This window comes from Parasteatoda tepidariorum, chromosome 10 (assembly GCF_982258835.1).
Source record: "Parasteatoda tepidariorum strain Cologne lab strain chromosome 10, Ptep-v5.0, whole genome shotgun sequence".
Lineage (NCBI taxonomy): Eukaryota > Metazoa > Arthropoda > Arachnida > Araneae > Theridiidae > Parasteatoda > Parasteatoda tepidariorum.
The window spans coordinates 81,262,320-81,406,498 of record NC_141764.1 but is presented as its reverse complement, the minus strand read 5'-3'; the positions used below and the strand labels follow the sequence as shown (position 1 = coordinate 81,406,498).

Here is a 144,179-nt window from a genome sequence, read left to right as displayed (position 1 = left end):
CAGCAACTTCGAAGTTTTACTTAAACATAAGTCCTTTATTTTAATAATCGAAGCTTATTTCAAGAATTCAAAAATAACCTGTAGTATGTACATTAGGGATGCACAACCTTTTTGAGTGAAAGGTCACATGCACAGCAGATTGACCAATGAAGGGCCACATGCCAAAGTATTTAGATATACATATTGGCAGCAACTGTAGGAAGTAATTGCTGTACAAACAGTATTGTTCTAGGCACTAAATTCATTTTGTCAGTTAACCTTGTAATATCTTTGCATAAAATTAAATACTTTTAAATGTTTAAAATTAGAAACTGCTAAACTGATAACTTAGGGAAAAAAAACAGAATCAGAATCAAATTATCCAAAATAAAATGTAGATAAATTAAAATAATTAAAAACCATGGGAAAATTCATGTTTTTTTATCATATTACATAATGCAAAAGCCTATTTAAATATAAATTTTAACATTAAAAAATGTGTGCATAGAATTAAAGTTTTAAAAAAATAAATATTCTAGTTATTTGGTCTAGTTATCTAGTTACCCTTCAGCAAAAAATAAGATTTAACATTTAGTAGGAAATATACTTTAAACTTCAAAACATTTATTTTAAATTAATTATAAGAGGCAGGGGCTGAGAGAGGGATGAAAAAGAAAGAAAGAAAACATTTATTTTGAAGGAACTATTTTCCTTAATAATAAAAAAACTATTAAGGTACTTGCTTACAACTTTTCATGACAAATACTTTTTTAACATGACACTTACTATTTACAATTAATACACATATCTTAACAAATAATTAAAATTTACATCACTTTATGAAACTTATCTTGATTACACTTTTGTACAGTAAAAATTCAATAATATACAAATAATTTCTTTGGCATATAATGATAAATGATATAAAATGGTCTAAGTAGGTAGAAAATGGTTTAAAAAATTTCTTAATTGTTAGCCAGTAATTTGCAAAATTTTTAAATATTGTTATAATTTTATTACTTGATCGTGTGATAGCTTTTTCGAGTCAATAAATTAAAATTTAATGATTTGGTTTAAAGACAGCTCTGCTATTTTGAACAGGCAAAATTCATTCTGGAAAGCAGCTGTTGTGGGCAGTATTAAAATTAGGGCAATAACCTAATCAGTTTTAGAATCTGTCCCAGATGGTGTTCTTCCTTTCCTGATTTTTAAATCGTGTGAATACAAATAGTGATGTGCTATTTTTAAATTGCTTGAATACAAATTGCTCTGTGTGATTTTTAATTTGCGTAAATTGAAAGCACAATGCGAGGTTTTCAAATTGCATGAAAATGAATCGAGATGTATGGTTTTTAAATTAGGAGAAGACTCACAATGTATGATTTTTAAAACTCGTGAATATTAAAAAAGATATGTGGTTGTAAATCGCGTGAAGATGAATTGCAGTGTATGATACTTTAATAGTGAGAAGAGTACATGTATGATCTTTTAAACGCTAGAACATGAATCGCGATATGTGGTTTTGAAATGGTGGGAATATGAATTGTGATGGATGATTTTTAAATCTCGGCAATGTTAATACGATGCACAATTTTAAGATCACATAAATATGAATTACGATGTGTGACTTTCAAATTGCGAGGAGAATCAAAACGTATCATTTTTAAAAAGCGTAAATATGAATCGCGATATGTGATTTTTAAATCATATGACCACAAAAAAAATAGATTGGGCTGCATTGCTAAACTTGCAGGAGTTCATGGGACTAAAGAAATATGCACGTGTTTTGAATTATTTTCTTTTCAAAAGGGACGTTTAATATAAATTCATATTTACAAATTTGTTTGGTTTTTTTATATTCTTTTTGGGAAGGTGTTGATGTTGCTAAGAAAGGTAATTACTTTTTAACCCTTTTGCACCTAATGGGACACACATGTCCAAAAATTTCAAAAAACTCTTTTGGGACAGAAACGCTTCTCTGTCTAATGGGATACTTTCCCACCAGTCCTGCCAATATTTTTGAAGGTATTTTTATTCACAGAATATAGATGGCACTGCCGTACATAATGCTGCCCTACTCATAGTTTATGCTACCAAAATTTTTCTGTTGTAAAAAAAAAAAAAAAAAAAAAAAAACTCGTCCCAAAAGTGTTAAATTATGAAGAAGAAAAAAAAACAGAATTGAATTTCACGAGTTGTTAAAATATCAGGATATTCTAAATCACAAGTAAAAATGCAGCAATAACGGGAAAGGAAAAAACACACGTTAGAAAAACCTCTTATATTTATATTAAAATCGGCACAAATAGAGTATGTAAAAAGTAAGTATTTTAATGCACGATTCAAAAATCGCATGCAGTCAAACTACAGTATTTGGAGGGTATCACCTACCTTAAAAACTAATTTCCCATAGGTGATAATTAATAACTTAAGGAGATAGCTCATAAGCAATAAGTTTTTATTGTAAACAAAAATAACAAATTAACAATAAAGAAAAAAGTTCATTAAATGAGTCCGAAGTAATCATAGTATTTCAATTGAAATCGCTCATAGCGCCAACAGTAATAAAGAGATCAGAATTTCTTTTTTAATCACAGGCAAAAGCTTAGTAATAACTCCCAAAAAAAACTATCAAAATTCTTTTATATTTACGATGAGCTTGGTATAAATTAAAGCATGTCAGAAAGTGATACATTTAAATGCTGGATTCGAAATTAAAGTGTCGCAATAGCATATAAAAAATATCGGGACCAATACAGTGTTATGATCAGAATATCTGCAGTTATATAATCTTTTGTAAAAGCATCATGGTTAGAGATCCTACTCCTAAATTAGACCCAAAATCTTTATGAGCTTAGTAGCCCCAGTCTATATAGAATAATATTGAGTGCAATGCTAATATCTTCTTTGGGAAAGGTTTCAGTGTTGAACTATGGAAGAAGGAAGTGATAGATGTTACACATATTTACATTGAACCACATAAGCTGAAATTCATTATTTTCCAAGTTTGTTCTAAGATTTTTTCTAGAGTTTGGCCAAAAATTGCATAATCCTTGAATTTTTTTCTTCCCAATATCAATATGACAATAACACCAGGATTCTCTGAAACCAGACCCCTATCTGCTTATAAGAATCTCAGTAACACAGAAAGGAATTTTTTCTTATTTATATACATCAATTCGATTGAACCCTCTGAGTGTTAGGCTTAGCATTATCTGAATTTTAAACAGCAAGTCTTTCTGCATCCAAAGACTAGTTTTCCCAGTGAATGCTATTAAATGAGAAAGTAAAGCAATGAAGGAAAATTTCAGTACATTTTTACTCAGAGGCTCAACACTTAGGGAGTTAATAAACATAAATTTTGTAAAATTTTAAAAAAATAATCCATTCATTTAAGGAAATAAATTGAACTATAATAAGTTATAGATAAAAGCACATCTCAAGGCATTATATTGAAATGAATGTTAAATATCGATCTTTGAAATAACAAAACAGTATCATTATTATTATTTAACATTCTTAAACATACATTTAGATGCAAATAAATATTTAACCTCTAGTGAAGTAGCTTGTCTGTTAAGGATCAAATTATAAATTTTATCATGAAAAGTATTAACTAAAAAAATATTCAAATATATTCATTGGTGGAAACAGGAAAGAGAGTACATGTAAAGAGAATTTCATGGATGAAGACTCTAAATTAATTTAACAATAAAAAATTATCTCAATTATTTCTATAAAAGAAATATTCTATATATTCTTGTAAAAATTTTATATTTACATATTTCTACAAAGAATAATAAGAAAATTTTATTACCTAAACTGGTGTCAGCACGTACAAGCAACTGGGTCTTTCCTTCTAAAGATTTTAAATAAAGTGTACCAACTCCTTTATCCGCATATCCCTCACCCTTCTTGAAAAACAACTTACATCTGAAAAGGATTTAACCTATTAAATTTTTTTTAAAAATTTTCTTAAAAATATAGTTAATTGAAAATTAACTATATTTGGATATAGTTAAAATATAAATTGAAAATTGAAGATAAATTACAAAAGAAGGAACATGATAAATTTTTTAAATCAATTCTACAATATTTCAAATTATTAGACAAATATAAATGGCATGTACAGTGTATGCAAATATAAACAAGGTATCTGCTACATTTTAGACTTTCATGACTTTTCATAACTAATTCCAAGTACTTTTCATGACTTAACGAAGTTACTATTTTCCCCTGACAAAAACAGAACAATAAATTTAAAAAGCATTATAATAATATTAATTGAAATGATAGGTATAACCAAAACAGTTATACTCAGCATCTTCATATTTATAGATTTTAAATTTAAAAAACAGAAAAAAAATAGTTGAAACAATGAAATAGCTGAAAAAAATACAAAAGCAAAAAAAAAAAAATTTTTTTTTTTTTTGCAGAATTATAATCTAAAGATATTTTTCTTGCTCATTGGAAAGGAAAGAAATACTCCTGATTTTTCAATTCTAATTTTGGAATTTAAAAAGATTCACCAATCACTGGCTTGCTTCAGCTAGAATTTCAAATGAACAAATTAAAAAATAATAATAAAAATCATGAAATCACAGAAGTTTAAAAGATAATTCACTCTAGAAATGATGTTTTTTCTTTCATTTTTTGAAAGAACACCATAATTTTTAAAGAACATGATAAAAACATTTTATATTTTAATAAAACATGAATGTGAGTGGGGATTCTTTTACAAATTCAGATATTCAGAACACCATGAAATTAGGGAGAGGGGAATGAACCACACATCAACAGTTAAGAGGTCAGGTTGTGCAACCCTAAGTCAGAACATCATAATCTTAATAAGTTACTGTCAGCATCTTCATTCTTTGAAAGAAATGCCAAAAAATTATAGACTTGATTTGAAAAAAACAGATTCTAAAGAAAAAATTTATAAAGATTTGAAGGTATACTAATATCCTACTTAAAGTAGAATGCCTTCTCTTCTTAAAATATTTTGTGAACTGAGAGTCAGTAACACAGATTTGCAAACTTTACAACTAATACCAACAACTTGACATAAATTTAAGTTTATAACAAAACAGAAACTTTTTTGTGATGCATATTTTTTTAATAAAATAAGGAATGTTTTATTATTATTAAAAGTTTTGAGTTAGAGGTTCTAGAATGATGTCAGAGAACATTACCTAAACAAATCAAACCGTAACCATAAATAGAAAATATGAAAGAACATTTAGAAGAAACAACAAAAAAAAACTTCGATTGATTAACTTTTGACTTTTCGGAACATATGACTTAAATATCTCTTTAAAAAATCTAAAGTTACATCAAAGAAAAAATTTCGGAAAATAAAACACTGAAATGAAATATAAATATTTACTTATTGTTCTGAACTAATAATTCTTTTATTAATATAGTGATAATCAAATATTGTTCTCATTAAGTTTTAAGAACTACCAAAATACCGTTTGAAAAATAATTTTACTCATTAAGAAAAAAAGCTGAACAAATTCATAATAGCAACCATGCTATGTCATATCTACTTACAAAATATATAACTGTAGAAGACGCAAAATATTTGCATACCAGTAAAACAGTATCCCTCTTTTTAATTAGTAATTTATGAACATGGGTGCAATGTAATATATTATATTGGTACTTTTAGATTGTAAAAATAAATCAATGCTTCAAGCCTTTGGCGTGCTTTTAAATGTTTTATTCTAATTTAGCTAGCCAATGCTTCAAAATAAAACAACATAATTGGTAGCGTAAATTAAGTGCTTCGGTATCAATATGTTTTTCAAACATTCAATGCCATTCTTTTAACAGAAATAGTCAAAAGAGTTTGAATTACTTTGAACAAAAAAACTCTTTCATCTACTTTCCAATGCTCATTAACCCAAATAAGATTATATTTCAAAATCTTAAAACAATAATTCAACACTAATGGTTAAGAAAAGATAGTGAATCAAATGCAACTAACAATTTAAATTGTGGTAAAACCATGTTACTCACAATTCTGTTTATAAATTATGATATAAATTAATAGTTATTTAAAAAAAAAAAGAAAGAAACAATGTGTTTTTATCCCATTCTTTATTTTTTTAAAAATCAGAGCTTTTGCTTGGTATATTTTCATGTTTATCTTATAATTGGTAAAAACAAATGTAAATTTAGTATTAAGGAAATGATACCAACTTCATTATAAGTAAAAGAAATGGATATAAAATAACAGCAACAGAACTGAAACTCATAACTTAAACAAGAGTATATAATACCTGTGGCAGGTACTAAAAGCTGAAATTTTAGTTAAACAAAATAGCAATACTGCGTTTTGTTAGCAAGCATTATCTTTAAGAAACTTGTTTTACTTTATTAATAAGTTTAAAAACGCAAACACTTCATTCTCATAAACATATCTATCATTATAAACTATTTATTTTATAGTTCCAAAACAACTATCTTCATTCAGGAACAATAAGAGATTTACAGAAGATAAAGAAATTACAAACAACTTTCCTAAAATACAAAAGTTGGAATTATGTTATTAAAAAACATTTTTGGTAGAAAAAAAAATCCTTATAATTTTTTATTACATAATTCCCTTACCAATAGGTGAGAAGTCAATTTAACTAGTTACTTTCACAGATAAAATTGTTTTAAAAAACCTTAAATTAAGGGACTTTAAAATTGATTGAAGGAATTAAAAATTATTACCCATTTAAAATAGAAATTCCGTTATTTGCAAATAACTCAAGAGCATATAATTTACATTTTTTATTCCATAGCAATATGTGAAAAATTTAGCGATAGCTTATCAGTTCTTTTTACCTTTCTGCGGAATGATTTTGTAATACTGAAACCTTATATTTTAAATACATTGTATCAGATTAAACTTTCAATTGTATCAGATTAAACATTCAATTTCCAAACTGGAAAAAAGAAAGTTGCATGTAAAAATGGCACAGAGAAATAAATTTCAGAACAAAGCAAGTTTACTAAAAAATACCCCCATTTCACTTCATTGTATTTATTGGTGGCTATTTCGAGCAAATACTGAAAAAAATAGAAAGTGAAATAAAAGAGTTTATTTTAATTGCTAGTCGACTGGGGACTGGTTCAACTCTTCCTTATGCAAGTAAACTTTTTATTATTCAACTATAACATGCTTATTAATAAATAAAGAAGAACCCAAAATATTTATAGCAATTGTAACAATTATAAAAGAAAAAATCTTAGTTTCAAAATAATAAGTATCCATCTAATTCAAGACTGAAAATTTTGACTTACAATGAGCAAAAGTTAATATAGCCCAATAACCCAAATATTTATAGCAATTGTAACAATTAGAAAAGAAAAAATCTTAGTTTCAAAATAATAAGTATCCATCTAATTCAAGGCTGAAAATTTTGACTTACAATGAGCAAAAGTTAATATAGCAATGAAACCACAAAACTAAAAGGATCAATTCATGAATAAAAATCTGATTCATAAATTTTCTCATTTAAATGAATAATGATAAAATACAGTCATTAAGAAAGCAATGCAATTTTAGTCGATATACCTTTTTGAATATAGAGCATCTTCTTCAGATACTTTCACAAACTCATTCTTAGGAGGTTCATAATCTTTTTCTTCTGTTGCATCAGCTAAAACAAAATAAACTAATGTTTCAATTTCAGCAAAACTAAGGCCTAATTAAACTTCAACTGCATTATTAAGCAACTAATTTAAAACAAAAAGGTCCTTAAAATTATATTACTAGGATAATAAAGGGACTAATAAAAATTTAATTCACAGTAATTAAAGATAATAGCATTAACAATAACTACACTAGTCAGTGAAAGTAATTTGAAGAGCACGTTTATAAAGGCCAAAGGAGAAGTGTCAAGCTATGGTTATATAAAAGAGAAACTTTATTTAAGAGGAAAACAGTAAATTTCAAACTAATTTTCTTTTAATAAATATTTTAGTTAAGATATATTTATTTCCCGTTGTGATATAAAACATTATCATAATTAATGGGTAATGAATAAGAATGTAAAGGTAACATAAGATGTAAAAGTAACTTTCTAATTTGGGAAATATTAAAAAAGGCAACAGGGTTTGATTTTTGAGGTCAAAAACATGTAAAGCATCATAAACTGTCAAAAACCTGTGGCAAGTTTCTTTTTTGTCAATGGGTAAATTTTATTAGATACTAAATCATACACAATACTTTTATTATAAACTTGTATAATCATGATTTACAATATATATCAGTTATAAAAAATATAGCCAAAATTATTGAAATAATTGTTTTTTCTTAAAATATGGTACTCTTAATACTTTAAAATCAATATTATTTGCTATAGTATCACTATTCAGTTTATATTACAATGCATGCTTAACAATTAATCAATAGGTGACCTTAGGATAAACAAACACCCATATTTTTGAAGAAAAACTCAGCTCACTATTGATTTAGTGGATTTTTCTAAGGGAACTACTTCTCTAATTTCACGATTTTCTTGGGTGTGAGAAAAATAACCTACTTTAACAAATTTAAAGTTTTTACATTTATATATATATATATACCATAAATTACATACAATTTTGAAACAATATTGTAGCAATAAAATGAAAACCATTTTAATTTTAAGAAAATACGCTTAACATTACCATTTGTAACCAATAGCAGTTTTCGTTTAAAAATAGATCATGCATGTACCATGTTGTAATTCTATTAATCAGGGCTCACTACAGATTATTGCAGGAAAAGTAGTGAAAAAAGTGACTAAAATTTTTTAAAAAGCTATATATAGTGACTACATTAAAAACAATGTAAACATCTTGCAACATCTTAATAACCTTAAAAATATAAGATATACTTGATCTAGCTTAATTTTTTGTGTTATAACTGTTAAAAAACAATATTTATAATCAATAATAAATCAAAATAAAAACAACTAACTGTTTATTACATTATTTAACCATAACTGAAATTTTTTTTAAAAAATGCTATAAAAATTTTGAGAATATTTAGAACTAAAAAAAACTACATGTTTAACTTAAATTACTTCAAAGTATTACGTAAAAATAATAGTTAAAGTGCACAGTGAAAATATTTGACATAGTTACATAGTTATTAATAGCAGGCATGTGCTTCCTTTGAAAACAAAATCACAGACATTTTTTCAAAAATTTAAAATTATAGTACAAAAATAAGTTATGTTATTCGAAAGGGGGGAGTTAAATATTTGTGTGATAACCAAGAAATAAGTAATATGTAGTAGTGATAACAAGCTATATTGGTTAGAAAAAGTGTTGCGATACAAGATAAATTAGTATTAACATATGAAGTACTAACAAACATGAATACTGTGTTACACAATAATTAATTAGTAAAACGGTAATCAGATGTTTAATATAAAATACATATTCAAAACCAAAAATGCAATTATGATATTTTAAACATAACCCAGGGGGCATTTTTACCCACTATAATAAACTTAAATAGGAAAAATTCTTTGAGTCGTTTGACTTGCACAGAAATACACTATTACTTACAATAGATTTGTTTCATTTTATGCTAGCAGCAGATGAAGGATGATGAAGACACTATTTTGGTTCTAATAAAGAAATAAGATAGTTATAACTCTTCTTTCTATTATTTCTACTTATTTAATAAAGTAGTTTCAGGGTATCTGCTTCATTTTAGATTTTCAAATTCATGACTTTCCATGATTAATTGCAAGAATTTTTCATGACTTAACAAAGTTACTCTGACAAAAACACAACAATAAATTAAAAAAAGTATTATAACATTTCATTGAAATGATAGGTATAACTAAAACTGTTATACTCTGCATCTTCATAGATTTTAAAATTAAAAAACAGAGTAAAGAAAGAGTTGAAGCAATAAAATAACTGAAAAAAATACAAAAGCAAATAAATTTTTTCTTTCTTTTCTTTTGCAGATACTTTTCTTGTTCATCGGAAAGGAAAGAAATTCTCCTGATTTTCTGTTCTCATTTCGGAATAAAAAAAATTCGCCAATGACTGGCTTGCTTTAGCTAGAATTTTAAATTGATAAAATAAAAAAAATAAACAACAAAAATTCTGCAATCAGAAGCTTAAAATAGAATTCCCTCTAGAAAAGTTTTTCTCTTTCATTTTTTGAAAGAACACCATAATTTTTAAAGAACACAGATAAACATTTTATATTTTAATTGTGAGTGGGGATTTTGTTACAAATTCAGACATTCGGAACACTATGAAATTCCTGGGAGGTGGTAAATTCCATTTTAAAAATTAGATTTTTTGGCGACCTAAATCCATGACTTTTCATGATTTTTTTAAAAAGATAGTTAAAATCATGACATTTCATGACAAATTTTGTTCAATACTGCAATTCATGACTTTCCATGATTTTTCATGACTTTCCAGGTGCGCGGATACCCTATAGTTTACTTTGAAACCTAATCTTGATATTCAATCTAGCTAAAAGTAAATATTATACAGTACTTAACTAATTTTTTTTCCTTATATATAAAAGTATACTTCTACGTCTGCCGCTTGAAGACCTAGATTATTGGAAGTAGACAGCAACTGAGTTTTGCCTAATCAGGGTTTTACAGTGATTTCTAAAAAATAACTTTAAATTGAAAACAGAGTCTTAAAGTTGTTAAAATAAAAACAGAAGGAGTAAAAATAATATCACCTGTTTCAGAATTTTTTGCAGCAGCAGCAACTGATGCAGCAAAGCTAAAACCTTTTGAAGCACTTGAATCCTCCGTTTTAGGAGCAGCTGTAAATGAGAACTGAAAAGGTTTTTGCTCCTGCGCTTTCTCTTCTTCTTTTGAGCTAGATGCAGGCCTTGATGTGTTTGAAGATGTTGCTGTAGGAGTTAATTTCATACCAAAGCTAACACTTGACGTATTTGTAGTCCTAGCTGAAAAATTTGCTCCGTAATCAGTCTCATCCTTCTGAGCACTATTTAAGGCCAATCCAGATTTCCCTAAAATACATAGGTATAAGTATATATACAGGGTTCTAACTCTTTTATTGGTGCAAAAATTAAGGACCTTAAAAATAGTTGTTTATCATAGTATATGCATTTATCCAAGTAACAGTGTCAATTATTTACTAGAACTAATTCACAGGTTTTGAACAATGTTTTGCACATTTTTTCAATAGTGTATGAACTCTAGAGTTTAAAGTCTGCTTGCGCCTGTTTCATTATAATAACATCTTGCCTTTTCAACACCAAGAAACAAAAGTTGATAGGCTTTTCATACAGAAATAATTTTAAAAAAATGTGAAGAAAACTGCTGATAATAGATAAAAGATATTAAGATTTATCATTTATATTGAAAAAATTTATGATGTGCGTCTTTATTAAGCGTTTATGGATTATCCGAGTATTCACTTATCTGCACTAATGGGGCACTCGATTCCGCAGATTATCGAGAGTTCTCAGTATTAAATTCAGCTTTGAAATATTAAAACATAAAATGCTGCTTCAACAATAATGATAGATTGTTTTAAGAAAAAATACATTATCTGTCGATAAAAACATATCTTTTGAATCTTACCATTAGAATCTACTGCATCTTTTTTCTGCACAGAAGAAGGAGTTTTGAAAAAACTACTGCCTTTATCTGCATTAACTACTGCTTCATTCTTTTTTACAGGATATGTAACGTTAAGAGTATCCATATGTTTTTTATAGTCATTAAAAACAGGTGTAAAATCACTGTAGGCATTTTTTGCCAAATGTAATTGCATCCACTTTAAAACACTTTCATTTAAGCTCTGCAACTGACGATAATATTCTACACTCCGTGAGGGTTTGCTAGTAATAGAAGTAGTAGTATTAGATGATGTGGTATTAGAAGATGTGGCAGTAGATGTGGTATCGGGGGATTGAGTTTCTGTGGTGCTTCCTTCAGTTTTTATTTCAGATTTGCCATTTTCAATTTTAGTAATATTTTCTTTTATGAATTTCTTTACACGACTTTCTTCGCTAAAAATATTGTCATCTGTCTTAGCAAAACTAAATGGAGTAGATGTAGCACCAAATCCAGAAAAAGCAGCAAAAGGACTTGATCCCTGAAATGGACTATTACTCGTTGATGCTGTGCCCTAGAATTGAAAAAAAAAAGTTTTAAAAAAATAATAATAAAGGAAATGCATTTCTAAATACAACAGATAAAAACTTTCAAAACCAAATATATGCAATAGTCCACTTGAATATCTCATCCAAAAATGATGAACATTTGTGGATGTGTGGCCACAAAAAAATTCATTCATAAAGATCCATTTAAGAGACTCTTCCTGAATGGAGTGGACAGCAATTCAAAACCACAAAATAGTTCGTGTCAAGCACAGTGTAATAAATTTTGCCTTAAAATTGAGTGCAAAAAAATCTCAGGAAAATGGGTACTGTATTTGCAGTCACTGGAAAATTCACTAGAATGCATGTCAACAAAATTTTAACTGTAAAAACTACAAAATCCATATTATTTCAATATTCATTTAACTTGTTCTTGTTGATGTTTTTTAATTCCAAACTTGAAAAAAGTGGCTTAAAGAAATATGATTTATTATTAGAGGGCCATTGCACAAAATCAATGTTTTATTACCATTAAAAATACTAAGAAACTTAAAAAAGCTGGAATGAAACTGGATAAACATATCAAGATAAAAGGATATTATGTAGAAAAGGACACGAGTAGAATATTTTAAAAAAAATAAAATCTATTCAAAATAATTTGATGTTTTTTTTTTCAGGCTTTGTATTACCTTGTTTTTGGTAAAAACCATATAGCATGTAAACAAACTGCATTATATATATATATTTTTTTTTATTAGTTATACTCATTAATTCATCCAGGTAATATAATAATTTCGAGCAATATTATAATTTTAATGACTAATAATTAACACAGGAGAGAGAATTGTTTTTTTTCAATGGAGTTGGACATTCATTGAACCTAAATTTTTGCTTTTACTCTGACTTAGACCTCCATATTTACTTGGTTACTATAATTCTTTTCCTAACTTTTTCTCCTTGTGATACATTTTACAAGTTTATGTCTCCTAGTACTAAAATTTATAATTGTGCATGAAGAAAAATTCTAGGAATAATTAGTATCTAATGTAATTTCCAAGTAGAACTGAAATGTATAAAAATAATCGTAATGTATATGCATGAATCGAAGATAACTGATATAAATTAGAGAATTCCTACAGTGTACAGAACTTTATTTTGAAGTAATAACTATCACACTTACAAAATTAGACTAAAATAGGTAAAGCATCCAAAGAGAAAACAAACAAGTTTTAATTGCTAAGCAATCAAAACCGAACAAGGAAAATAATATGTTATATAAGAAGATTAATAATTGAAAACACACAGTATTAACAATTACAATAACATTGCATAGATGAATTAAAATATAACTTTATATACAAGAGAATTTACGTTTCAAACAATTTTCATTTTTACATACTCCATAACTCCTTTTAGCTTTTCTTATAATTCGCTTCTTTAATTCATTGTCAGAAACTCTCTTGAAGGTCCCTGCTTCTTCAGAATTTTCATCATTATCCCAATTATCGTGATTTAATTCAGTTTCTGCAGTTCGTTTTGCCATTGTTTCCTGAAACATCAGACCGAAAAAATATTATAACATAATTTTTATCTTTACAATGAACAAGATGAAAATTAGTGCAACATAATTTTATCTTTACACTGTACAAGATTTTATTCTACTTTTACACATATTGAAGCTCATTATTTATAACTATTCCAATACAGCAAAATGTCATTTTTACAAAGTATTTGCTTAACATTTCATTGCCTTTGATAAAACAGTATAAATAGAATACATAACTACAACTTGTAATTAAGACACTGTCATGCTGAAATATGCATAACACATTTCCTACATTAAAAAACCAATATCTTATTTAATTTAGAAAATTGCCCTTTGGGTGCAGCTGCAGGACTAAGCCCAATAGGACACCTCCATCCACCAAGAAATCAAAAATACGAGGGTAAAGTGTCCGGTAGCATAGTTCTCGGCAAGGAGAGTTAAAGAAACCATGCAGTGTTTTCACTACAGCGCGAGAACGCGAGAATTTCGCATATTTTTTTCTTTTCTCGCATTAAGAAATGATTACCGAGAGAAATTCGCGCATTCTATAAATTAATTTCGAAATTCGCGAATTTCTCGCCTTTTGAAAAAAGCTTCGAATTACGCCATTTAGAATAAAATCCGTTTCACTTCCCTTCCTGGATCTTTCATATCTTCAACATCTGCCCCAAGTTATCTAGCTTCCCTATTTACCAGTATTGTTCAGAACCTTTTCGAACAACAGAACACAACCACGGAACCCCTTTCAGAACATATTTCTCTGCAACCACGTGTTTACGGTAGGTAAGGTTTCTTCATGTAAGACGTTCAAATTTTTTATGCACTTATGTAAGATGGACAAATACCTAGTAAAGTCGAAATCTTTTATGATGATGCACCAAAAATATTCAATGCTTTAAAAAATAGAAGACGTTAAAAATTTATTAGAATTAAAGAAATGATTTTTTTTCAAGAGTGTGTTTTTTTTAGTTTTTAGAAATCTCACTTAACTTTTTGAAATCTCACCCTGTTTTTGAGAAAGGGTGAGAAATTCTCACTCATTTTTTTTCTATGATGAAAACACTGCCATGTATTGGCTACTAATTTATTAAATTAAATGCTAAGGCTCTTTTTCTTAGCCTTAGGCATTTAAATGTGTTGGTGGAAAAGAAAGTATGATAAATAATAACTGATTTTATTGAAATCAAAACATTTTGCAACCATATAACGGTTTTCGAATTCTTTGCTAATATGTTTTTAAAACTCAAACTTGGTTAAACAAAGTTATTCTTAATACACTTATATGATTCACAAACATAGAATTTGATTCATGGTAATGCTGTCATGAAATTATATCCTCTTACCGAAGTTTTTTCAGAGACCTATGGAACATTTTTGTATGATTATCGTCATAATGCGAACCTTAGTGAATGAGTTGCTTTCACAACTTTGAAGTTTGTAAAGGGACTGATTTTACAAATTAGACTTTTATAAAGAGGTCACAAAACCTCCCCAATTTTAGCCTGGATTGACTCTAGCTGATATGCACCAGCAATAAAACTAGACAGAATATTATTGGGAAATAAAATTATGGATTATAAACTTACAAATACTTTGCTTTTAAATTAATGTTGGCCTAGGACCACTAAAATTTAGCTTGTCATTTCCAGCTATGTAATCACAAAATAAATAGTGGTCATCTGCACCTGCATTAGCAATCAAAGTAAAAGGAAAATATGCTATCCAGAACATTTTATTTTATCTTTTTTTTTTTCAAAATGGAACATTTCACCAAAACTATCATGCCACACTAACTGAATTTAATTATTCATTTAAAATCACTTTAGTAACTCAATAAAAAAATCTAAGACTTAAAATTTAATAAATCTAAGACTTAACAAGACTGTGGAAATGAGAACTAACGTTAGAAACATCCTTGAGTTATCAATCCTTTGAATTAATGACTGAAATTTTTAACCTTCATACACAAATAAATTTTGAAAATCATTGCTAAAATGACAAATAAATTTCAATGAAGAAATAACACAGTTAGTAAATCAGTCACAGCTTTTGCAACATGATAAAATTTAAAACACTTGAAAATATTTAATATAGTAACATGTCAAAATTTAAACACTAATCTTATTAGTAAAATTTTCATGAATAATGGCCTGTTCACATTTCACTTTGCAAACTAACACCAACTTGGCAAATAAATACTTGAAAATTTGACAGATCTTGACTGGTTTCAAAAAGAGGGTTAAAATATTCATACACACTTCAAGTGTTTAATATCAAACAATTGAAAAAATATATATATATTGGCAGGAATCCTTTTTAGAGAAATTTGGGCTTGTTAGCAAACCACTTACACAAATTTTCATCAGTAGAACTAACACCTCCAACAAAAATTTTATAAAAAAAAGCAGGCCTAGTCCTAATATAATGAACCAATACACATTGTTTAAAACATGTAAAACTATTGTTTCGATTTAATCAAGTCTTAGTAGCATGAATTCAACAAGGCAAGAATGAAGAACAAGCAACCCAGATCAGTTCAGAATTCTAAAGAAAACTTAAATCAATTACTCATTAAAAACGGGCCAAGCAAATTTAACAACCATAACAAATATCAGGTTTTGAGTTTGAAAAATAAGTAACTTCTCTAAATACACATAAAATTCAAAATTCGGCCCAAATATTACAAACTTACTTGGAAAAAATAAACAAAACTTACTATAAATATTATAGGAACATTTGAAATGAAAATATAAAAATTTCTATAACATCTTTCAGCGTATTTATAGGCAAAATGCAAATATATTTGTGTAGATGAATGTAACATTCTTACACCGAATTCTAGTAACATGTCTAATATATACATCATGTAAATAAGAAGCATATCAAAGCCAGAGAGAATGTTATTAATCTTTGAAAACTCTTTCGTCTATAAACAAGAACGATGAATGAAATAGAACATTACACAGCAATATCGAAGATTTAAAACTTACTTAATTAAAGCTTTTATAAATTGGTAGTTTCAAAGGATTAAAGGAAGGTAAAATACAGTACGTAATTAGGAAAAACTGAAAAAATTCCAGACAATAACCTTTACAACTATTGAAAGCTTTACATATAAGCATAAATCAAGTGAAAATAAGAAAACATGAAATCGTACGATAACACAGAACGAGCATCAACGGGAAAAACACTTGTATTATGATGAATTTAAAACATTTGTTAAAGAATTTTTACTAAAAATTAAAGAAAATAGTCTTTAAAGTCAGTTTTTTAATTAAATGTTTAAAATTTTACAAAAATAACAACTTTTACATCAAATTTTACTCACCGCCGGTACCGCAGCCCACAACTTGAGAAAAAACCGCGACCGTCGGAAGAGATTGAAAATATTTATTCTGAAAAACTAGAACTGATGTGAAGTAACTCGAATGTGGTTGCAGTAATTGAAAAAAAAGAATTTGAAAGAATGGCAACCAAATAGCTACAAAATCTTAATTTGGCAATACCATCTGAGTGCCAAGTGAAGATTTTCCTATTAAAGAAACTGCAAAGAATGAAAAAAGAGAGGAAATTTCAGATAAGAATTTTAAGATTTAATATTTAATAAATTTTAGTAACTGAGCGCATATACTGCAAGTTAAATAAAATCAGTTGAAGATAAAAATGAAACGAAAACAAGGGGGGGAAATTTTTAAAAAATAAAAAACATTCTAAAAATTTTGGTTGATTTTAATTTTTTTTTTTAAATTCTTATATTCCTTTTTTTTTTTTTTAATTTTTTCTTCCTTTTTTTTTTCCTTGCTTTCTTTGCGTTTTAATTTTATATATTGAGTTCCATTTACTTACAGCTTATGCGCAAATAATGAAATTTATCAAATCTTAAATCCTTAATTTTCATTTGAAATTTTCTCTTTTCTTTCATTCTTTGTTACCTTTTATTATTTGTGATCATATTTTAATGCAGAATTAGCAAGTAATATTTTTCCCTAACTTTTCTTCTACTTTTCTCAATATTTTTGTCAATATTTTTTTTTTTTTTTTATTTGTAGTATGGGGTCTCTTTGAGCCTTTTTAACAATTTAGTGCCCGGTAAAAAATATGTTAATAATTATAGATATTGTATTCGGTACAAGAAAACTGTTACTGAAAGCCCTTCGATTCGATTGCCTGCTACTCAGATCATAATTATGATAAAAGGTTTCTTTGAATTTCATACGAAATTGAAATGCTTACTTTGCTGTAAAACGTGTAGTTGCAAAAGATGTATGACTTGCCCCATTGTTGATCAAAGACATATAATTCAATATAACGATAGCAGTAAATCTATTTATTGTGAATTTAATGTAGTTTATATGTTAACCTGTGGTTTTGCAGTATGAAATATTTTTGACAAACTAGTAATTTTTTTAACATTAAAAGAGACCAACATCTCTAAAATATTTATAATGATGTCATTATAAATAGCCTAGAATTCAATCGTTTTAGAATACACGGTTTTAATAGTCTTAAAATAAATATTTTAAACATCGTAGATGATTTTGATTTAAGACTACAAGAAGAAAACTTTTACCTGTCTATACACAAAACAATTTTGCCATATGAGCTAAATTATGCTTTCCAACATATACAGACTAACTACATTAACTCTTCGACTTTAGGAAAAAGTTTTTTATAAACATTACCAATATTAAACCAATGAAAGATTATGTTTTCTTCCTTAAATATAATTAATCATATATATCATTGATCATATATTTACACTTTAAAATTCTTTCCTTCGATCTTATAGAAGTTAAAATGAATAAAAATTCACCAAATAAAAAAAGAAATTTAAATAACTTAGATTTTATTATTGATGGCTTGCAAAATCCTATTTTTTATCATTTTAAATTTCCTATTTTATTCGATAATTCAAAAAATTTGTTTACATTAACATAATTAAAATCTTTGAATATAATAAAGCTCTGGCTAGCTATTTCAAATTATAATGACATTAGCAAAAATTTAATAAAAAGAAATTTATCCGATTAGAAATTCTACTGTGAAGAAGAGAAATATTTTGAATTCATTGATAAATATGATAAACATATTTTTTCTGCTGATATAAATATTATAGAACATTTAAAACTAAGAAACTTAATGTTAAAATAATGTTTATTCAGATTCATTCGTCTTATTTCTATTAATAAAATTCTAAAATGCTTTCTAAATTATCTTAATAGTTTTCGTCTAAAGATTTCCAGTAGATTCTCTTTATCTTAAGGACTATTTACAGAATGGAAATGCGCTGTTAATCATTGCTTTAAAATTTTCATTCTTAATAATAAGTGACTTATAAACTAACTGTAACAATTCGACTAGTTTTTCTGAAAATAATCTTGCTATTTAGCAACTTCAAAACAATTTTGTAATAACCTCCATAGACAAAGCTAGCAACAAGTATGCAATTTCTGTAAACATTCTATGTTGAAGTTTTAAATAAGGAATTAATAAATTTTAAAAATTTTGAGCTTAACAATAATATAAAATCGAGCTTAACAAATAATATTAGGTTTAAATTTTTAGTATTAAATTTTTTTATTAAGTAATAATCTTGTGATTAAAAAAATTACGCTTTCTATAAGAGGTATAAAAAAATTAATAATGTACAATTTCCATGCTTAATTGTCAGCCCAAAATTTCATGAAATTCCTATCAAATTTAGAGCAATTACTTGCGGGTTTGTCTACTATTTACTAAGCCTGGTGATATTTTTCTTAACTACTTAAGTAAAATTATTAACAATAAGAATGTTTTTTCCTCATTATTAACAATAATCAACCTATTTTAGATTTTATTTAACAATACAAAATTAAATTTATTGCGATCTTTGATTTTTAAAATATCTTTAATAGCATTCTACTTTCTAAACTGAAAGATGTTCTTTTGAGTTATAACTATGATTATGAAAATATCCTTTATTGCAAAGTTTATTGCCGTGAAATTCTAATTAACATGTCTCTTTTTTATAATTATCTTTATTATAGAGAACATTTTTTTATTCAATGGAATGCCACAAGGATCTAATTCTACGTCACTTCTAACGAACTCATTTTGATACTAATATGAAAAATAATTATACTCTAAATATCGAAATTGTTTTCAGATTTATTGGTGATTTAATTATCTTAAATTATCAAAATTAAGTAATTTTGTTAATTAATTTTTAACACAAGGAATTAATATTGCTTCCTTATCATGACGATAATATTAATTTTAATTTTTTGGATTTAAATATTAAAAAAGAAAAAATTATCTGCACTGTTAACAAATATGTTAAAAAGGAATGGTTTTAAGTTAAATATAAATAATCTGATTGCTTGGAATTCTGATATTTCTAGAAACATTTATTTAAACACTATTTTTAAACAAATAAATTGAATTAAAAAAAATTTTAGTAATATTTATTTATCCGGGAAACGAATTGACATACTTTTCCAAGATTTGATTAAAAACAATGGAAATTTAACAAAATCATTGAATTAATTGTGTTTTAAAATTAATACATGATAACATATACATAAAATATTTTAGTAATCTAATTGATATTTTTGCCATGAGCAAATCCAATTCGAGCAAATTCGTGGCTAAACATTTTATTACTAATATTCCTAATTAACAACTTCCTCCATTACTATTCAAGAAATGTTAATTATTTCGATAAAAATCAACTAATAGAAATGTTGTATTTTGAATTCAACCTATTTTAACAAGAGAAATAGTTAATTATCCAGTATAATATATTATTTTATTAACTTGCTCAAATTCAGTATTCTGGCCAATCCAAGGTTACAGACAAATCAAATGTGGTTCTTTACTTCTACATGAAAGCGCCTTAAAAATGAATCCCACTACCCTCTGTTTACGCTTTAATTTTATATTTTGAAATCTAACTACGAAAATATTTCTAAATCATTTTTACAAAATATTAGTAAGTACACAGATCCGTTCTGCCTTCTCGCTTTTTATGTTTGTATTTTTATGTTTGTATGTACGTATTTTTCATGAATTTTTGTGATTTTTAATAGATAAAACTTTATTTCCGAATAAGTTTATATTCTTTTTCTCTTTTTCTGTTTAATTAATTTTTAAAAGGAAGATAAAACAAAGGAAAATTACAGACTAATGAAAAAAAGGGGAAAAAGAAAATTAATAATAAAAATAAGAATAACAAAAACTGGAGAAATAAATAAATAATATTTGTTTGTTAATGTTTTTTTTTAAATAAAATAAAATTAATAGTTACATTTACATGAGTATGGCAAAAGAAAAAATACCAAAAATTATTTTCTTAAGGAATTATTTTTCTTTGAAAAACGAGTTTTATATTTTATGCAAGAAGTTTTTAAGTCGCTTTACATTAGTACGATCGGAGTGGACATTTTGACAGCAATAATCAACTTTGAGAAGCACTAAGTACTGAAATAACTTTACAAGCTTTCTTGGTTTTGTGACTTTTACAAACTTTTTGAGATCTTCAAAAGTATTGAGGTAAAATTTGATAAAAAATATTTTGGGAGCGGATAAAAGAGACGATTTACCTCGAACGAGCAGCGGAGTCTCTATGACCGCTATAGAGATTTGAGTGTATTACTAGCATATAACACATTGTTTTTCCCTCATTGCTTAGCTTTATTTTATTAGAGCACGCGCCTGATCATATCGACACTGTTTTGTTCATTATGTCGAAAAGTTTTTTTTCTTCTTTTTTCATAAAGGAAGTCTTTCTCCTGCTCGCTGTTGTTCTGTAACATCTCGTAGTTGCTTACACCAGCGGTTCTTAACCTATGGGTCGCGACCCAAAATTGGGTCGCGAAGCATATTTCTTGGGTTGCGCTGAGTCGAACCAAAAAAGTTAGTTATACACCAAATAATAAGTAATACTAACACCTCCTAAAAGAAGTCATTGTGGCCTACTCAGCCTAATTTTGACTTTTTTTTTGGGTCGCGACATGAACATATTTCTCAAATTTGGGTCGCGGCTTAAAAAGGTTAAGAATCACTGACTTACACAACGCTCGAATATTTAAATTCCGATCGCTTTGAGATATGAGCTCGCAATCGACTTAAATAAAAACTAATTTGCTCTACCTTCCGAGAAGAGGTAAGTTTTTGTGAAAAATTCTAATTTGTAATTAAATGGCAGAGAAAACTAATAAAATTCAAAAAATAGCTTTTGCTGATAAAAATTACGCAAGTAAAAAATTTATTGAGATCATTTGTAAAAAAGACTATGAAATTTGGATTAAACATCTAGCTGGCTGTAGAGCTTGTGATGAAATATTTTTTGATCAATTAGATATATCTAGGAAAAGACAAAGACAGAAGTAACTTGGATAACACCCTGCTATATAACCGATGGATACCTTTCTTTGTAGGAAGGAAATGTTCCAACAGACATTCTAAAAACTTTTTTTCTCTTTATGGGCAAAAGAAATTTCATTAGTTGTTGAAATACCACTAAATTATCAAAAAGTTTCACCAATTAGTAAAATTCACTTTGTTAAAAAAATAAGTAGTTAATAAATAAATGAAGGAAAAAAAATAATTTGAAATTTTTTTCAAATAATTTAAATTTTTTTATTACAGTGAACAAAATATTTAGGAGAATGGAGCTTCCGCTCCCCTCCCAACCATAGCTCTGAAAACAGGATTAAAAAGTTATTATACTATATCAAAGTTAACTTTAAAAAAATGACTGCATCTTGAGTACTATTCGTATATGGCTGCCTGAAAAAGTTTCTTGAGGATGTCTTCAATTATCCGATTCATCAAATTATGTATCAAATTAAGATGTATCAAATTATCCGATTATAAGGAACACGAATGATTTCGAGAATATGACTAATTTTACTTTTGTTAACTTTAATTTCGCTCTTAAAAATAAATAAATCAAAAGGAAAAAAATAATTTGAAATTTCTTTCGAATATTTAAATTTTTTTTTTTCTCCTATGGCAAACAAATTATTTCAGTGAACGGACCCCCCCCCCCGACAACAACACTGAGAACAGGATTAAAAAGTTATTATTCTATATCAAATAAACATTTAAAAAATGACTGCATCTTGAGTACTATTCGTATTGGGCTGCCTGAAAAAGCAAGCTTTTTCAAGAATGTGTTCCATCAAATAAGCTGATTGTAAACTACTTGAATAATTTCTAAAATATGGCCAATTTTAGTTTTGACGACCTTAATTTCGCTTATTTTGCCAGTTTCAATGAATATTTTTAAAGCGTCGTAACTCTATACAAGTTTCCTGAAAATCCTTAATTAGTAGAAAAATATTACAATGTCAACGAAATGAGGTTGTTATATTTTTCTACACAGAAACTACCCGCTTGCCAGACATTTCCTTAAATTACAAGATTGTATAAATGTTTTCAATATTCTATACTATTTTTCAATATTCTAAAAATATAACATTGTCAAAGAAATGAGATCGTTATATTTTTCTACAAAAAAAAATTACCCACTTGTCTCCTCCCCTGGCTTTTCGGAAATTAAAAGTAATAAATACTTTCAATACGTTCAATACTCTTTCAATACGTGAGAAACGGTCTGCTGATACGAAACAAAATTGTTCGTCATGCCTAAAGCCTATTTGCGAAAATTTTTAAGAAATTTTCGTTAGTGACTTTAAACTCAGTGCATACATATCGCAAATGTAAGAGTACAAACAAACAACAAAAAACAAATGTAAGAGTACAAACAAACAACAAAAAACAAATGTAAGAGTACAAACAAACAACAAAAAACAAATGTAAGAGTACAAACAAGCAACAAAAAACAAATGTAAGAGTACACTACAAATTCTTCATGATTTTTTTAAAGGTGAAATTCCTTTGAAACTTTATGCATGTTAAATAGTGAAAGTCAATTTGTTTGAAAATACCCGTAATTTTCGAGAAATAATTTTAATACATTTTTAAGAAAATTTTGTTTTGTCTAAAACCTAAGACATTATTAAGCTCTTTTATGAAGACTTTGTTTGGTCCGAAACATGAGATACGTTCATCAAACAGACCGTTAATGTAAAGAATTTTACTGCTTTTTTTTAAGTGCGTTATTTGAAATTTGCTTCATATTAAAAAAGTTAGCGTCAATTTTGTAAAAATACCGATCAAGAAATATTTATTTTAAGAATTACTTTTTACTAAATGGACTTCACTTTGCATAAAACTATGAAAAAATTCGCAAACTGTCCTTCCTTATGTTAGTGCTTAGTTTATAGCAGGGCTGTCCAACTGCAAGGAGCCCACGGGACAGAATTCCGGTCACTGATCACCTGGTGGGCCGCAATTTAAAAAAGTTGAACAATAACCTCTTACCTCTTATACAATAACAATTCATGGTTGAATTATAAATTATAAAACAATGGAACAGAAGGATTATAAAACAATTTGCTTGCATTTTAATAGGAAAACTGAGGCTGATCAACCTGAATAAGAAGTTGGCGGGCCGCACAATATGTGTTGGTGGGGGGGCATGCGGCCCACGGGCCACCTGTTGGACAGCCCTGGTTTATAGCATACACCACTAACATAAGGAAGGACACTTTACGAATTTTTGTATAGTTTTATGCAAGGTGAAATCCATTTGAAACTTGCTTCATACTAAGAAGTGAGTGTCAATTTGTTTGAAAATACCCGTATCTATCAAGAAATATACTCATTTCTTTTCTTTTTTTTTTTTAAATACAATGGAAACATAATGCGTTTATAGCATACAAATCTTCAATGTAAAAAAAAATTAGCGATTTTTTCTTAAATGTGGAATTTATTTAACACTTGCTTCATATTAAAACAAAAGCGTTAATTTGTTTTAAACTAACCATATATTTCAAAAAAGATTTATACAAAATTTTAAGTATGACTTGTTTATTCCAAAACATCGTAAGTTCATAGTATACCTATCGCTAACATAAAAGAAAATACGTGGTGAATTTTTGTAATACGGAATTTACAAGAAGCTTGTTTCATGTTAAAAAGTGGCTGCTAATTTGTTTAAAAATGCACATATATTTCAAGAAATATTTTTTGAAAATTCATGAAAACAATTTGCTTAATCCAAAACATCTTAAGTTCACAGTTTATATCATTGAAATAAGAGAAGACAATTTGCGAATGTTTTATAACTGTTAATAATTAATTTTTTTACATTGAATTATTTCTTCTCGCATTTTTGCATCTCGTATAACATCTCTTTGTTGGCTATCTGTTCATAAATTGTCTCAAACAGGCAATTATCTAGAATTTCTAAAAAAAACAGATGTATAAACCTTTTAGAGAATTAAGTAGGGGGAGATTCTTGCTGATATTATCTATTTTTTGGTGATTTTGTCAAGAGAATTTCTCTGACAATCTAAAGCTTCTCTTACAAAGCTCTCACATTTCTATTTCATCATCATATAAATTAGCTATTTTCAGCCATTTAATAAAGTTTAGCTTTTGATTACAAGAACTCATTAAATAAATCCACTTCTAGGAAGGTAAGCAAATGTTTGTGTTAAATTACGTAGTACATTCATTTAATATTAATATTAATTCTATTTATGTACTAATGTCAAATTTAATACTTATTCCTTTATTGTATTGTCAGAATTGTTTTATGCTTCATAGTTTATATACCAGATTTAATTGTATAGTACATTAGTTAGTTCATGATTTTATCATTCATTGTTTGCGCATAGATTTATTTTTAACGCATGAAGTTTGTTCTTGTTTTATATTTTTGAAATTAACGGAAAATTTAAAATTTTAGAACTATAAGTCAAAACTTAGAATTCTTAGGAATTTTCAATAACTTTGTTTTCATTCATAAATTAAATGTCACGTTTAATTTTATAAAAATAATTTAATAAACAATTTTGTATAAATATTGATAATTTATATCCTAATGCAAAAAATTAGCATCAACTTACATTTTAGTTAATTATAAATACGAAGAAATATTTCAAATGCAAAAGTTTCAATAAGAAAAAAGTCCACATGATTTCATTATGCTCTTTAATGAAAACTTTTAATAAAAATATATTTTTAAGAATTGGATAATTTGCTAAACTTAATTTATTGCATGAGTGTGTTAATCGTACTTTACATAGTTTTATTTATTTTATATTTATCAAAATAATGTAACACTAATTAACATTTTCAGAATTTGATATTTTTCCCTAATATTTTTTCTGAATTAAAAGTATTAATTTCTTAAAATTTTAATAATGAAACTATTAATTCTGCAGAACGAGGAAGAAAATGAGAGTATATGTGTTGTCTTTTTTATGTTTTTATGGTTACCGAAATGGATCATGTGATCCAAGAAAACCGAAGTAGCTATCTCATCTCGTCTGTTTCTTTTCTAGTACATAATAAAAAGGTAAATATATTAAATAAAATATGCATAAAAATTATTCCATCTACCATTGTTATAGTTTATCATTTCTTCAAAATATGAATACTAGTTCTGTCAATCAATTCAATAATTTAATTTTCCTCTTTAAACACAACAATTTCGATTTTTAAAACCGGAACAAGATGAAAAAAACGCTAAACTGATAACTGTTTTAATATTCTTGGTTTTTCCACTTTTTTTTACTGTTTAAAGTTTTGTATACATATGTTGTTTAATCGTGATAATCTTTACCGTAACCAATGTTTAAGATAGTGGCTCTAATATTTTTTTTTAATGTTGTATCTTTCATCTCAGAAATCCAAATCAATTCAAATTCATATTTAAAAAAAAGGTGTTTTCTTATTTTTTTATTTAGCAAAATTGTTTTATGACTTTTTTTTTATATTTCTTTAAGAGTTCGATTACAATTTAAAATGTTAAGAAAATGTCCCAAAAAATTGGTCTCATTCGTGATTGTTTCGTTACATAGGATTACATGACATAATATTGCACATTTATATCTCTCATGCCATGCTGATCAAAAGTTCTAACAGACATAATATTTAAAAATTATCTTTTTAAAATAAAATTATATTCTTAAAATAAAATTATATTCTTAAAACACTACACATATTGGATTTAAGCAATTGAATTTAATCTTTTTACAGAACATGTAATTTTTTTTTCCACTCAAATGTAATATTAAAATTTTTTTGATGGGGATATTCGTGCATTTAAATGGGAGCTTTATTTGTTCCAATTTCTTCACAAATCTAAAAGTTTTTTTTTCCAACAGTCATTACCACGCTTTTCTACGTGGCTTAAAAAATTCTGATAGTTTTAATCCGTTGCTATAACCACTTCTAATTTTCGAATCAGGCATTTTAATCATAACCTTTGACACGCTTTATTTAAACTAATTTCCTGGTCAGTTCATGTCATTTTTCAGTCGATTTTTTTGGCACTTGTTACTTTTTAAAAATAAAAAATAAAAATTGCGATATTTTTAATACAATACTATTACAAAACCCGAAATTTGAATATGTGTCTTTACGCTGTTTACTGTTATTGAACTTTATTTCTAATTTTTTGTATTTTAAAAAAGGGCTTAAAAACCGTTTTAAGATTTAACGTCTATAAAATCTCTTTAATCTGATGATTCTCAAAACATGAATGTCATAAAATTTAAAATATATTGAACTGAATCCTAACTGAATTTTAAATGTTATTCAGAGCTATAATGCGAAATCATTTTAGACCAATTCAATTTCTTTATTTAAAATATTTAATTCTCATTAATGTTGCTCTATAAAATATTGATCTATTTTCTTGTTTTTTACTTTAATTCAAGAACATTTTAGTTGATTTAGTTGAAAATGCACTTTTATATTACGTAATGTGATAAAAAAATACCATCACTTTTTCCCAATATTTATATACATTTTTTTTTTCAATAAATCTATTTTTTGATAAAAAGGAAATATTTTCATTTTGAAAAGTAACTTTTTGGTATTCTTCGGTTTTGAATGAATTTTAATGTTTAAAATAATTTAATTTAATGAAACTATGTTACTAAGTTGACTGATAAAAATAACTGTGTCTGAAACACTGATGTTTACTTTAAGAATTACTATAATTGCCGTCAACTTGTCTAAATACTTCGGCAGCGCAGCCCTTCGGTCATAAAAGATTGTGTATCCCTACTAGATGAATTTTATTAAGATTATTTTTATAAGATTTTTTAATTCACTTTACAAGTAGAACTAAACTTTGATATAATTATTGTAGGACAGTGAGCGCTTTTCGGATATCTTTACGATAAATTTCGTTTCAAAGTGCTAAGTCGGTAAGTGTATACAGTGTTCCAATTTCGTACTTTTTCTGAATTCCGCCTTTCCATCGCAATTATTAATTCCTTATTAATTAATATTAAAGTAATTTAAGTTAAAATGTTTAAGTTAAAATAAAATGAATGATTATAAGTACTCGATGTATTGTATTTGGCGTACTAAAATTTGTTAAGAAATTTTCAAGTCTAAGATAGGGCGTCTTTATAAATCTTGAGGGGAACGCACCTGAGTCTATGTACACCACTGATTGGTCAAACAACTTTGCACGTGTTAGCCTCTTCATTTCTCGATCATCAGTCGACACTGAGGAAGGTTCGTGTTTAGAAATTAATCTGTCCATTAACGTACTTTCATTTCTGCTTTTTCACGTAGTTTTTTTGTTTAGTCTACATAGCACATAGTATACCCTGTCCTTTACTAGACACTTTTAATTTCAAGTTTCAAAGTCGCAGTTTTTAAGCAGCAAATCAACTCTCCTCCAATAGCTCTTTCTTTTATTTAAACAAGCATTTCGAGCTATGTCCATTTTTTGAACGCGCATTTTGAGCTGCGTTTATTTTCTAAAATATCTGTGTCCATTTTTTTTTTAACCTTCATTCAGTTTTTTTTTTTCCTTTTCTTGAACACGCATTTTAATACTGTTAACATTTTCTTAAACGCGTATTGAGATGTGCTCAGAATAATAATAAGAAGAAATTACAAGATTTGCTTTCATACATTTCAAACAATTCATATATTTTCGTGTGAGGTAGTAATGATTTCGCGGGTGCTTTAAGAAGTCAGAGAGAACTTTATACCTTATGTCGACAAGCATTTTTTTCTAGGAATTTTTTTGCAATTACAAAAAGTCCTAGAAAGTTGTCAAATACATTTTTGAAGATTTACTTCAAAAATAAAAATCACTATTATTCATGAATAACAAATATATCGAAATACAAAATTTCCATCTCCAAAGAATGATTAAGTTCTTATTGAACTATAAATTTGGACCCCTAAATCCCATAACATAATTTTTAGACTACAATATTGTGTTTGGACTTTTTAATTGGTCGAGTGCTTCAGTAAAATTCTCACTGCAAGTTCATTCACGAGGAGTAGAGGTAATTTTAAAAAAATTATTGAGACTCTTAGTAGAAAAAAAAACAATAAATTTTTTTAATGTGCATTTAATTTAATTTTGTAGTAATTTAATTTTGTAAATGTGCATTTTTTCATTCAATCAGAACTAGGTGAACGTACAATCTGTTAAGACAGCGTCAGTTTTTCAATTTCCTTCCTTCTTTTTTTTTTTTTTTTTTTTTTTTTTTTTTTTTTTTTTTTTTTTTTTTGCTTTTTCTTATTTTGAGGCATTTTACTTTTTCTAAAATGCGTTTCCTAAAACTAAAATAAAAGAAATTGTCTACTGGAAGAATATAATTTAAGAGGAATTTCAGACTTCTTTTTACTCTTTTATTATTTCTACAATTGAATTAAAATAATTGAGAAACAGATATTTTTAGATGAAGTGCATAGCAGTATAATTTTAAATTCGAAGAGAATGAAATGTTGATAAAAGTATCTTATTTATATGAAACTGAAAAAATTTGGTCAATGCAATAATTTTGTTGAGCAGACATGAGTTTTTGATGGAACAAGACATAGATGACAGTTCGGGGGGGGGGGGAGTGCTAAGAGTTTTATTCTATACAGATTTAAAGTAGAGAATGGTAACTTCTAGACTGAAAAATTGATTTTCTTCTCATTTAAGTAAGGGTAAAAATACTTAGAAAACAATACCTCATTTTTTATCATCGATAAATATCCGCTTTGCGCTCACATTCCACCAGAATCACACAACTAAAGCGTTGTTGTGTTCTGGACAGATCCATCTTAATACGACTTTACATGAATTTTATCTGCTCGCATGTGAAGAGGTTAATCTGTTATACGCAGTTAAGGGTGCACTCATTTTATCCTTATTTATAACCCTCAAGAGTGGTACTGCTATCACTGCTGTATTATGAAGCAATCACACATGTTCTTTTTTCATTTGGGCAATCCAGTAACTTTTTTTACTTTAAATTAATTTTCATTTTGTTCAGTTTAATTAAATAAATGAGCAAGAATAATGTCTTGGTTGGTATATTATTGCCCATCTACTAGTTAAATATTGCTCCTTCTTGTTTTCATTAATGAAAGTTAAAAATATATCAACGTGACGAGTAATATATTTATTTAGTGCTTGGAGATATAATAATTATGAAAGCTAATCAGGAAGTATGAGTTTTTAATTCAAATGGTGTGGTTATATAATTCGTTTGACCTAAAGGTTATCAGAGATACATTTTAAAAAATTTTAAAAGTGTTTGACTTGCTGTGAATGAAAAAAAAAACTCAAAAAATACCTGCAAAATTTTTTTTAAACATTTAAAAACAATTGGTATATTTAATTTGAAATAATTGAAAATATTATACTTCAATTTAAGATTACTGCATTATTTCGAAGAAAACAATCAGCAATATATTTTAAAATTTCCAAAAAAAATTTATTAAAATTGCATATTTTTTGGAAATAATTTTAAAAAGTTCTTAAAACAAAAGTTAAAATTTTTTTACAAGTTTACTGAAGGTAAATTAAGGTAAAAACAACTGAAGTAGAAATATTTATACCAAATTTCTTGTTAAAAAAAATTATAAGTTGAGACATACAGTGTGTTCCGTATTGACAGCGATTAGACGAGGCAACGAAGTCTTAAATGATGCTTCGAAATGATATTCCGTTCGTCTTAGTTAGGGACCACAAAAATTTATTATTAAATCAATCTGATAACATTATAGTGATAATACTAATTAATAAAATTTGACATGTTCCCACATTAAAAGAATTTTTTTTATTTATTTTTTTTTTATTTTAGGAATTATAAAATTTAGTCGCTTTGGAGACATTTTTACAAACGATGCAAAATGGTCATTAAAAAACCTTGATCGAAATAAAAAATCGAGTTCAATCACAATAAGATGCTTTAAAAGTTAAAGATTTGTGGGACAGAATTTGTTTATAATACATAACTGATATATATTAGAAATTTGTTATGCAAATTTGCTCACTTTTTTTTTTTAAGAGTTTATTTTTCCGGCTGTTATACAATTATTAAAAACTACATAAATGTAGTGTTTTTTCTCTTGGGAGTAAAAATACCCCTCAGTGGATTTAATGTTTTACAGAGGTTAATAATTTATTAGAAATAAATAGATTTCAACTAAAAAAAAAAAAAAATCGAAAATTTGTGATTTAAATAATAAATTCCGATTTGAATCGAACGTACATCATTTTTTAATTTTATTTTTAACAAAAAAAAAATCTTTAGGTGCATTTTAATAAATTGGTTTCCTTATTGCAGTTTGTTTAATAAATTTGCTTTTTCATATAAGAAAATAATTTTTTCCTGAAATTCCCTGAAAGAACATCTTTTAAAGTTTATTGTAACCTTTCTTGTACCTTTAATGGTGATTTTGTCATACAAAATATGAAAGAAGAAATATGAGCAGGAGTTTGGCACTTAAGAACAACTAACTTCTCTAAAGAGCTTCTTTTTTTTTATTTTTAGAAAAGAAAATTTGAAAAAAATTCTTATATGACAAACTCTTTCATATACCTCTCCTTCATTTATTTATTTTTGCATTTCGAGGGCGGAAAATTTATCTAATTAAAACTATGAAACTACAATTAATTTTCTTCATTATAAAATCTGCAAAAATAAAATTAAATGAAAGTGTGGAAAAAATGGAAGAGTTAGAATGTTAATTATGAAAGTAATTGAAAATTGCACACTTTCAATTATAATAAATATAATAGTAACATATACAATGTATACAAGAGTGAAAACTGATGAATATGATGATGAACATTGACTGTTTTTCCATTAAATACATTTTTCCTTTTTATTTTATTTTATTTATTTATTTTGGTGTAGGCTTTATGACAGTTTAAGTGATTTTTCACTTCTTAGTCAATGCAATCAATACTTCATATTTTGAAAAGTAGTCCTTCATCGGTTTTTTTTAATGGAACCATCCAGTTATACTATATACTTACAGAGAAAATCTGATATAACGTAAAGATTTTTTTGTTTTGTTTTTGAAGAATATCTATCCGTCAAAAATTTATCTTTCAAGCAAATGACACAACCATCAGGAAAGATATCAGAATAGTTACTTGATGCTCGATTTGATGGTTTAGGGAAAGTTACAGCTGAGGGGACATCAATTGGCTGAATGTCTTTTATTTTTTTTTATGTCTCTTTGTTTTCAGCATAAATATCAGACTTATTTTTTTCTGAAGCTTTTTAAAACATTAGAAATTTCAGTAGGTTTTATTATTGCTATTATCATTAAATAGTATCCATTTTTGAATAATCTGCTTTTATTTTTCCAAAAACTTTTAAGAGACTGTCTTGTGAAACATGAAATTCACTGTCCCTTGCTCCAAGATATAATACTATAATACTAAAAGAACTTTTTTTTAAAAAAAATGTATAAATAGCATTGCTGTTAGCATTTTAAAATGACTTTGCACTAGCATTGACTGTTTTGTATACTTAAAAAATTTAATTGAATATCAAAATGTCATTTTCCTGGCATGTCCCAAACAATATTTCCAATAATAACTAGCTTCAAAACTTCCCATACATTTTTCAAAATCTAATTTTTTTCATCTTATCCTATGCAAGCATTTCTAGAACATACGCAGATGGTATTGTTTACTAAAATTTCGTTTAAAATAATTTTTTTCAGTCAATAATTTGTTTGTCCCATGAAAATCTATTATTTTCCTGGCTACTTTTACTTAGTGATTTATAACCAAAATAGACAGCGCCAGGAATCAATATCTTATGTTAATTGATTGATTTGATACTCTCCTATCTGAACATGTCTTGTTGCATGAATGAACCAATTTTCAGGCTCAAAATCTATTTCAAAAAATTTTTCAAGGTGAGTAGGTTTTTATGCTGTCATTTTCCTGGCTTCTTGAAATCATTAATAACAAAAACTACATAGATTTATCTGAGTTATTTTAAGAAATACTGTTGTTTTCTGCAGAATATAAACGTCTTCGGTCAAAATATTAAATTAAAGTAAAGTTATATGCCATATAATGGCAAATGTGTCATTATCCTGGCTGTCATTTTCCTGGATTATAAATGCCAGGACATTGAGGTGTTACCAGAAATTATTTTTAACTGCTAATACTGTAAAGAGGGAAAGCAAATATTAACCTAATACCAAGTTTACGTATGATTTTAATATGCTTGGATGTAATCAAAGTTATTTATTTATTTAATGATTGCTTATTATACACAATTTTAGTATGCACATATCAACAACAAAATTTTTTTTGTTTATTTCTACAGTGGATGAAAAGAATTAATTTAAGCAATTTATGGTCCATCTATCATAAAGGCTTAAGTTGAGTTACTTACTATTAACTTAAAATGACTGTTTTTTTACACTTCTAAGGTAATATGTCATTTTCCTGGCATTCAAGATTTGGTGAATTTCTATTTTATTTTTTTTCTCGAGCAAATGTCAATAAACTACACTGCTGTCTATAAGATATTAATAAGTGTAGCTAAAGAAGTATACAAAAAAAATTTTAGATTATTTTGAAGACCTTAAATTTGAAGAGATTTTTTGGTCCGAATTGTCATGTTTCGTGAGAATCACCCATATATACACAATAATACAATATAATAAACAATAATGCACAAGGGGTCATTTTCCATTAAAAAAAAAAAGTGGCGGGAAATTTTTCAATCATTCACTACCTGTAATCGGTGGGGAACGTTAATTTTGCCCTATGTATTCTATATAACATTAACTAGACACTCTTTAAAGTGAAATTAAGGTCTTTACTTGAACAACAGCAACGTTTCTGTACACTTAAAGTAACATAATGTTTCTTTTATTTGTTTTTCAATATCTCAAGATTCATTCAAATCAAAAATTAATGAATAATTCAGTTTATAAATTAAGGAATTTTTAATAATGTATTACCGTTTCTCTTAGATATAAAAAAAATGCAAATAAGTGCAAATTAAAAAAATTATTGTTTGGAGGTGAGTCATGTTTGGAAAAATTTTACCTTTAACGAAAAAAGGGACACTTGTGTCCGAAACTGTATTTCATAGCCAAAATTTATTGCAATTCCAAATTTATTATTTTTCACTTATTTGAACCTTAATTGATACAAAATAATGATAAAAGTTCTAAGAATATATTAAATCAAAATTCTGCACCAAAAGGTTAAAATCTTTCGCTCGCAATTAAGTAATCAATTTTCATCAAATTTATTTATAGTTCAGCTTTCGCTTCCATTAAGTATTATTGGTCTTACTAAGGCCTCAAATAGTTGTAATTTTGTTTGCCTGGTTGCCTACTCAAGTGTTTCGATTTAAAATACATTACATTTTTTTCAAAAGGTTAAGCGTAATTCATTGTTCTTCGATTCATCACATGTAAGTCTTCTACGCAATAGAAAAATAATTAATAAAAAAGGAAAAGAATTAAAGAAAACTCAGTCGCGAAATTTGGTATGTTTCAGGGAGAAACAACAGAGTTGATAATAGTAAAAAAGCGAGCATTTTTAATGAATCTCTAACGAATCTTGTAGGGATTAACTTAACTTAATACATTTTTTTTATCTCATATTGTACATATTTCAATCTTCATTTTATCATCTTAAAAATACAAAATTAAAAAAATAAGTGCTTATATCATACAATATTTTGAACTTATTATTTAAATTATCTATAACTTGCTGCACTCATTAGTGGAGAAAAAAAAATCCAATTTTGATTCCATTTTGGTTTTTTTAAACTACATGTATGCAGTTTTTATTGCACGTAGTGGCGGTGTTTTAAAAAGAAATTTTTTTTAAGAAATGACAGAAAATAAGTTTCATTTACGTGGATTACTTAAAACCAGTCAACCCAATTTAAATAATCTCTACGTTCAGCGAAAACTATATTTATTGTGAAAACTGATAAAATAAGGAAGTAAATCTGTTAAAAATTGTACTAATTAGAGATGCAGTAAGTCAGAGAAACATCCTTCTTTTCTTATATATATATATCCGTCGTTGAACAGCCGAAAAAATTTTTGGGTTTAAGACTACTAATGTTCAACTCCGTAGCCTTGTAATTTTGAACCAATCCAGAAGACAAGGAACCTCCTGGATCAGTACCCCCAGAGGTATTGATTTGTTATGGGAACATGAAAGACTTTGCAACTCGACAGATTTAACGTGTATCAGTCACCATTTACTACACGGGGAGTTTACAGCCTGCGCTGATCGACCCCACGAACTCTTGGCCATGGGCCCAGCGCCCTACCGAACAGGTTTCATCCCTCCCCTTCCTTCCTTAGAAACCTAATTTTGAGTAAATTGCGTATTAAGTTTTGTGATCAATAATACAAATAAATCCATAAATTGTGCAACTTAACTATAATACCGTAAACCGGGGCGAGTCTACCCATTTTAGTTTTATTTAATTTTCTCTATTTTAAATTGCAAATAAAAAATTTTTACCGACGGAGGACTTAGTTAGCTGTAGTAGTTTGATCCGTTTTTATTTATTTGGTGTCTTTTTAACCGACCTTTTCGAACGTCTTTTGAGAGATTTGTATTGAAAATCAGCAAACTTTTAGTTGGTGCTCCGTAAGTATATTATTATTATTACTATTTTCACTTTGGTTAAGTGATAAACTTATCTAAGACTAAGATTACATTAATTTTATATGAAAAAAAAACAAAAAAAATGTAAGTTTTGCTGTTGTAAACAAAAAGCCAGAATTCGCGGGGCGAGTCTACCCATTCGTATTTAGTTTTAATAAAGCATAATAATATAATTTGGAACTTTGTTTATATTAAAATTAAGTCATTTTAAATGAATTTGAGTATATTATTTTAATTCTGCATTGATAAATTTATCATTAATAAGAAAATTTATAGGTTAAATATAAATGTAAATATAAAATATGCTTATTTTACCTATTTTTTCAATTTTTATATTACAAAATTAACTTTTTTTATTTAATACTATGTTTCAACTAGAAAACATTGTAAGAAAAATCACACCTCCCAAAAGAATGGGAAAAGGATTTTTCATGATTCCCAATGTTTCAATTTCGATTTTGTTAATAATCTTTCATTATTATTATTTATTAATAATTTAATTGCAAATTTATATTAATTTTAATTTATTTTTATCAACAATAATCAGAAAAAAACGTTATTTTATAATGTTAATGATTATAAAAACAAAACTGTGATCAAAATATGATAGTCGATCAAATACTCAATTTGTGTTATTTTATGAATAAAAAAATGGAATATAGAATAAAGTTACGAATTTTACTTCATAAATATCCTATATAGTAACTAAAATAGCAATTTAATAGTAAAATTTGATTCTTTACAATGTTAACATTCATTTTAGTAGAATGGGTAGACTCGCCCCATAAGAGAGATTTGTCAGCAGTTCTATAAAAATATACAGTAACTGCGTAACTGTTAAGATTTTCTAAAATCGATTTCACAGCTTTAAAGAGGGATAAATAGCGATTCCGAAACACCTATTAAAAGCTTTTTTTCTTTAATATTTACAAAAGTTTGACCACTCGAAAGTTGACAAACTGAAAAAATGGGTAGACTCGCCCCGGTTTACGGTACATCAGTATCAGGCCTGTATGATGCTCCTTCTTCATTTTTTATTTTTTCATTTTTATTATTTGGAGAGCCTACTCCTTAATGCAGATCTTGTAATGTTCCTCTCACAATTCATCATATTTTAATAACTTGTTCATGTTTTAACCAACATCGCTTAACGTTTTTTTGGTAGTTCTATTTTAAGCATGCCAGACTTGTTGGATGACATACATCATCCTAACATTTTTTGCGTATTTACGTGCTATTGGTATTTTTAACTGTATATAAATGTTTTAACACATCTACTATTTTATACACTTTTGTAAACCTTTTATCACCTTCGTACCATTTTATTTCGTGCGTTTTATGCTGTACTCATACTTTTGGTTTTATTCACTTACTAGTACTGTTTTAAGAGTTAGAATTGTGTTACAATTTAAATTTTGTATGCACTTAGCCTTTGAACTGTTTTACCGTATTGTCTGGCGCAGCATGTCCTCATTTGGACCTTGTGCCACTAGACCAGGAATGGGCAAACTACGGCTCGCGGGCCAACTGTGGCCCGCCGGAAGGTTTTATCCAGCCCGGGGATAAAATTTTAACTTGCCGATCCGTGACAAATATAAACAATATACATCCCTTTTCTTGTCGACTTTGATTACAGCTATTTCTGTTCTTTCTTTTTTAACGAAGTACTAATGACCTTTTTACTTTCTCCATTTTTGTTCTACAAAGCATAAATTGATGGTAATAGTTAGCACAGACAGCTTCAATTGGTAAAATTTTGAAAGCAGAAGTTCTTTATAAAATAGCAACTAGCGTTTGTCTTTCTCGAGGTGCAGACTTATGGAATCTAATATAGGTGAATTGTACTTCACATGTAGCAGACTGCACATTTTAAGTTCCAACTAGCGGACAATCTAACAATCATCTGAAGCAGTTGTTTCTAAATATGCCAAAGTTTGAATTTTACAAATCAGTACCAAAAGCTTGTTTCCAAAATTTAATATTTCATGCCCAGAAAATCAGTGCTATGTTTGCTTGCTTAATCGTATATATGTGAACAAGAGTTTTCAACTGTGAATCTTAGAATTTAGATTTATTTCATTCATCTCACTAAATATTTAAATTAAAATTTATATATTATAGTAAATTAAAATTTATATAATTTATATTTTTCTTCCTTTTAAATTTTAAAGTTTTTACTTAGTCCACCAAACATTTTTTCTCACGATTTTTTGCCCTCAACCAAAAAAGTTTTCCCATCCCTGCACTAGACCCTACTATCGATATACTATCGACTCAATCAATCAATTCTTCGTTATTTTCAGCAGTCTCAATTGCTAGTCTAGCCCTTTTTCTTGTCGATATACCCTTTATGTGACGCCTCATATGTTTTTGGAGTAGCAGCCACGATGTTTTTAGAGTAAATTCCACGGTCATCTTCATTTTGAACATGTTCTTTGACTTCTGGGCCTACACTTATTTCTAATTGTTCCAAAGCTGTCCATAATCTTCATTAAAAATTATTAACAGCTAAATAAATTGCAAAACTATTTATATTGAAAGTACCATTATTTTATTTTGTTACATAATTTAAACAACTTATTTTAATAAAATAGTTAAGATGAAAGTATTTTACTAATATGCTTTGGTAGAAGTTAACAAATCCATTAATCAATCAAACGCACAAGTTCACTTGTTTATATGCATTCGACGCAGCGCACCAAGCTCAGTATGCTATGCTTTATATTTTATATTTTTACGAAAATCAATTCAACATTTTGGTATAATAATCTTAAAGGGATGAGCTATCGAAAAATGCTTTTCTTTTCATTTACTGAAAGTTTTACTGTGTTCCACCTTAAGACTTTGATCTTTGATGGGTAATGTAAAACTAACATTTCGTTCTTCCGTCTATATACTATTTTTGAGAAATAAAAAAATAAATAGAAATTAAATAAAGAAAAGAAAAAGAAATCGGTAAGCATTTTAATATAGGTCACCTTTTTATTCCACAACTGGTTTCTTATTTTAAGTTACCTAAACTTGTCTGTGGCTTATTATAATTACTTTTTTTATTAAAGAAATCATATTAGATTTTTAGTGTTGCATCTTTTTTTTTATTTATATTGTTTCCTGTTTATATGTTGTTTCTTTTGTTCAGACTGTCTGTGCTTTTACGTATATTTAAATGCATAAATATATTACATAAAAGAGCAAAATAAAATTAATCTGTTAAACTTATTCTATATTAAGCGCATCGAGACAAAAGCGACTGAGGATTAATTATTGTATAAAGGGTGCGAAAAAGATTTAGAAACGCTATATATTACACCAAAAATTAATTTCTGCTAAATTCAAAAAAAGAAGAAGTAGAGAGGGAGAGAGAAAAACTTTTCCGATTAATTTACGATAAATTGAGAGTCTTAAGAAGAAGAAAAATTTTATTCTTATCCCAGCTATGATTTTTAAATAAAAAATTATTGGTTAAAGCTTTAAATTTGGGGTTCCTGTGGAATGTACTGTACGTAAAATAAAAAAATTAACTCTCTGAATAACTCTTGTGTAATGATTGGATTTTTACGAACTGAGAACCAATCTTAATGGTTCGAAGGCATAATCTAAATTAAGCTAATTAATTAGTGCATGAGATATTTAATTTACGAAATGCGACACAAAAGCATATTTTTCTTGTATAAATTTACCTTTTTACGATGAATTTGGATGTATAACATTCAAAATACAGACATTTTAAAGAAGTCACATTTTTAAATTTTTGTTTCTCAAGACCTAGGCTACCGATTTTTTTCACATTTTGTATTTTGTCATTTAAAACTAAGTACATTAAAATAGTGTAAAAATATTTACAGCTTAAAATTCAATTTCTTCTAGTTCATTGTTGAAATAAATAATAAAAAACAATAAGTGATTAATTAAGCATGTAATTAGTGATTAATTAAGCATGTTTTATCTTTGTATAAGCAAGTATAAGCTTTGTATATACGCTGAACAACCCAATCCCGAATTCACGACTATAATCGTTCTACTCCGTAGGCTTGCATTTTGCATCCAAACCAGAAGACAAGGGAACTCCTAGATCAAGTGTCGGAGGAAATTCGTCAAGTGTTGGGAGGACTTTTCGATGCAACTAACTAGCATTTGTGTTTCATGAAAAGGAAAACCACGAAAACCTCCCACGGTTGCCCTGACGTTAAGGGGATCTAACCCATGATTCGTCTACCACTGAGGATATTTTACGTCCGCACTGTGGTCGGTGCGAGCTGGGTGCCTAATTCATCGCTGGAAGGTGAACCTGGGTCGCCTCCTATCTCCTTAACCACCACGACTCATCAGCAAGTTTTATAAATTGGAATTTAAAAACCTTATGTGCTTCAAAAATTATAAAAATGTAAAAGGACATGGTTTTAGGACTCAGAAATATGCGCCATTTTACGCCTATTTTTGAGTCCTCAGACTCATAAATAGGCATAAATAGCGTATTTACGACTCTTCAGATGTGAATGTGAAAATTTTTGAAGCAAATAAGTTTATGTATGATCAAATAATCTTTCTGCTTCTATTTTCTGAGTTTATTCATTTAAGTTTTTTTTATTACGTGCAAAATTATTTTGTTACAGAGATCTGTCGAAATGTGCAAAAAGTAAAATTAATATTATACTGTCAAATTTTTCGACAACTCTGCTGCCTGAACTATTTGAACCATATTTGCCAGATTGTGACTCCATTCCCACGTTTTTATGGTCAAAAATGCACATCTGTCACAAAAAAAAAATGTTTTTTAGAGAAAGTACTTTCTGCGACTGATATCGTAACTTACCAGGGTTTCTAAAATTTTTGGTCTTGGGACCCCATAATATTTACGAAATTTTGTGGGACCCCATAATCAAGAGAGACCAGCGAATCCAGTCAGTTTTCTCACTTGAACTGTAATATACTATCGCAGTTTCAGGTCTTTAATCTTAATTTTTAATCTCGAAACATAGAACAACGTAAAAATTTTATATAAGTAAGACATTTAAAAATGTAACACAAAAGTAAAAGTGCTCCGAAAAGTTTTTTTTTTCATTGCGTACATTGTCATACCTTTTATGGATACATTGCGTAAATACATTTGGTAATTATAAAATTATTATAATAATTTAAACAAATATTAAAATTGCTAAAATATTTGGTGACCTCTGTGACATATCCCGTGACCCCAATTTTAGGTCGGGAACCACAGTTTAAGAAACTCTGGTCTATATTTATTAATTAGCATTAAAGTTTGTCTTTCGAACTATTAGCATCAAATTTGTTTTTTAATTAATTAATTAATTAATTTATTTATTTTTATTTTCCGCACAGTGCAGTGCGTAAAATAAAAAAGATATCACCCTAAATAAGTTATGTTCAAATTATCAAATTTTCAATAATTTAATTCCAGTCTTAATGGTTCAAAGGAATGAAAAAGATATCATCTTAAATAACTTTCATTCAATAAATCAGATTTTTCGCGAACTAACTGCCAATCTTATACTTCAAAGGGATGAGCTCAAATATGTTAAAAATTAATTAGTGTTAGCAATTAAGAAAGTTAGCTGTTAAGTAATCTGGCACAAAAACGTACTTTTTCTGAATAAATATATCTTTTTCAATGGATTTGGATTTTTGTCCATCAAAATATGGAGTGAATCTGCAATCTGGAATATATGGTTCCAATAGTTTAAGCACGAGAACAATCGAAAGTTTGATATTAATTTAACTTTTTTGCTTTTTTCACTATATTTCAAAAAGTTTTCAAATGAATCGAAAACTTTTGTACACAATTGTAAAATTCCTTTATTGAAACTTAATTTTATATAAAAGTTAGATTGTTATTATGATGTTACATTATTTTATTTAATAAGGAACGAAATTTCTTTTAAATTGTAAGCTATGCATTTTTTAACTTTATTTTAAACTGATTAATTTTGTATTACAAAATATACAATTTGAATGAAATAGGTGGAAGAATTATTGGAAAGCTGAATACTTAACGACTTTTAAAAATTTGATAACTCCGAAACTATTTAACCGATTGCTTTCAAAATTTGTGTTTTGCCACTTAAAATTACATTCTTTAAAATGCAACAAAAATCTGTATATCTAACCATTCGAAATTTCGGACTATTAATAAACAAAATAATAAAGAAGAGTAAAGAATAATAAGTAATTATTATTTTGCATGGAATTATCGTTGAAGAAACGAATTTTATAATAGTGTGCAAATATTTTTCGATTCGCTTAAGAAATTTTCAATTGAAACCTCTGGGTGATTATTTTTTCGATTGCGGATACTCCTTTTCCTATTAAGAGTCAATAATTTGAATCCGTCAAAAAAAAGTAATAGCTATCCAACGAAAGTATATTTTTGTCTCTGATTTCAAATTGTAAAATGTGTCTGTATTAATTAATTAGCATGTATAAAGCTAGTCCCTGGAAGCATTAAGATTATATTGTAATACGTTAAAATCCGGTTATTAGATCAAAAATTATTCAAGATACCCATTAAATTTCTCGCACACTGTACACCTCTTTACGAATATCAACAAAAATTGCGTGATTTGTGATGTATGTCAGTCAATTAGTTAAAACGAGCAAAAAGTATCTAGAAACCAATATTTTTCAATACTAGTGTCTCAAAAGTTAAGTGGTGATTTTTAACTCTATTACATGCAGGCTTTCAACTGTTGCATGCTATAAGTATTTCTAAATTGAAGATACACTGTCTAGTATAGCCCATTGGCGTATATAGGGCCCTTGAAACCTTTTAATCTTGGCTCCAGAACTGTCCAGATTATTAATAAAAATTAATAAAAAATTGTTTCATAATATCGATTTTTTATCGATCTTATTTATAATATCGTTTTTTGTTTTGCTTTATGGTTAAAACTTTTCTTTACAATACTTTATGGGGACAATGGACTTTCAAAGCAAAAAAAAAAGTTTAAATTTTAGTCGATCGTTTTCAAATTTCAATAGAATATTGGTAGCATTAATAGAAGTCTATGTAGAAAGTTTATGAAAAAAATATGTATTAGTTTTAAAGTTACAGCTGAAAATATGATTTTTAATTGTTGATAATTAAAAGGGTCCTTGCAAATGAATTTCTGCTTCTTTATTTAAATTTTTTACCAAAATGCATTGTTTAAAGTATTTATATAAACTTAAGTTGTTATGGTTACCGTATAAAGTTATAACATATACTTAGGGATAAAATTTTTATCTTTTCATCAAAAATTTCCTCAAAAAGCACACTTTAATGGTGCATGTTCAGTTATAGGAGAATTAACTAAGGTAATGCGTTAATCAAATGCAAATTTAAGCAAGATACATCAAAGAATGACTAAAAAAATTTCATGACAATAAAACAAAACTGATAAGCAAAGGAAATATTTAACGCTTTTTTTCGAAGCTCTGTCGCCAAGGAAAATAAAAAAGCTACAGTTTAAGTGACTTACACTTGAAGAAAAGCAATTATTTTAAACTATAAATATTATCTTGCGGTGAAGAATTATCTGCACTTTAGATCAGGCAAATAACTTAAATATTTTCAAAGTTATTAAACGTTTTTAAAAATCGTTAATTTTACGACATTTTTTTCCCTTGATGAAAATTATCGAAATCACTGTCTTATTCTCAGTTTTTTACAATTTTTATGAGCCCAGGTAATGCAGCATTGGAGAAAGTTTTTAAATATTAAATAATTAAACAACAAACGCTTTTCATTTTCACGAAACTGTGGCCTTTCTCCATGTTGACGTTTTGCGCCTTTTCAAAATAAGCGTTGACAGTACTGGTTTTGTATATGCTAAACTTGACCTAACAGTTATGAGTATCAGTTGCAAACTCACAGCAGTTATAAAAAATAGCATATTATTCGCAGAAAAGCATCATTTCATGTTAAGACGGAACCTTCGAAAAACATCAAAATCAATAACAAGTCATCGAAAAATTCAATAACAAGAAAAAGCAACTTTATCTATGAGAACTGCTTTTATTATATATTTAGAATATTCAGATCCTCACAAATTCAAACTTTTTTAACTCTGGGGAAAATTCCGATTTAAACATGATTATTTGCATATTATTTAGTAAAATGTGGGTTTTTTAATGTCTCAAAAATGTTAAAAATCTTATAGGTTAAAAAGAAAGGAATTGGAATGAGTCTCCTACAGAAGAGGAATTTGCTTTTGCCACCACCCGGGAACTTTTGACGATATTCAATTTCCCACATTTTTTTCCTTATCTTCTAAAAACCGGATAAAGGGTATCCAATCAGGCTAGCATTCTTCCTATTTCTCAAGGTTGCACCTGTTACCGATAACTTGAGAAGAAAAAAAAAAATAGCTGTTTCTCAGTCACACCGAAACATATTTCACAATTATTATGTATCAAAATAACATTTAATAATTTTGAACAATTAGTAGTAAACTTATGCTGGTTTTATTTAATAATTTTCATTACATAAAATACTATTCCATGCTACTTCCCTCTTCGAATTCGTTAAAAAGCGAAAAAATTTCTTGCTAGAAAAATACATTATTACGTTTAAAGATCAAGGAGAAAGAATTGGCCCATCAGAAAAATGACGATTAGATCGCCATCGTATGCATTTTGAGGGTGCAAAAGTTTTTCAATTAGCTTAAAAAGTTCTCGAGATATTGAAATACGCAAAAAGTAATATTAACATCAAGGAGTCTAAACTTTGGAGCGCTCACCTTCCCAAACTATTAGGACCATATTTCCCAGATTGTGGCTATCTCCTATATTTTAGGGGTCAGGAATGCAAATCCGAATCCAATCATTGGATCAAAATTTATTCAGAGTTAGTTTACAATTTCACAAAATTAATGTAATAAAGTTTGATCAAAAATTCAAATTTTAACTACGTTTAAACTTATAACACAAAACATTAATGAGCAATATTTATAACACAAAAAATTTTTTAAAAAAAATCGAGTTTTATTTAAATTCCTTAAATGAAATATAGTATGGATATGAAAGTGTTTATGCTTTTTGTTCCTATAACTTTTATTAAAATTTTTTCCTACTGTGTCTTCAAATTAGAAAAAAAAAACGAACTGCATCAATTAGTTATAGAATTAAATGTAACAGTTTGCTTAAAAATGTATGCAATATTTTCTCTGAGTGCATAAATCAAAGTAGTTTCAATATTACGTGGATTATTTTTAACTTTTAAAAGGAATAAAATAATAATATAATAAGCAAAACATAGTTTTTAATTTACTGAACTTCTAAAAAGTGTATATGCATTGTGGATCGTTTTGACACCCTTGGCGGCACCTATGCTTATAGACTTATATTTGTTTTAGATTTATTTGTATTAAATGTTTTTATATTTCACACTCCAGTAAAAAAACAATTTCTTACGAATAAGTCATTCAGATTACTTTCAAATGGAAGTTAATATCTACCTTAATTTTCTCAATTATCATCACTCGGTTAAGTTTGAATCCCCCTTCTGGCATTCTTTTGGTTTTGTGGCCGCTATCTGAGCTTGTACATTTGCATTGCTGTTCTAAACTGTCACGTGTTGTTCAAACGTCTATAAATAAATAAATAAATTGAAAAAAATTTTTTGACTATAACTCTATACTTTTTTATTTTATATTATAACTGTCGTTGAACGGCCGACTCAATTTTCGGGCTTACGACGACAAGTGTTCAACTCGGTCACCTTGTAATTTTGAACCCAATCTAGAAGACAAGGGAACTCCTGGATCAAATATTGGTAGAAATTAGCCTTCGTGGAAGACTGTTTGATGAAACTAACCCGCATTTGCGTTACATGGAGAGGAAAGTCTCTAAAACCTCACACGGTTAGCCTTACGGCAAGGAGACTCACACCCATGATCCGTCTACAGTAGAGAGAATTTTACTCTAGCACTGGTTGGTGCTAGTCGGGTGCGGAATTCGTAAGAACCAGCCATTGCTTGGATTCGAACCCGGTTCTTCTCCTCATTGGAAGGCGAACGCTCTCACCTGAGTCAATATGCCTCTATAACTCTACACTTGCAGTTTTTATAGATCTACATAAAAAGAAGGGCATTATATGTCAAATATTGGTTTTTACTATGGTAATTAAGCATTTATATTAATGCCATTTACGCTACAATGATAGCGACTAAAATGTTTTAATGGAATAGTTTAATAAAATGAAAATTTAATGAGAATGCATCGGAAATAATATCTATGTTTTCAATTAAAAGAATATGTTTATAAGCATTAGCACATATTTTATCAAAAATTTTTGTTTAGTACTTTAAAGCAGAAAATACTTCTGAAATGTCAATCAACAAACAGTTTTTACATTCCTAAAAACAATGGTATAAGAAAAGAAAGAGTTCCACAGTTTCGAAAAAGTAATAAGTAAAAATTATATTAAGAAGAAAGACCAAAAAAGATTTTTAGATTTTCTATTTTCAAAATAGATATTTTTCCAAAGAGAAAAAAATTTAAAAAAATAAAAATTACTATTTATTTAAAGAACAATATTTTTGAGAAAAAAAATTAAACTATGTTAATGACTATTAGTAAAGATTTCATTTGTGATTTTTGCTTACTCTTTAGTAACAGAAAATATTGCAAAAATATCAGTCAGGGTACCGTTTATTTATAGATGAAGTTTATGATTAAACGAAGTTTCTTTGTTGCCAAAACGTATTGGGTTAAAATTCTAGTAAGAATACGAATCTAAAAAAGTTTTAACGATTTATTAACAGGTATTTTTTTTAAAGAGAAAATTAAAAATTAGATTTTAATTAACGCCAAAAATTTAAATTTTTCAATCAAAGTTTCTAATTAGAAATGGAAGTGAGTTTTGTTTTACCTTCTGGCAGGGTTCGTTGATTTAAATCAGCTTGATTTAAATCACGATTTAAATCATGATTTAAATCAAATGATTTTTTTAAAAAAATCATTGATTTAAATCAACTAATTTTTTTTTATCTATATGTATTGATTTTAAAAGTTTAAAAACAATGTTTTAAATTTTTGATACTTTTATTGTTTTCTTTTCTTAGCATTAAAATTTAATTTAAATAAATTGCTGCATTAATTAATTTTAGTTAACGAACTTTCTTTCTTTACTTTCTTGGTGTGTGTTAAATTCCAACACATTTGTAATTACATTTTTAAAAATATTTTGATTCTTGAGATTGAAAGTACAGATTAAAGTAAACATTTAATACTGTCTTAATATAGACTTGCATAGCTGTAGAAAGTAATTAATAAACATGAATTTTTTTCAAAAAATAATACAATAATTTTAATTAAAATTCTACCTTTTGAATGAAAAAGCGTGAATTAAAATCTACATCATATTTTATTGGTGGAAAATGTATATTTCTGAAGCTTGAGGTTATATTAAAAAGAAATTACCCTAATACGCCAAAAACAGAAAAAGAAAAAAAAGGGGCTGATGAATTCAGATGTTTTTTTTTTCCTAATATAGGGTCATTCTTCCCTTTCAAACTCTTTCGAAGTCTATTTGATGCAGTAGGGTTTATTAACTGGTATTTTTTTGTCATAATATGTTTACAGTATCTTTGACATTATCTGATTTTCTATAAAGAAATTTTGCGAAAAAAAATTCCAATGAATACATAGAATTTCTAATTTTTTTTTTAGCTTAACTTATCTATTTTGATATAGAATTAAAAATGAATATTTTAATATAAAAATATATAGATTAAATATTTATTTTTTGATGAATGACTACATTTATAAACACAGTCTGCTACATTTATTTTGTCATTTTAAAAATCAAGAGAAAAAAAAAAGAAATCACAATTTTAAATTAAAGTTATGGTTTGCTAACTGAAACTTTGTTTTAATAGTTAAAGCACAGGGGTCTGTCCAAGCCGGTACCTTTACAAATTCAACTTTAGGAAAAATGATAGAATAATCACACAAAATACTTTTTCTTAAAATTTTATTTTTGTGTCTCGTAAGAAACAATAAATCCATATTTTTGCTATATTTGTGTGGACTTTTTAATATAATTTTTAATTTTCACAAAAAAGGTACCTCTCAGAAAAACCCAGACTGACCCCTGAAGCATTCTTTAAATTCTCTATTTCATCTAGTCTTTAAATTTTAATCATGCATTTGTTTCAAAATGGTTGCTATGCATTCAAAGCCATGCATTATAATGAAAAATTATTTTAGTTAGAGCTTCTAAAATATTGTTACAATATAGTTTTAATATTAAGTTAATTTGATTAAACATTTATAATTTTTTTAATCATAAATTAAAGTTCTTACAGCGTATTTGAATAAAAATCAAAAAAATCTGATTTAAATCAAAAAAATCCGATTTAAATCAAAAAAATCTGATTCTTTTGATTTTTCTTAAAAAAATCAAAAAAATCACGAACCCTGCCTTCTGGGGTCATTGGCTCCCACTGCGTATAAAAAGTAGCTGCCACCAATTTTGATTTGCAATAAAAAATTTAAATTTTAATTATAAGTTAAAATTTCTTGAATTGCATGTAGTTTCATAATTTCAACTCTTTCTCACGATTTTTATTCTTTTATTCGTTTTTATCTTTGATTTATTCTTTATCTATGTGTATATTTATTAACAACACATACTTGGGGTCACATTATCGTTATTGTAATCCTTTAACTATGATAAGGTATACTATGTTTGCAATGGAGTTAGCATGTTTTATATACTACTAAACTAGTATTTAATAATAATAGTGATAGTTGCGCTACACATATTTTCATGCGTATTAGAATTAATTTGATAGTTTTATTGCAAAAACATTTCGTTTAAAAAACAAGTACATTTTTAGTACTATATTTGAAACTAATTCTTTCAAAATGCATTAATTCTATTGTCATTTTGTTAATTTTACATAATTATTTTTCACGATAGCTACAGGTCGATATTTAAAAAAGTATTTAAATTTGAGAATGAATTTGTGAAAGTTTTATATTTTAGTTAGAAATACATTTTTAAGTACCGATGTGTAGGTATCGAGCAAAAAATTATATAAATTTTATAGAATAACAATTGTTTGAAAGAATTAGTGCAATTATGTTACTTAAAATGAGCTTGTTTTTTTTAAATGAAATGTTTTTTGCAAGGAAACTATTAAATCGGTTCTAATGTGCATGAAAATATGCATTGTCAAACGAAACACACAAAAATGAATAAATAAATGAAAAAAATGAATTTTAAAAAAGTATAACAGTGAAAAAGTATATTAAAAAATGTGACTACATGCACTGTAAAGAATTTTAATTTAGTTAATTTAAGAATTATAGTTAATTTCATTTTAGTACCGTCTCCCAGTTTTTATCTTAGATCCTAATTAATTTTTAAAAATTTTGTTCAATTAGATCTTTTGTAAGTAGATTTGAATTACAATACATAAAATTTTTAGAGAAATTAGGGGAAAGGAATAACTTTTTCCATAAAGTATGCGTTGAGCAAATTAAGATTTAAGCATTTGATTATTCAAAACTTCCTTGATGTATTTTTAGGCATGTATTTTTATAATATACTTAATTGTATGGGATATTCTTTTCACATTTTTATTCTAATTTTTTTTCTCCCGTTACTTGGTTTTCTGTCACTTTTCCCTACATATTTCTTTATTATTATTATTTTACTTTTTTAATTATTGAAGTTAAAATCTGTACTAAAATAAACAAAATTATCTTACGTCCGAACAATGAAAAATGTGCTGAAAATAATTCAAAGAAATCGTAACGATTAAATGAAAAGTTGAAACCATTGAAAGGAATAGTTTCCTTTTAGTTTCGGTTTTAAGGTTAAAATACACAAAGCGCAGGAACAGCTTCTGGAAGAAGCCAGATATCGCCAAATGATATCATGGCGCGCCGCCGACTGCGAGAAGTGTACTTTTGCAGCTAACGGGAACCACTGGTGTTGGTGTGCGCTTGCTCTAGTCATCTGGGATAAAAAGAAGTTGTTTTAGAGGAAGATGGGGAATGCGCAGTGATATGTAGTTCGCTAAGAAATCTTTATATATAACTTTTTAAAATAATTATATTTTGTAGTAGAGGGTAAAAAATTTTAGTTTGAAGTAAAGTAAAGTTTGGAGCTGATTAGAAATTCGTTTAAGTTCATGATTGAAATTTTCGGCTTTGTAAGCCCCTTTGCTTTCGGACTGTTGAGTGTATAGTACTTCTTTAGTTGACTTTGGTAACGAGGTAAAGATTTACGGAGTGTTAAGTAAAATTAATGTGAACAAATTAAGTTTTTGTCTTTTAAAATAAAAAATTAAATTAAATAATGGATCTTGAAACTATATCAGCGCAGATGAATAGTGTCATTCACAAACATCAGGTAAGATAAACAAATTTGGCGAATTTCGCTTCTTTATATTAATCGTGGTATGTATCAGAAAAAAGTAATGTAAAATAATTTTATATTTTAAGTACTATTATAATGTTAGATTTATTTTAAAGCATTGTTAAAATTTATCTAAATATTTTTCTCTAATTTTTTAAATTTTAAATAAACATGTTCCTATTTTATAATTGTTTACATTTAGCCACAACAACTGTGTTACATAAAAGTTATCGGAAATGTTTATTGAATGTATCCAACTTTTTTGAAACTGATGAACACATTTATATGTTATTAATTTAATATGTTTTTATATTTTATTGTACTTATCTATTTCATTCTGTATTTTTTGCAGATGGTTGTGAAAGAATTAAAAAGCGATCCGCAGGTAGGTTTACGAGTTATCGATCGAGCCTAATGTTTTCATAAAATAGTTATTAAGAATTTGTTATTCATTTTTAATGACAAAAAAATTAACTCATAACTTAAATAACTTTGTATGCATCATTCTTTAATGTAAAAAAATTATTAAAAGTTGTTAATAAATATTTTTTTTTTTTTATAAATAGAATGCGGTTCTCCTGAAAAAACTACATGAATTGCAGTGTGAAATCAGAAGCTTAAATGATAGACAGGTAATTTTTAGTAATTTAAAAAAATTTAGTTGTTTAGTGGTCTTAAAATAATTTGACTTTTCAGTAAATCATTAATTCATTGCATGGTTAGTCTATAAAATTATACCAATCATCAGTAATTAACTTGTTTAGAAATTGTGTCTATTTATTCATTGATAATATTATAAATTAATTTCTACTTCTTCCTTTATTAAGTAGATTTTCATTTAAATATAACAATCTTCTTTGTTTACATGAAGTATGCAAAACTCTTATTTGATTTTAAAGTTTTGTTACAATCACGGTGACATGAAATTAAATAATAAGAAGCAGGATCAAAACATTTTCAAGGACTATTTATACACTTCTAACTCACTAATTTTTTATATTTTGTAAATTTTTTTAAATTCCTTGCTAAAATGTAGTTCTATTTTAACTTTAGCATTGTATGAAAAATCTTGTAACGTTGGTTTCTTGATTTCATTGTCAGTACTGTTGCCTCTAAATTTTTTCCTATCTGCGTACGTGAGTAAAAGACAGTTGTATGTAATGCTTCCAAACAAAAGTAAATTAGCAATTTGTTTTTATGTCTGTATTTTTTAGTTTCTTATAGTAAAACTTTTTATTTATTGAAAAGAGGATTAGGATTTCTTTATAAATTATAATAGATATTTAATTTGAACTTTGGTTTTAGATTTTTAAAATAAAAGTGACAAAAAAAGGAAAATTAATTTACCGACATGTTCAATGTTTATGTTGAATATGTCATACTATTGGAATAACTTATCATAAATATTTTGTTACAAGCAAATTTAATTATTGTTATACTTTTGAATTTAATAATCACAAGATTAAAATTTTACAATTTACAAAAAGTATTTTTGTTAGAGATCAAATTGGAATGCATCTGAAAATGTATTTATATTATAAAGAAAAAAATTTTTTTGTTGAAATAATGGAACATGTTTTTATTGTTATTAAATAAAAATATACGTAGATTTAGAAAGTTGATTAGCAGCTTTTCAAAATCTTTTTCTCAGCTGCATACAATGACAGCTTACACCCAAATTCACCATGAAAACTAACCCTCAGTAACAGTTCAAAACAGGTTTTACGAGAGCAACTCCAGGATAAATTCCGAAGTTTCATTTCACCATGTACGTAACTGTATCAGTTGGACCCAGAGGTAATTAACTTTAACCTGAAGATTTAATAATCTGCATCAAATAACTTGCGTGCAAATCTAGAAATTTAGAATTTTATAACCTTCATAAAATAAGCTGTTGAACATTTTGAAAAATCGAATTATTTGGAACAGATTAATTGCTTAAAACTATATGAAGTTAAACTACCCGTCTTTAGTTGATATCTTTTTTAATATATGACCTGGCTACTTTGACATTTGGTGCATATACAACTGATATATTTACTACTTTTTAGATAGTTAAATTTTTAAATGAATGATTATTTTTTTTATAATTTTAAAAGTTTTGGAATATTTGTTAAGTTTTTGACATTTGCCTTTAAAAAATATTGTTATCCTATTTGCAATATCCCCGACAGTGATTCACTCTATCATCGGTAGATGACAGCACAATAATAGTCATTTATAACTTCTTCTGAATAATAGGAATGTGTTGATGTATGCTTTTCTGAGCTGAAAAGCTTATTTTATTAAATTTCCTTTGAAGTTTTAAGTGAAAGAAATTTTTTCCCAATGGTTTAAGTTATCGATAATATGATATGAAGAAGAAGAAAAAAATTCAAAAATGTAAATAAGAATGAGAATGATGTCAGCATAATCCCCTTGATCATTGTGCAAAATAAGAGTATTAAATAATAGTGTGAAATAAAAGTATTTCTACTTGAATTTCAGTAATATTTATGTTTGTTTGCAGCTTTATGATATTCATTACTACTTACTTGCTACAATACCGATGATGGTATTTATGTACGCATTTGATAAATCAGGACATTATTGCATTCAGTGTGTATTGCTATGATCAATAATTTGTAATATTGTGGTGTATCGTACACCTAAGTGTGTTATTGGTAGTCAATGATGTGCGTGACCCAAACCAGAATCTGAAGTTGTTCGTATGTGTTAGCTTCATGGTCCTTATTATCAATTACTATATTTTCCCTTTTTTTTCCATTGCCACATTTTTTCAAAACATTATGAAATCACTTGGTATTTTTTAATGAATGGCATCCCACCAACTTTTTATTGTCCTATGATATTTGTACCATGCAGGAGCAAAATTATATTAGTTTTGTGACAAGCAAATGTTCCGCTGGTACCATAAAAAAACTCCCAATATTTGCATCATTGCTGCTCTTTTTAATGAAAATAATTTAGTTTTGCTAAAAAAAAAAAAGCATACATTAATTAGTCTAGTATTAAAATATTTAAGCATGGCCACAAAATGAAACAAAAATTCTTAGCAGCATATAAAACAAATTTCATTTATGACTTGTACTGCTACTATGAACTCCCTGGAGTAACTATTACAGATGGAGTGACATCAAGTTCCAGGGAATTTTTATTCATTTATTTATTATTATTATTATTATTTTGATATCATTATTAGTATGAGTTTTGTTAAATTGGGTTTCTTGGTGGAATTTTTTCCAGATGCTCCTGATCCTGCTGAAATATTTATTTCATCAGAAATGTTGATTTTGTTATTAACGAGGTTTTCATTGTTAAATCTATAATATCTTAAGCTGAAATATTATTTTATTTTAATTGTTGATTTTGATTATTTTGCAATAAGGACTATGTAAAAAATATTTATGAATGAATTTTTTTTCTTCAAAAAATTTTGCTGATCGGCCGATTTTTTTTCTCTCTCCAAATATTCGGCTATTCAACCAAATCACTATTTGTTACATTCCTAGTCTAAAGATTTCTAATATTTTTATTAAGGACAGAGGTCTTTAATTTTTGAACTATTTGTGCTATTATTATTAGAAACTATTGTTTGCGGCCACTCACCAATCCCGATAATTTATTTGCAATAATTATTGTTTCTTGGCATAAAACAGTTTCTTCTACAAAATTTCAAGTCATTCTCTTTAAATATCTGTGCTAAAAGGAATACTGTGTGCGTATGTTTGTGCCCCCATTTCTCACATCTAAACCTTTTTTTATGATCTATTAGTGAACATAAATAATCTTACTAAATAATCATATTTTAAAATACCATTTAAAACTAAAGCCATATTGTTATGACAAATTTGGTAGTTTGGCAACTATTATTGAATATTTTCTCTTACCAAACAGGCTGCCGGTTTATTAAGACAATTTGTGCCTGAAACTGGTCGTTGCCTTCATAATACAGATTGCATAGCATTTTTAAAAAGTACTTAAAGGTGCTTATTTTCGTGTTTTAAAAACCCTTAAAGGGGCTTTTTTTTTCATTGGGTATTTTTTAAAAGAGCTTAATTTTCCCTTTTCCAAATGAGATTTTTCCTTTACCATGTTGGTTTTCACCAGGAATTATACAAAAAGACACTGTTCACATTGTTCTATTCAGCTTTTTCACAACTAATTCAACCCCAATCTATTTAGGCATACTCACAGTCCGTAGCGTATGAAAACGTCATTTGTTTTACGTGATTCAAAATTTCGCGATTTTCGATGTCAAAAATTATAATGAAATGTTTTTTTTTTTATATGACAGTTAAAACCGTCAATTGTCGAAAACTTGCCAACCCTGCTTAGTTATATTTTTTTAAAGTGCTTAAAAATATTTTTAAGTCCTTAAAAGGCGCTTGTTTTTTGTTGAAAAGTTTGGCTACGCACTCTGTAATAATTCAATAAATCTTTTTAACTATAACTTACAATAGTATTTTAATGTAATTTGTGTCTAAATTTATTAACCGCTTAATGTAGTTTAAATGGTTAATAAATTTAGGCAGTGATTTAAATAAGTTTATTTTAAACTGTAGCGTAATATGTTAATGTATTATTAAATTTCGTTATAATTAGAAAACTATTATTATAAAGAAATAACTTTTTTAGTTTTAAACTCTCAATTTAGAAAGCAGTCGAAATCAAAAACTTAATATTAGCAAAGTTGAATAAGACAAATTAATATTGCACCTTTGACTTGGGGATAAAAAAAATATAACAATACCTTTATGACATTCATCAGTTTTATGCTGACGGAAATTAATGACTGAATTCTATTATGTGATTTTCTGGCCAATAAAAATGCACTAGCCAGAATGCAAAACTTTTAAATAAATAATTCTTAGAAATTGAAACAGTAAGCCGATTGAAAACTTCATTTGCTTCAAAAATATATAAATATGAAATAACTGTCGACAAGTTTGAAGCGGTCAAAAATCGATGCCCATTTTCAAGACTTAAATAAATTCAGCAAAGGGTCTTGAAAATGGGAGCTTATTTTTGAGCACTTAAAGCTTGTTGATTTTTATTTCTAATTTATATATTGTTGAGGCAAATGAAGTTTTTAATCAGCTAATGGAAAACTGTGCTAGACTGTTAAGTTTTTTCTTTTTCTTTATTTAGTAATTCTGCAAGCATCTTGTAGTTTCGACCCCTTGGTTGCTACTTAATTTTGGTGAAACTTATTCAAAACTCACTGATTTTTTATAAAGAATTAAATTTTTTTTATAAATTGCAATGCTTATTTATACTAGCTATATTGACTTACCTTGTTTTATTTTATACTTGGCTATACTTTTTATAATGAGTAACACTGAAAACGTTTTCGTGATGTTGATTAATTTTCAACAAGCAGTGCTTGTGTGGTATATTATGCACATCTAAAACTGTTGTAGACTAACAAAAATAATTCTATAATTTGTTACTATAAATTCAATTTTCTAGAATAAGATATTTACTAGGTCGATCAAAAAAAATTTAAAATCAATTATGAAATACTTTGCTTGCTAAAATGAAAGTTTAAAATTATCTTTAATAAAATTTGTAAATTACATTAGTGAATAACGAAATTAGTAACAGTTCTTAACATTTCTGTGAAATCAAAAGTACTTCGTTTTTTAAGGAGCTCTACATTCAATTGCTGGTGGCCGAGCGGTTAACGTGCCTTACTGCAAAGCCAATGGCTACGGGTTCAAATCCCCCTCTGGACATGGATGTTTCTCTTTATGTGTTGTCCTCTGTTGTGTGTGAATGTGGCTCACCTTATGTGCGGGTATTTGTGGCATGGGTAACGTTGCTCGCCTCCGTGACTTAGGTTCACAGATGCCCACTGGGTAACATTAAATGAGCAACACTTCCGACTTCTTCCGAGGGGAAGAACGAAAGTTCAGTACCTGCCGTTATTAAATATATATAGATATATATTCAATTGCTCCTCTTGGCCCCAACTTCCATTCTGACCCTGTACCTTTGCAAAAACAGTATGATATCAAGCTGAGCCAGAATAAATACAAAATTTATTATATTAAAGAAACTTGTTCGTAAGCACTACCCTAATACATTAAAAAATTATTTGTTTACATTTTTAAGAGGGGAGAAAAATAAAATTTAGATTGGGATAGCTTAAGTTTATTACCTATTTTAATAAAGTAGTCTCCTTGGGCCACGCCTAGAATCTGTGTTTAAGGCCTTTGGTATGGGAGGTATGCTTTGATGCAGCACAAAGCATACCCTCCATACCAAAGGCTTTAAACACAGTTGACTCCTTTCTTGTTGGATAATTATGCAGTTTCAGGAATTTTTTTTTCTTAGAATATGTTCGTTACAAACTTTTAATTTACATATAAGAGTTATTTCTCTTCAAAAAATATGTAGATAAAGTAAAATAATATTGGATAAAATACAGTTAATTTTTATAAAAATAATTTGATCTCATCTTCGTAAAACTCATAGTTAGGCAATTAATTCCTTTGTTCATGAGTTATTTGTGTTAAACAAATTCAGTTAGTGACATTTAAAGATTAGTTTTTCAGCTAAAATTCTTTTAAAATTAAAACATTATTTGTTGGCTACTCAAAATCAATTGCAAACATTAAGGAGTAGCCATCTTTAAGAACCAATTTGGATACAATTATGACTTCCCTACTTTGCAGCGCTTCTCTGCACATGATTTGTCACTTTAGTAATTTGACATTTCAATTACTCATTAAATTAAATAAACATATAATAATTGGCTAAATTAAATAAACATTAAATAATATTCGGTTAAATTAAATTAAATAATTGTGAAACCCCAAGATTTATGAAAAATTTAAGGGCCTTTGCAGAGATAAAACTTGTTTGACCCACGCAACTCGTCCTAAATTCATACCACAGTTAAAAGCAAAGAATTTTACAGTAAGCCAAATTCTTTCAAAATTCAATTTAAATAAATTAAACATAATCAAATTTAATTTTGATTTTTTTTTTTTTTTTTTTTTTTTGGAAGCCTAAAAATAAATGGTATCCTTTATGAAAGTTACATTTCTAAATACAGAGAAATCTTATTTATATGAAGAGAAACTTACTTATATACTGAGGAATCTTACTTCTAATCTTAATCTAACTAAAAATAAAAAAAGGGGGAGGGCCGGGGGCTTTTTCGAAAACAGGAGCACCTTCAGTTTTGATGGGCACTAATCTTGCTTAATATATTAATTATATCTAGCTAGATTAGTGCCCTTCAAAACAGGATTAAAAATATTCAAATAAATATGAGAAATAATAGTATTTTATTTTTTAAATTATAGATATAATTTTATACTAAAAATAATTTCTACTATTTATGGTAGAAGTTCTTGGAAAGAACTGTTCTGAAGTTGAAGTTCTTGGTTTCTGCTACTTGTATCTCTTTTTTTTTTTTTTTTTTTTTCTTTCTAAATTAAGAAAAAACTTTTCTTTTTCTAAATAAATGGGAGGACAACATTTTTACAAAAAGGGCAAGGAGGGTGCATTTACCTTTGTGAAAGGACAGGCAGGGTATGTCCCCATTCCAAAAATACTTAGGGAAAACTATGTATGACGTTTAAATTTGAAGTGGACAATACTATGCAGTAAAGTATTATACCATTATATACTATATATATATATCATATGGTAAGCTCTTCATTGTCCAACTTCTGTCTATTTGGCTTCCTTACCATTCAACCTGGTGAAAAATTGGGAATATAGGAACGAATGTTTTTTAGAACTTGCCGTCCTATGGAGAGAAGGTAAAAATGAGGAATGCTAAAGTGGTGGTCTGTAAGGAGAGGAAATTTGTCTCATTGCAAACTTGTATTTACAAGTAAAATACAATCACTTACCATTACTATATAATGCTGTGGTGACACTTGAGAAAAAACTAATTCTATTTTAAATGTATTAAAAAAAGGAATTTTTTTTTTTTAGAATTCTCTTAAAACAGAATTAGTTTCTAAAATGATTTTAAATTTTTTTTTCTACGGATAAAATGGTTTAAAAAACTAAATGGTATAAATAACTGTGACATTTCACATTTATTTTCCTCTCCATTAAACTAATTTCGTTTTAATTTAAGTTCTGAACTTATTACATTAATCAATCCGGACAGTACTTGTAAATTTTAGTTAACAGTTTTAAAAAAATTATTTAAATAATAATATTTCTTCTACGAGCAATAAGACAAAAATATTCTCACAATCGTAAGCTTCCTATTTATTGTTTTACTGTGTATCAATATAAAATTTTGTTCTTATTTTTATTATTCGTAAGTTCAATAGTAGATTTCTTTATTGATCTGCAACACCATGGAACAAATCTAGGATTTATTTGCCGAGCTTGTGATTAGATATGTCTTTACTTATGTCTGCAAGGCAAGATAAATGTGTTGTCTATTGCCTTGTCGCATTAGTTCTGCTACCTGATGCTCAAGTAGTACATAGAATAGTAAATATTTAATTTTGAGTTGAGGTTGCATGACTTGCTCAAGATTATTTACACTCAAAATGGCTTTTTAGACACACATCGAATATGATCCCCATGTTCTTTGTCAGATAGTTATTTGATGACATTTTCAAGTTTTTTCTGTAATTGAAAGTTCATATTTTGGGTACACAAGATAAATGCATATAATTTATTAATAGAGTTTTTATTAAAAAAGGAAATAAAATAATTCATCAACTCAATTATGTACACAAAAGAAGCATTGTTCTATCAGTTAATTTGGTAGAGAACATTTGGAGCTCAGGAGAAGTTTGTCTTTCGACACACTGTTGTAAATATTTTTTTTTTTTTTTCAAAAACAAGCTTTTGTTAGAGTTTTTTTTTTCTGCCACAATTTATGATATGTTTAAATTTAAGGAATCCTTTGAGAATTTTTAAGTTTGACTCCTATAAAAATTGGATTTGTGTGGAATTTGATTAAATTTTACCGAATTATCTTGATAAAAAAAATTAAGTTGGCACAATGCTCAGAAATTAATACCTTTTTGTGGTAAAGGCTAATTCTCATGAAAACTACATGCACTAAATTTTGCACTATAAACTGCTCTCAGTATGAATTTTAAAGTTTAGAAAATTTTAGTTTTGTGAAAAAGATGTCTGTTGCTTCTTAAATTCCAAAAATTAAAAGCAAGACTGAAAACTGTTATATTACAACCTTCGTACAAGCTAAATCATGTCCAGAAGGTAGTGATTCCTAAAAAAGTCATGTACGATAAGATGTGTAGTTATAAGGTCATCATGCAAAAGATCCACACTGTGGAGATGTTCTGTGGTGGCCTATGTTGATGTGCACTTGGTGCACACACGATAAGATTTCTGTCCATCAATATATGTAAGACTCCCTATATGTTCACTTATGAGTGCGTGATAGCGCTTTGGACAGCACTATCACTCCAATCTTGAGGGCATTACCTGGAGTTTTCCCTGCAGTACCAGAAGTGGGACAGAGGAGTCCTCCATATTTTCTGGTTTGCAATCTTAATTCTAGAGCTTATTTCAGAAAAAGTTAGCTCAGCACCTGAAGTTGATGGTCCCATTTTTTGAAAAAAAATTTTATTGGAGTATCAGCAGTTTCATTGCTCTGGAGGCCCATGAGTGAGGGAATCCACTGAAAATATATCCTGTGTTACTGCGAAAGCACTTCGAGGTCTTTAAGAATCCTGCCAGAGGTTCTGTCACCCACTCTAGTACATTTGTATACATATCTATTGTAAACCAAATGACAAACTTTTCCACTCTCAACTGACATCAGTTTAAAAATACCAGAAAGATATATTTTTTATTTTATTTATTTATTTTTTGGGATAAGGGAAAGTTTAAGGCATTACTTAAAAATGTTGTTTGATCCAAATGACAACTTTTTCCCTGCTGATATCAAATTCTAAAAAGAAAGTTCTAGAAATCATTATTAAATTTTAGAAAGGTTTAACTCCACATAATCACTTTAAAAGACAATTTTTTCACACTTGATACAAACATTTGTAAAACTTGGCCTATATCCTACTTTGTACGGAGTCCGTCCAAAAAGTAATCCCACTGATCTTATTGTGTAGCTTATATGTATTCCAGCTTTGCAATTGATACCCTCTATCAATTCATATTGTAGTCAGATAACGCATGCATGTTTACTCGGTCATGCCCCACCATTGAGGAACCAGTTGCATGCTTTTTTATGAAACTCATTTTTGTCTCTTGTAAAAGCCACCGTCAATTTTTGTGTGAAAATCTTATGACAGTAAAAATATGAAGCCAAATTTTGGTGAGAATTTTGGTTTCGAGAAACTGTGATTTTATTATATATTGCTGAAAAGAATTGCTTTTTAAAACAACCTTTGCTTTATTGAAATTTTATGCCATTTTCATTATCAGTTTAAGATGCACAGGCTAAAGATGTATTAAGTATAAAATGTTTTATGCCAAAAATGAATTTTTTTTTTCACATGACCTTAAGAATCTTACTAAAGCAGCTTTAGGCATTCTCATGTACGATTCATAATATTATAAAATGTTCTAAATTAAAGTGGTCTTAAGCTGTACCAGTTGTATTGTCAAAAAAGAGAATCCATGCAGAATAGGTAATGTGATGTTTATATCAGAGATCTCTTAAAAAATAAAAATGGCAGGATGTTTTTTTTTGGGAAAAAATGGCATCTTCAATTTTGAAAAGCACTAATCTTGCTAAATATATTAATTACATTTAGGTAGATTAGTGCCCTTCAAAACAGTATTAAAAATACTCAAATAAATATGAGAAATAATAGTATTTTATACTGACTTAGCCTAAAAATAATTTCCACTAGTTATGGTAATCTTAAGTTCCTGGTTTCTGCTACTACTATCTTTTTTTCTTACAATGAAAAAAAAAAAGATTATTTTTTTCTAAATAAAAGGGGGACAACATTTTAACAGAAAGGGAAATGAGGATGCTTTTACCTTTGTGAATAGATAGGCAGAGTGAGCCACCCTTCTAAGAACGTTTAGGGAGAACTTTGTTTATATATAAATTTTTTTCTTCCTTTCTTTTTACTCAGTTTAGAATTTTTTTTTTTTTATTTCAAAATATATTTTTCCTAGGATGGTATAAGAACTCGAAAAGTCTATTTCTTAAACATTTCTTGGTGAATAAAATGTATGTAAATCATTCAAAAAAGTATTCTTTCTTTAAAAAAAAAAAGTTTTAGAACATAAAAAAATTATTTTGTATACCCTAGTGTGCATTATATTTATTTGTTTTTATAAAAATGGTTATTGAAAGAATTTTTTTTTATTTCAATGACTTATGAAATATTTATTAAATCTATATTTAAAAAATAACTATGAATAAAGTAGATGTATATAGTTAAATTTCTTTGTTTTACTAAAACTCATATTTTTTTTAAAAAATTATCAAATTAAAAAAATCAAAAAAAAGCATCTGTATGAATTAATTTTTCCTTTTTTTTTTATTTCTCCCCTCTCTCTCTCTCTCTCTCTCTCTCTCTTTATTTAAAAAAAGTAATTTTTTTCCAATGTTTATTAAATTAGTAATAGTAATCCAAGTTTTAAAATCATTAATTAACAAAGAATGAAAACGTTCCCCATCCTTAAAAGAACTAAATTATTTCAAATCTCTTTTAGTTTAATTAGTTTTTATTGGTAGGAGTTAAAATTGTATTAATAACCCCCCCCCCCCGAAATAGGGTTCCTGAAGAAAATTTATTAGAGTTTTTATTTTATTACTGGATCATGATCCATTGTCAGCATAACTATTGTTTGATCTTTTTCTTTCCAAATTTATAATATAATTATTTGTATTAATACATTAATATTTTAAAAATATACTGCGCAGTTTGTTTGAAGGGGAATAATTTAATATTGTACAAGTCTGAGCATTTTTTTTTAATCCTTAAAAAAAAATCTTAATTAGTCCCAGATAACCGTAGTTTAAAGTATTTTTCTCAGTTTTGTATAACATGTTTTATAAAATTTTTAATTTGCATATAAAAAGTCATTAATTTAAAAGGTATAGATTATTATAATTTTTGTTCAATGAAAATTTGCTTATAACGTAATTTTTAATAAGAAAATAAATTAAGAAATCTGTTAAAAGTATATCCCCCACATATATTTGTTTTTGTTTTCTTTTTAAATTTTTTATTCAATCTGTAGAAATTAATTTGTATTTAATTGTAACTAGAAATTAATTTTTAATGACTATTAATTTTTTAATTGTCACTAATAAAATTTCCATTCTCAATAATAAATTCCATTCATTACAAAGAAGTAAAATTAAGTTGAATTTTGTTTATGAAGTAATAAATTTTTGTTAGAGTATAAGTTTAAATTGTATCGTCTTTTCTCTTGCATCAATAACTCCCATTTCGAGTTCTTTAGGAGAGTTTATTGTGCTATATAATTTGATAATATTACTATATTGCCAGCATAAGTAATGTCTGAATTACTCTAATATACATATCTTAACGAAAAATTATTACACTTCGTCTTCCACGGATACCTGCTCTTTGCTTTTTACTCTGGTTGCTATGGCAACTTCATGATCATTGAAGAAGGGGAGCAACAGGCAGGCTTCTCTCTCTAGTTTAGCAAAAGGTAAATGTATTTTATAGAAACGATAAATGTCTGCCGAATGTTAAAAAAAATGGTAAAAGAATCCTGAACATCATAAGTGATGATGTCCTCTATCGGCGCAACCGCTCCATATTCTTATATTTGGTTTCACACACTTTTTTTTTTCTCTTTTTGTCACACTTTTGGCAATGTCTAAAAATACTGCTTCTAGAAGACTGTGCATTATATTGATTATTTGCTCTTAATACAATCTTTCGTTTTGTAAAAGCTTTTTTGTTCCTAGTGATGATTATGTTGAGTGAATTCTTTATTGCTTTTTTCACCTTTTTTTGTTTATAGTTCTCAAAAATTGTGGTTTTAATTATATATTTATCTCTGTCAAGTAAAAGTCACAAATTTTATTAGATCCGTCTTTTATTTCTTCCTTTTTTTTTAATTATTCGTTTTTTTTTTCTGTAACTTTATCTATAATTATGCATAAAGATTTATTTTTTTCTAAAATTCCTAATCCTAAATATTGTTTTAATTTTATTAAAAAAATTTATTTATTTTTGAAGCGAAAAGTGTTTTTAAAATGTGTTGGTAATTTTGAATGAATAAAATCAGGTAAGTAATTCAACATCATTATATCTACCTGCAATGAAGGAACCTTAAATTCTTGGGAAAAAAGAAGGAAAAAAAGATTACTTGGAAGTTGAATTTTTTAAGTTTATATTTATTTATTAAGTTTATATTTTTTAAATTAAATATTTATCTTGTTGAAAAGAATAAAACTATTTAATTCTAAATTTATAAACATGTTTTATACATATGAATAAAACAGTGTTTCAATTTGTTTTTTAAATCTATTTTAAACTATGTTAATCCTCTATTCATAGCTTTTGTTGGAAATTTTTCAAATTTTACTTTAAAATTTTGTTTAACCATGCAAACTATTATTTTTTATTCAAAAATATATTATAAAAGTCATTGAGGGAAAAAAAAAACAGAATTTAGAATTCAGAAAGCGATTGCAGAGCGTTCTTTTTTTCTTTTCTTTTTTTCATTTTATAAATATTACTTTCATCATGATCCCGAATCCCTCTTGTCCCTTTCTTTTCTTCTTCTTTTCTTACTCTTTAAAAATTTGTAACGTTTATAAAAATTTAAAATGACTAGACCGGCAAAATATTACTATATTAATTTAATAAATCGTAAGACTTCATACTGTATTCTAAGTGCCATTTAAGTTAAGAAAAGACAAGGGGGAAAAAATCTCAGATGAGCAAAGACGTAATTTGTTAAATTTAGTAAAAATTTTATATAAATAGTTTTTGTTTGATTTTAATTTATTCTTAATGTTATTTTTTTCTCTTTTATCAATTGAAAATAATTTTTTTATTATCCTATAAGATATCGCTAGACTTGGGTTTTACTATAATTTTATTGTACCTGGTGATTTATGCGAGAGAAATTTTTATTGTTTTTAATATTTTGTAAAATTGCCAATAAATGTACTTAAATAAATGTGATAAAATTTTTCTTATTAAATCTACAAAATTCAAGTTTATAAATGAAAAATTAAATGGGGTCATTTTTCCCGCTTCATAATTGTACTCTTTCTGTATTTTCGTAAAATATCTTTTAAACTTTTTAACGCAGACGATGTTATTTAAAAAAAAAAAAAAAAAAAAAAAAACTCTAAGGAACGCTTTGACTTGAGTATTTTCACAATCGCATGTTTCACCAAAAAAAAAAAAAAATTCCAAAAGTTTAAATTAATAATCTTTTACTACCTTCGCACTTTCTTTTTTCTTTTTTTTCTCTTTAAATATTAAAAATTTGCATTATGTGATCAAAACTAGTCCGAGTTCCTTTCCTTATTATAGTAAGTTACAAAAAAATAAATAAATAGTGAATATTACTCATTTAAGTTATTCATTTTTAAAAGGTCATATCAGACGAATATCAATTTTCACGATTGTCTCTTTTACAATAGAAACCTATTAAAAATTTTACCATGCCATTTTTAATTATATAGGGCACCAATGATTCAATTTATTTCGATGCTACGATAAATCCTACAATGAGATTAAAACATTCAGTATTATGTTAGTTTGCAATTGTAACTTTTTGCAAATTGCCTCCTGAATCAAAATTTTTAAAAAGACTGGTAATGCAACTAGAGCATATTGTGAGTGTAAATTATATGTTTTGTGCTTTATTAGTTTCAGAGTTAGGTGGCCACAAAATAGGAAAAAATCGGAGAAATGACGAAGAATGCCATAAGACAGAAAAAATAATTAATTTGAGTAAAAAATTCTTAAAAGTCCACTAAATTTTCCTGAAAATTATTGTTCTGTATTAATTTTTAAAAAAAATAGAATTGTTTTATTTAAACTCTAATTAAAAGTATAAGAGTTTTTTAATATACTTCATGTATCAGAATAAGGCATAACTGAAAAATTAATAATAAAGTTTATGCCAACTGTTACAAAAAATCAGGAAAATTTAATAAAATCAGTCTGGAAGAGACTGATAATTTTTTTTCAGGGTGTCTGTGGCATCCTTGTAATGAAGATAATGGCTTGAAATATGTTTTTATATATATATATATTCCTGCAGAAAAAAGACACGTTATAAACATCAAATTTCAAACAATATCATTAAATTTGAATTTATTAAGCCTATATTAATATAATATAGCTATATATTAATTATTTGTTGAAATGATGTATTCATTCTACCTCGCCAAAAAAAAAGATATAAAAAAAATCTTATGTTTGAATTAGGTTTCTTTATTGAACTGCTACTACAATTTGCTAGGTCTGTATAAAATTCTTCATCTGCATCAAGCTGGTATAATAAAAATGATATGACGATAAAATAAATGAATAAAAATTTGTTCTTATATTTTAAAGTGAAAAAATATTCTGAAATTGCATCTAGTTTATTTTTTCTTACTGTTTATTGAAGTTATTGACTCGCATGGCGCAGGGGGATGAAGATAAATGAACTATAAACGGGTTAATATTATCTAACATTATAAGAATTTCAGTTTTAACTCTGATTTTTTTTCAATATGTGCAACTTTTTATTGATAGTTGTGGAATTTCATGTGTGTGAAATAAGGTGCTTTGTATCTAGGTCTATCGAGGAATCGGAACAAGTTCAAGGTCGCACTGTAGTGGCCTTGGCGAATTTTTAAAACGATAAGTTCGATAGCAAAAAACATTTGGAGCATCTGAAGCTTTTAATTCCGTTAATGCTGAAATTGTGTATTTAGTATCTATAGCATTGTAATGTGCCTTTTATTTAGTAAACTATTTTTTAACGACTAACAATTTTTATGCTCGCAATGGCGGTGAAAGCTCAAATATTAACTTTCTTGACGCAATCATCAGTTAAATGATCAATTAATGATGAATTATAATAAATTAAGGGACTTATGTGGGCCTCAACGCTGAAAAAAAGTTTTGTCAATTAAAAGTAATTTTACTATCCATATGAAAACTAACTGAACCTAAAACTTTTCTGAGAATTTCTAGAGGGTTATTCTATTTAATTTAAAACTGTGATAAATGATTTGTTTTTTATCGTTATAACTTAAATGCGTCTAAGTTTATTAAATTGAAAAAAATAATAATAATACAAATTTCTCTTAAGCTATTTTTAATTTGAAATGTGAATATGTGAAAGCTTGCGTAATGTAAATATGTAATGCATATTTGGTTTTTAAAGTAAATCCAGGAAATATATTAGTTTTAAAAATTTTATGATTTAAAAAAAGCTTCGATAAATGCTTCAAATTATTTTTGAATAAAATTTGATTTTTAACTTTAATGCATTTGAGCTAATTCAATTTTTTAGAAGGAAAATATAAACTTTTTTGACTATTTTAAATTTATTTACTGGTTAGAAGGTAATATTTTGTCCCTGGGCCGTAGGATGTGCACCTCTATTTTAACATTTTATTCTTATGAATTTTTTTGTTTTTTTTTTTTGTTTCAAACACTTGTAAAATTTATCATATTATTTGTCATTTTTTATTTTAAACCAGAGTTTCGGTTCGACAATTATAATTTTATTTGTTTATTTTATTGGTAAAATTATCATAGTTATGTTCATAAATTATATCCCACTCCATATTTCTTAACATTAATGGGAATTTTTCTAAAGCTACTAATAATCGCGAGATCTAGGAGAAATTTAGGTCCATTAACAGACTCTTAACAAAATGTGTTTATCGTTAAAACCCTTCACAAATTATTTTATTTTAAAGTCGTTTATGTTTTTAAGGCGTATTATTCGTTAAAAAAATGGAGTATATCACGTCTTTAATTCTTAATATTAAAACATACGACTCTTCGAAACACTTTCTCACAAAATTATAAATTTTTTCTCAAATATAAACCTTTTAAAATAAACAAGTTGTCGATTATATGTCGATTGTACTAGTTGATATTTATTAAATAATTCTTCGCATACTTAGAAAAAAGCTATGCAAAAAAAATTTATATTAGAACTAAATGTTGGCTAAAACTAATCTTGCAAAACCTATGAATTCATTAAAGAAATTTCGATCAAAAATTTTCGAATCACTTTTCCTATTAATTCTTCGAATTATTTTTAATTCGAATTATTTCTGTAGTTAGAATGGGTCGCTTGACAAAGTTAAGAAAATGCAAATGACTTATGTGTCGTTATCGGAAATTCTGCTTTTAGATGTCGTTAGAATCGATTGGAAACAATTATTTATCGATTATGGCAGATTTTATTTATCATTTACGAACATACTTAATAAAAAGTTAATAAAAAATAAATAAATTCTATGTGTTAACAAACATATTATTTCAATAAATACATCGAGAAAATTTCGATCTAGAGAACTTCCGAGCAACAACTATTCTCAGAAACAGATTTCACAACTATCTGTGAATTTTCCTATTAATTCTTCGAATTACTTCTAATTCTAACTAATACTTTTTCTCATGAATTCGAAGAAAAAAATTCCTTTTCTCATTCATCTGTTGGGTCGTTTGACAAAGTTAAGAAAATGCAAATGACTTATGTCTCGTTTTCGGAAATTCTGTTTTTAGATGTCGTTAGAATCGAATGGAAACAATTATTTATCGATTATTACAGATTTTATTTATTATTTACGAACGTACTTAATAAAAAGTTATTAAAAAATAAATAAATTCTGTGTGTTAACAAACATATTATTTCAATAAATGTATCGAGAAAATTTCGATCTAGAGAACTTCCGAACAACAACGATTCTCAGAAACAGATTTCTCAACTATCTGTGAATTAGGAAAATTGATTTGGTATTCTCATTCATCTAATTGTTTAAACGGATTGCTTGACAAAGTTAAGAAAATGCAAACGACATTTGATTCGGTATCGAAAATACCCAGTTTTCGATGTCGCTAGAATCGAAGCAGTAACTTTCTCTTTGTCGTCTGCATCCCAAGAGCAATAAAAAGAAAAATGTTCAACTTTTCCTCCATCGTCCAAAAGTTCGGCGGAGGGAAAACGGGTGAACATTTTAACGTAAGTGCCTCGGCTCAAAGGAAAGGGAAAATCGATAAGTTGCGCCTGCGCGTTGGCTTCTTGCTCACCCATCTCCAGAGAAGAGCAGGTGGGTGAAAAAAAGGAATAGTTTTAGGATGAAACTTGCTCTTCTGAGCCCTACAAACTTTGTTGCAAGCTTTTTTGCCCTGCGTTATTCCAGCTCTGTTGAACCATTGATAACTAAATATTTTTTAGCGTTAACTTCCATGAAGATATTTAATGAATCTTTTTTTTCCCTTTTATTTTTGTTGTATGTTTTTTAATTCCATCGAGATTTCGTTAGTAAATTATTTCTAAGATTTTTTTTTTGTCTATGCCTCAATGTTGAATTAGAAATCGATGACGAAGATCAACTTGAGAGGGGGGCGTTTTCACTAATAATTTTGGAAAGCATTATTATCTTATTTTAAAAAAAATCAGTAAAACAACTTTAAAAGTAAAATCTCGTGATCAAACAATAATTATTTAAATTATTATTAAATTATTTAATTATTAAAATTATTAAATAAACTAAATTGAACACAACTTTTCAAACTTTTTTAAAAATATTTTTTAAATAAACAGCTATTAATATTTCATATTGAAGCAAAAAGATTTAAAATTATTATTATTTTTTCCGATTGTTTAAAATGCACAGATAAATTTTCCATGGTAACTTTTTTTCCACTTAATTCAAATTATCATTTTTCTTCTTAACTTTTAAAATTAAATTATTTAATTCTAGTGCAATATACTTGCATTTTTTTAAAAGGTTATTTTGAATTATTTTTTACATCTCTCAAGCTATTGGTGCAGATTAGTGTCATTTTAAATTATTAAAAGGAAGTTGACTTAAGTTTTCTATTGATATCTGTTTAATATAGAATTATTTAAATTAGGTTACTCAAGGACTTTATTTTTGTGCTTAAACCTTTAAGTGATATTTTATATCCAATGTTTTCCATTTTCTTTAAAAATTTCGAATTTGAGAAGAAAAAAATTTTGCTTTCTATGAAAAATCAGTATTTCAAGAAAAAATTTTGTACTTTTGTAGTTTGTTTTTCAAATTTAGAAATTGCTGGTTCTACACGAACTTTAACAAAGAAAGCCTTTGCAACCATCATTTTGTTTAATATCACTTTGGAAAACTAATTCTTACAACTCACTAGTATGAGTAGTATAATCAAAAACTTTCTTTAGAAAAGGCATAAAAATTTAAAATATCTCTAATGTTTCCTAAATTGTTAGAGAACTTGAAACAGTGCATATGACTATTTTCGTTACTCATTATAAATTAAGATTTTATTTTTTGAACACTCTTTACTTTTTATTAATATCAGAGAGACAGTACTGTAACAAAAATTTTAGTATTTATTTTATTATGGTCGTCATAAAATAATTAAAAGTAACAAAGGAGACTTAGATTTTCATCTCATATGAAAGCAGTAAAAATACTTTCTTAATGAAAAATTTTGTTATTTTCGTACTAAACAATAAAAGAGATACGAAGGTAAAATAAAACATAGAAAGTATAATTTTGTGGTGCTTCAACTGAGGAGTTATAATTATCGACCATGTCAACCTTCAACGATTAAAAGGTACCTCAAGATAGAATCAAGTTAGCATGTCTTATATTCTAGTGAATTGGTATTTAATATTTATAGTGGTAGTTAGGCCACACAACTCTAATAATAATGGTGTCTCACGTTAGCTCTGTAAAAAGTTTCTTTTTAAGATATTTAGATTAACGTCAACTAATTCTCTCAATATTTAAAAAAATAATAATCCTTCAATTTTAATTACATAGAAATTATTGCAAATAGAATAATGTTAAAACAACTCAATATATCAATTTGATTAAATAAAAAGATCAATTTGGAGCCATCGAAATTTGTTTTAAAACTTGTTTTTATTAGAATATCTGAAAATTATTTTATTGTTATAAATTTTCTATAAAGTTATCAAAACTAAAATTTCTGTCACCAGTTATTCTACTTTAACTGTTTTTAAAGATTATATGCTTCTTTTAAAAAAAGCTGTGTGATCTTTTTTTTTAATTCAGTTTTTAATAATTTTATTTATTACATTCATGTAAATAAAATTATCATGTATTTTGCATACTTGGGCCTCTCAAACTTTTAATGATTGCATCTTTGTGGGAGAAAATATGATTATTATATAAAAAGTTTGTCTAATCATATGTTATTTTACATGCGCAGTTTTACAAAGTCTGCAGTATCTAGGAAATACTGTCAAAATTTTTAAATATTAAATTAAAATAAAACTACACTGGTTATCATAAATTAAGGAAAATTCACAAAAATCGCGATAACTCAAGAAATTACACATGGAATTTTATGAAACTTACCCACAATATACAACACATAGTAAGGTATTAAACAACATAAAAAGAAATTATCAGACATTAATAGTAGTATAGAAATTAGCACATGTATAAAATAAACAAATTGGAAGTATCGGTTTGCAATAGAAAAAGTACCTTTAATATGGAATATGATTGCCTCTAGAAGCAATACAGCACAAACAGCGATGTGTGATGCTTTCAATTATGCGGTCTATCAGTTCAATAGGAAGTGAGAGCCATTGCTCTTGTAAAGCAGTTGCAAGCGTGGCAAGGGTCTGAGGGGGCGGATTGATGGCAGATACACGCCTCCCTAGAGCATCCCAAACGTGCTCGATAGGATTCAAGTCCGGGGATCGAGCTGGCCACTCCATGCGAGTAATTGTTTCCTGTTGAAGATAATCATCAACAATGCGAGCTCTGTGTGGTCTTGCATTATCGTCCTGTAACAGGAAGCAATCACCAATTGCCCCGGCATATGGGCGCACATAAGCATCAAGGATGTTGTCTCGATAAACCTGAGCATTCACGGTTCCCCTTGGAAAGACATGGAGGTATGTGCGCCCTCCTAAGGATATGCCTCCCCAAACACAGACACTGCCTCTTCCGTATGCATCTCTTTCACGGATGTTTGATGGATGATAACGGGTCCCAGGTTCTCTCCATATCAAATAACGTCTACTGTCACTTTCTAGACTAAACCTGGACTCATCCGTAAAGAGAACAGGCCTCCATTGATCTGACGTCCAGTGGACATGTTGTCGGGCCCACTGCAAACGGTCTCTCCTATGGCGTGATGTGAGCGGCACGCAAATGGCTGGTCGTCTCGCATACAGACCACCTTCGTGGAGCCTTCTGCGCACAGTTGACGTTGACACCAACCTTCCGGTGGCTGCAGCAAGAGAGGATCTAAGATGTGTCGGAGTAGCGGTTCTATTCCTGCGTGCACTTAATGTCAAATATCGGTCATCGGCACTGGTCGTAACAGTTGGCCGTCCTTGACTGAACCTCCTAGATGCCGAATCTGTGGTTTGAAATTGCCTCCAAAGTCTATGAACCACAGATGGACTCACATTTAGCCATCTGGCCACTTCTGATTGACTCTGCCCTGCCTCTAGTCTCCCGATGGCTCTCCATCGTAGTTCTTCAGGCAAATGATGCCTAGAGGTCATTATTACGAATTGGCTATCTCAGATTTTCAATGTCGCAATCACAGTAAAATTTGTGTGCTTTCTCTCAAACTTGGACTTTTATGCTCCAGGCAGATGACGTAAGCCGAGTGCAGCGCCACTAATTTGCATATTGCAATTTTACTCAGCTACTCTTAGTGGACAACATATGCAAATTTTGCACGGTTTGGCTTACTTTTGAAAGAGTTATCGCTATTTTTGTGATTTTTCCTTAATTTATGATAACCAGTGTATTTGGTACCTCTAAATAATGTTTCTAATTAGTTACGAAATATTTAATTATTTTTCAAATTACTAATGCAATAATAAGCAAAATTGTTTGCTGTATTTAAGAACAAATTCTTGTGGAAGTTTATTTTATGCAGACAATTAATAACAATAATTTCATTTTTCAAGTTATAATTATAAATTCAAATATAAATTATGAATTAAATTTTTGATTTAAAAATTTGGTGTTGTAATTATTACGAACTTTTAACTCTCCTTAAATTTGAAATTGTTTAAAAGTATTTTAAACATATACCATAAAAATTTCTGAAAAAGAAAACTAAATTAAAAATTTATGCCTGAAAAAGCTAAATTAAAGCTGAAATGTAGTCTGCAAGCAAGAAGAAAGGGTCAATATTTTAATATTATCTTTTTCTTCCTGATCGAATCATTATCCTATGTTCTACTGTATGTACTTTAACATTTTTAAAATCTCTTATTTTCTTATAGAAACAAGTTGTTGAGGGCTTGAGAAAAAATCTAGAAAAGCCTAGTCCAAATACATGTTCCACAAATGTTGCAGCATTTACTGTTGCTTCACAATCACCTAGACCACAAACACCAAATCAAGAAACACAAGTTGTAGGCTCACAGAGGAGTCCTCTAGCAAATAATAAACTGACAACGGTAAGTAAATACCTTTTGTGTACTTCCATGTCTAATTACTTGTAGTTAATTTGATTAACATGTTGAAAGATAGCATAACTGTACAATGTTAATGACAATTCTCGTCAATTGACAAAATATTTTCCAGCTCTTCAGAATTATTTGTTAAAGCTCCATTTGGTGTAAAGAAAAATGGAGATCATCCAGCTCTCTGTTTTAACAAATAATTCCAAAGATGCTGTACAGCTTTCCTTCACTTGTGAGTAACATTCTTGGTTTCTGCACAGCTTCCCTTCAATTATGAATAATATTGATGCATAGTACACAGCTTCCCTTTAACTGTGAATGACATTCTTGAATGCTGTACTACTGTTCTGCAATTGTGAATAACATCCATGGACATTGTACTGCTTCCTTTCAATTACAAATAACATACATTGATGTTGTACAACATAAAATTATTTGTACAACTTAACCTAAAATTCTTTGTACAACTTAATCTAAAAATTACAATATTTAATGTTGTGAAGAAATTAACATTATAATAATGCTAATTTCAATATCAATTATATAATTTATATTTTGATGGCATATTTCAAGCAGCATCGTTTGAAAACACAAAAGAGTTCATAATTAAACACCTGACTATATTTGTTAGAAATAGTTAGTAGTTTTGTAGGAAGTAAAAAGGCAAACAATTAAGTTTTCTGTAGTAATTATGTTTCTTTGTTGTGCATTAGTTCCTTCTTATCCATTGCGTCTATAAATATGAACACTATTTTATAATTAAATTTTAAATTACAAGTTGATATGTAAACTACTTATGAGTAGTGAAACACATCATGATTCAATCATTCTTTTATTGATTTGTAAATCATTACATTCTACCACACTCTTAATCTTCATAAAAACAAGCTGTAAGAAGTGCATAAGTCAAGAAACAAAACTATATCTAGCTTTGTTGCTAAGCTACAAATTTACTTCTTTCCAATTTATAAAATTTCCTAAGAGTTCACTCTGCTTTACAAATCTGAAAATGTTCGAATAGCTTTCAGTAAACTACTTTTTGGGCTTTGTTATAATGAAATAAGGCTTTTAACTACAATAGCGTAGAATATAGTGAAAGTTAAGAGAATGAACCTAGAAAGTCTTCTAATTTTAGAGTGGGTCAGAAGTTGTTTGAGATAGATTCAAATGCTTTATTTTTTTTCTGGAACTAAATCGAGGGTGACCAATCTTTTGTATGTCAATTGCTAACTTTTTAGACAGATGAGTTGGAATGCATCATTAAATTGTTCAATGCATTGTTCATTGCACAAATAAATTATCTCCACTTCTTGACATATCAAAGCTTATCACCTTAAGTTTAAGTGACAAAGCTCTTGTGTTAGTCACAACTTTTTATGTTTGGATTAAATTATGAGTAATAATAATAAATGTAATAAGTATGAATAATAAATAAAAAGATTAAAAAAATTATTCAAAACTTATCTTATAAATGAAATTTTATTAAAAAAAAGCAAAAACACTTCTGAAGTTCTGTTTATCTATTACATCTGACATTTTGGTGATTTTCCTTAAAATTTGTGGAACACATAATCAATATTTCAGATTAAAAAAAATTTTAAAGCCATATCAGAATTTTTGCATCCTCCTGGGCATGCCAGGCAATTTAACTTGCAAGCTCCCTTGGTACATATATATATATAAAAGAAATTATATTTGCGAGCATTGCTTAAACTTTTCTGAAATTTTTAAGTGTATGTTTCATTAAAAATTGTCAGATATGAATTTATTCATGTGTTTACATTCAATTTAAATAATGTCCTATCTCAAATTTTCAAATCTTTTCTGTTTGCAACTCTATTTTGCAGACCCTAGTGACTAAGCCCATAACTAACTGTATAAATACAGTACGCCAAACAGTGCCTCCAACAATAAACAATATTGCCACTCCTGCAGCTACTACATTTACTTTCAAAGCTCCAATGGGTACAGTTGTCCTGCCGAACTGTTCAACAGCTGCTGCCAGTACATTGCTGACAACAAAAGTTGCTGAACATCAAAAAATTCATCCAGTACTTGTAGTGCCATCTCCGTCCAATCGTACTGCTGATGGTGCACAAGTATTGCTAAATTTGGTTCCACCAATCAGAGTGCCTCAATATCCTCCGCCTTCACCTCGTACCCCTGCTCCTCCAGTTGTATGTATCTTTACTTCTGATTGTTAAATTAAATTTTTAATTAACAAGATAGTTTCCTAATAATTCATTAAATTAATTGTAATTGCTGGAGGAAAAAAAATTTCTTTCAAATTTTGGACATAATTGTTTTTAAAGTTGAATTTTAATGTGAAGATAAATCTTTTTATAATTCTGCCAAATAATTAAAATATTGCATTTTCTGGTGTACAAGTCAACTCCCCATTTTTAATTTCAAAAGAGTTTATGTGTGCGTCTGGTATATGAATCGACTACTGATTTCACATTATGTAAAGAACTAATCAAATTTCTTATCAAATATAGAATTCTATTGTAGGCAGAAAAAAGCAAGTAATTAGTTTTCAGAATTAAAGACAATCAAGGATCTTTTCACTACCTTATATTATAAAACATAAAGGGTGTGTAGCATTTTTAAAAAGTACTTAAAGGTGCTTATTTTCGTTTTTTGAAAGCCCTTTAAGGGGCTTTTTTCACTTGGTGTTTTTAAAAAGTGCTTAATTTTCCCTTTTCCAAAATGAGAATTTTTTTCTTCACCTTGTCGATTTTCGCCACGTATTATGCATTTTCTCATTGTTCTATTCAACGTTTTTACAATTCGTTCACCCACAATCTATTTCGGTGTACTCTTGGTCCATAGCGTATGAAAGCGCTAATCATTTTACCGGTTTGATAAAATACTCGTGAGTCCGCTTGTGTACTCAGCTGAGTTTGATGAGATTATTGCACTCTCATGTGCAACTCAGCTGCATTTCTCAATTTCAGGCTTCATTTCCACCCTCTGATATCGAATTGAAAAATCTCTTGATCATTTTATAATGACTAATTAATCAAAAAAAGAGTTCTTTGTCAGAAACTAGTTATTTTATCATAATTATGTAAAGGAAAATTATTTTGCATTTTGCTAATGTATATAGTGCTTAAAAATATTTTTTGAGTGCTTGAAAAGTACTTAAAAGGTGCTTATTTTTTGTTGAAAGATATGGCTATGCACCCTGATAAAATTTATAGGTAAAATAATGTGTACTATTCAGACTACATGCCAATTTTTGCTTTTTCACTCTCAAGTATTCTATTACTGCTTCTCATGAATTCTTGATATTCAATCAGTTTGAAGAATGTAAATCATTTTTCTGATGATTGGCATTTTCTTCCAAACATTCTAGATGCTTGAAAAAATGTTGATACAGTGAAACCTCACTGGAGCGACCACTATCTGTTCCACAGTGAAATGGTTGTTAATGGAGGTTGGTCGTTCTTAGGGGATATCTCCATTGACTTCAAAATGTTATCGAAGATACATGATTTTTAACAAAAGATTTTAATTTTAGTCAATGTCATTTTCTTGGTGCGGAAATGTCACTTGTACTGGCATCATTGGATGGTGTCGAATCCTTTGTAAAATCGGACGCAATAATCGACATATAAAGGTTTTGGTTGTGTTATTCTAACGTTGCTTTTTTGTACAGTTATTAAAGAAATCATGATTTAAAAAAAAAAAAACAATGAAAAGAAATCGGATTTATTTTATTGGAATTTTTTTTTTAATTAGATAACTAGTAATTTTTTAAAAATATTACATTCTTACAGACATAAAATATGCAATTTAAATGTAAAGTAACAAATATATAAGATTAAATTTTAAAGATGTTAAATGTAATTGAAATACTTGACTAAAATTGTAAGTATTACTTAAAATCTTTGGAAATGATATATCTTTCAAATGTACATTCAATAAAGTATTTCAATATCATATTATAAAATTAACTATCTTGTAAAATGAATTATTGTATATTTGATGAATATTAGACTATTTTAGTAGTTTACCATTCAACACAAGTTAAGACACTCATATTTAGAAGGGGGAGGGGGAAATGAAATGAGTAAAATTAAATAACTGGAAAGGTTATTAGATTTTAAGGGATATTTTTAAAAAACTGTATGAAAATTTTTTATTTATGCATTTGTGAAATTGAAAGAGTAACGATATGGTTAAAGAAAACTTACTCCAGATAAATTAAATATTTTAGATCAGGGGTCTGTCCAGGCCGAATTTACTACCTTTTAGCGGTACCTTCACAAATTCAACTTTAGGAAAAACGGTAGTTTCACAAATTCAACTTAAGGAAAAACGGTAGTTTCACAAAATACTTTTTCTTAAAATTTTGTTTTTGTATCCCTTAAGAAACGATAAATCCATATTTTTACCATATTTTTGTGTTGATTTTTTTTATATAATTTTAAATTTTTCACAAATTATGTCTAAATTTTCACAAAATAGGTACCTCTCAGAAAAACCTAGACAGACCCCTGAAGATAATACCATAACGTATTTAACTCTTTCTAAAATATCATTTAGGCATGAAATTTAGGGACTAAAAAATTAGCTTAATGGATTTTCATTTCCCAATTTATTACTAGTTTTAGTGTGTATCTACTTAGTCTAGAGTGTACTAAACCTTACTCAGAAAATTATAAATAAACATGATGCGTAGAGTTTTTAAAAAATACTTAAAGGTGCTTATTTTCAATTTTTATTTTTAAAATCCCTTAAAGGTGTTTTTTTCATTGGGTGTTTTTAAAAAGTACTTAATTTTCCCTTTTCCAAAATGAGATTTTTTTTCTTTACCATGTCGATTTTCACCACGTGTTACGCAAAAGCGTGCTTTTCACATTGTTCAACGTTTTCACAATTTATTTTGGTGTACCGTTGGTCGATAACGTCTGAAAGCGTCAATAATTTTACATGTTTGATGAAATACTTGTCAGTTCACATGTGCGTCTACTGAGCTGGGTTCAGTGAGACTATTGCACTCTCATGTGCAACTGTTGCATTATGCAAGATATTTGCTATTTTAGGCTTCATATTTCACCCGCTGATATCGAATCGAAAAGTCTCTTGACCATTTTATAATGGCTAATATGATCAAGAAAAGAGTTCCTTCTCAAAAACTAGTTATTTTATCATGTTCATGTAACGTCTTTGAAAAATATTTTACATTTTGTTAAAGTATATAGTGCTTAAAAATATTTTTGAGTGCTTAAAAAGTACTTAAAAGGTACTTATTTTTTGTTAAAAGATTTGGCTAACCTTTCCCTGAAACACAAGTAAGCAAGTATTTTCTTGTCTGTAACTGCATAAAAATTAGAATTTCAAATATATAATACACCATTTCTCTGGTGACATTTGAAATACACCTTTATCAAAAAAATATCGAAATAGAAAGAATCTTTCCTAGCCATATATAGCATAACTAATGCTGTAAAGTTAATCGAATTTTCTTCTCAGCTTAGGCAAAATCTTTCTTTTCATATTCATTTCTTATTTTGTCTGATAAATGTGAACCAATCAAACAAATAAATTAGGAAATTACATCATATCACTTAATTGATGCATTGGAAAAAAGTTTGCATGTTTTTTATACAGTGACCTCTCACTTATGCACCACCTCTTTTATGCACCTTTTTCATTTATACGAAGATTTTTATAGGTCCCAGAACATTAGATAGGAAAATAATGATAAACATCCTTCGTTTATGCGTCGCTCTAAAAATAAATTTTTCAATTATGCCCCGAAATTTTAGGCTAACATTTAAATTTTTTAATCCTTTAAATATTTTTTCTTTTTTAAAAAAAATGTCTTAAATGAAAAATGAAGAAAATAAGCAATCCTTGTTACAGATACAAAGAAATATATGTTGTTAGATCCAATTGAATTTGCTTCCCCCTGTGACCTTTTCATTTTTGCTGTTTCTGGAAAGACATTCTTTCTAGAATTTTGAATAGAGTGTCTTATCTGTTACGCCAACAACAATGAAAGCGCATTCATCTCTTAGAAAGTGACCATTCCTCTTGTCCAGAGGTTAGTTTTACACCCGTGCTGTTTTCTAGAGAAAAAAAAAGACACCTGGAATACGAAAGATGAAAGAGACCGCGATCACTTACTTGCAGTCAGATGGACATTATGAGTAAATAAAAGGTGATCTGTTTTGACAGAAGTACTTGAACAACATATTGTGCAGCATATTATGACGTCAAGTACTTTTCTTAGAAATTTATCATGTGATGTTTCACTCCCTCCCATAAAACTCAAATTTTTTGTGAAGAACTGTTCATTTATATCTAACTAAAACTTGTGAACGATGAGAACGTGGTGGATGATGCTGACGAGATGATAAAGTTCCTCCAAATCACGCAGCAGTATTGAGAGCTTTAGACACTATTCATGACTATTTACAATTTAATTTTGCTTCTGAAACTCCCCCTTATCCCATTTATATGAACTGGAAAAAACTGTTTTTGAATAACGTCGGCAAAAACAAATACAAGCATGTATTCAGATTATTTTGTAAGAAAATAAATTGTCTTAAGGTATGTTAAATTTTTTCTTTGTATAATTATAGTAAATACCAAAACAGTATAAATATTAACATTTAATCTTTAGAAACATATTTATTCATATTGTCACTGCAATTTACGTTGCGTTTTCGAATTTTGAAGTTTTTCACTTATGCGCTTTTTTCTCTTGGCCCCTTGCACCGATGCATAAGTGAGAGTTCACTGTATGTTGTAAAGCAGTTTTGATAACTGTATGATAATTATAAAAAGTGTGAAAATCATTTCTGATTCTACTGATGAAGAATGCATGGAAAAGAGGGTATTTTATTTATTTTAAAATAGCTTCCCTTCTCTAAAAAATATATACACTTATTGGCACAGAATTTATTTTAAATAAGTAACTAATTTTAGTTGCAATAACTTTGACACAAAAATGATAAATTGTTATATGAGATGTTAAGAGGGAAAATTTTTTGTTTTAAATCGGTGTGCCCTACTTTTATTTATCTTATAGCCTAAGTTAATTTTTTATATTTCGGAAATTTTTTTTATTAAAATGTCATATACCAAGAAAGATTTTTTCTTTTGGTAGTCTATTAGACGAAAGGTCGGTAGTCTATTAGACGAATGTTTAGTTATCTGGAGTTAATAAAATTAGACATATTAAGATACTTATTGTAAATTATTTTGTACAGCTAGATTATAGTTTTTGTGGTATTCAATACCTATTTTTAATGTTTTTCTTGCCAAAAATATGATTGCTGAGATTTTGCATGCCATAACAGTTGGATGAAATGGCTTTAATTTAAAATTTTAAATAGTTAATCAATGATTTATGTTGGATTTTTATATTGTTCCTATTTTTGAAATCTCTCTCTTTGTTTTGTTTTTAAGCAGACTTGCCAAAAGAATACAGCTATAAATAGCTGTAATCCCATAGCTGTAGCCAACACCTCCACTACATTTCAAACAACTCAATTCTATGTCAACTCGGATTCTTCATGTGACAGTCCACCTGCCACCCTGAGTGACAAATTTCAACCAAATAATACAATTGATACTATAGAAAACAAATTGGAACAAAAAGTAAGATTTTAAATTTTTAATTGCAATTTTTTGTTATACTTTTAAGTATGTGTAAATAAATACATATACTTTTATAAGCAAATATGTAGTTGATGCTCAGTATAACAACCTTGGTCATCCAAATGCATGCAAAGAAATGTCATGGGTGAGATTGCCATATTATGAATATGGAAATATGCCACAAATATTTACTCATACAATAAAAAATACTAAATTAATTTGATGAAGAGATAATTTTACTCTATTAAGTCTTAATTATATTTTTGAAATCAGTGAAAAATTAAAAAACATATTAAAAAGATTATGTTTAAAAAAGCATCACAGCAAAAAAATTTCTCTAAATACTTCAGAGGAAAAGTTATAGAAGTTTTAATGTTACTTATCATTATTCCTGTCCATAAAGATTCTGAAGTTAATAAAGGTTTTTTTTTTCTTCATTTTTCCAGAATTAAACAAGTTAAAATCCATTTTTGGAACGGTTTTTTAAAAGAAGCAATGATGAAATGAATGTGTGAAATGTAATTTAGAAAGATAAAAAACATTACTCATAGAACATTTTATATTATTAATTATTTGGTAGTGTCGTCGAGGCAATTGTATATTAAAAATAGTTATATATATTGAATTAATATTTTTATGCAATTATTCAAATATTTATTTATAGAAGCATGTATTAAATAACTTAACTGCATGTTAAGGTTATATATTTTTTATGGTGGTTACTTGGAGTATTTATAAGCTTTTTCCAAAATTATTCAATTCAATTTGATGAGCAATCAGATAAATATTATTTAGTAAACCTAACTGGATAAAAATGTTTGTTCTCTTGCTTTTAGTTGCATGTTATTCTAAAATTATAACTGCCATATTATTTGGGAAATCAGTTCTTTTGTTAAATAATGTATTCTTTGATTGCTTTGTCTTAAAATATTTTATGCATAATGCTTGATATTATTTAAAACAATTCATAACAGAATTTCATTCTTTACTTTCAGAAAAAATTAGAATTTCTTACAGCATTGGGACTTGTAACAAGAGATTCTTTGTGTGACTTGAAAAATAAGAGAATGGAGCGAAAGCGCAGATCTACAGCAAATCCTCAGTTCTCTAATGCTGCTTTAGAAGAAAAATGGCGTATTGCAGCAGCAGCTCAAGCATCTACAGCTCCTCAAAAAAGACCTAGAGGTTATTAATGGATTTTTTTGATTACTGGTATTCTCATATTGTGTTTTACGCAAACATATTTATTGTTACACGATTCCTTGACACTTTTCCTTTAAAATGCATTTTTATAATTATTCCTAAATTTTGTAGTATTTCAGAGTTTCCACAGGACAAGGATAATAGGAAAAAGTCATTGAACTTTATCTAATTAGAAAAAAAATCAAAGAATTTACTCATAAATCAAAGAAAATGAATACATTTATCTTTGAGGTCTGTAGAAGTCCAATTGGTCTTGCAATAATTTAATTTTTTTTTACATTCAACTTAATTGTCATGTATAATGGTCTTAAAATTTATTTTAAATTTGTGAATAAGACCTAACCAAAACATTAATAATAAAATTTATCCCACCAGGTATGAAAATCGGATAAATTTTTATAAAATCAATCGGGGGTAAAACTCAGGGAAATTTTTTTTCAGAGTGTTTGCTGTCAACCTTATTTTTATGAATGCTGATTGATAGAATGTTTTATTATTATTTTTTATCCAAGTGGTATGAAAAATAGTGTAGTAAGCATTTAAGGGTTTTGTGGGGTTATTACATTGGTTACATCAGTTATTTCATATTTTTTGTGTGACTTTTTACAGGTGCTTGGAGTAAGGTTTTTACTTTTGATTTAAAAGAGTTAGAATTATTTTATTAATTGTTGTGATTCTCTTTTACTCTTTTTAACGTGTAGATAAGAAAAGAAAGCAAAGTAACTACAATTAACAGTACTGAATTTATGGTTCATGCATTCTTTTCTAAGATGAATGTTTCTATTCTCCTTAGGCATTACGCATATAACTGTGATGTTTTTAGGTATAATATTTATTTATTATTGGTAAAATTATAATGTAATAGTTTATCGCTTTTTAATATTTATCACTGAAAAAGAAAACCTATTATTAGCTTGAAGTTAATTGCTGTTTATTTTGAAAGTGAAAATTGATTGTAAAAGGTTAAGTATTAAATTTATTTTTTGATTTGATGATTTAAAAGCAGTACAGTCCACATTATCCGTGAGTGGATTATCTGTGATGCAAATTATCCTTAAGTTCATAGAAATATTGCAGATTTTATTGTGCATGATTTTTTTTTATGTAAACTCACTTTTTTTTAACATTTTTATGTATAAATGTTTTCATGAAATCTGCATGTACTAATTATTAATTTGTTCTATTTTAGTGATTTAGACATAGAACAAAAATTTTTGTTGTATGTTTAAATATAAACACATGTATGCATACATTTTAAAAATTTTTTTTGCATTTCCACCTTACTTTTTTAGTTTGTTTGGATTATCTGCAATTTTTACTATCGCCATGCCCTTGCCACCCAGTTCTGTGTATTATCAGGGCTCTACTGTAATTAACTATTTTCTCCACTGAGAACTATTTTGAATTACTTCAAAAATAAATGTGGCTGTATCAACTGTTAACTAATATTTTATGTATAAGTTGATTTGTTTTGTTTTTTTAATTCTTTTAATTTAAAAACTCCATTGAAATTATTATTTTGACTTACGAAATGAAACATGTAAATCTCCCTGCATTTAACCTTAACAACTTAAGTGGAAAAAAAATTTTGTGTACTGTTGTAGCTGTGAAAGTAACATACTTATTTCTGATTGCAGGTCGTCCTCGTTTGGAAACTAAACCAGTTGTTTGTCCCACTAACGGAATTTGTCCAGCAAATGAAGATAAACCAGCTGAAGTACAGCCACCTCAAAATAATGCCGCTATTGTAATGACAACTAACTCATGTTCAGTTAACTCAACTCCAGCTGTTTCATCTCTAGCTAATTCATCTCCTAACTCATCTCCAATTAACAGTTCAGTTACTGTTGTAAATGGAATTCATAAAGCTCTCTCTCATTCTGATGAAGGAAAGGTATAATTTTAGTTGTCACCAGTTTTTACTGATTATACTTTATATATGTTTGTAAAAAATTATCACTGAGTGAAAATTGAACATCGCAATATTACTAAGCACCAAACCAACTGGAGAAGTCTTAGGCATTTCTTAATCTGATACATTTGAAACTTATTGCAATCAGGTCCCACTTTATTAAGCCTAAGAATTGTTGGACTAGTTTTATTTTGTAACTGATATTAAACTGCCAACCCATACTAAGAACAACCCATATTATAACTTTTGAATATACGAATCTTTCAACTCTGTAATTTTGAACACCACCCAGAAGACACGGGAACTCCTGAATCAAGCCCTGATATAAACTAGCTGCTAAAGGCAACAGAGGTTGAAGACAAGTCACATCGGTTGAAAAGAGTCTGATGCGAGAGTACCAGTTAAGAAGCAGCATACTAGATAGTTAAAATTAAGGATAAAATCTGAAGCAGGAGTACCAGTAAAAAACAAACCTTACTAACAGTTGGTGAGAAAAATGGAACCTGGAAAAAAATATGAAGTTTGGTTCATGATGTTTCAGGCAAACAAATAGAATCCAAAGGAGAATACAGATTAAAGAAAAAAGAAAAGATTAATAAGAATGATGCTCTTAGTAAAGTATCTTTAAAAGTCTTAAATTAATGCAGATATAAGTTTAAAAACAATTTGTCTTTTATTTTGAATTAATCTTTGGAACATTATATGTTATCTTACATGTTAAGTGGTCATTTGAATTTAATGGAGTATTAATTTTGTAACTGGACTGTTCCAAGCTAACTTAATTACTAATGAAATAATTAAAATGTGATTTCATTTGTAAAACATAATAGCCAATAAAGAAAAAAATATTCATTTATTAAGCTGCATTTAAAATACATGTACCTAAATTATACTAAGGTATTAAATGTAAGTAGTTAAAAGGGAAAGATTTTAGAATGTAAAATGAAATTGTTTTTATAGAATGTTGAACAAATGTTGTCTGGATTATGCATTGTGTGCACGCAACCTGGTGATCTAGTAAAATGTGATACATGTGCTAAACAACAACATCTTGGTTGCATGCAGCCACCATTGATTGCAAGACCACAAGTTCCGTGGCAATGCAGTGAATGCCAGTCTAGGACTGTCTCTCTCACTGTTGTACAAAATTATGACATGCTCAAAGCAGGTTTGTCTATTTAACATTCAATATTATTAATTAGTGGCTCTTAAAACAAATGCTTTTGAACTCTAATTTTGACTAAGCTGATTAAAAGAAATATGTAAGGTGCAAATGCATTTTCATCAGTGGTATTATTTGGCTTAGAAATTTGTATTCATAAACAAAAATTTTGAGTGAAGCAAAAAAAATAAAAATAATGTATTTTCAGTTTGAATTTTGTCACAAAAAAATTACATAATAAAAGGTTTTAAACAACACATTTAATCTTTAAACTGATTAAACTTATATTAATCTTTAAACTGCATTTGCATAAATATTTTTAATCTTCATAGTTTTTGTTAACAAATTAAACATTTAATCAAATTATACTTTTAATTGAATTTTGAAGGTAAATTTATCAGTGAGTTATTTTATCTTTTACTATAAATTACGCAGCTTATAGAGTAAATTTAGATTTTTTGCACGGTAATGGAATACAACCAAATAGCATAACATTTTGGTATATATGCTTATATTTATAACATAAAATTATATTTTTTATCTATTTGAGCTGTAAACAATTTAAAGTAATTGACGGAGTTTTTTACTTATTTAAATTTTTTTATGAATAAATAAATTAGCTCTAATGCTATAACATTTTCTTCTTTATTGATCTGACATCCCTTTGTTGATCAAGGCCTTATTTAGAATTTCTTCCCTACGAAAATCTAGTGCTCATTAATGTTTAAAATAAATGCCAGAGAATTTCTTTGTATCCATATAAAAGCTGCAATTTTGCATTAAGAATTCTAAGAAATTCTAAAAAATATGAAAATAAAGCTTTTTATGCTTTGGAAAAGGATCCTGAATAAAATTTGTTGTGGGGTGTGTAAACTTTGTTTAGCCTTAGATATAATTATTTTCTCTCCACTGTTGCACTGCTGCTTTTGCGGGCTCAGCATAGATAGGGTTCACTGAAATCAAACACAGCAGTTCTACTGTTAGGGTAAATCTCTATTGTTTGTTAAGGTATGTATCTTTAGTAAACATGTAATAAATTGAACTAAAAATAATATTTATAGCTGTAATGGCCAATAAATAAAGATAACTTGAAAACAACAGAACATTAATTATACAGTTGCCATAGTAAAACAAATTTATCTACAACATGTGCCATGAATTAATTAACATGAATACGCCAATATGGTTGGACCTTCTTCCTGACTAGTAGAATGAAATTCAAAGATTGTTCACTAGATGACCAAACTAATTTTTGAAAAATTGAGTTAAACGGTTTTACCCCACATTATTTATTTTAAACAAATTTTTTCTTAATTCATTTTTTAATTTTTCATTCATTTAAATATAATTTATTATGATTATGCCAAAAATTTGTATAATTTCTTAATTCATTTGTACAATACATTATATTTTATTTTCAATTAAATTTTTAATTGTTTTACTGACTGCATTGTTTTACTAAATTATCAATGCCTAGCTCATTTCTTGCTTAAAAAATAAATAAATGATTATGTTAAATTAATTAATTCTTAATTAATTAAACAGCCAAAGAGGATGAGAAGCGAAAATTACTCAAGAAAAGTTTGGAGTTGCGTTTAAAGCGTTCTCAATTGGAAGGTAGACTTAATCAGTTGAAAGATTATTCTACTGTAAGTAATGATTTTATTCATAATATAATCTTATTTATTATCATATCTTATTTATTATTCCATTATTTCAAAATTTTTCTATGATTCTTTGAAAACAAAGCGAAAAACATGTAGGAAAAAGTATGATAAAATAAAGGTAACTTAGTCAACAAACAAACTCTATTTATTTTTCAATTTTTTTTTTTTTTAAATACGATATCTATTGTTTTCTGAGTAGGCAATATATGTTCAAGTTATGGAAGACAGGGATAATTGTCTCTGTGTCTTGAACTGTTGAGTACCCCCGTGCCAGAATTTTTTCAGGCTTTCTGCTACAAACCACTCTAATATCTTTTTTACAAAATACTTATAATAATAACAAATATTTATGTTACTTATTTAAAGAAACAAACGCGTTGTGCTTACAAAAAAAACTATTTGGGTAAAATAAAACTATAATTTTGTAATATTTTTTTTATTAATATAGTAAACGATATTCTCGCATTTTGTGGGAGGAAAGATGCTCTAAATGCGAAAACATCACCTTTTTCGCAATTTGCATATCATCACATTAAAAAAAATGCTAACTAAAAATCATGAAATCCGTAAGAGTAACTGCCGAAAGAAAGATTGACAGTAAAATCAGGCACAAAGGACTCTTCAAAAAGCAGCTTACTCAAATGAGTGTTTTGTTTTGAGATTCAGCTATTGTAATCAATAATATAGTATTTAAAATATTGGATTTTAACTATGAGGAAATAATTTGCAATAATTGCTAAACAAAATCTATAGAATCTTGTGTTCAAAAGTATATACTCAAATGTACAATTTGAATTCCCTATATTGTCTGAAATATATATTGAGATATTTTAAAACCATGTAAAAATCAATATCAATAACTGCTGAAAATACAATAGAAATACTACATGAATTTATGATATCTGCATAAATTGAGTGTTTCAAAAAGTGATTATTTAAATGCATGATTCAAATTTTATGTGTAAAAATAATGTTAACTAAGAAATAACCTGAATTTAAAAACCCTATGGAAACAGGTAACATTAGCAATAACAGTTGAAAAGTCGAAAGAAATTGTGAAATTGTGGCATTAAAAGTAAATAAACAATTTAAGTTTCTCGTCTAATGAAATTTTATTTAAAAAGAAATAGGATATTTAATGATTAAAAAAATAGGATATTAATATTAAAAATGGGAAAATTTATGGCAATGACTTTTGAAGGAATGTTTGAAGCACCGCATTGATTAATTGTGATATTAAAGAGTGGTTTCTTGAATCTGCAATTCTAAACTTCAAGTGCTGTAATAATATCAGTATTTTTTAAAAATTCATTAGAATATAAATAATAAAAATCTTCTGGATTTTAGAAAAAATAAAAATTTGTAGCGACAATTGCTGAAAAAAAAATATTACATATATTTACGATGAAATCGACGTGACTTGTTAGGATTTAAATATTTCAACCAAATTTTTTTAAAAAAGGGGGAGACAAATGTACTCCCCCCCCCCCTGATGTGCAAGAAAGGCATCTTTTCAATGTAATTCTGCAGGAAAAAATCTTTCAAACATTTGTACAGAAAAGAAACCTAAAATATTTTGCTTCAAAGAAGAAAAATCTTATTGTAAGAGCTCTGTAACAATCTGTGTCAGATTCGCTGTGTCATCGCAACTCTGCCACTGGGTTGAGAGCTTGGTTGAAATTTTTTGCAAGAAGTGAAATGCTGTTTTATTTTATTTATTTTTTTTTTTTTTTAATTTCAAAGGTGTCATTTTAATCTATACATATTTATATTTCTTTGCAAAAGTTTTACAATTTTAGAGAAAGAATTCTTATTTACTATATACACAGCTACCTACTCTACTGGATTATCCAGTAAACTGGATTTTGCCAGTTTCTCCTGACCTACTGGTTTAATTAAAATTCTCCTGGTTTTTGTACATTTTAGAAAATTCCTTAAGATTGAATAAGTTTCCAACACAAAAAAAATCCCTATGGAAATAGAATTTTTGTACAGATTACTGCTTTGCTCGAATATTTAAATGAATATTACTAATATATAATGAAGCGAACCTCATTTATAGAAATCGGGTTAAGACTTTTTTCTTCTAAAAAGTTCAGAGCTCTCTTTATAAATAATTTTGAAAAATCTTTTTACTATCTTTGATGAATTAAATGCCTATTTATAAAATTCTAAATATTTTTTATTTTTTAGAATCAGAAAAATCGACAATCAGAGCTTCAGAATTCTTTGAAAGGAACAGAAAATCTTGTAGAACGCATCAGCAATGTGATAAATGGTGTGAGAATGTGCTCTTGATGTTCCTTTTTCCCATTTCAAAACTTATTTTCATGTGCCAATTTCGGTGCTTTTTAATGATAATTCATAGCATCAGTTGCTGGAGCTTAGAACATACCCAATGAACAATAATTTGGGTAGGGTAATTTGGTGCAGCTACCTTTACTAAAAATAACTGAGATATGTACAGACTTGTAATTAAATAATTTAACGCTGGAGTTCAGCATCTCACTTATTTATTTGAACAGCACTGTCCATTAATGCTGACATGCATGTTTTCCCTGGTACTACCAAAATGCTGTGGGAGCCTTTAATTAGGCTGTACCTGTTTACATTATTTGTATATAACAACATTCATGACATTTTTTCTGTGTATATAGTTAGTACTTTTTTAAATTTTAGCACTGTATTTAGCTAATTGAATGAAATACTGAACTGAAATAATTACACATTCTGTGGAATTAATGTTTTACTGTATATAATGTCATAACTACCATTTCTTAAATTAACTACTGAATTTTACCAGTTTCACCTGGTTCAATCAACCAAAAAAAGTTATTATTGTTTATTTATTTATTTTTGTCTATTTTTGAGCATTTTAAGGAAGCTTCTGAAAAATTGCTAATCAAAATCTTTTATTATCTATTTCATTGATTTAGTGTTTAATTACTGTTAAATAATGAAGTATACCTCATAAATAGTAATCAATTTCAAGCTTTTCTCTTTGAAATATTCTAAAATTTTCAGTTTTTATTTTTCAGAATTGATTTTATGTATATAAAAATGTGTTTTTTTATATTAATTCATTATTTAAATTCTCTTTCTTAATTCATCCTAAACAAAAGGTTTTACCATAATTATAGATTAATTTTCTGCTAAAATTTTCTGCTTTAAAACTGCAGACGCTTGCATTTTTTTAGAAATGGTTATCGTATAAGTTTTTTCTTTATTGATTAAGGAATCATGTGACCTTAGAGAGTGATGAAATTGAATTTTTTATCCTTTGAAACAAATTCATTAAGCAATGGGGGGAAATTGCAAAACTTTTCCTTTAAAATCCCTATTATAAAATGCTTGAGTTTTTTGTGAATTTCCCCAATGATTTCATCTTCTCTATCTCTCTCACAACAATATTAAAATATATTGAAATTGTTTGATTATCCACGAATTTCACTCGCTCATGACCAATGTTATATATATACTATTATTATCTATTTTAAATTAATTTAAGAATATAATAAGCATAATAAAATCATTTTATACTCAATTTAAGTCCCCTATTTAATAATTTTGAAATATCGCAGTTGATTTAAATGTATAGTGTTACATTGCTCTATTTTTTTTTTTATTGACTATTAAAAATCTCTACATCTGAAATCTTTCGAAGTATAATTAGCTAGAAATGCGTATTTTTCAAAATGTATTGGATTTTTTCTTTTTCTTGTTGGCAGCTATGCATTCTGTTAAAGTATACAGTAAACATTCTATTTTTTTTCCTTCTGATTTTTCAGAAGATAACAATAGTCAACTAAAAATTTATTTTAAGTTACTGCAAAATTATCTTAAATCCAGCGAAACAATTACAGTTATTGCTCAATATTTTGCCATGAGGAAAGTTCATTGATGTCTCCTAAAAATGTAACTTTGCCAAATATACCAATATGTGGAAAAGTGTTCCGTGAAAATATTGTTATAATTTGCAATTTTTAATAAAGTTAAGTCCTCGTTGGAGTAATTACTGGTTGTCTTTTCAAAAATAATTCTTCTACAGTATATTTGATACATATGCATGTTTTTGTTTCATAAATCAAACCTGTTTCAAATTTTGTCATGTAAATAGAAAAAAATATCTTAAATATTTCTTGCATAAAATCTTCCCCCTCTGCTTGTTTCATAATTAAAAATATAATTAGATATAAATCTTATATTCATTCAAATAATAAATTTAATAATTTAAGTGTTCTATAATAGTTTTGGATTTTTTTAATGAAAAAATTAGATTTTTCAAAGCTAATTTTGATTTAAAGGTGCAAAGAATTTTTACATTTTGAAAATTAATATTTTTCTACCTCAAATATTTATTTAAAAAATATATTTAGCTTCATAAATGTTTAAATTTTTTTTTCTTATTGTTAAATACTGTAGTGCCATTTTTCTTATTAGTTTAGATATTTATTATTATAATTTGGGTTTTTTTTTCTTTTTTTAAATCAATAAATTCCAAATATTATGAAATAAGTTTATCTCAAATATCTATTTTAAATAATTTTTTTTCTTAAATTGTTTTATATATTAGAACTATACCAGAACTATTAATATAGGGAATTATAATTTTTAATTTAAGCATTTCCCGTTTAAGTGTTTTAGTTTGTATGTATTGAGAATTCAAAAATGTCAAATTTTTAAAATAAGGTTTCCTAAAATAATTATTATAAATAATTTTTCTCTTGTTTATTGGGTATTTATATTGTAACGTTAAATATACTTCTTCATTTAAATTTTTAATTGCTAATTTAGATTTCAAAAAAAAAAAAAAAAAAACTCTAGTTATAAAATTTTTTTATATATTCTCACTATTTTTGCTAAGGAAAAAATAACTGATTATATTACTTAGTATAAATGATTTAATGCAAAAACCGAAAATTTATTAAAGATTGAAGTCTTTATGAGCTATTAGTATCTCAATCAATTTTGTTTGATATAAGAATTTTAAATAAAGTTTATTGCCTGAAATAAATGCATCTTGAAACACACTTTATAATAATGCATTCAAAAGGTTAGTTGTAAACTTTAATCTTGAGTAAATTTTAATGTGAATTGAAAATCTGGTAAATTCAAATGTAATTGTAAAATCTAATAAATTTTACTGTAAATTTTTTGTGCAAAAGTAATTAATATATTGCAATTTTCAATTTTTGAAACGTTTTGCATTGAAGGGTTTGAAAATAAGCATGTTCTATTGCAAATTTGTAAGATTAGCTGTAGGAAAAAAAATTGTTTAGAATATTTATTAATAAATGTACACACAAAAATTTTTGATTTAATGCAATTAGTTAAAGGAAAGTTATCTTAGACACTATGCTGAGAAAACAATTATATTTCATGTTCTTTTCATATTGAGAAGTTGAAAGTTCTTCAATTTAATTTGGTTGAAGAAAAGCTATTTCGAGAGGAATAATGCTAAACAATCATTCATATTTTGTGCTCTTTTTTGAATTGAGAAGCTGAAAGTTCTCCAATTTAATTTTATTAATGGAAAGCTGTTTAGAAAGGATTGATGCAAACAATTATATTTCATTTTTAAAACTCTTTACAAAAAATTTCAGTTCAGTATTTCGTTTGTTTGTTTTCATTATGTTGCAGTTGTTGTCGTGTTTTGTAATAATTGTTAGTCAATTTTTTACTACATAGCTCTAGTACAGTGTTTTTGTTTACAAGTCATTGATTAATTATATAATTTTAATTGAGTATAATCAACTTTTCATAAGTTCTAGCTATGTATGAAAGTACATAAAATATATTTATTCAGAAGAAAAAATGTGATGGCTATATGTTTTAAGTTTTTGATATTTTATGTTTTTTGTTTAAACAAAACAATTTATTGTGGTACTATAATTTTATATTTTGTTTTATTGAGTCAAGTTTATCATGTCACATTTGTGATGTAATCTACTATCAAATACTTTGTGGCTTTTTTTTTTTCTTTTCATCTATTTTTTTTTCTTTATTTTTTTAATACAATGACTTGTTCAATAATTCTTTGGTGGTTGGTGCTATGGTATTTTCAAATATATCTCATAAAGTATGTAAGTCAATTGCTCTTCTCAAATTTCGTATGTGTACAGTATAATAACTATACTGAATATTTTGTTTTTTAAATGTGAAGGCAAATGTATTTTTATTAAAAATGTTCACAGATATATTTACATATTTAACGACGTAATTCACAGTATAAATATATGTGAATGCTTACACAAATTTTGAATTGCATTCTTTTTCTTTTATTTGCATGCTTAACTTTCAGCAACAAATTCTGAATTGTATTTTAGTTTTTAATCTTAGGAATAGTTTCATCATGCTGTGATTTGTGCTGTACTAAATGATGTGCTGTAATATCTCTTTAGTTGTTATCTGTTTGTCAGTGATCATGTTTGTTGTTATTTTGTTTATTAAGTTTGATAAATGTTGAAATGTAGTATTGCCATTTTAATAATTAATTTGTAATTGAAAGTGAAAAAAAAAAACTAAATGCAGTATTGACGTTCAATAATAAATTAATTAGTTATTAATATTTGTTTGTTGAAAGTTACAGCTCGAGAGAAGGTTAGTTTTTTATTGCAATAATTTATTAGAAAGGTATAATTAAATTATATTTTTTAAATTATATTTTTTAAAAGGCTAATTAGTTCTTTCCTTTTTATTCCCTCAATTGTCTTAAGACTTCAATAAATTTTTAATTGTTTTTCATAATTTAATACATATTACAATATCATTTTGCGAAAATTCCAGCTGCAAGTTTAAATGGCTAATACTGCACTATTTAATCATAGATTAATACAAAAGTTTTTCGAATCAGTAAAATATTTTTTTCCTAATATAATGTAGCTTTTTTTTAAAAATTTTGTAATTAATTATTTTTATAGTTTAAAATTTAGTCACTTTGCTTTGATTATTTTCTTATTAAAAAGATACTTAGATCTGAAAACAATATATTGCTGATTTTATTGTTATTCTGAACAGTAGATCTGCGTATTGTCATCCAGTAGATAGACTTTATTCTCATATCTTCTACATTGTTTGTTTGGCAATAAAATAAAATTTAAGAAAAAAAAAGAAAAAAATCAGTAGTTCAGTATGCAGAAATTATTTATCTATACTGTAAATATGTAAAATCAGCTAAACATATCACTGAAATGAAACTTATTTCTTTAAAAAAATGTATTCAAAAATGTGTACAGTAATAATGTACATAATGGAGAATCTTATGTGACAATTTAAGTTAATTTTATATGTGATATTGTTATTAGAGTTTAAATAATTAAATTATATATTAAAACAATGTCTTTAAATTGTCCAAATTACATGTATTCATTTTCCAAACATTTAAATTACTGGTAATATCGTAAAAAACAATCTACAAATTAGTTTTCAATAAGTAAAAATGAATTATACTATTATTTTATTTGATTGTATATTTTATTACAGCCATTGTTAAACTAGTCAATGTTATCAGGTAGATGAGTGTTTGTTTTTTTTAATAATGTTATTGTTTATGTGATTTCCAATCTAGTTTTTCTTGCTGAATTGAATATTTTATACTCTTATATCTGCATTTGATCTGCAATGGTATGGTCAGAAATTTAGATTACAACACATAACTTCATTTAAAAAAAAACATGTATCAGAACTCACTGCAGTTTCAAAAAAGACCGTTTTCTCTTTGACGACTTGCATCAAAATTAGTTTTTGTGGCTCACAGTTACATTTTACAGTTTGCCTCAAAACATGCATCAATTTTATGCCAAGTAGACTTTTAAATTTCGGTTATGTGTTGAATATACATGATTAATTTTTGTTTGAACAGATGACGTAATTTTATTTTTAAAAAAAAATTATATTTAAAAATTTTATTCTCCTTGCTAAATAGTTAATACTGCAAATTTACCTTAAAAAATTTTATGTTAATGAGTTAATGATATAAACTTACCATTTTACTTCTTTTTTTTTTTTGAAAACTTAATGTTGATTCATCTATATTTGAGATGTATTTACTGATCCAAAATTTAGGTCACAGTACATAACTTTATTTCATTTGAATTCTTTATTCCGTGTTTAAAAAGAAATGGAATACTTTTTGCTGGTCCATCTGTATTTGACATGTATTAACTGTTCAGAATTTTAAGACACAGCACAGATTTTTTTTTTTTTTTTTTCATTTTACCAGCATTTGCCAATTGCTTTTTTTTACTAGTTTTGTTTCCTGTGTTTTCCTGCAAGTAAGACTATCTTTTCTATGAAGACCCCTGGTTTACATCCAATTTTTTTTTATTTACTCTTGACAGTTTTCTGAAGTATTTTGAAATTAATTTCTTTATTTCCACCCAAAGTAGCAACTATTCATCTAAAACAAATTCTTTTATGACGCACATAATAACTCTTTTATGGCAAATATAATGTAATTTTGATTTTACTACTTTTCATATACACCATTTGTGTATAGAAATTATTTTGAATGTTACATCAACATGCATTTAAGAACTGAACTATTCTGGTCTTTTTCTTAAGTTGCAGAGTATACAAAAAAAAAAAATTCAAAATATTACTGTTTGGATAATAAAATAAAAGAAGAATAAAATTGCAGATCGATACAATAAGGGAGTTTTAAATCCTTTTCCTGTTTTTTTTTTTTTTTTTCAGTAAAAATTACTTTTGCATATACAGAAAAGGAATTTCTTTTTTCCCAATTTCTTGTTTATTTCGTTTATTCTCATCAATTTCCTGCTATAGCTATAAGCATAATTTTCCACAACCATGTCTCCCATAAAGTTTTTATCATTAATATATCTGATATGTAGAATCTAAAATTCATTATTAGATGGATTCCTTTGCTTTAACTTGCTTTGTATATAGCAAATCTTTGAAATATGAAATTAAATATACTTCAAATGAAAAATTTTTTAATTTATATTTCATTTTTTTTTCCTACTAGAAATTTGGCATGTAGTCATTTTAAAAAGTGTTTGTTAAATGGATGATTTATGCAAATTATTAAAATTTACAAATTATCCCTTTTTAATTAAAAATGTGATAATTTGTAAATAATCATATTATCAATTAAATGAGGTGCATAAAATAATAAAGCAATTGCACAAGAATCACAATTGTAGCATGTTACCAATTAACTAATTAAGACTATAAATATTATAAAAGAAAATGTAGCTTTTAATAAAAATTACTTATATGGTTTAACTAGAGTAAGTTGCAATCAGACTGATTACGTTGCCTGTAATATTTTTTTTCTGCAAATCAAAAATAAATAAAAAAAAAAAAAAAATTTTTATATATAACTGGAGCAGTTTAAATCTGTATCCCCTTCAAATATTAACGTGTGGCAAAAATTATCAACTGTGCTACTGAGAAACCGAAATTGTTATTAACACTATATTGCTGCTTTAAAAACAAATTAGCTAGATTTTTCTTTTATTTTAAATGTGCATTTTTATAGCGGATTTGCTTATTCTTTTAAAATGTGCCTGCAAAAAAAAAATTTTAATTTTTATAAAACTTGCTAACTGCTCATCTGTTTTTCAGTAAAACGCTGCGATGAAAGTGCTCTGTAAATTTTTTACTGCTTATAAACTTTTATTGACTAATTGAGATCACTCTATATTTGTGCAATATATGTCTGCAATTTAATTTGAGAAATTTTCAATTCTTATACTGTTTTTTAGAATGCAATTTAAATTGTGTATATGTAAATTTTTCTAGCTGATGAAGTATTTTTTCTTCTACTTCCTTCCTAATGAAAGAAAAATCCCATTTGTCATTTGTATACATATTCTAAGCTCATTCAATTTACTGCCTTATTAAACATATCAAGTGATTCAATTTAAAATTTGTAATTTTTGTAATGTCTTAAATAAATTTAAACTTGACATCTTCTATGATTTGCTGTACTTTCTTTGGTGTTAATTTTTACAAGATATGAATGTTTATTTTATATAAATGGTATGTTTTTTTTAAACGAAAGCCCATTATTAATTTACCTAATAGTTATTAATTATTTATTATGAATTATTTATTATTTTTCATTATTTATCAATTTACTTTTTCTCATATTTATTATTTTCTTGTGTTAATTATTTTCTGTACTTATGGTGTGATATAAAAGTGTGACATTCAAGCCCAAAATTAGTTAAATATTCTTTGTAGTACATCTTGGCAATTTTTTGCAGTAACTGTGTTTATGTGCAATTTGGCAGGATATTGCACGTAAACACTATAGTTGAAAAAAATTGCCCTGTCAAATAAAATAGCAAAACATAAAGAAACATGGAAACAAAGCATAACAAAAACTTAGCATAAATAAAACATAATGGTGTAAAATATTCCCGTTTCCATAAATGAAACAAGTGACCTACTTGATAATCTAAGAGGCACCTCAAAGTATTGAGGAGAAATTTCTAATACTATTATACAATTATTATACTTGATCATAGAAAAACTTCATCAGCTTCAAAAGTCATTAGGAAGAAAAATCGACGTATTTCGAGTGCTCTGAATGTCGGTAGCCAAAGAATGCCAACGTTCCTTGGCTATTTAGTCCGGATTTTTTTCTGGAAAAATTGGCGGTTGTTTTTATTTTTTGCGACTAAATTTTTTTTTCTAATATGTTTTTTGCAGAAAAAAACGAAAAATCTAGTTTTTGGCATTTACTTTTTTTTGGTTGAAAATAAAGTTCAGATGGCATTTCTCACAAATTCTTGGCGGCAATGCGTCCGTACGCTAAGTCCAAGAATTATGAGTATGGGGGTGTTGACGATAGCATTGAAATGACGTCTCTTTCAGTGTTTCAAGGGGGAAAAAGTAGATAAGATATGGTGCGTATCATTTTTAAAAAGTGCTTAAAGGTGCTTATTTTCGTTTTTTGAAAGCCCTTAAAGGTGCTTTTTTCATTGTGAGTTTTTAAAAAGTGCTTAATTTTCTCTTTTCGAAAATGAGTTGTTTTTTTTTTTTCTTTAACAATGTCGATTTTCGCCACGTATTATGCAAAAACGTGGTTTTTACATTGTTCTATTCAACGTTATTCACAATTTATTCAACCGCAATCTATTACGGCTTACCGTTGGTTCATAGCTTATTATTAATACTTGCTAGTCTGCATGTGCATATACTGAGCTGGGTTCGGTGAGATTATTGCCCTCTCATGTGCAACTCTGCTGCATTTTGCAAGATATTCTTAATTTCAGGTTTCATTTTCGGCCCTCTGATATCGAACCGAAAAATCTCTTGATCATTTTACAATGGCTAATATAAAGAAGAAAAGAGTTCTTTATCAGAAACTAGTTATTTTATTAATATCATGTAAAGTCTTTGAAAATTTTTTGCATTTTGATAATGTATATAGTGCTTAAAAAGTAATTATAAGGTGCTTGTTTTGTGTTAAAAGATTTGGCTACCCACCCTGAAAGAATAATTAATAGAGGTCTGAATTTAAAAAAAAAAAAAATTCGCTCGTGGCATCTAGTAAGAAAGAAAAAAGAAAATTTTATTTTTTGTTTCTCAAATTCATTTGCCGTTGTTGTTGTTCATTTACGTCGCACTAGAGCTGCACAATGGGCTATTGGCGACGGTCATTACATTGGCGATTGCTATTGGCGACGGAAACATTCCTGAGGATGATCCGAAGACATGCCATCACAATTTATGTCCTCTGCTGAGGGGATGGCACCCCTGCTTCGGTAGCCCAACGACCTGCACGCGAAGTGGAGCACTTTACGGTAGAACAGTTTAACGAGGACCAATACCGCACACCCTCGGTTCCTACGCAGACTGATCCAAGTGGTCACCCACCCGCACACTGACCGTAGCCACAAATTCATTTGCATTCACATTTGTTGAGTCTTGAGAATGAGTGCAATGTTTTCAAGCACTCGAACCTAGTCGACTTTTTCCATCTCAATAGTTTTCGAAGCGAATAAAGTTTCTCTTTTACCAAGTTTATCTTTCCTCTTCAGTTTCTTGGGATTATTCATTTAAATACAATTAATATTCAAATAAGAAACATACCAAAAACTTTCCTTACACCCATAGGCGTAGCGTGACTAAAAATTGGAAGGAGAATTTATTTTTAGAATCTTTTTTTTTTCCTTCAAAAAAAAAAAAAGAGCTGATAGTAATAGGTCGCCTTTTAACTTCTATAAAATTTTATTTTACAATGATAAATTTATAAAAATATATAAAGTTTGAAGATTTTCTATTCTTTATTGAAATTATTCTTTATTTTTGACCGTAGAGGACACGTGGCTTTTTGCTCTGAGCCGCCGCAACAAGAAGTAATACATGAAAAAATCAACTGTTAAGTTTAGAATCTAACTCAAAAACTATAAACGTAAAATGGAAGTCCAATTTTTAATGAATTACATTAGTTTATTTGAAATCTTTTGGACTTCTTTAAGTAAGCTGCGAAACCTCTAAATAAATGAAGGGGAAAAAAAAACGTTTTTTGGGAAAACGTTAAAATTTTTTAAATACTTATTTCATCGATACGCGATATAAAGTAATAAAACTAAGTATTTTTTCATTTGTACGTGTCTCTACTTCTATTTTTAGGACAGCGTTCTCAATTGTACAAACTATCAAAATCTGCAAAAAAAAGGGGGGACAGAGATTAAAAACTTTAACTTTAGAGAAACAAAACAAAAACATCGATAGATAAAAAAAACTAAAATACACTTTTTAGATTAATCTTCGCCCCTATAGTGTTATTATATAACACATTGAAATGGACAAAAAAATCAATACTGAGTGTTTCGTAATCATCTCTATAAATATATATTTTTGGAATCCTTATCAAAATGAAGTTAAAAAGTGTATAAATTATTATTTGAAAGAAGAAGAAAATAAACGTCATCGAAATCTAACAAACCACGACTGAGAATACTAAAATAAGGCTGATTGCCTCATTAAGCTCATAAGTCTTTTCAAATAATTGCCTTTCTACTTCTCTCTGTTTCCCCTAGCAATCAAACGGGTTTGGGTATTTTCAACTCCACGTCACTCTGCAGTGAGTGCTTCGTTAGATTTCATAAAATTATTTTTTCCTTGCTTCCAAATAAAGTTGCGACCCTGATAGATACTTCATTTATGACAAATATTCAAAAATATATATTAAGGTTGACCCATACGGAACACCATGTGGAGAAACACATTAAAATAACTTTCCTTAATTTTATTTTCATCAGAAGGATTAACCCTCCATTTGTTTTACCATTATTTTGATTCACACATGTGTGTTGCAGCGTACAAGACATTAAAATACCTTTACTATTAACACCAGGTTAAAAAGGACTTAAAGTTCATTCAATAAATAACAAAATTCAAGAAATATACTTTTGAAATCCACATTATTACATGTAGAAGTCAAAAATCTAAAAAGTTTGTACGAAATTAAATTTTCAAACCCTTTCTTACAATATTTTTTATTTCGGATTTAAGTTTCGGAACAATATAAGAATTCTATTAATATGTCCATTTAAACATCAGTTATTAACGTATTTGTTTTGAAAGTAAATTGTAAATACTGCTACATCACTATGTATTAATTCATAAAAACATGCTTCGAGCTTTATAATATATACTTTTAAGCGTTCTTTCATTGATATCTTTCCCCAATCTAGCATAAAAATGCTTTGCTTTCAAAAATTTATTGCTTTGTATATATGTTTTTAAATTGCGTCTAAATAATAGACGACTATCGTGAATGCGATATTGTTTCAGAAAATCCCTGTAATTCCTTCTAAGTAAAGCTTCTTCTTCTACTAACCATTCTCCATTTCTAATCACAACACCTTCAGATTTGAGAGACGCTATTTTTTCTTCTGTAATGGAATTTATGTTTTCATCAAAATGAAGTCTTGGAAGTGGAAAATCAATTGGTGCTTCTGTGATATCCAGTTCTGACAAGACTTCGCATGATCCATCTCCATCTTTAACTTCAATGCCTGTAGAGTTGAGACTTATAATTTTTTCTTTTGAAATGAGATTTATTGTTTCATCAATGTGTAGTTTAGAAACGGGAAAATTGACAGGAGCTTCTGTTATATCAAGTTCTGGCAAGCCTTCGTTGGACCCTTCTCCACCTTTTACTTCAATACCCTGAGATTTGAAATCCACCAGTTTTTCTTTTGAAATGGGACTTACTCTTTCATCATTATGGAATGTAAGAACAGGAGAATCAAGCGATGTTTCTGGATAATAATCAAGTTCTGGCAAGTCTTCTTCATTTGATCCTTCTTCATCATTACTTTCCAGTCCTTGATAATTGAGATCCGCATTTTTTTCTTTTGAAATGGAACTCATTTTTTCATCATCATGGAGTGTGGGAACGGGAAAATCAAGCGGTGATTCTGGGTAATAATCAAGTTTTGGCAGGTCTTGTTCATATGTACTTTTTTTAGCTTCAGTTTCAATATTTTGAGAACTGAGATCCACAATCTTTTCATTTGAAATTGGACTTACTGTTTCATCAATATGAAGTGCAGAAACAGGAAACTCGACACACACTTTTTGTAAATCAAATTCTGGTTTAGCAATTTCCGGTTGTTTTCCCGCTAAATCAAGATTTCGATGGTTTACATTGCTTGGATTTTTTGTTAAAGTAAATTCTGTTTTAGTTATTTCAACACGTTTTATTGACAAATCCAAAATCTGGCATTCATCATTTCCTGAGTCGTTTGGAAAATCAAAATCTGATTTTACCTTTTTGACTTCCTTTTTTGAAAAATCCGTAGTTTCTAGTTCTGTTTTATTTGATTTTTTTCTCAAATCAAAAATTGGCGTGTTTGTTTCGACTGGTCTTTTTCTCAAATCCAGAATTGGCGAGTTTAAATCAACTCGTCTTTTTCTCAAATCTAAAATAGGTATCGGTTTAATGGGCTTTATTTTAAAATCAATTTTTGATGCTTCATTAGGCTTATATACAGAATCAATCTTTGGGACTACTGATGCGATACACTGTTCTTCAGGGAGCTTAAAAGGTATTGCACGTATGTTTGAACTTATATAATGAGATGAAAAGTTTTCGAAAGATGTTGAAACACCTATACTACTATTATTCATAATGTGTCTGTAATCAGAGTCAATTATTTGCTCAGATCTAACACTTTTCAAAGAAGAGAAACTATACAATTCCGTACCTTGATTAGATGTTCTTTCCACGACAAAACTTTCTTTCTTATTTCGGTATGTGGCAAATTTGTTTTCTTTATTAATATCATATCTTTCCATACTTGATTTCACGTCTTGCTGACTTCTTGCTTTCTTAATTCTAAAAAAACATACTTAATCAATTTAAAATTTTAGTTTTGAGACCGCAAAAATTTTAATTAAACTACTTTGACGTAAGCAAACTTTTAATTTTTTTATATTTATTATTGATTCCACATACATTTGCAGGCTTGTGTGCTCAATTAGGGCTTATAAACCTTTATCAAGTAGAAAGACAGATTGCACAATGCAGAGAAGGACATCACAAAGAATACATCCAGGCTTACGGTGGGATTCGAACCCGCCACCTCCACGCTTAACAGAGCATTTGGCGGGCGATACCGCTCAGTCAGGAAGGCCCCAAACTGTTTAAACACCTATATTTGCAGACTTGTGTACTCAATTAAGGTTTATAAGCCCTTGGCAAGTAAAAAGACCGATAGCACAATGCAGAGAAAGGCAGCGCACAGATACATCCAGGGTAACAGTGGGATTCAAATCTGCTACCTCCACGCTTCACACAGCGTTTGACGGGTGATACCACTCGAATGGGGAGGCCCCAAACACCTGAAAGAAAAATCCTTATTTATTTATTTTATTGCCCCACACTTACGTGCAGGCTAGAAAGCTCATTTCAAGGACAGCTTATGAACCCTTGGTTTTTGAAGAACGGGCAGTAAAAATAAAGAGAGAACATTACAGAGATACATTCAAAATTACGGTACGATTCGAACTCACGACCATTGCGTTATTCATTTACTTGTTTATTACACATACATATGCAAGCTTGTGTACTCATTACAAATTACGATTTATAAACACATGTAAATAAGTAATAGAAAAGGTTTTACAAATTATAGCAGTACATCACAATAAACACCCAGAGTTTACGGGTTAAGAAGCTTGTATACAACTGGTAATTAAATCGGAACATTTTAGAGATAGAAGACAGTTTTATGTTCAGAGATTTGAGTGGACAACTAGTCAAATTTTCACTTTGTGATGAAGCTAAGTAAGCTATTAACCGAGCTTGCAGTCAAAACAAAAAAACTTACGCTTCATCTAAGCCTCATCTTTGTTTCGAATGTAAAAAAAAAAAAATATTCTGAAGTGAGCGTTGTTGTTGTTGTTACTTTACGTCGCACTAGAGCTGCACAATGGGCTATTGGCGACGGTCTGGGAAACATCCCGGAGGATGATCCGAAGACATGCCATCACAATTTTGATCCTCTGCGGAAGGGATGGCACCCCCGCTTCGGTAGCCCGACGACCTGCGCGCGAACTGAAGTGAGCGAAATGGTTTCTTCCTTCTTCAAACAGTGGTAAGTAACAGAATCCGTTGAACCTCTTTTCTAGTTTTGGAGATCTCCAAATAAAAAAAAAATATGTTCACTAAAAACAAAACTGAAACCTCCCCCTCCTTTTTTTTTCTTTCTTTTTTTTTGAAATGGAAAGAGGAGAAAGGCTATTTGCCTATAAACTCTAAGAAATGATGTTAATTTCCGTCCCGCAGTGGACTGATCGTTAAGACACGGTTCCCAGCAGATCACCGAAGTCAAGCATCACTGGCTGCGGTCAGTGTGCGGGTGGGTGACCACTTGGACCAGTCTGCGTAGGGACCGAGGGTGTGCGGTATTGGTCCTCGTTAAACTGTGCTACCGTAAAGTGCTCGACTTCGCGCGCAGGTCGTCGGGCTACCGAAGCGGAGGTGCCATCCCCTCCGCAGAGGATCAAAATTGTGATGGCATGTCTTCGGATCATCCTCCGGGTTGTTTCCCAGACCGTCACCAATAGCCCATTGTGCAGCTCTAGTGCGACGTAAATTAACAGCAACAACAATGTTAATTTCCCTTCATAAAATTATGATCCTTTTTCTATAAAGCACTTGTATTTTGCTTATTTTTTATCTCTAGGGTAATCGTCTAGGACTTACAGGGGATAAATCTGTGACCTGCCAATCCATGGCATTATTCTCGTGACCACCCAGTTCTCTTACAAAGCTAAACTTGATTTTTATTTATCTGTGAACTGACTATTATGACCATAGATATAAAGGCAGAAAGATCAATCACTCGACCAAACGGACGTCACGGTGAACGTTGACATCACTGGTCTAGTAACTAGTTTGTACTCTATATCCACGCCCTCTAGTGAACTGCGGTGCTTGTTTATTGCAGCTGTACATAATTTGTTCTTTTTTTTATTTGATTTTTATAAGTTGTAATGATTAATAATAATTGATAACATTCAGTCTCTTTGCCAGAAAAATCTGAAATTCGCAAATTTTATGACACTTTTTTTTCCAGATTTTTTTAAAGATTTATAATTCGTAAATTTTAAAATTAAAAAAAAAAAAAAAAAAAAAAAAAAAAAAAACTAATATGTTTTTAAAATTTAGTTCTTTATATCATTCTGAAATTCAAATATTTGAAATAAAATAAAACACACAATTTATGTACTTACAAAAAATAAATAAATAAATAAAATAAAGAACATTTTAGTAAACATTCCAAGCTAGCCTGTTAGCGTACAATTAGTTTGCTAGTAAAGCGTTTTCTTGGTTTTCATTTGTGTGTAATGGAAATTCTAATTATTTTCATTCAAAAAGTTTTTCAAAGTACGATTTTACTCCTCTATTTCAATAACAATGTACTTTGATATCTGGGTCGTGTTAAAAGTTAAAAATATAAGAAAAGTATTTCACAACATCCACTAAGATGACAAATTGTCTGTCAAGGATGATAAAAAAATTAATGGTTAAAAAAATAATTCATTGCGATAATGAACATACAGCTGTAATGTTATTATTGTTCAGTTATCTAAAAGACTTTTTCGTGGTTTTCCTTTGCATTTAACGCAACATTTGATTTGTCTAAATTTTAATTTAATTTTAAATAATATATAGGTTACTACAAAAGCTTTTATAAACATGATTTTACTCTGATATTTAAATTGCAAGGTACTTTGATTTCTGGGTCGTGTTAAAAGTAAAAAGTGTTTCACAACATCAACTAATATGACAATTAGTCTCTCAAGGATGATAAAAAAAATTAATTGTTGAAAAAAGAATTCATTGCGATAATGAACATTTAGCTAGAATCCTATTACCGTTCAGCAATCTAAAAGACTTTTTTGCGGTTTTTCCTTGCATGTAACGCAAAATTTGATTATTTCTATTTAGTCTTAATTGAAATAAGTATTTTCATAACTTTAATGATTATGATTGTACTCCAAGTAACTTATGAGTAATTTTGATTTCTGGGTTGAATTAAAAATAATAAGGACGTTTCCTTATATTCTCAAAGATGTTAAGCCATCTATCAAGGATGGGAAGAAAAAAAATTATTGATTATTTAAAAATAACTTCTTTTAGATAATGAACATTCAGCTGGAATACCTATTACCGATAAAAACAATCTGAAAAACGCATTTGTAGTTTTCTTTAGCATGTAACTCAAAATTTGATAATTTAATTTTATTTAAAATAGGTTATTTTTATAACTTTCATAAGTATATAATTGTAATTCGATACTTAAATTGTGGCTTATTTTGTTTTACTGGTTGAGTTAAAAAGAAGAGCTTTTCGTTTATATTCAGCAAGTTGATACCTTATCTATTTCATAATTTTATAACCGTCGTCGAACAGCCGACCTAATTATGTGCTTACGCCTACTCATGTTTAACTCCGTAAATTCAATTTTAAATTATATCCAAAAGACAGGGAGAGTCCTTTATAAAGTATTGAGAGAAATTTGCCTCCATATTGGACTTCTTGATGGAACTATCCCGCATTTACGTTACATTTTGAGGAAAACATCCCACGGTTAGCCTGACTTCAAGGAGACTCCTGATCTTCTGAACCACAACGGCTAGGCCTGATTAATAATAAAAAATGGCTGCTTATAAAAAAATAATTTCATTGAGATAAAGATGAACATTTAGTTGAAATCCTATTACCGCCAAGCAATCTGAAAAACATTTTCTAGGTTTTCCTTTGCGTGTAACGCAAAATTTTATTACTTTAATTTCAACTTAATCTTGGTTAAAATAAATTATTTTTATAACTTTTATAAACATTGTTTTACGCCGATATTTAAATTGCACGTTACTTTGATTTTTGGAATGAGTTTAAAATTACAAAAAATATGAAGAGCATCTCGCTATATTCACCGAAATAATTGACTGTCTGTCAAAGACGCTAAAAAAATTATTTATTATATAAAAAAAATTCATTACGATTACTGAGCATTTCGCTGGAACTCTTTAAGCGTCAAGCAATCTGAAAGATATTTTCGTGGTTTCCCTTTACGTGTAACGCAAAATATGATTGTTTTCTTAAAAACAAACATTCATAAAGGCAGCAATGTTTAAATATTTACATAAATTATGAATTATTTTATCTATATTCCTTGTAAATCAAAACAAAATGAAGAGCATTTGATTGTGGGCAATTAATTAGCAAGGCACATAGTCTTACGCGGACATTAAGTAATGAATTGGGAGATTTTGATACTGATATATATATATATATATATATATATATATATATATATATATATATATATATATATATATATATATATATATATATATATATATATATATATATATATATATATATATATATATATATATATATATATGTATATTATAATAATTTGAATAATTATTTGTGCAAAGGCATTAATAAAGATCGGAAATTAATAGATAATACAATCGAGCTCATAATAAATAGTACGAATAATTATTTTCATGAAAAAGATTTTTATATTTAATTCTCATCGAAAATTTAACAAATTTACGGTTGCATGGCTTTAAAAAAAAATGTGTCATTGATGTGCATTTTTAATTATTACGATTTTAAAACAATAATAGTAAACTTATAAAATTCAAAGGATTTTAGTTTCGAACTCCTTCTGTTAAATCATATTTTTAAATATAAAAAAATGCTAATATAAGCATCTATACTTCAGTTATAATAGAACCAGACGCTTCAAACTAATAACTATGGTTGGATAAGTAAATATCCTTCCTTCGGTTTTAATTAATCTAAGTTCTGAAAACCAAAACTAAACAAAACCGAAACTATAGTATATAATTGCTCGTAATCTGAATGATCTCTGCTTTTAAAGCTTCAATAAACAAACAAATAAATTATGAGTAATGAATAGACATCTTTAAGCAATATACAAAATAATATACTGGTTTACGGAAATGAAAAAGTTTTAGAATTTAAATTAAATTGCTTTTTAATGATCAACACTGATTACGCGCAATGCAAAGGTACGGCGGGGATGTCAGAAAACAATCCCTACGACGACGCGAACGCCACTTTTTGTGCGTAAAACCGGTCTGTCAAAAGCGTGTTGCTTTTCTAACCCCCCCCCCCCCGGGAAAGTTAAGTGTCCTTATCCCCTATATTAGTCCCTGATTATGACATTACCTAGATAATCAGATGAACGCATCTAAGCACTGATGTTTGATACCACAATCGACACACACGCGCACGAACACGCACACGCTCGAATACGCTATCTGTGGAGAAGACCAGTTTCATCTCTTGACCTTTCCCTCTCCCCCTCTTCTCATCAGTTGTATGGGAATGTACTACGTTATTTTCCTTTTCCATAATATTTTTCGCATTTAATTGTTAAAAAAATTTTCTAAAATTTCCACAGCACTTTCTTTTAGAAGTATGCTTAATGGAGTTTTCAGTTCCCTATAGTTTCCTAACTTAAAAGTTTTTAATATATTTGAAAATAATGTTCTTCCTTTTTCTTTGAATATCCACACGCTACTGCTGAAGTTGTTGTAGTTCATTTACGTCGCACTAGAGCTTCAGAATGGGCTATTGGCGACGGTCTGGGAAACATCCCTGAGGATGATCCTAGGACATGGCGTCACAATTTCGATCCTCTGCAGAGTGAATGGCACCCCTGCTTCAGTAGGCCAATGATCTGCACACGAAGTCGGGCACTTTACGGTAGAACAGTTTAACGAGAACCAATAAAGCACATCCTCGGTCCCTACGCAGACTGATCCCAGTGATCACCCACCCTCACACTGACTGCAGCCAGTGATGCTTGACTTCGGTGATCTGCTGGAAACCGTGTCTTAACGATCAGTCAACTGCGGGACGCTACTGGTGAAGAAAGTTCTGTTTTGCATCACCTCTGTAGCCCATTTCGATCGTCGAACAGCTCTTTACGTTGATCTGAAGCGCTAGCAACAAGAATAGTCCTTAAAGGTTGCTAGAAAGTTAGGATGAATCGTAACAAGTAGATACCATAGAATTGAAAATCAAGCTTTACTCACTCATCAATTAATCAATCAATCATGCCGGCGTGTGTACGTCTAGTCTAGTAGAGTGTTTGTCAACATTATCGCCTTCAAAACTTTTAATTTATCAATTTTGATACAAGACGCATTTTAGTTATGAAAATAGACTCTTAGGTTTTCTAATACTTTGCCAAGATGAAGCAAGTTCTAATGGTTGCAGAAAAACCGTCCCTTGCTCAGTCAATTGCACAAATCCTGTCAAATGGACATTTTAAACAGCGAAAAGGTTTGAGTTCGGCTTGTGCTGTGTATGAGTATGACGGAGTTTTTAATAATCAACAAGTAAAATTTAAAATGACATCTGTGTGTGGCCATGTTATGAGTACTGATTTTATATCGAAATATAATAACTGGGATCGAGTTGACCCAGTAAGAAGATTTTAAAGTTTTAAAAAAAAAATCTTGCATGCCTGTACATTTTTGCTTTTTTTATGTCTTACCTTGAGCTACTTGGATACTTATCCGTTTCTGGGGTAGCAATATCCTATTACCACAATACCTATTAAAAAGCACCTATTATTATCAGCTCAATAAAAATAATATATAGGGGCTAGGAAAATTTCCAAAAAAATACGGTAATATTTTAAGAGACACAGACTTCACTTAACTTATTTTAATTGTAATTATAATGATGTATAGCTAGTGAGTTGACTTTAACATATAATTGTAGCATAGCTACCACTACAACTATTCAATTCCCATTCACTAGTACATAAGACAAGTTAACTTGATTCTATATGGTGGTACCTTTTGATAGATGACAATTGACATTGTTTAAAACATATTCCCTACATAATCCATAAGAAAAAATAACATTTGATTTCATTACTTGGGGAAGATTTTCGTATCAGTACTTATACCAATATAATTGTCAAGTTTTGGATTTTGACAGCTTCTAGGCCTGCAAAAAAAAAAAAAAAAAGCAAAATCAGAGAAGGAAACCAATTCCAAATGATTTGTAGTTACCCCTTGCAATTCTCTACACATTTTTTTTTTTTTTTAAATTTTTGAAAGTTTGAAATAACTCCATTTGGTGCAATGATGATTATATCTTACCCTTGATGATTATATTGACTTAAGCTGGCGCTGATATGAAAATATTCCCTATACCTGCATCAATAACAGTTTAGAGATTTTATTGCTTATTCCCCCTGAAATGGATAAGTAAATCTGTAAGTATCTTGGGACCTATTTAGAAAAAAGGATAAGATGATTGAAATTGTGCAACCCATAAGCAAATACATTTAAAACTGCATCAATATCTTTTCTTCTTGACATGTTTAAGTTTAATACTTTTGTAAATAATACAATTTCGAATTATTTAGGGTATTTGCTGCAACCAATCGTTTGATCCAATTTTTCTAAATACCCTATTACAGTAGGGAACCGATTATCCGGAATGGTCGGGACCATCGCTATTCTGGATAACTGATTTTTCCGGTTTTCTGAATCGCTACAAAAAGCCGTTTTTTTTATTGTTAAACCAACTAAAAAAAAAAATTTTTTTTGAAGTAATCTTAAAAATAAGAAAATACGATGAAGTAATACACTAATGAGTATTTCCATAATGATGGTAAGGTAAATGGCTTTCTTTAAAAAAAGAAAGAAAAATCGTAAAATCTTACGAGGAAAAAAAATTTTTTTTAAAAAAAGGGCGAGAAAATTTATCAAATTTCGTTCCGGTTTTTTGGTTTTCTGATTTCTGGATAACGGGTTCTGTACTGTATTTGTAAAGTAAGTAAATGTATTGCTAATATTGATTTGAAGTCTATATATATTTACTTCTCCTGTATGGGAGAATAATATCCATTAGCTGTTACTGAAATTACTAACCCTTTTCTGTGTAAACTGACCACTTGCATTTTGTCATTTTAATAGTCAACTTTAAAAGAAAAACAAATTGGTATTTGTAATCATTTCTTTTAACATGTTGTTGTTTGATATATAGGTAATGGTCATATATTTCTTATTATTACCACTTAAAATAAATTGGAATGTTTTTAAATTTAAAAATTTTATTTAGCAAATTTTCTATGTATCTTATGAAATGTTATAATTAACAGAATGAATTACAATTGTTGTTAAACTGTTAGTTTTAAAATAAAACATGTTTACTTCTTTATATTTTGTTAGTTATGCTTTTGTTAGTTACTACTTATGACAATTTCTTACAACATAATTCACAAGAGCATATACATACTGGGATACAGAAAATTCTCTGAGCCTAGTATTTCCCAGATTTTTTGGTTCGAAATTTTTGTCCCAAAATTATAGGGGTGTTTTTTTAAATTTTTTTTTTTTTTTTAAATAATAACTTTCCAAAATATTTTTAGAAATTAAAGTTAATGTATTTTTAATACTTTTCGATAGTACTTTTTTCTTTAACAAAGCAAAACAAATTCATTTGATTTTGCACAGTTCTTGAATTAGCTTGAAAAAATTGTTAAAGCAATTTTTTCCCCCCTATTTGAATTTTTAGCAACAAAAAATTTTGTAGCATTTTTTTCCCTCAAAAATTTCACCAGAGCTGCCAAAATTTTATGCGATCTGACACATTCGCAAGTTTTGCAAAAATGTGTAATATATGAGTGAGTTAAGCTGTTACTATAAATTATTTATTTGGATATGGTTAAAATTTGACTAAATATTTTCATTTATTGGTTTCAACCGTACTTTTTATTCCACATGAGTTTAATTAATATTTCATTATTATTTATTATCAATTAAGTTTAATTTTCCTATTTAATGATTATATTTTAACATGAGTTATGCTCCGTATAAATAAAAAGGAAGAAATCTAGTAAATGGTGTTTATTATCATTTTTAATTAATATTTGTTATTGTGTTTAACAGATGTATTTAATGATGTATGTTCTAAACAAAAGTTGCATTGTAATGGATAAAAAGTGAAGGATTTAGAAAATTGCATTTTTACCTTATTTATTAAAAATTATTTTATATATATATATATATATATATATATATATATATATATATATATAATGAAAATAGAGAACTATTAACTAACTTACAATCATAATTGTTTTTCTAAAGAATAATTTGAAAGTTTTATTTACTGACTAAAACATCGTTCAAAACCCATTCTTCATTTGTGTTTACATAATTTATCAATAAACAGAAACAAAGGAGTTCATGAATTTATGTTCTTTTACATATTAACCAAATTTACTTTCATTATTTCAGGCTGAATTGTTTTCTGCTCCCACTGAGAAAAAAGAAGCAAATGCCAAATTACAGATTCCAAAGTTTTTACAATCTGAGGTAAAATATTTTATTCATTTAAGTATTTGTGCATTTTCCAGCTTACCGATATGTTTTTACAAGGTATTTTGTTTTGAAGAAGTTTTATTTCAGTAAACATTTTAATTCCATAAACATATATTTATTTTTATACTATTTTACATGTTTTAAAACTAAATTTATGTTCACTTGATATTGCAAAAAATCTTTCTCTTAGAAAATATACTTTATTTGTAAACAGTATGACTTTACAATTTTTTTAAATGAATGAGTACTTAAAAATTGAATACTGTGTATATTATTGATTTAGTTGATTGTTACACATAACTTTTTTTTTAAAAAAAAGTTTTTTTTTATAAAATTTCAGCTTGAAAACTGTTTTATGAAAGCAAATTTATCATTTAATTGTTCTACTGGTGTTAGCATCAATGAGTGCACCATTGAGCATCACATACAACAACAATTCATTTGAGGGAATGCAAAAAGAAAAAAAAAAACTTAAAACGCATCCTCTGAGACAGACACTCAAACTGCTTAAAGTATATTTCATTTCAAATTGCTCTACCTAATTTTTATTTCTAATTTAAAAAAATGCACTCAAATGAGCAATTATCTTTCATTTGGAAAAATTTGCAAATTTTAGATGTAATAGTCTTTAGAGTATGTTGTAAAGTGATTTTTCAAATGTGCAGTTTTTAATTTACTACGGAAAACAAAGTAGCAGTTAAAAACGGTTTTAAAAACTATGTGAAATTCCACTGTTATAACTGCTAAGAAAGCGATTAACGAAACTATGTGGGTTCACGATTGAATAGCCACTAATCGGGCTCATCAAAAAATTTTCTAATGCAGGGTTTTGCGGTACATTATGATGTCATATTAAAACACTGATATTTTGAAAATCATCTAGAAATTAAGTACCGAAAAAGCAATTTACTCAACCATGTGGATTTACAGTGAATCATTGGGAATCTAGTGTGCCAAAATGAGAGTTAAAGTTTGCTGCTCGTTATGATGTTCGATTGAAACATCACAATGTTAAAAATCATCTCATTAACTTTCTGCATAGCAAATGATAAAATCACATGGATCAGTGCTTTGGAAAGTGATCACTCAAATGTATTATTTGAAATTTGTGGTATGTTTTAATGTTATATTAAAACATTGTGATTTTTAAAAACTATCTTAAAATTCATAGAAATAACTACCACAAAACCACATAAACTTACAGATTATCATTGCTAATTGACTGTGTCAAATAATTATTTAAATGTGTGATGATTAATCATCAAGATTTTACAATCTGTAGCAATAACTTCTAAAATAGCAATAATTGTTATTTGATACATTAAACAAATAGTTAATCATTTACTGTTCAAAGTTACGAAACAAAAGAAAGAAACTGTATTTTTAAGAGCAGAAAAAATATTTTTTTTTTCTGGAAAAGGAAGGAATTAAGTAATTTTTGTGCTTTTATTTCTTTATTCTATTAAAACTATTTATTTAATGAACAAATAAGATCCTTTATTAAAAATGGCATTTGTATGTACCATTTGTGTGGTTTTTTTAGCTAGAAAACTTGCTTCTTACTTAATGTAAACTGCTTTTTTTCTGATACAAAACCTAGATTTTCTTGATACGAAAACTGATAAAAAAAATTTTAAAAATGAGTTGGACCCCCGATCACTTCTGTCACAAAATCTACAAAATTATTCAAAAGTGGTTGGCAATTTTAAAAATAAACAGTATCAAATAATATAATGCTTGCTGCATCTTCCTGAAAACCTGAGAATTTCTCTTCACTTTTATTCAAAATTAGTTACTCAATTCAGAAACAGATAGCACTGTTAACTAAAGGAAACTATAAAACAATGATTTCAAAATAACCACAATTTTCAACTAATACCTAATTTAGTCTAAAGACAAAAATAGAACATTCTGCATACCTGTAGAAATAATAGTATAATAGTTCCAGTATAATAGTTCCAGTTAGTTCCCTTATCTTTTGAGGAATTTTGAAAATAATTTTGAAATTTGTTAAGAAAAAATTCTTATTTCCTTAACAATATGCAGTAGTTGAGTTTTATAGCTTATTAAATTAAAAAAAGATTTTATTTTTGATAAAATATTTCCCTTTGTAGCAAAAATTTAATCTAGAAATTTGTTAAAATTTTCTTGGATCGGTCAGGGTATTTTGTTTCTAAACCCTGTTAAATCGTATGATTGTAAGAAATGTAAGAATGTATTTAATCAAAACTTGTGGGAAAGTATTCTCCTTTGTGTGTTTTTGTGAATTATGCAAAAATAATAAAACTCAGTATTTCTTTGTAAATGCAAGAATCTATATTATAGGCCCGGAACTGTGACTATTTGGTACTTTGGCTTGATTGTGACAAAGAAGGTGAAAATATTTGTTTTGAAGTTATTAACAGTGTGAAAAGTGTCATGCGACCACCTGGAAATAGATTTGAGCAGGTTATTTATTCCACATATTAATTTCATTATAATTTTTGTTTTTTGTTTATTTTTGTCAATTATTAAAAAGTATTCTTTGAATATAATAAACTCTAAATTTCTCGAGTCACCAAATAAATCCTTAAATAATTAAAAAAATTTTTTAAATATAAAACTATGATATTTTAAATAATATAAATTGCTGAAATAAATTACTAAAATAAATTGCTTGACAGAGTTTGGTAATATAATATATACAGTGTTTTCACTACAGCGCGAGAACGCGAGAATCTCGCATATTTTTTTCTTTTCTCGCATTAAAAAATGATTACCGCGAGAAATTCGCGCATTCTATAAATCAATTTCAAAATTTGCGAATTTCTCGCATTTTGGAAAAAGCTTCGAATTACGCCATTTAGAATAAAATCCGTTTCACTTTTCTTCCTGGATCTTTCATTATTTTCAACATCTGCCCCATTATCTAGCTTCCCTATTTACCAGTATTGTTCAGAACCGTTTCGAACAACAGAACACAACCACGGAACCACTTTCAGAACACATTTCTCTGCAACCACGTGTTTACCGTAGGTAAGGTTTCTTCATGTAAACCGCTCAAATGTTTTATCCACTTATGTAAGGTGGACAAATACCTTGTAAAGGCAAAATCTTCTATGATGATGCACCAAAAATATTCAATGCTTTAAAAAATAGAAGACATTAAAAATGTATTATAATTAAAGAAATGATTTTTTTTCCACGAGTTTTTGTGTTTTCTTAGTTTTTAGAAATCTCACTTAACTTTTTGAAATCTCACCCTGTTTTTGAGATAGGGTGAGAAATTCTCACCCATTTTTTTTCTATAATGAAAACACTGATATATATATATATATATATATATATATATATATATATATATATATATATATATATATATATATATATATATATATACACTACCGGTCAAAAGTTTGCGAAAATTTTGAAATCTGCAAAGAAAAGGTCTAAATTCAAATGTTCATAGAACTGCGAAAAATCATTCAAATGGCATGAAAATTTGATATGTTCTAAAGTGAACCCTCTACTGTTAGTTACATACGATCAAATTGCAATACTTTGTTTTTTGCGAACTGAATCCAGCTTTTCATCACGGATTGTTTTTATGGTGAAAAAAGTTGTTAAGTTTGAACACTTGCCAAACTTGCAAAAAATATTTTTTGTACTTTCTGTTAATAGAAAATAGTTATATGAACAGTTCTATGCAAGCCCTCAAAATTTCAAATCGATTCGATTTTTTTGACGAAGTTATAGAATTTTGAAAAACATGTGTACTTCTCTCGATTTTTGAGCATTCCACATATGCAGTCTTCTGGTCTATACATCTTCTATCAAAGAACTTTTTAATTTTTATGTTTTCTATATTTTCAAATAATTAATATTTATCATAAAACAAATACTCTTATTCATTATTGTAATTATTATTGTTTATATTTATTGCTTACATGTTTTAGTTTTGTTGTGATATTTTTACTTTATATTAAATTAAAATAAAAAGTTATAACAATAATTACATAAATGATTCTAAAAAAATAATAACAATAGTATAAAAAATTTGCATTTTTATTAAACTATTTTATTTACAACAGGTCAAATATTTAACATATTCTTATTCGTATTTTGTAATTAAATAAATTAACATTTAAATCTTAGATTCCTCGAACCATCCACCTTTTGCTTTTATTATAGCCTTACATATGCATAGCATTCGTTCTAATAAACCATTAATCACTTCCAAGTGATATAGAGTTCCATTCCTGTTGTAAAATGTCCCATAACTGACTTTGATTCAAATATCAGAGCATCGTTTGCAAGAACAAACAAATTTTCGATGAAATGTGACATCTATGAGATATTGTTTTAATTATATTCATAATAAATTCTTTGTAGTAACAATAATTACAATAATAAATAAGAATATCTGTTTTATAATCAATATTAATTATTTGAAAATATAGAAAACATTAAAATTAAAAAGTTCTTTGGTCGAAGATGTATAGACCAAAGGACCGCAAATGTGGAATGCTTAAAAATCGAGAAAAGTACACATGTTTTTCAAAATTCTATAACTTCGTCAAAAAAAATCAAATCAATTTGAAATTTTGAGGGCTTACATAAAACTGTTCAAATAACTATTTTCTATTAACAGAAAGTACAAAATTTTTTTTTGCAAGTTTGGCAAGTGTTCAAACTTAACAACTTTTTTCACCATAGAAGCAACTCATGATGAAAAGCTGGATTCAGTTCGCAAAAAACAAAGTATTGTAATTTGATCATATGTAACTAACTGTAGAGGGTTCACCTTAGAACATATCAAATTTTCATGCAATTTGAATGATTTTTCGCAGTTCTATGAACATTTGAATTTAGAACTTTTTTTTGTAGATTTCAAAATTTTCGCAAACTTTTGACCGGTAGTGTATATATATATATATATATATATATATATATATATATATATACAATATATATATATATATATATATATATACACAAATATATATACAAATATATATATATATATATATATATATATATATATATATATATATATATATATATATATATATATATATATATATATATATATATATACATTCATACACACACACACTAATGTGTTCGAACAATTTTGTAAGACTTCAAGTCGGCAAGACCCAAGACTACATTCAAGGCTCCTATTAACTGCTTTTATGATATCTTTTAAGTTATACTAGTTTGAAATAAAAAAATATTTTTCTTTTGAAAGAAAAACAATTTTTATTTATTTTTTATAAAAAAATATATATATATTCTAAGTACATATTAAAATTGTACTTGTAAATCCAGAAAAAAAAAAGTAGCCGTGGAAAGGAAGAAAATTATAAGCTCAATCATTTGACACAGAGCTCTCACTCCCTTGTGCCAAAAGGAGACAAAATGCCTCATTTGGCAGCAAAATGAATGTCATCATTTCATCAAATAGGGAAAGTTAAAAAAGGATTTTTCTTTCTTTTTTTGAAAAAACTTAGAAGATAGTCTTGATTTTCTTCAAAAAAAAATTATTTACAGCTAAGATATCTAAAAATATATGACATGATGCACTTTGTTGCAGTCAAAATGTACATTCTCTAGACTGCTAAAGTGGGTTCAGTGTTATGAATTTAAAAAAATTAAATTTAGATATTGAATGCATATATAAAAAATTGTAAATATTATATCTGTTTGTATGAATGTTCCTGCTAGGTATTGTACAATTTCATAATATATTTTGAATATTCAGAAATATATTTTTTCTTATTGTACTATTCTTCAAAGTAGACTTAACTAGAGTCAAACATTTGTGTTTTGTAGAAGTTTCATTTCTTTTTCTTTCTTGTTTGTCATTCTGAAATTTCAAATTTCTAATTGTTTTTGTAGTTTCCATAGCTGATAATTGCATACACGTTGATAAGAAAGAGGGTGAATTTATTTTGTTAACATTATTTTCATTTGGCTAATGTTTTATTCTGCAGATTAGCTAAATAGCTAAGATTTTTAGAAGAACTGAGAATACTGATTAGACACAGTTTGCCTCATTGAAAAACATAGTTTCGTTATAGAACAAAAAATTGTTTTTGTGTTCAGTTGCTGTATTTTATTATTATGGTACAGATATCTATAAATTTAAAATACTTGCAACTATGAAGCTGTCACTAAACCCAATTAAACATATAAGGCAATATTATGATCACAGTTAATTATTTTGATACATCAATTTGTGCTATTTATATCCAGTTTTTTTAAACGAAATTTTTGTTTATACAGTGAAACCTCTAGGAAAGACCACCTCTATGTAACAACCTCCTCTATTTACGACCACTTTTGAGAGGCATGGAATTTTTTTTCCATAGACTTTGCGTTGAAGAAAACCTTTAGAAGAGATCATCAAAGCCTCTCTTAGCGACCAGGCAACCATTTGCACCAAATGCTGAAAAGGTTAATTGAAAAAATACGAAAAAATATCAAAACAAAATATCTTAACAAAACAAATAAGTAGTGTAAAATGTATTTAAAATATTTGTGTGAGGCTCTTATTTAGAGAGCTTTTGACAATCTCTGAAAGGCTCATGTTGCAGTCAGAGTGCACTAAAGACGATGATCATTGATTTTTTTTTTAGAGTTGAAAGTTAAATTAGAAAAAATTAAGCGTGCTTAAACAAGCAAGCTTTAAAGCTAACTAATTTTTATGATATAAAATTAAATGCAAACTTAAGCAAAAAACATAACTCTTTATTAATTTGAAATAGTTCTATCTTTTATGATTGGTAAATTTGTTTTTACACATAATTGTATTAGTAGGGATAATTTTTATTGACGTTAAAGCTTATTCATCGATCTAATTTTCATAATGCTAACACAAGTGGCTTTTCCGCACCAAGAAAACTACACTGACTAAAATTAAAATTGTTTGCGAAAATTCACGTATCTTTGATAACATTTTGAAGTCAAAGGGGGTAGCCCGTAAGGACGACCATCCTCCATTAACGCCCATTTTAAAGTGGAACAGAGAGTGGTTGCTCCCGAGAGCTTTCACTGTATATTCATCTATGCATGTTAACAAAGTTTATTAATTGCTTAACTTCTCTCAAAGATTCATAATCAACAGAACATTTTACTCTCTTAAATGTTTGCTGCAGAACTTAGTTAAATATTCTACAAAGGAAACAGGTTATAAAATTTCAAGAGACCACTGAATACAACCATTGATACAAGAAAAATAATACAGCAGTATTATTTTTTCTTCTTTTTTACAGCCTTTTATTTATTTATTTTTTGGGTACACATTTCAAATTACTCCTTATTTTTTTTCTAGTATGTGTTTTCAATATAGAGACTAAATATTTTTTTACATGCATTGAATCTTAATATTTTATTTGCTAATGAATTCATGGCTGCTTTAGAGGAACACTAGTATATTTTTATTTAGTGTAAGCATACAGTTTTTGTGTTGAAAAAAAGATTATTTATGAAACTTAGTTGTAAAACAAGGTTTTTGTAGTCATTATCATAATTAGTATTAATTTATCAATTTACTTAAAAAGTTCTATAATATTTTGACCATTTATTTTAACTGTTTTGCCTTATAAAAAAGTTAGAAAAAATTTTATAACTTATTTTTTTTATGTGTAGGTCATATATCGAGCTAAATTCAGTGCAATTACTGATAAAGATATTAAGGCTGCAATGCGGCAACTAATCGAACCTGATGAAAATCAGTCTCTCTCTGTGGATGCTCGTCAGGAGTTGGACCTGCGCATTGGTTGTGCTTTCACAAGATTTCAAACTAAGTTCTTCCAAGTAATATTTGTTTTTCAATCTTTTAAAAATCAGGCTTGTGTTATAAGCTATTTAAAAAAAAACTATGAGGATATATATTAAATTGCATCAAATTTTAGAATTATGGAAATCTTCTAGTGCTTTATTTCTGTTGAATATTGAAAAATTAAGTTATTTTTTCTATAAATTTACTTTCAATTTCATTGTGAGGTTTAAATCTTAATATGAAAGATTAAATAGATATAAATTAAACCAAAATATCTCAAATTCTTTGATAAGAAGAATTTTAGAAAACTGGCATAATTATCTTTGTTTAGAGCAGTGCTGTCGAGCCTGAGCCTTCTCATTACGTTTCCTCCAGCTTGATCTGTTTGATGCTGATGTGCACTTACTGTTGATACCAATGTTCTTTAAATACTTTTTTACATTGTCCAGCCTTTCATTCACATTCCCTCTGGTTTTGAAATGTTTCTTTTTTTCCCATTTCATTTTAATATGTGACTGAGCATTCTTGGGTATGATATTTTAAATGCTTTTATTTTATTTGGTTTCCTAAATTTTGTTGTAAGTAGTTTACTATATCTTATTCTTTACATTTATATGCATTAAAAATGTTTTCTACTATGTCTTTTGTTGTCAGATTTTCAATATTGTTTGGTATAAAATCTGTTGCAATTTGAGATTGATTTTTTTAAAAAAATAATCTAAGCTTATATTTTTATTGGTTTTAGAATAAGTATGGTAATCTTGACAGTGCCTTGATTTCTTTTGGACCTTGTCAAACTCCGACTTTAGGTTTTTGTGTCGAGCGTCATGATAGGATAGCTTCTTTCAAACCTGAAACATTTTATGTGCTATCTGTAAAGGTAACCATCTTAATGTAATTTATGTAGTTTTATTTTTTGCTGCTTCAAGATTCACATAATTTATGTCTTAATTTATGTCTTGTCTTAACTTAACTTAACTTCACATTAATTATGTTTTAACTTAACTTAACTTCACATTAATTATGTCTTAACTTATGTTATTTCTTTTCCAGGTGTTAACTAGCAATGATAAAGTTTTATCTTTGGACTGGGATCGAATAAGAATATTTGACAATGAAGTGGCAAATGTGTTTTATGGAATTATTAAGCAGAAGACTGAAGCCATGTTAGTAAAACCAATATTTATTTTTTACTACTTGCTAGTGACAAAATTTTTCTTTCACAATTTTAGATTATATATAATAGATTATATAGATATAATAGCTTATATATAATACGTAATATACATATATTTGTATATTATTATAAAAATAAATATTATAAAAATAAATATTATAAAATATAAATTATATATATAATCTATATATATATACAGGGATGAGATTCTTCCGCGGATTCGCGGATTTCCGCTTTTTTTCAGATTTTTCCATTTTTCCCGCTAATTTCCGCTAAAAATTTTTTTTGCCCAAGTTAAAATGTTTTATGAGGAATTTAATTTTCCGCGGAGGGAAATTGTTGAGGTCCCTTTTCCTCCCTCTGAAGTTTCTCTAAAAATCATTTCCTTGGGATAAAACTGGTTGACCTTTATACAGGGATGAGATTTTTTTTTGTCTCTCGAATTTCAGCCTTTTTATCAAAAACTCCGATTCTCTAAAAGTTTCGTTTTCTTTTAAATAAATATCCCGTTTTTTTAAAATTCAGTCATTGAAGTAAAATAATTATATTTATTTACGATTTTCAAAGATAAACAGAAAATTCAATCTACGCCCTAGCTGCTAACCCTTCCGCATTTTTACTTATTTTAGCTATTTTCTCCGATTTCACTCACAGAAAATAAATTCGATGTAGAGTTTCATATTTACGTGATTTAAAAGTCTCATATCGGGATTTATATTCACATGGTTTACAAGTTTAAAAATCGCACTTTTCTGTCAAATTTTTGTTTATATATATATATATATATATATATATTTTTTTTTTTCCTTTTTTTTTCTTTCTTTCTTTTTTTTTTTTTTTTTTTTTTTTTTTTTTTTTTTTTGGATTTCCTCTTTTTTACATTCTGACTACTCTCATCCCTGTATATAAAAAGAAATATCTGTGTGTGTGTCCTTTATAGATTTCTAAAACATCCGACCGAAAGCTATAAAAATTAGCATGCAGATAGTTCAAAGAACGAGGGAGGTCACTGTCCACATTAGAACGTTCTACAACTAAACATTCGATCGAGATGTGCGAAAAACGAAATGGAATTTTCTGATTGGCTAAGCGTTAGCTATTGTTTTAATTTTAACGATTAAATTTTTCACATATTTTAAAGATAGCATCAGTGATAATTGCGAGCTTATAGCTCTATTTGATCAAAAAAAGTTTATTGCATGTATTTAAATATTTAATTATTTTATATTCGCTATGTCAGATAAATTCAAGGAACATTACGTGGTAGCATGCGTCGTCTGCATCACCAAATTTATACTTTGTCTGATACCACGAGCTTTTATTTTATTTAAATAATTTCTTTTAAACTTGTTTATAAAAAAATTACTTATTTGAAACCTACTATTACCTTTACTTTAATTACTTTTTGATTATTAAAAATTGCTTATTTGTAATGGAATAGAAAAAAAATTTTCTATATTCAAAAGCAAAATGAATAGGGAAGTGTTACTAATTAATTTCGGAGAAACATAAAAAATCGGCGCCAATGAGGCTTAATTATGCCAATCATGCTTGATAAACTTAGGTAATATAATAATAATAAGCTATGTACTGGAAAGCAAAAGAAGTGGAATAAAGGTATTTGTCTAGAAGAATTGTAAGAAATTGTCATACCATCATTGATGACAATGATGTTTAATTAATGTTGGTAATATGAATTAATTTAAATTAAAATAGTAATTTCTGAACTAAAAAGCAAAAATAAGTTTTAAAAAATTTAATCGCTTTTTTGGATAACCGTAAAAATCTACATATTATTATTGACACTAATGCTCAATTACTATTGATAATGTGTATTAATTGAAATAAAATAAAATAAGCTATGTGCTAAAAAGCCAAGCTCATGAAGAAAAGATTAATGGAAAATTAGTTTAGGAAAACCTTAAAAAATCGCCATTCATAGTTGACTCTTAATTCATATGTATCCCTGATGGTGATATGTACTACTGGTATTATGGTAATTGCTGAATTGGTTCTGATGAGAATTCTACTACTGGTTTCTGTTTCAGAAAATATTTTTTCTAGTGGTTGCTAAGATAGTGTATTAATATTTTAATGAACTAGAATTAAATAAAAACTTTTTTTCACCACTACTTATAAATATTTTAACAGGAAATTAAAGGTTAGACAAAGTAATGGTCATGCTCCAAAATCCTTATGAAGTTCTAATATTTTTTCAAAATTCTGCTTTAGCTGGCTGCCATTGACAAATATGTATAAACTCAAATATTGTAGGGTTATGTAATAAGTACCAAATAGACTAATATAGGTGTAAAATATTATATTGATATATGTTTGGTAATTATTTAAACTGCACCAATACTATGCAGTTTTAATACCAATGTTTTGGAATTAAGTGTTTTACGGTCCCTTGAAAGAGAGTTTATGGTACTTGAGAAAATCACTTAATGGTGGTAAATTTTAACTATTATAAATTGGCTGCGAGCAATGGCATCACTCCAAGTGATGATAAATGCGTTTTATCTTTATTGCAATGGTATGAATTACAAACAATGAGCTTTACTTACTTCAATACTTAAGGCCACCAAAGATTACAACATATAATATGAATTAAAAAAAATTGAAATTATTTTATCTATGTTAATTGAAAAATTTAAGTAGAAGAACCAGGTAAGTGATATTTCAGAGCGAAATAATAATAAATTTTATCCTAATTATTTAATTGCCAATTTATTAGAAGGTTAGACTAATAATTCTTTGCTTTATTTTATTTACCATTGTCTAATTTGAAATAGAAATCAGACTAAAAACTAATATAGATTAGTTATATAAAGATAAAAGTGAAAGTAAAAACAGTTCTGTTACATTAAACATACCCATATTGATGCAACCACTTTATGTTATTCTCTCTAATTCATTAATTCTCCTAAAAATGTCATTCACCTGGTTCTTCCATCTTTAAGTGTGTTGGTATATGCCTATCCATTTTGAGTGTGATTGCATTGTGTTTCTCAGCTCTAATTTATTGATTCTTATTTTTTTTATTCACCCTGTGCGAGAAAAGGGTATTCAGATAATATTATATATATATATATATATATATATATATATATATATATATATATATATATATATATATATAATACTATTATACAAATATTTATGCAGGATAGCCTGGTTTTTAAGGCATTGGGCCCATGTCCAAGAGGTTGTGGACTCGATCCATGTTGGCCTGACTGGTGCACGTGAAATCTGTCAGATCACGAAGTCCTCCATGTTCCCATTACAAATTAAATTTCTGGGGGTACTGAATTGAAGATGATCGTCCTCTGGTTCAAGTCGAAATTGCGATCTGTGGATGTATGAATGGGTCCGCCTTATAGAATGGGTTGTGAAGTGTGTGTGGCTGAAGTCGTATTCTTAGCCATAAATGGTGCCACTGAAGAACAAGAAACTCATCCTCTGCTTTAAAATTCACTTTGTTTTACCAAGCAGGCTTGGTGATTTGGGCAGGTGGCATTAGAAACATCGCATCAACTATTTATAAGGTGATCCAACAATATCATACAGTAAAATATTTATAAACTGCAATACACAATCTCTAAAGCAAATCAAAATCAATTAACTTGTTGGATTTTATTACTAATGCTCTTAATTATTTAAATTTTTTCCATAAATAATAACTTAGTGAATATTTTTGTGCGTAAAAGCTTTTCTATTTAAAAATTATAGTATTGATACTGATCCGTTCTACAAATACATTGTTATGTTTAATAGGTAAGTGTAATGGTACATGAAATGATGTGTATGACACAAATTTATATAATGCAATGCCTTATGTTTAATGATTTGTCTTATAAAGATCTGTGTTTTTATTTTTAGCATAACTATATTAATTTATTCATTTTGAATTATGCTTGTTATATCTGATGTTATTATTGTTCTAGAGTTCTGAATATTTCTCAAAAAGAAAAAGCAAAACAAAAGCCACTAGCTTTAAATACTGTTGAATTAATGAGAGTGGCCAGTTCAGGTCTCAATATGGGTCCCCATCATGCAATGATGATAGCTGAAAAACTGTATACACAGGGCTACATTAGTTATCCTAGAACAGAAACTACCAATTACCCTGAAAATTTCGATCTAAGGTATGTGTGAAGAACTAACTAAAATTTTTCTATTATGAGACAATGATTTGATTTTATAACCAGTGTTGAACAGCTGACTGATTTTTGGGTTTGATACCGTCAATGCTTAACATATAACTCTTTAGTCTTGTAATTTTGAACCCAACCTAGAAGGCAGGGAACTCCTGGATCAGCCATAAGGGGAAACTAGCCTTCAGAGAGGGTTTATATTATGGAAGGAAACCACATTTGCATTACATATTGAAGAAAACATCTCATGGTTAGCCCAATGTTAAGGGGATTTTATTTAATGGTCCATCTACCTCTAAGCATATTTTATGTGATCTGTGCAAGCCGGTAGTGATATTCATATCGATCAGTGATTGATGGGATTCGAACCTGGGTTATCTTAGCAAGAGACAAGTGCTCTATCCTTTGAGCTACCGCAGCTTATCTGATAATAATTTTGACATTCCTCTTTTAACTTCCGATAAGTGGATTTGCAACACAGGCATCTATCTGCATGTAGATCAATTCATTATTTTTGGCTTTCATCTATTATATGTAACAAAATACACTCTATAACAAAAAAATCGACGCACCAAGAAGGAGTTGTCCAATTAGAACGAGAATTGGTGGATAGGAAGACAATGTACAGAATAGTAAATGATTAAAATTTCAGAACAATTGAATAATTTATTGCAGAGTTACAGTAACAAGTTCAATAAGGTGTTGACCCGCCTCTAGCCTGGATACAAGCTGCCACACGGCGTGGCATGGACCGATAAAGCTCCCGGATGGTCTCTTGAGGTATTTCCTTCCAAATTCGATCAAGTTGTGGAACGAGGTCATCAACATTCCGTGACAGATGCAATCGCCTTCCCATCATATCCCAGACATGCTCGATGGGAGAGAGATCTGGTGATCTGGCAGGCCAAGGAAGAGTTTGACAAGCTTGCAGACAGTTCATAGGAACACGTGCCGTATGTGGTCTGGCATTGTCCTGCTGAAAAACCAGCTCAGGGAGCTGCAAAAGGAATGGTAGCAAAACAGGTCTTAGGATGTCGTCAACGTACCGCTGTGCAGTAAGTGTACCTCTAATGACGACCAAAGGGTTCCGGCTGTGAAAGGAAATGGCACCCCAGACCATAATGCCTTGTTGATGGCCGGTGTGGTGTATAATAGTGAAGGCAGGATCCCCCCTCTGCCCTGTGCGTCTCCAATCACGTCTTTGATGATCGTCAGGACACAGTTGGAAGCGGGATTCGTCGCTAAAGACTATACGTTCCCAGTCGGCATCATTCCAGCCATATCTGTTAAAAACATACACGTATACGAAATTTCAAAGCAATCGGATGATTGCTTCTTGGTGCGTCGATTTTTTTGTTATAGAGTGTATGATTGAAGATTTAATTGTTGATCCTGAACTCAATTCAAAATACTATCTGTTTACTTTCATGCTTAAAAAACCACTTTTCCTACTTGTTTTTGAATAGGGATACTGATAATTTTTTAAAATTAACTTCATCATTAAAAAATTAGAAGAATGGATAATGCAATATAAATAATTGTAAATTTTTATTTACATTCTCATATTGAAATATAAAAATGCAGTCATTTCAAATTTTCCAAGTAAAATGCCTCATACTTAACAGTTTTTCAATCTGTTTTCTTCTTTTCGTAGAAAACCATTTTTCCTACATTTTTTTATAAGGATGCTCCTTATTTTTCTCATTAATATTATTTAAAATTTAAATAATGTTGCTGAATGAATTTTTATTATATTTTCTTACATTGATTTGATATCATTTATAACAAACTTCTTGCAAACTGTCACATACACAACATAGATAATTCTTATTAGTTTATGTCACAGTTTTAAAAAATGGTTTTAAAATGTATTAATAAAATGTATGTTTCTTTACCTAACTATTAAATTTATTTATTGAAAAGTTTTCAAAATTCAGAAAAAATCCAAAGTTATATCAGCTTTTATAAAATAATTTTTAAGGATGTTCAGTGCATAACAAATTTAATATTTTTCTTTTAGTTATTGTAGGGGTGCACAACCTTTTTGAGTGAAGGGCCACTTGCACAGCAGGCTTGCTAACGAAGGGCCGCAGATCTATTTAGACATGTTAATGACAAATGTAATAATGTTTATTTAAACCAGGGGTTGACAAACTTTTTGATCATCGACCCCTACATAATTTTTCGAAATCTCCATCGACCCCCATAAAAGTAATTTTCTGCTAATTAAGATAAAACTCTATTAGATACTGTATTTGTACATTTATTTTATGATTTTGAATATTTATTAAAGTAATAGTACATCGTGTAACAATAGTTTTATGAAAAATATTTTAATGTTGAAATATAAATACCTTAATATTTATGAAATAATAAGTAATTATAAGTAGAAATAATAAGTCGAAATAATAAGTAAAGTAACTACGGATTTATTGCTTCTTAATCAATGACATGGGTTTGCCTGTTTTTTTTTTTTTTTTTTTTTTGCAAGGTTCGTTATATTGGGTTCAAAATTGGTCAATTTTAATTTTAAATCCGCTCGAAACTCCATATTTAATTTATTTTTGTTAAGATTGAATTTACGTGACTGAAACCGGCTTCAACCATATAGGAACTTTGAAATGCTATCATAAATGGCTGAGCTATTTCGTAAAGTCTTACATATTTTTGCATTATATTTATATTTGTCCAAAATTTGCTTATTGCTAAATTTTTAAAAAGCGTCTTTGCTTCAAATCCCCATAATAATTCAGCAAGCTCATCTTGCAGATTGATGTCCACGTTTTCAATTTGAGCAGAAAATGGCACAATAATCCAATCAGGGATGTCAATGTCTTCCAAATCAATAAAACGCAGTTTAAAATCGTCGCTCAATTTTTGAAGATTACCTGTATATATTTCCAAGTCTTCTTTTATTTTTAATTGTCACATCTGAAAAACACTGATAATCCTTCGACCAATCGACCCTTCCGGTTCGGATCGACCTCCATTCTACCGCCTGGCTCAGATCGACCCCCGCTTATGTTAAATAGACCCCTGGGGGTCTATTTAACATAGACCACTTTGACATTGACCAATATAGACCACTTTGGCGACCTCTCATTTAAACATTAGCGTTCCATTTTTTTTTATCAATAAACTTAGTAATATCAATAACTTAGTAGTGTTCCACTATTTGAATTCATTCAAAAATAAAAAAACTTATACTTTTTTTTTTACAGAAAAAAAACTTGCTATTTTTGTCATATGAACAATAGATTTATCAAAATAAATAAACATTGAAGAAAAGAAATGTTTTTTTTTTTTTATCATATCGTGCAATACGAAAATTCATTTTAGAATTAAATTCTAATAAATAAAAAAAAACTGCAATGCCGACAGAATGAAGGTCGGAAAAAGTTTAGTCATAATTAAGTAATATAAATTCAAATTAAATATTTTAATTGAGGAAAATTTATAGGTTTTAAACAAAAGCCTGAAATAAAAAAAAAACTGTGATAGTTCAAAATAAAATTCTGTGCTTATTTTGTAATGTGCTTTATGATTTTATTTTATTAATTATTAGATTTTTTTATATCGTTAACAGTTTCCTTTTTTTTATCGAAAAAGATCACTTAAGCAACAAAAAATTGAAATCTAAACTACAAACAGTTCAAAAATTCACGTTTTCCGACATTTTATGAATTTCTTAAGTTGTACTAACATTGCATTTAATTTAGGGAGGGATGTAACGAAGATTTGGCCCTTCTGTGAAAAATTCAGTTGGTTGAATGATCAGTCAAATATTCGACAGAAAATTTTTTGAAAATGTATTTTTAAAAGTTTTTTTAATTTTTGAATTTTTATAGATATTACTTTTTTTTAAAAAAAAATTATAATCAGACAAGTCAATTTTGTCATTTTTTCAATACTTTGAGAATTGAGTTTATTATCACTCTTTCCCTGAACTGTAATATAAATAACCAGTAACATAGAAAAGTTTGATTTTCAGTATTAAAGTTTTGTTTCAGGAACTAAGAAAAATTTGTTTTTTTCTGTTTTTCTTTTTTAAGGCATTTTTATTATGACTCAGCATTTTTTTAAAAAATAAAGTTACTAATAAAATTCATTTTATAGCAATTTTTTTTTCTGCTAAAATTATGGCAATGAGAAAAATTTGAATTGAGATTTTCGGCATAAGATTTTCATTTAAAAAAACCTTTTCTTAGACGTTTTCATTATAACGCAGTAATTTTTAATAGCATTTCTTTCTTAATTCTTTTTTCTTGGCTTTTTCTGGTAATTGAAAAACTGAGATGTTCAGCTTTAAAAAATTTTTCAAAAATTAAGATTGATTTTTATGTTCTCTGTTTCGCTTTTCGACATTTTCAAAAACGTTCTTGATTGGCCTTATTTTTTAGAGTTAATTTATGAATACGTTTTTCCAGGAAATATTATTCTGAGCATTGAAATTTTAGTTTCAGTGTTTAGTAGCAGTAAAAGATTTTGCTATTTGGCCCCAAGTGTACGGCGTTCAGTCAATTTTTTCTTCTTTTTTTTTTACCGAATATTTGATTTTTCATCAAATCACAATTCATTGCCACATTCGACCAAATCATATTCGTTGCGGAAATAAAAACGGAGGAAAAATAACTAGGATTTAAGATAAAACTGTACCGAAATACCATATCAAAAATGGATAATTTAATTGCGCGATTAACACTCACGTGCCGTAATAACATCATAGTTAAATAACGGGATCGTCAAAAGAATGTGGAAAAGCATAGAAATAAAAAATATATTTATGCTGCACTCAGCACGAATAAAGCGTTTCAAATGCATGATTTAAAATTTGTATGTCGTAATAGAACAATTGGAATTTTTTATAATACGTGGGAACGCTTAGCAATAACTGCCGAAAAAAATTGTTGAAGAAAAAGAAAGAATTGCAAAAAAAAGATAAAAAATCACTTAGATTTAAGATGAAATCGTCACAAATAAAGTGCACAAAAAGTGATTATTTAAATTTGCGATCTGAAACTCGCGTCGTAATAAAAATTCGGGATTTTCGAAATCACATAGAAAAGCGGAAATAACTGTTTAAAAAAATCATTTATTTTTACGATAAAATCGGCTTAAAGAAAGTGCGTTAAACGTACATTTACTAAAGAATCTGTTAAAATTGATTGTGTCAAAACGTGATGACTTAAAAATTGCGATTAAAAATTGCCATTTTTTAAAAATTTTTTATTGTGTTTAGAAGCTGTCGCGGGCCGCACTTTAGTAGTCGAAGGGCCGCATTTGGCCCGCGGGCCGCAGGTTGTGCACCCCTAAGTTATTGGATCTGTTTAAAAAAGGTTGAGATTAGTGTAATTAAGAATACAGAAGAACATATAAAAATTAGTAAAATTATCTTATTTTTAATATGAAAGAGAAAAATGTTTTAAATTAGGTTGTTCGCCATGTTAATAAAAAAAGAAAAAAAAAAACTATTAAATTGTTTAGGAACTATGTAATTATTGCAAGCAGTTATCTCTCAATTTTTTTTTAATTTAATTTTTTTAATGTTAATTTATTTGACTACACAAGCAATTCGTCTCCCTAATTTGCGTATTTGAGCTTAAGAAATTTCTCCCCTGTTATTTTGTATACCAGCAATAACTCTACCTCTTTTAAGTAACTTCTATGTGTTTCTGCTAGAACCATTTTGTAAAACGTATCATATGATTTAAGTTATTTTCATACTTGTTTAAACTCATAAATATGCATGTAGTGTGTTTTAATTTGACTTATTTCATTATTTAATATAAAAATGTCAAAGTTGATAAAGTGGATTTGTGAATTTTACTATAATATTTCTCCTCAGTGGTGTATGGAGATCTTTTCATTGTTTTTTTAATTAACTGTAAATAATTTGCTATATATTTTTTTATCTAAGGGGAACACTGCAGATTCAGAGTAAAAGCTCAGATTGGGGAAACGATGTCAAAGATCTGTTATCTGGTACCATGACTAGACCTAGGTATGCATTTTTACAATAATTTTTTTTTACAGCAATCAAGAATTAAAATTTATTTTTTAGGGAGCTGAAACGCTCCACATCTGTGTTTTTCCTGAAGCTGGAACTCTTTATTTTCCCATATTCCAAGGTTCCAGGAATTTTAGTATATCCTACAGAAATTCAAGAGGTCTGCCGCATTGCAATAGAATTATCTGTTAGCCGAGCTTGCTGTAGAAAAACTAATCTCTACATAATTACATTTATAATGATTTAATATCAATTATGAAGGAACATTTGTTAGATTCAAAATTCTTTTCTAAACATTGTACAAATTACTTAACTGTAATTAAATTAAATTTGTATTTTTTTGTGTGAGCTGATTATTATTATTATTATTTTGTTTATTTTTTATTATAAAAATTTCAAATCAAAATCTGAAATTCAAAAGTGTACTTTATCTATTAAAATTATTGAAGCTGTATTCGGAGCATTGAAAATTTTTCGGCTTGCTGTCCGTAATTTTGGCAATTATAATTTATTTTCAATATTTTGCTTCTTAATTTGAAAAAATAAAGTCTTCTATAGCCAGTGGCCACTTTTGGATGGGATAGCAAATTCAATGAGCTGCATTTAAAGAAAGCAAGAAAGTAGAAAAAATTATTCTAAAAATAATGTCGAATTTTTAAGTATTGTTTTAAGAATTTATTTAAATGGTAAGTCAAAGTTTTTTTGGAAGCATCTAAGGCTTTACATTTACACTGCAAAATTCCAATGCTTTTTAATCAAATTATTTTAAGAAAAACAACTTAGCATAAATATTGAATGAAACTTTCAGTTTCATTCAATTGGTTGGTTTATTATTAATATTTATGTTAGGAGTAGAAGATCTCTTCATGTGCTTCACTTCAAATGAAAGTTCATTGAATTTATGAAAATTTTGTAGCCTGGAACAAGAACAGAGTCCATGTACACATCAAACTCTTGCTGAAAGTTAAATATAAAATTAAATAAATTACTATTAATTATTTAGGTTTTTATAAACTGTTTGCATTAGACTAATATCACATTCACCCTCTTTTCAGGGTATCCGCGCACCTGGAAAGTCATGAAAAATCATAAAAAGTCATGAATTTCAGTATTGAACAAAATTTGTCATGAAATGTCATGATTTGAACTATTTTTTTTAAAAAAAAATCATGGAAAGTTGATTTAGGTCGCAAAAAAATTTAATTTTTAAAATAGAATTTCGCGGTGTTCTGAATATCTGAATTTGTATCAAAATCCTCACTCACAGTCATATTTTTTTAGAATGCAAAATGTTTTTATCCTGTTTTTTAAAAATTATGGTGTTCTTTAAAAAAAAAAAATGAAAGAGAAAACATTATTTCTAGAGCGAATTATCTTTTAAATTTTTATTATTTACTTTTTTTATTTTATCAATTTAAAATTCCAGCTGAAGCAAGTCAGTCATTGGCAAATTTTTTTAAATTTCGTAATGAGAACAGAAAAATTAGGAGTATTTCTTTCCTTTCTGATGAACAAGAAAAGTATATTTAGAATATAATTCTGCAGAAAATAAATATTTGCTTTTGTATTTTTTTCCAGCTATTTTATTGCTTCAATTCTTTTTTACGCTGTTTTTTAAATTTAAAATCTATTAATATGAAAATGAAGAGTATAACAGTTTTGGTTGTACCTATAATTTCAATCAATGTTATTATAATGCTTTTTTGAATTTTTTGTTGTGTTTTTGTCAAAGGAAATAGTAACTTCATTAAGTCATGAAAAGTTCTTGGCATTAGTCATGGAAAGTCATAGAAAGTCATAAATTTGAAAATCTAAAATGTCGCAGATTCCCTCCTAATATCACATTCATGCTCTTTTCTTTAGCTAATCAAAGCAATTACATTAAAAAAAACATTTTGAAAGATTTTTGACTTATGTGGGTTTTGTAAAATCTTCTCTCTTGTATTTATTTTCTCGAGAAGCATCTAAAAGTTCTGTGTTGTTTCATTTGGAAAAAACTGAAAACCTGACGATTTTTGTGAAGGTTTGAGTGTATTTTGTTGTTTTAATCACAAACTTAAAAATTTATTCTTTGTTTTAAAATGTAAAAGACTATTGCTTTTATTTATCAGAAAAGGCAATGACGCTGGCGATCATCCTCCTATCACACCCATGAAATTGGCTTCAAGGAATGAACTTGATGGTGATTCTTGGAGAATATATGATTATGTTGCTCGACACTTCATTGCATCTGTTAGTTAAAGTTTTTTTTTTTTTAATCATTATTTTAACTTTTATATTTAAAAGCTTTATTTTTAAATATTATGATATTAGACAAAGTAAAGAAATATTTATTAATTAAATTCTCACTTATTTAGTATGTAACCATTAGTTAATACTTTTTATTGTACTTTATTTGATTATATATATATTTTTTTATTTCAAATAGTTAGACTTGTAGATGTAAAGATAGAATTTTTTAAGCCATGACTATTAGTTACTTTCACTGCCAAATTTTCTTCTGCAATGTGTTTTTATTACTTATATTTAATAATAAATCTGACTTTATTAAAGTAAGTAATAAGTTTTTTTTGCCTCATTTGCTATTCACATTTTATTTAATGTAGCTAACTTGATTTATACCTTTTAATATTAATGTTATAAATTTTTGACTTTTAAACTTTTTGCTTCATTTAATGTCAGCATTAAACACATTTAAATGACAGTATTTCTTATAAACAAAATATTTGTTATAATTTGTTTCAGTAAAAATAAAGTTTCTAAATTTATGTTAACACTGGCAATCTTTATATTTAACTTGAAGTTTTCAAAATGATTTTAATGATTTAAACAGGATATAATTGAAGTAGTCTTGAAATTATTTTTGTCTTTGAGCTGCTATTAAATTTTCAAGATTACTTTTATTTTTTACTTAAGTAATTTTTATAATTTCACTTTTAGAGTAGTAGTGTATTTAGTGTTAGCATAACTTTAATTTGATAAGTGTAATATTTATTGATAAATAATAAAAATACTTGTTATTTGTAAAAACTGTCAGTTTATACCAATAGAATGCTCCATTATTTCCTGAAACGTATGAAAGAAAAACATTTTAAAATTATGATTATTTTTACTTTTGAGATGTAACCAAAAGATGTAAGTTATATGTTATTCTTGTAACCAATATGAAATATATTTTTTCTATAGATTTGTCCAGATATGAAATACCTTCACACCGTTGTTTCCTTAAAAATAGGGGAAGAAACCTTCACTTGCTCTGGAAAAAGTCTTATAGATCCTGGTTATACTAAATTTATGTCATGGCAAGCCCTTGGTGCAGATGAAACTTTACCAGATTTGAAAAAGGGTGATATCTTAAAAGTATCTGAGGTAATGTTACGTTTTTAAATGTAAATGCTGCCATTAAAGTTCAAAAGCCATTAATATACATATTACCTAATTTGAAGATTAACTTGGGTAATCTGTTAAAGTGTGGAATAGAGAGTTTTCGGCAATTTACCTAATTAATGTGCATTATAACAGTTTCTGCATCGTTAAAGTTCAAAAGTTTGTTTCTTTCATTCTTACCACTAGCTTGTTGGTTGTTTGATTACATTTATTGACTTAATTCTTTAGATATTGAAAAGTAGATAAATTACATAAATAAATAACATTACATTAATATAAGTGTACAAAAATTTTACTGTTGTTCCTGTAAAACTTTTATTTTCACTTCAATAAGTATCTAGTAGGTAATGCGCAGATTTTCTAGGAAGTTTACCGATTTCCTAGATAATTTAAGAAAAGAAAAATTTTTTGGCACTTAAATAGTTAATTTGTACGTTTACTAGATATTTTGTTCAATAAGCAATTTCCACACTTCAGCAGTAATATACGGACATTTTATTGGTCATCTTGTTTAAATTTAGTTATTCCGATAAATTCAAATTGTTTTAAATAACCTCCTATTGAAAATTTCGGCTTGTCATATTTATATCTCTGTTGCAATTATCCAAATGATTCACCTAATAATGTGTGTATTGTGCATGGTATGATGCATTTACCAAAACTTTGGTCACTGTACCATAATATGTAAAATTAATGTACTAAAAAATAGTTTTATCCTTTTTTGTGAACTTTTTTTGAAGTAGAAATGAATAGAACCAGTTTTACAATTGACATCTACGTTGATATTGCACAAAAGTAGTGCATTTTACATGGTTTGGATTAGAAAACTATTTTAATAAATAAAAAAAAGTTTATTTAAATTAATGAGCTGCCGTATATAATTAAGCTTTGTGCATATTTATCTGAAACATTGTTACTTATAACTCTATGTGTTTTCGTATTAAGCTTTAATTATAATTTTTTGTTATTAAAGTATTTAAAGGCATAAAATCAATTATATTTTATGAATTATTATTATTATTTTAATATTGAGGATTTATATTTTAAAGATACCATAATGATATGGAAATGTTTTCACTGTAAATTTTTAGTTCAGTTCAAGATATTTGTAGTTATGTATACTGCTTTTAGGATTCCTACATGATTTTTTCCAGGAAAAAAAAAAAAAAAAAAAAAAAAAAACAATTTATATATTTGCCAAAACCAAGAAAAATCTTGTTACAGGATTTCAAAAATTTGGTAAAATTTTCTATAACTTGAAAATTAAGGAAATATTATTTTTTCTTCTGAAATCAAGGGAGAATCCTGTACCCTTCAACTAATATTGGTTTCTGGTAATTTTTCTCATTACGAAAACTATGCTAATGTTAAAATGAATAAATAAATAAATATAAGGTATATTTGCTAAAATGCTTCATATTTTATAAGTTATTTTGCTATAAATTTGAAAATTTAAAATTTTGCCTCTTGAAATAAATTTGTCTAAATTTAATGAATTATTTAATGAAGTACAAACTAATGTCCCCAAATTAAATTAGATTACCATCTGCACCAGTTTTACAATACTTTTTATATTTGGATGTATGTTGTTTATTGATCAATTAGAAAAAAAATCGATTTTACATATAAAGCTGTAAAATCTTTCTTGTAAAAATTTGTTCTGCATCAATTTAATTATTTTTTAACTTAAGGTCAAACTGAATGAACGCCAAACCTCCCCACCAGACTATTTGACTGAATCTGAAGTAATCACTCTTATGGAGAAACATGGAATTGGAACAGATGCTTCAATTCCTGTTCATATAAATAATATCTGTCAAAGAAATTATGTTACAGTTGGCAGTGGACGCAGACTAATCCCAACACCTTTGGGAATTGTATTAGTCCATGGATATCAAAAAGTATGTACCTGCTAATTATTAATTAGTACTCTTTTGTTTTAGTTTTTCTTTTTAATCAGTGACAAAATGCCATAATGTTTTACTAGTTGAATAGTTATTTGGAAACAAAATATTCTTTATTTATTGGAAGATTAGCTCTTTTAAAATCAATTGTATCTTTTAATTGTATGATAATTTCTTATTGATCAGTTTTGTCTGAAGTTAAAGTTCTTTAATACTCTAAACTTAGCAATTAATTAATTTGAAATAGGTAAGTTCTGTGACACAGTGCTTTTGAAGCCTACAGAAAATTCTTTCTACTTTTAAAAAGTTAAGAATCATTTGAGAGCTGATTTTTCAAACAATCCAGCTCATAGTTTTCACGTGATGTCTTTATTTTTTATTTAATAATAATTCTTTTAACAATATTTTAAATTCTATAAAAAAAGAGATGAAAAACCTACACCAAGAAAAGTAAAATTTTATTAAATAATAAAATACAATTTACGATTTTTAGAAACTTTGGGAAAATTTTTACTACCCCACTCTGCTTACAAGGCAACAATCAGATTCTAATATCTGTCTAAATAGGTACTCTCACCAGACTCTGAACAAACAGACAGGTGATGAAAAAAGGGAAAGAAAAAACTATTGGTAAAAGTTCTATCTGAGGCTTAAAGTCAGCAAAAGTCAAAGTTATGAGTAAATAGCTAGGCTTTAGGCTTAATGTAAAATTTCAATAAAAATAAGGCAATGGCTTTAAGGTTGCAAATGGAGCAAATATTATAGGTGAAATATCATGCTTTGACCCCATTTAATTTTCTGTGTAAGGAAATGTTTGATAAATTATGCAATAATTTGCAATTAAAATTTTCCATAATTTTGTTAATTCTTTACAACTTTTGCTTTTTTATTATCATTCTTTGTATTTTTCTTTTTTTATTAATACTATACTGTGCTTTGAATATAATTATTGTAGGATTGTTTCTCTTTTTTGAAAAGTAATTTGTGTCCTAGATTGCAGTTCCATTTATTGTGAAATCTTGAAGTTAACTCTTTTGTACTCACTTAGATTGATTCCGATCTTGTTTTACCAACCATGCGTGCCGCTGTCGAGAAACAATTGAACTTAATAGCACTTGGAAAAGAAAACTATGAATCTGTACTACAACACACCCTGACAGTATTCCGTTTGAAATTCCAGTATTTTGTAACTAATATCACAGGGATGGATGAATTGTTTGAAGCTACCTTTAGTCCTTTGTCTGAAAGTGGAAAACCTTTATCAAGGTAATTACATGAGAATAATAGCTATGTCTATAAATGAAAAAAAAAATTTTTTTTCTCTTTTTTTATTTATATTGATCAGCTTATTTATTTATATTAATCAATTCATTTACACTTGCCAATTTCAAAATACAATTGTGAATTTTTCAAGCAATTATAATTTTTTTCTTCTTCATAAACTAACAATATGCCCAGTTTAAAATATTTTCACGCAGTGCAAAATTAAGTTTATAGAAATCACAAAGTTATGGATTAGTTTGTGTAAGTAATATGTTTTCAGAAACATCAATATTTGCTGTTTTGTTAACTCCTACAGATTTTTTCTGATTCACTTAAATATTTAATAAGTGTTTTTTGTAGCTAATGTAGTTTCTGTTGCTCAAAGAACTATTTTCATTGGATATATTATGATATTAGAGCCGCGATGGCACATAAGTTAAATACTGCATTGGGATCTATTTCCAGTGGTGGCTTGAACTGCACTGAGTTTCAGATCAGTAAGTCCCAAATTGTCTCAGCTGCAAAGGTAACAATCACACATTGCCACCAACTTGCTGTTGGTTATGAAATTATGCAGTCATGACCTCTTGGCTGACTTTTAGCTGCTGTGGAAGTGCTTTTCTTTGCTTTATAAAATAATATTATAATTTTTTATTGATTAAATGCTATTCTTATCATTTGGAGCATTTTTTGTTCAATGTTCTGTCATACTGTTCATAAGTTAAAACTAAATGTCAGCATATTAAAAGGATGCAAGATAAATATGTATTTAAAAAATCTAATTTACTATGAAAAGCTACTCACTGTGTGAGATGTTAAATATGAAAGTAAATCCCATAAAATTTAAGGAGTTCTTTAGCGTGCCATTTTTAGAACTTTAATTAGATAAGTGTTGTATTATTAAAGTGCAAATTGTGCACATTTAATTTCACATAATTAATTTTATTAACTGTTCATGTTAATTTCAAAGCATACAAAAAAAGTTAAAATCCGTGCATTAATTTTCATTTATTATGTAATCCATAAATAACTTTAAAAACGGATCAAATTTGCAACAACCTTATTCCTGTTTTAAAAAAAACTGTAGAGTTTCAATTTAGGTTATTAGATGCAAAATAATTGTTTATAATGTGTGTCTAACTAAGTAAAGAATTTCGAATAAATATTTTAGTCATTTATTTATTTCAAATTTATAATTATAATTATATTTTCAGATGTGGAAAATGTCGTCGTTATATGAAATTAATCGCTACAAAGCCCATGAGGTTGCATTGTCCCACCTGTGATGAAACTTTCTCAGTGCCTCAAATAGGTGGCAACATAAGAATATTTAAGGAATTAAAGTGTCCTTTAGATGATTTTGAACTTTTACAATTGACTGGAGGTACAAAAGGAAAGGTAAAACATATTATTTTTATTTATTAAAAATATTTAGTGTCTCAAAATATCTACTGGTTATTAAGTCCCTGTGGCAGAATTTTTTCGAGCTGTGACGAAACTCTAGCACTAATATCGTTCTGCAAGATACTTTTAATAATAACAAGCATTACTAATTTAAAATAACAAAGGCACTGTGTCTTTTTTTAAAAAAAAAATCTATAATAATATTTCTATATTAAAGTAAAATGTTGTAATAATATTAAAGTAAAATGTTTTGCTTTAAAAAAATCTTTCTGCAAGAACTCTGTGACATTCTGTGACAATGTCGCCGCGATTCTGTGACAGGGAGAGCTGGTATTTGGATTGAAATTATACGAAAATTTTTGTATGCAGTTATATAAAGTGCTTTGAATAAAGTTAAACTAAATTTCAAAAAATTAAAAAAAATTATTTTGGTTTTTTAAAAATATTTTAACTATATTTTTTTAAAAAAAAGATTAAATCTTCTCTTTTTACAGTCTAGATGTATAAGATATTATGTGTTACATATTTTTGTCTGTTTAACTTAGTTAATGTAACACTATTCAATTTGTGAAGCCTAATTGTTGCTAATGCCTTAGACATTCTAATGCTTTACTACAAATATCATAAAAATCTATTTTCCATAGTTGACGTTGTACACAATCAAGTTTAAAATGCTTATTAAAAGTAGGAGCTTTATTTAATTTATGTTTTAAATTTTTATTCATTGATTATTTCTTTTTCAGAGTTATATATTTTGCCCTTATTGTTATAATAATGCCCCCTTCCATGATATGAGAAAGTTGTCTGGCTGCAATTCTTGTACTCATCCCACCTGTCCTTATTCACTCCAAAGCAATGGCGTATCTAACTGTTCTAATTGTGATGGAGGAATATTAGTACTAGATCCTGGATCAGGACCTAAATGGAAGCTCTCGTGTAATAGGTAAAATAATTCATTTGATTTCTTTATTTCTATCCGCAATTTACTGTTAGTTTTGTAGCAACTTTAATTTAGTTACCAAGGAAAAATCCAGACAAGGTCCCTTTCACAAAATTCAAATCTCTTCCGCAAAGCTTCATATTATATAAGTATTTGGGCTTTAATAACTTTTGTCAATTTATTACTCTAACGTGCTTTTTAATTCTTTTGATTTAAAATGTAGAATAAAGTGACAGCTGAAAATTGAATTTTTACATGATTAAGAAATTTCCATTGAAATAAAAAATGCTGAAAAAGAAAGGCAATCTTACACAGTCTAATATACCTTCTGAGAAAAGTCATAATTTTTTTCCTTAAAAATACCTAACTCAAATTAACTACCTAATTCAAATTTTGTGTGAAATTTAAAATAATTATTACTATATTAGCATTATTTAAAATACTTGTTTTATGCTTGTAAAAAAATGAAAGCAGGTAGTTATAAACAAACTAGTCCCATTTTTCTTTACATTGTAAAAAACTAATCTAAATAACTCTAGTATAAGTTTTCAAAAAAAATTTGTTAGGTTGAAAAGGAATTAATTTTAATAAATGCTGTTTGTTAATTTTTAGTGTTAGGTAAATATTTTTTAAAATAAATAATATTTTGCTTTTTTTTAATTTTTTAATTGCATTTACTTGTCATGTTTTATTTTTTTTTATTTTTAAAGGAACAAAAAATACTAGTAATATTTATGAAATAAATGTAAATCTCAATATATAATGTAATTTATCAATTTTTTTTAGTTTAAAATTAATTTATAAATATTAGTATTCATATATTGATATTTATAAAATATCATTTTTTTTAAAAAAATATATTTAAAATATTTAATTTTTTTTCAATTGCATTATAATTGCTTTTACCCCCCCCTTTTTTGTTTTGTTTTTAAAACTGCTTATGTTTTTATCTTCTACATACGTTTTTTTACTCTTTTACTACAAACTCTTATAACTTAAAAGTTCACATGCCAGTTCTAATATGTATGCAAAACATTTTTAGTTATTTAGTAGGGAGAGAACAAATAATAGAACAGCATTTATTTCAGTTTTTTACATGTTTTAAGAAACTTATTTTGAATTAAATTCATCAGTGAGTTATGTATAGTCACTGTTTAATTTCAGGTGTGATACAATTGTTCGCCTGTTTGAAGATGCTGTAAAAGTCTCTATTGATGATGATACTTGTAAAGATTGTGGTGGTCAACTTGTAACAGCTGAATATAAGAAAGTAAGGGCATATTCTTTTGTTCAAGTATTCTTTTTTATTACATACATTTTCAAATAGCTCAGTTTATGGTTTGTATGTTAGTATTAGTACATGGTTTGTGAGAAAAGTAATTTCACTAAATTAATAAAAAAACGGGTATTTATCGAAATTGTACAACACAATAAAAATTTTAAAAATTTGTTCTTTGTCCATCTATAAATAACTTCCAACAAGATTTCTTAGCATTGTATGTCTCACAGTGAAATAATGATAATGAGAATTTTCAAATGTTGTACAAAAAGAATTCTGGTTGAGCCATGTCCGAACTTAAGAGTGGGCATCTTTAAATCAGCCAGAAAGCACATCATGAAGAAGAAAGAACTGTGAGACGTGATACCATTGCGAAATTTTGTTAGGAACTGTTTGGAATGTTTATTGTTATTGCTGTTACAAAATAACTAAGAAACTGAGCTCGAGACTTCATTTGTGTCTAATTATAGCATGTTTTTGGTCATTGATGGTCTTTTAGCGCCAACTTCATTGTTAATATTTTCTTGGCATTCGAAGGAAGAAAGAAAAGTGCCCTGTGCCACAGGTAGAATAGCCATATAATCACAGGAAAAACAAAAATGAGTTTCATAAAAATGTAAATCTTTAGATTGGTGAGTGACCACACATTTGTGAAATAACTGCTCCCTTTTACCAATTGCAACTTTTTCGAATGCACTGGTATAAGCTTCACTATAAAATCAAAGACACAACAGACCATGTAATTTTGCTGCAATTTATTTGTTTTTTGCTATGAGAGATTTTTGAATGTAATTAATAGTATTTTAATTGCATTATACAGCATATGCTGCTTTAAGAATCACAATTCAATGAATGGAATATGATAATAGCTCATTTAATTAATGAAAATGTATTTTAGATACTATTATTCCAGGCCTGAGAGTATTTTTAAATGTAGCTAAGTTAACAAAAGCCATTTTAAAGCAGCAAGAATTACTCTAAGAATTTAAAGAAGGAAATTCATTGTACCCCTTCAATAAGCCTTGGGGGGGGGGAACAATTGACCCAAAATCTCATAAAACTATACCCCTTCAATAAGCTTTGGGGGGTGGACAATTAACCCAAAAATTCATAAAACACTGGAAAAAATTAAATGAGAGGAATTCTGAAACAAAAAAATTTATTATTTTTCAGCTCTAGGTAAAAACCATACAATCATTATTTTTTTTTTAGTTTCTATTTTTTCTTGTACTTCATTTACTTTGCGTCTCATGAAAATTAATTATGAAAATATTTTAATTTTTCAATAAAATGCAGAAACACATTTATAAATCATTTAGGAATGAATTCACAAAGAATTTTTAATTTAAAAATATTTTTTCTTGCCCAAACGTAAGCAAACATTGAATTAAATTTAAAATCTTTTATTTGGCCGTAAAGGAGTTGATTGACCCAACAGATGTGAACATAAATTTGTAATAAAATATAATTAAACTTAGCATTGTTATATTTTTTTATTACAATTTTTATAATTTATTTACTTCTAATATATCAGTTAAGAATTTATTTCCATGTTAAAATTAACTAATTTTTGTATCCAATATTTATACTTTTTATTTTACATCTTTGACTAAAAATTCATCTGTTCAAAGTTCACAAATTTTTACAATTGTTTGATTAAAACTGTTACTTTTCATCAGGATAAAACAAAGTTTGGTGGTAACATCACAGAAGCAACAGGTTGCATTTTCTGTGATGCCAGATTCACATCTCTCGTTGATCAGCAACAAGCCATGAAATTCCACAATTCTTCCAGAGGCAGAGGTCGTGGACGAGGCAGAGGAAGAGGCACAAGATCTAGAGGCAGAGGTCGAAGCAAACCAAAGGACAAAATGGCTCAACTAGCTGCCTACTTTGTATAAATCTTTTTATAGATTGTTATTATTTTTGTTACATTTTTTCGTTTTGTTATTAAAATGTCCTTTTTACTAAACAATTTTACTAACCTTATTTATGATTTGGCTCTCGTGAAAGACACACTATCAAATTTTACTAATTACTTGTTTGGAGAACATTATTTATGCATCTTACAATGCTGTACAGACAAATGATTTATTTTTTCCTTTGTAATTTTCTTCTTGAATCAAATTAGATCAAACATGAATAATAAAAGTTAATATTTCGACTACAAAATATTTTTTTGCATGAAAAGTTTTGTTTTGGAATTGCATTTGTTATGAAGAAAACCCTTGTAACTTCCAAACTATTAGTCCTATCAACTCAAATTTTCTTTCATTCGTTTCAGTAAAGCAAATTTCAGCATAAAATTTACCTGATACGTTCAAACAGCCCCTAGATAGCTAAGTAAAAAGTGTACTAAGTTATGTCAAAAGTTGTACTTTTTATTCATAAAAGCTCATACCACTTTTACCAATCGCTTGTTATATTGACTCGTGCATAGCATTGATCGATTCAAGGTAAAAACAAAATACAAAAGAAATGATGTTTCATTTGTTTAGACAGCAATATCAGATGCATTAGTAGATACAAGTACAAATGTATTCATAAAACGCTTATAACTTCTAAACTATTAGTCCGATCATCTCGGGAACTGTATTATTCAATTCAGTGTGAAAAAATAAATCACTATTAATGCCTTGTTTGTCTGTCTAGAAAAATATAAATTTTCTCCCCCAAATCACCAACATTTCACGCAAAAAAGGAGAAATATATAGAGGAGTGTAGCCCAGTTTACGGTTATAAGGACATAAAGCTTTTAATGACAAAAGTGTCTTGGGTATTATTTGTCCTGTAGTAGCACCATTTTTTTTCTATAATTACTGGACTCGAGGTGAAGTCTTTCTCTTTCCTATTTGAACACTTTATGAAGATGTAATATCGTAGGGGGTCACCAATTCCAATCTAAAATAAAAGTATATTGAATAATTTCCTATGTGTGTTAATTTCTACTGGCATAACTATTAATCCATCATAATTCTGTAAACGAACATACATATATATATATATTGCCAAAAGCCTTGGTTTGAGCAGGGTTTACCACACTTACATTATGTCCAAGGTCATACACGCACATATATATATATATATATATATATATATGTATTAAGAATAATTCACGATGTTTTGAGTACTAAATTTTATAACTTAATTATTCATCTAAAGTATAAAAACTGAACACGAGTATAAATAGAAAAATGTAAATTATGGTTCTGTACTAGTTACCAACCCTACACTACTTAATTTACATGAACATTTCAGTTCTTTTTTAATTCTTAACTTTTCTGGGATTATATCAATTGGATAACGAATTATATTTATGTTTGATCAATGCAATTTTATTCAATTCTGGGTAACAAATCTTTTATTAAAAAAATCTATCAAGTATTGCATATAAACATTTATAAATTTACTGATCTATATTTATAACATCCACAAACATATATCACAATATAAAATTGTTTCATAAATAAATCTCTAAAAACTATGTATAAATAACAAAATCATATCAGCACTAAGCCTTTGCTTTCATTTTCATCTGGTGTTAATTGATTCATTGAACTTCTGAATTGCTTGCATCAGTACTTCAATTGATTCACCTTTCCTTAAAGCTGCAGTTCCCGAATGGTGTGACCGTGGATTCCTAGGGTTCGATAGAAGGGTTAAAGAGGTTTTGTAAGTTTTTTTTAAACCAGTGATCAGTTTTTAAACCTCTGATTATATTTAAATCCAAACTATTATACAAAATTTATGTAATTTTTCGGTTGCCTGTGTGAAATTATTATAAGTAAAATGCTAATGAAATATATAAAAATGGTATTTTTTTAAAAAAAATTATTGTTTTTCTAACAACAATATATTGATCAAATTATGATA

General features: G+C 27.7%; 4 protein-coding genes across 11 annotated transcripts in view; 2 read left to right on the top strand and 2 right to left on the bottom strand.

Moving 5' to 3' along the window:
• Positions 1 to 17,082, bottom strand: part of LOC107456423 (nuclear pore complex protein Nup50) — an 18,394-nt gene extending 1,312 nt beyond the window's left edge. Inside the window, exons 1-6 of one of the 5 annotated variants that reach the window (XM_016074278.4) lie at positions 16,957 to 17,082; positions 13,482 to 13,631; positions 11,562 to 12,111; positions 10,688 to 10,984; positions 7,550 to 7,634; positions 3,797 to 3,912 (exon numbers count right to left, since the gene is read on the bottom strand). In XM_016074278.4, the coding sequence (XP_015929764.1) occupies positions 3,797 to 3,912; positions 7,550 to 7,634; positions 10,688 to 10,984; positions 11,562 to 12,111; positions 13,482 to 13,625 (1,192 nt within the window). In that variant the 5' untranslated portion in view covers positions 13,626 to 13,631; positions 16,957 to 17,082. Of the gene's footprint in view, positions 1 to 3,796; positions 3,913 to 7,549; positions 7,635 to 10,687; positions 10,985 to 11,561; positions 12,112 to 13,481; positions 13,632 to 16,618 lie in introns of all 5 variants that reach the window. The other 4 variants (XM_016074281.5, XM_087153193.1, XM_016074280.5 and 1 more) reach the window with 4 other exon arrangements.
• Positions 17,083 to 49,530: 32,448 nt separating this feature from the next.
• On the top strand, positions 49,531 to 89,058 carry LOC107456426 (PHD finger protein 21A). 4 transcript variants are annotated; one of them, XM_016074286.4, is made up of 11 exons: positions 49,531 to 49,981; positions 50,340 to 50,372; positions 50,554 to 50,619; positions 72,389 to 72,565; positions 74,419 to 74,748; positions 80,000 to 80,188; positions 81,184 to 81,373; positions 83,029 to 83,285; positions 84,264 to 84,471; positions 86,011 to 86,114; positions 88,326 to 89,058. In XM_016074286.4, the coding sequence occupies exons 1-11, from the start codon at positions 49,928 to 49,930 to the stop codon at positions 88,428 to 88,430; spliced, it is 1,713 nt and encodes a 570-aa protein (XP_015929772.2). In that variant the 5' UTR covers positions 49,531 to 49,927; the 3' UTR covers positions 88,431 to 89,058. The 4 variants fall into 4 exon arrangements, with proteins under 4 accessions (XP_015929772.2, XP_015929771.2, XP_015929773.2 ...); XM_016074285.4 differs by having other exon boundaries at positions 79,997 to 80,188; XM_016074287.4 differs by lacking the exon at positions 74,419 to 74,748.
• Positions 89,059 to 99,594: 10,536 nt separating this feature from the next.
• Positions 99,595 to 101,676, bottom strand: LOC147803052 (uncharacterized). Its single transcript, XM_087153190.1, has one exon. The coding sequence runs from the start codon at positions 101,415 to 101,417 to the stop codon at positions 99,735 to 99,737; it is 1,683 nt and encodes a 560-aa protein (XP_087009316.1). The 5' UTR covers positions 101,418 to 101,676; the 3' UTR covers positions 99,595 to 99,734.
• Positions 101,677 to 107,519: 5,843 nt separating this feature from the next.
• Top3beta (DNA topoisomerase 3-beta) lies at positions 107,520 to 142,281 on the top strand. Its single transcript, XM_043052662.3, has 16 exons — positions 107,520 to 108,104; positions 110,940 to 111,017; positions 113,349 to 113,471; positions 118,656 to 118,823; positions 119,534 to 119,668; positions 119,842 to 119,954; positions 123,913 to 124,113; positions 130,040 to 130,123; positions 132,241 to 132,361; positions 133,316 to 133,498; positions 135,208 to 135,417; positions 136,469 to 136,686; positions 137,898 to 138,081; positions 138,831 to 139,030; positions 140,192 to 140,297; positions 141,986 to 142,281. The coding sequence occupies exons 1-16, from the start codon at positions 107,871 to 107,873 to the stop codon at positions 142,205 to 142,207; spliced, it is 2,580 nt and encodes an 859-aa protein (XP_042908596.2). The 5' UTR covers positions 107,520 to 107,870; the 3' UTR covers positions 142,208 to 142,281.
• Positions 142,282 to 144,179: the final 1,898 nt, after the last annotated feature.

Bases quoted from the DNA above. Each gene is read 5' to 3' on its own strand.
- LOC107456426 (XM_016074285.4), top strand. From the start codon at position 49,928: ATGGATCTTGAAACTATATCAGCGCAGATGAATAGTGTCATTCACAAA. The intron at 49,982-50,339 runs GTAAGATAAACA...TATTTTTTGCAG, and splicing joins GTGTCATTCACAAACATCAG to ATGGTTGTGAAAGAATTAAA. The intron at 83,286-84,263 runs GTATAATTTTAG...TTGTTTTTATAG, and splicing joins CTCATTCTGATGAAGGAAAG to AATGTTGAACAAATGTTGTC.
- LOC147803052 (XM_087153190.1), bottom strand. From the start codon at position 101,417: ATGGAAAGATATGATATTAATAAAGAAAACAAATTTGCCACATACCGA.
- Top3beta (XM_043052662.3), top strand. From the start codon at position 107,871: ATGAAGCAAGTTCTAATGGTTGCAGAAAAACCGTCCCTTGCTCAGTCA. The intron at 130,124-132,240 runs GTATGCATTTTT...TTTATTTATCAG, and splicing joins GGTACCATGACTAGACCTAG to AAAAGGCAATGACGCTGGCG. The intron at 135,418-136,468 runs GTATGTACCTGC...GTACTCACTTAG, and splicing joins TAGTCCATGGATATCAAAAA to ATTGATTCCGATCTTGTTTT.